A 144179-nucleotide genomic window follows, 5' to 3' on the forward strand; every position below is an offset into this window, starting at 1 on the left:
TCGTCAGGCAGGAGGCACGTCGCCCTCCCACCCCCAGCCCGTCACGTCCGGATGAGGTTACACAGTGACCAAGGTCAGTGATTGAGGTCAGGAGTAAAAGGCGACGCTCATCTCCTCATAGGTTTTGAATTTGTGTCCCACTCCTGAGGCTCATCACCTAAAATCCACCCTAAGTGTTTGTAACTAAGCCTCCAATCCCTTGTGGCTCAAAGGGAGGTCCGTGGATCAACAGCATTAGCACAACCTGTGAGCTTATTAGAAATGCAGAATTTAGGGGCTCATATCAGACGTGCTGAATCCAAACTCGCATTTTTAGCAAAATCCCTAGATGATTCCTAGGCAACATTAACATTTGAGAAGCCTGCTCAGATCCACTTTTAAGGAAACGATTCTGCTACACTGAACTTTTTTGTATGTCCGACTCTTTGGGACCCCATGGACTGTAGCCCGCCAAGCTCCTCTGTCCACAGGATTTTCCAGGCAAGAATACTGGAGTGGGTTTCCATTCCCTTCCCCCCGGGGATCTTCCCAATCGAGGGATGGAACCTGTGTCTCCCGCATTGCAGGCAGATTCTTTACCGTCTGAGCCACCAGGGAAGACCCTTTTTTGACAGTGGTGGTAAAATCTTGTTTTGTTGAAATAAGCGTTTAAAACAGCATTGTCCCATCAAAATTTCCTGTATCTGCATTGCCCAATATGGTGGCCATCAGCCACGTGTAGCAGCTACAGAACGCTTGAGATCTGGCTAGTACAACAGAAGGATGGAATTTCAAATTTATTTTAAATTAATTAAAAGTTGATTTAAATAGACACAGGTGGCTAGTGATTACTGTATTAGCATGAACCCACTTCATTTTCTTCAGGTCTGCCAACCCAGGAATCTGCTGCCTGGCTCCCTTCTCCAAGAGAATATGCACAGCCCTGAACTCCTTGTTACAGTATGAAACCGTGATATAAGAAGAAACACGGATTCTGGTCTTTGGCCCCAGCTCTTGGCCAGAGCTCCTAAAACCTCTGCAGTTTTGTAAACTCCTAAGCAGTAAAGGTGCTTCTGTTCTGATATTTGGCCTTTGACCTCAGTTCCTAATACAGAGGTCTAAATCCCTGGGAATTTTCTGGGTGATAGGAATGTTTTGTTCTAAAGAAGTGACTTTTGGTGGGTTCCTGGATGGGAGCTGGTCACCTGGAAGACCAAACCATAATTAGAAGTTCAGAACTTTCAGCCCCTCCCCATCCTCCAGGAAGAAGAGTGCGGCTAGAGATTGAGTTAACCATTAATCACACCTACGTGATGAAGCCGCCATAGAAATCCCTAAAGTACGGGCTTTGGGGAGCTTCTGCACTGGGGATCACACCCACGTACAGAAAGATGGTGCACCCCAACTCCACAAGGACAGACGTTCCTGCAGTCAAGAGCCTTCCAGACCTGGCTTTCTATGTCTCCCATCTGTATCCTTGACCACATTCTTTACTACATAATAAACTAGTAAATGCATTTATTCTTGAGCCATCATGGCAAATGATCAAACCTGAGGAGTGGGTCAGGGGAATTCCCAATTCATAGCTCAGTCAGACACAAGTGTGGGTAACCTGGGGACCTGCTACTGGCAATCAGCCTCTGAGTTGGGGGTGGAGGGGGCTGTCTCGTGGAACTGAGCCCTTAGCCTGTGAAATCTGATATGAACACTAGGTAGACAGCATCAGAATTGAATTGTAGGACCCCTAGCTAGTGCTGGGGCTTCCCTGGTAGCTCACATGGTAAAGAACCCACTTACAATGTGGGAGACCCAGGTTTGATCGCTGGGTGAGGAAAATCCCCTGGAGAAGGAAATGGCAGCCCACTCCAGTATTCTTGCCTGGAGAATGCCACGGACAGAAGAGCCTGGAGGGCTACAGTCCGTGGGGTCTCAGAGTCAGACACGACTGAGTGACTAACACACACACACACACACACACACACACAGCTGGTGCTGGAAAACTGGTAGGTATCAGAAGTATTGTATGAATAGAGGAAGACATCAAAGTTTTTCTCTTATATGGTTTCACAGACAAGGCGGGAAAACTAGTGCCTCTGAAGACCAGGGAGCCCCAATTGCAGGGAAGGTGGCAGCCACCCGGGGTCTCCACACCAGGTGAACTCAGCCTCCCAGGGAATGAGTGATGCCCTGAAGCATCTTCAGATTCAAGCGCCTCCTCCGGCAAGGGCGGTAGAGAGGGACAAAGCTAATGCACAAATCCCACTGGGAAGTCCAGGGGCCCCTCAGGGGCTCAGCGCCTCTGCTCCATTTCTCTTCCTTAGGGTTTCCTGGGGGCGAGGACTGGTGAAGGGCCTCTCTCCTCCCCCACTGCTCTGCCAGCCCACTGACCAGAGTGAGCACAACTTGTGGGAACGAATCTCTACTCTCTGTAAGCAGTGCAGATGTATCAGAAATACCTTTCCCTAAGAAATAAAGAAGGAGAAATTCTTTCCACTGGGGAAGTGAGTCAATTCCAAAATATGCAATGGCCAGAAGCATTTTACATATACCTCTGTCTGTCCCCATTAATATGGGGCGTGTATGGGAAGTTGGCAAGCCCAGCCATCTAAGACCTTCAGAACGGTTTAGTCTGGAACTCAGATGGGATGGGTAGCTCATCCCTCCTCCCACCCATGCACACTCAACAGAGAATCCACATTCGGTCCTGCTGTCCACACGGCCTCAGAGTCCCCACACAAGCGCATCATAGGAGAGTTCGTAGACACTTCACTGAGGTTTCTGAACAGGTGACATGAGTCTTTTTTTTTGCATGCTCACTGTCAGTTTCGTACTTGTGGTCTGAGATGTGCTTTTACAACATACCACGTGCAGTAGCTGGCTTGGAGGGGAGAGATTTCAGCTTTCCTCTACCTCCTCTGACAGAGGGGCTCAAGGTTCACCAGGACCCACATGTTGGCTTAGGTCACTTTCCAGCACCAAGAAGAGAGGCCCAGGCTTGGGAGCATGCTTTAGGCTTCAGGGGCAGCACCGGATGGGAGGTGGATTTGAGGGTGACTTGGAACTCAAGTAGTCACGTATGGATGTGAGAGTTGGACCATAAAGAAAGCTGAGCGCCCAAGAATTGATGCTTTTGAACTTGGTATTGGAGAAGACTCTTGAGAGTCCCTTGGACAGCCAGGAGATCAAACCAGTTAATCCTAAAGGAAATCAGTCCTGAATATTCATCAGAAGGACTGATGCTGAAGCTGAAGTTCCAAAACTCTGGCCACATGATGCGAAGAACTGACTCATTGGAAAAGACCCTGATGCTGGGAAAGATTGAAGGCAGGAGGAGAAGAGGACGACATAGGATGAGATGGTTGGTTGGCATCACTGATTCGATGGACATGAGTTTGAGCAAGCTTTGGGGGTTGCTGATGGACAGGGGAGCCTGGTGTGCTGCAGTCCATGGGGTCACAAAGAGTCAGACACGACTGAGCGACTGAACTGAACTGCAACCCAAAGGCTAGTGTGTGTGTGTGGACTGATTCTACTGTATTTCCTGATTTTACTGTATTCCCTCCCAAATACCAGAAGGATTCACAGCTTAAGACTTTATGGAAAAAAAGAACTGGGGGGAACACATGTGATGAGGGAACTCACAAAGGCCCTTATTAATATTTATTACCCTCACGCAATAAAACAGCAGAGGTTCTCGGTGACATTTTTCACCCTTTAATAAGGGGTTCTGTCCAGTGTGTTTCCATATCCCACCCTTGCACACTGTTTTGCTTTGCTTCAGACACCATGGATACCAAGAAGCACAATTTTTCCAAGGCTCACGCTCTATCCAGATGTTCGGTGCCTTATGGATTTACAATTTGGAAGGGCCTCTATTGCAGCCCAGAGGCACTCATGGTTTGTATTACAGGACTCCATATTTTCGGGTTACAGAAAAGGAATTGAGATGTGAAGTTAGGCAGTAGGATTTTGTAGAAAGGCAACGTAAGCATCTGGGAGGTAGGGGGCTGCTATGGGCACACGTGCCAGAGTTGGTTTGCTTTATTTAGCCTCTCCTTCCCTCCCCGCATCTGATTTCTCCGCGCTCAGAGGTACCACTTCAATGCTTGCTTGCTCTACCTTGGAGCAGCTTCAAGTGACAGAAACACCAAAACCCACCAGGGGCAGATGTCGATCTGGGCCAGATTTAGATCTCCTGAAAGAGAATCTGCATTTTGATGAGCTGGGCCCAAGAGCCTGCATTTTAATAAGCTAGGGCTAAGTCATCTAAATTTGACTTTTTTTTTTTTAATTGAGAAACATAATCAGAAGAATATATTCAATGGTGTGTGTAATTCAAATAGTAATGAAGCAAACATCTATGAGTAAAAACTGCCCAGGTTAAGAAATAAAACATCGATAGTCCTGAGAAGCCCCTAGAGTACCTCCCCCATCACTTTTGTCCCCCACCTCTAGGCAAAGCACTCTCCTAAGTTTTGAGATAGTCTTCTGCCTGTTGCTACAGGAGTCCCCAAAGGGATACATTCCAAGACACCCCGTGGATGCCTGAAACCCTGTAATAAGCATGAGCTCAGTCGTGTCCAACACTTTGCGACCCCATGGATTATATAGCCCACCAGGCTTCTCTGTCCATGGGATTCTCCAGGCAAGAATACTGGAGGGGGTTGCCATGCCCTCCTCCAGAGGATCTTCCTGACCCAGGTATCGAACCTGGGTCTCCTGCACTGGCAGGTGGATTGTTTACCACTGAGTACGTTCCAAGACCCACCATGGATGCCTGAAACCCTATATATACTACTTTTTCCCTGACATATACATGCCTATGCTGTGCTTAGTCACTCAGTTGTGTCTGACTCTGTGTGGCCCATTCAACTGTAGACCCAATCTCCACTGTCTACAGGATTTTTCAGGCAAAAATAGCTGAGTGGGTTGCCATTTCATTCTCCAGAATACATGCCTATGATAAGTGTAATTTATACTTTAGGCACAGTAAGAGATGGACAAATAGTAAAATAGAACATATGTAACAATACACTGTAATGAAAGTTATGTGAATGTGGTCTCTCTCAAAATATCTTACTGTACTATACTCCTCATTCTTCTTGCAATGTGAGATGATAAAATGCCTACCTGATGAGAGGAAGTGAGGTGGGTGACACAGCATTAGGCTACTACTGACCTGACAATGTCAGGTGGAGATCTTCTTCTTCAGGTGATCCTGTGTCATGAAGCCATGACAATGTCCATGGTGGATGGTCAGAGGCAAACGATAGTGACGGCTGGACCTCCCAGGTACAGCACAAGATTTCATCATGCTACTCAGAATGCCCCACAATTTAAGATTGAATTATTTCTGGAATGTTCCATTTAAAATGTTTGGACTGCAGTTGACTACAGAGAACTGAAACCAGGAAATGCAAAACTGTGGATAAAGTGGGACTACTGTATAGACTGTCATTTATAAATGCATCCTAAACAATAAATTGTTTTGTCTATTTAAAAATTGTATAGAAGTAGAATCATCCCTACTATACTTCGCCTTGCTGTCTTCACGCTGCTTTATGGTCATGTGGTTCTTCTGTTGTTGCGCCTAGCTGTAATTTGTCCCTTTTCATGGCTGCATAGTATTCCCCTGGGTGAAGTTAACACAAGAGATCTAATCTATTGTTCATAGGTGGACACCTCACCCCGCCCAGCTCTTAGGTAAGTTTCATGTGTTTTATCATAAGGCTATTGTTAGGAGGAAACAGCAAGTTAAAGAAGTCAAGTGATTTAAGAGACCAGCATAGACGCATGAGTTGAAACCTGCTTCTACCACCACTGTGTGAGCTTGGGCACAGTAATCTCTGGGCCTTGGTTTTCTCATCAGTAAAATAAGAATAATAGTTTCTATTTCAGTGTTGTGATAATTCAGTAAAACAGATACATGTAAAGTAGTTAAAAGTCAGTCTGGTCCATTCAAATACTTTTAGTTAAGGAATGGGAACGATGACTTTATCTTACTCCATATTCTGTGTACTGTTTGAATTTTGCATGAGCCTATGCTACTTTTACAATCCATTAAACACAAACCTTTGCCCCACAGCTTTCTATCCTCAGCCTCAGGCCCTGAAGTTCAGCTAAAGTGCAACCATGAAGGAACATCCTAGGCGAGCTCTCACCGCAGAGGCAGAGCTGAGTCTAGTCTTCCTGAGCAGACAGCTCTGGCCTGGCCCAGCCTCCCAGGCAGACATTATCTTTGTTTTTACAGTATTTTTGTTCATTTGACTGCACCGGGTCTTAGTTGCAGTGGGCAGGATCTTTTAGCGATGGCTTGCAAACTCTTAGTTGCAGCATGTGGGATCTAGTTCCCTGACACACGTTTCGACCTGGGTCCCCTGCATTGGAAGCTTGGAGTGTTAGCCACTGGACCTCTAGGATATCCCCCGACAAAGGCATTATCTGCCCCATCAATGCCTCTACAAAGAGGACAGCCAGCCACGGAGGAAGCAGGGGAATGCCAGCACATGGGAGGACAAGGATGGCATATGACTCCCACGAGGGTTCTGTGTCCGTGTTCCACGCCTTCCACCATAAGAGTCGCTCAGCCCGACGCACTCTAGGTTACAGTGTCCTCATCAGCAAAATGTGGGAAGAGAGGGCTAGACAGGAAGAGCTCCAACATCTTCTCCAGTGAATTCCTGACACTTGATTTTGGTTAACGCTGCCAAGGAGCTAAGGAAATCAGCTTGGGGGGCTGTTCTCTGGCATAGTTGCCTCCTTGAGAAATGCCCCAGGAGGCGGCTGGACCAGCATGGTCAGTCTTACTGGGCTGGCTGTGGGGAAGCAGTCAACACGCTGGTAGCAAATAAGGGTTACTGTAGCAGGTAGGCTGTCCCCCTAGATGGGCCCTGTTGGGAACAACTGCGTGGCTGTCCACTCAAGTTCATGCCAATTAACCAACACTCCTATTTGGGAGGGAACTCCTAAAACACACACCATGGCTTCCAAGGAGCCAGCTAACGTGACCCTGTCTGCTCCAGTTTGCTCAATCTAAGGTCACTCTGGCCCCGGCTCCGTGTAGGAGGCCTCTGGGCCCTGCAGCCTGTCCCTTCCTTCCGCCTTCCCTTGGCCCCATAATTAGCTGTCGTCATCTTCCTAGGGAGCTGGAGACTGGAGGGGCAGGGGCCGTCGCTGGTGCCACAGTTCACGTTGGCCGGGGTCCAGCTTAGATAATACATCGCATCACCCTCCACACCCCCTCACTTCCTCTCGGATGGATATGTGAAGCATCTGTGGAGTCAACAGCTGCCGCCTTCCACCCTGAAGAGGGTGGTGAGGTAATCCCCGTACTTAGTCTGACAAGGGCCTGGGGGAGAAAGGGGCTCTGTGTGGAGCAGAGTGCGTTACTGTGTTTCTCCGGACTTCCAGGAGCGCTCCGCCGATGTCCCGGCACCGGAGAGAGATGAGAAGTTGACCGGGTTTTCTCGCCTCCACAAAAGCAGCTTTCATCCCACAATAGACTCCAGATTGGAGGGGAGATTTCACCACACAGCGGCCAGAGACAAGAAACTCTGTTGACGTCCCGGAGTGCCCCACCCCCACCCATTTCTGAGGATCCCTCTGTAACCCAGAAGGCTCAGGACAGACACACGGAGTCTAAGCACGGGAACCCTTGGGTGTTTAAGGATGGAGAAGCAGAGTCAATGTTCAGATGTGACTGGGGGTGGCCCTGAGAGAGCAGGCTGTCACCTGGGCCGACGGGTGCTCTGTGACAGAGCCGTGGTGACTCTCCAAGGAGAGCAACCGTGGCGAAGGTGGCTCCATTCGGTTAGCAGATGAGGAAGGCAAAGTCATCTTGGCTGAACCTACCTCAGTGTCAGGCCCCCGACAACCATAAGAAACAAGAACTCAGTGAGTGTCTGAGGCAGCAGCAGGGCACGCTCCCCTCCAGGCCTCCACATCCTCAGAGTCTCAGCCACGCTTACCCAGAGTGCAAGCTGGAGAGTAAGGATGTGGGACAACAGGGCTCCTTGCCACTTAACTTCTCAGGAGGCAGCCACGGTAGTGACCAATTCAGCCCTGTGGTTTTTTTTTTAACTTCTAATCAAAGTAAAAATGCCCACAATTCCAGTCTTATCCTGTGGGATGAAGCCAAATCCGGGGGAAGGTCGGTGAGAGCACGATATCCAGGGTGGCCTTTTATTGTTTTTTGACTTTGAAATTTTATTACTAAATACTACCTCAAAGAAAATGTTTTTTATAGTATTGACAAAAAAGTATATAAGCAACAGCACCATTCTCTCCAGTAGTAATCACTGCACAGTTCTTATGCATCCTGTGAGATCTTGCAGGTGTAGTTACATAGGCTCTTCTCCGCCCCCGAATTGTTTTCCCTCCAGAAATATTACATACAGTAGAGTTGTGTTAAGTGGTCAACTTTTGTAAACTCAGCTGTCTGTGGCAGGGTCATTTCACTAGCCCCAAGCACATGCCCTAGAGTAACTGGGAGCTGGGAGAGTGGTGTTAAGATGTCATTTCTTTCAAGTGAGTCCGGTGGTTTTTTTAAACACTTTTCTTCTAAGTTCCCAAACTCAAGGCAAGTACTTCATCTGGAGCTCAAACAAGGAGGAGGTGATCCGTTCCAATGCTGAGGAACACTAGACGTGCTGATGGTCACACAAGGGCCAGTGAGGCTTCAATGTGACACCTTCCCAGGGGGTTTAAGAGCAATCTGGCATATATGCTGTTTTGTCTAAAGCTCCACTTGAGACCCGCCCCGCCAGAATAAGATGATTCTAGGTGATACGCTATTCATGTTTCTTCCCATTTAGTTTATCTTGGGAGTTGTTCCAAATCAGCATCTATAGATGTCCTGTTCTTTCAGTGCTTACTGCAAGCTACTTCACCACATGAATGTACGGGATGTTCTTCGCAAAGAGTTCTATTTTCATACCATAAAGAAAGAGAAATGTCACCAATTAAAAAAAAACCAACACACAAACCAAGAACAAATTTACAAACCAAGAATATAACATTTTATTCATTTCCAGATTATGAGCGCTACACAGCATATACATATATTTAGATAACATATAAAAGAAAGAAAAAACCGTAGGAAGAAATACTGGTCTGAAACTGCCTTACGGGACCATCTTTAATTCTGTAAGTTCGTGGTAAATCTATCTCCCCACACATCAAGGCAGGCAGCGAGATACACTCCAGCATTCACGTATCAAAGGACGGCTTATCCCCCACTGTACTTACAACGCATGGCATAGTCACTGGTGTCCACGACAAGGGGTGCCAAACAGTAGGTAAAATAACCACAGCACAGTGAACTAATATAAATATCTGTTTTTTTGCATTGTCCTCCAGATAGTTTCCTTTTTAAACTAAGAGTCATATCCAGGGTCTATCCCTTGAGCTGCATTCCAGTTATTGCTGAAGGGAAAAGAAAAAAAAAAAGAACAAATGCATCAGTTTAAGTTATTAGAAAATAGATGGTCAATGGCTGCGACCCCGTACCCCTAGGGACACTCAAGGGGATGCTGGCCCATGGGGCGGTGCATACGTGTCAGCAGTGGGCAGGCCCAGAAGCACCCATCATTGGGCCAGAGGGGAGGGGTCGGCTGATAATAATTGGGGCTGATGAAGAGGTTCAGATGGAAGATATTCTTCAGGGAAGGCCTGGGGGCAGGAAGGAGCAGGATGCCCCCCAAAGGGGCAGGGTCACTTCACGGAGGTGAGGCAGCAGCTCATGGGATTATTCCTGACTCCCTGCTGGTAGCAGGCTTAAGATCTTCTGATGTAAAGGCCCTTCATACTCCATGTCAACAGAGAGAGGGTCTGCACCTGACCTTGTAGAACGGAGCCCTTTCCAGGGACACAGTTTCTCCAACTCACTATCTGGCCTTCCTCTGAGGAAAGCCGGCTCACCTTTGCCTTGTTCTGAACTGGGAGATACAGTTTGAACTCTGCTGGCAGTTCGTCTTCTGAATAGAGTCTGTCTGAGAAGTAAACCCGTCGGATGCGACAGTTTGCATGGATCTGTGGATGCAAGACTTAAAATAAGTCTCTTAAAGTAAGAGGCAAATTATGACTGTCTTCCTTTTTTTCCTGACTCTCCTCCAGCCCCTCACCCTGCATGGCGCGGTCACAAGCGTCATCTCTTTGGCATCTCCTCAGCTTGGCTTAGGCGGAGATTCTGACAAGAGGGAGATGTTGCTTGTTGTATTCTCCACCATGAGGCTTCCCTGGTGGCTCAGCGGTAAAGAATTCGCCTGCAATGCAGGTGTGGGTTGGATCTCTGGGTCAGGAAAATCCCCTGAAGGAGGGCATGACAACCCATTCTAGTACTCTTGCCTGGAGAATCCCGTGGACAGAGCAGCTTGGTGGGCTGCAGTCCACAGGGTTGCAAGACCTGGACACAACTTAGTGACTACATCACCCCCCCACTCCCTACTATTGCTGAGCCGATGCCTGAACAGGTCCTGAGCCTCTGAGGTTAGAGCCCCCTGGGCGATGACTTGGGAACTCTAGCCAGAAAGCCACAGAGTTCTGCCACCTAGGTCACAAGCCCGGAGCAAACAGAGTGCAGCCCCCTCTCCCATCTGGGGCTCCCTCTTGAAAAAGAGCCAGTACCTGCACCCTGAGGGTCTCAATGTAATTTGTGCCATAGGCCCGCCGAGTGAAGTCTGACAGGTTGAACTGAATCTGGTTCCAGCCGTCATCCAGCCGCATGGGCATGGTACAGATGAAGGGCTTGACCCGGGTGGTGCTCTGGTAGTTGCTTGCCCGAAACCGCCGACGCACGTTCTTATCATCTAGTACCTACGAAATATGGAAAGGAAGAATCACAGTAATTCCATCTTGGAGCAAACAACCTTGGTAAGACCAGGACCTGAAACTCCCACAGCCTGGTTTCCCAAGGCTGAGACCCAAGGGAGAATAAACAGACCCACATGGGTCACACTGGATGCAGATGGCCCGGAAACAGTGAGTTTATCTTGTCTGTTGCCAGGACAACATCAGCTGCTTATGACATATGACACATGCATCAGGCCCTCAGACCATAGCATGATTCCATAAACATTCTTCCCTTTGAAAAATTAAAAATGCTAGACTAGAGACCAACAATAGCCAGCCTGATATTAAATAGTAACTTCCCAGATAGATACTCTTCCAATCCTCAAGCTTTGAAATCTTAGAGCTATTGATTAGATTTTCTGGATGCTTTACTGCTTCTTTTAAAACTTGGCATGAAACTCGGATTACTAATACTGAAATTATGTCATAATAATAATGGCAGAATCAAGTGTACAGCAGAGGCAGAAAGGAATACACTCAAAAGGATAAAGATACTTTCCTACGGTTACTTTTTTCCCATAAATTGACCAGCCACCTCTCTGGTATAGTCGAGAGTATACAGATTCACATGCATATGCTTACCTGTACTTCAAAGGTAAAATATTTCTTCAGGTTTTTGATGATCATGACAAGGAAGGGAAGTTTAATTCCCAGTGTTTTCTTTGGGTCTGCAGGACATGTGATATACGTGGTGCTGTAGAAAGAGGAAACACCAATAAGCACACCACCAGCCTCCTCCTTTGTGATAGGCACAGCAGTAACACTCAGCCCAAGAAGGTAAGCTGGAAGGCAGATCTAAAAGATCCAAAGATCCCTTAACCCTTAAGTTAAGCTAATGCTTCTAAAAAAAGTGCCAGACTCTGAAACAAAAGCTTAACACAGCGGTAGACACCAACAAGAAAGTATCTGAAAAGCGAAAGCCAGGCCAGCAGATCGGATGAAGTTCTTCCAGTGAGAAAAGATTTAATTCTGTTCTAAGAAACTATTAAGTGATAGAAAACCAAAACCAAGACCACTGTAACACTGAAAACTACACTGACCACCCACTGGGTGATTCCGGTAACACCCTCAACCTCACTCCAAAAACACTGGGGTTAAATATTAATAACTAAGACTTACATAGCCCTTACTATGTGCTAAGCAGGTTTTATATATATTCACTTATTTAATCTTCACAATAATTCCCTAAGGAAGATGTATTGTTCTTATTCCTATTTTACAGATGAGGAAACTGAAGCCTGAGGGATAAAGTGACTTGCCCAGGGTGAGCCCTAAGCAGCAGAGCGGGATTCTCACTGGACAGTCTCGCTCTGCAGTCCCCGCTATCAGCCTCTGTGATGTGCTGCCTCTGGGCATACAACGTCTTTGGGAGAACAGGCTGGCAACCTACCTGACGTTTGTTCCTTCAATCTCTAGCACCAGGGACTGGATGTCATTATCAGTGATTCTTTTGATGTGGCCATTCCGTACCTACAAGGGAGAAAATTAAACTGGTGAATACTGAAATATTTGGCAAAAATTTTGTTAAGATTTCAAAGGCTGAATGCAACTATTTAAAGAAAACTACAGTAGTCTAAGAGGCATTAACACAGAAGTTTGTGACATGATATGTTGAAGCTTCTATGTAAATAAGCCATGCAATTACCTCTAGGCAGGGCCCAATCACCCACCACAGGAAATGCAGATAGCTGGGCCATCTATAAATCAGGGCCAATTTCTTCCCAAAGAAATCAATTCAATTTCAACGTAGCTAATGTTTACCAAGTGTCTGCTAAGCACTAGGAACATTCCTAACAACAACAGCAATCTCAGTCCTAACAAGACCAACAACAAAAATCACAAGGTCAGACTTCCCTGGTATATGACTCTGCCTGCCAATGCAGGGGACACAGGTTTGATCCTTGGTCTGGAAGATTCCACGTGATGTGGAGCAACTGAGCCCATGAGCTGCAATTATGAGCCTGTGGCTCTACAGCCCAGAAGCTGCAACAACTGAGCCCACGTGCTGCACCTACTGAAGTCCATGCACCTAGAGCCTGTGCTCGACAACAAGAGAAGTCACCACAATGGGAAGCCCGTCCACTGCAAGGAGGACTAGCTCCCGCTCACTGCAACCACAGAAAGCCCGAAAGCAGCAGTAAGGACCCAGTGCAGCCAAAAAATTAAACAAAAAAATAAATGTGAAAAAAAAATCACAAGGTCATTGGTGTTGTTTCCACTTGACAGATGTGGACACTGAGAGGCAGAGAGTGCAGATGACAAGCCCTAAGTGAGGAAGGCAGGAGTAACAGCCAGGCTTTTCACTGCCCAATACTGCCTCACACAGATGGTTCTTTGGCCAGAAAGGTCAAATGCTAAGTGTCACTGACAGGGAGGGTGGCAACCCAAAAGTGAACACATTATTCCCCAAGGTTTACTCTGACTTCACGCTTCCATATCTTCTTTTCCCTAAGTTTCTACTTTTTCAAGTATGACCTCAAGTCCCATCTGAGCCACACAGAGAAGCCTTCTTTAGCATCTTCAGCCTACACTGACCTCTCTTCTCTCTGATTTGCTTCTCTGGCTCATGCAGCCCAGACTACGCGATTTAGCACCTCACCCTGCATTGTTTGCACTGTTTGCAGCATATGTAGGGGTACATGATGGAGAGGAATCAATATGCAGTATGGAATCCTCCTCTCAAAAGTTATTTAGGAAAGCACAATTATCTTCAAGTATTACATTCGAGCACTGTATATGGACAGAACAGAGGCACATGGAGGCACTTCTGAGATGGGGCTGCCTCTTCGGGCTGAAAGTATTAACTAACACAAGAAAAAGATCAAGCAGGGTTAGAACTGCATGCACCGGAAAGGTAAGCACGTGGTCTCTTAATGGGTAGAGGGAAAGTGGCTGCCTGCGCTGTCACCGTCAGTGATTATCACGTGGCTCGCCATCAGACTTGCGCATAGGGAGAGAACCCCGCACTGACTCTGAGAGTTGCACTGTTCAACATGGATTACTGGTAACACGGCCTTCTGTCTTGAGACCTCAGCCTCTGTGAGCTCGTTTACTGTGAACTTGATCCACTTGTGGTGTGCTTGGTATTCCCCAGGTGACATCGGGTATTACTGCCCATCTTTTTCTGCAAGATGTAACTGAGTCTTGTTGCCTCCAAAAAGTATAAGCGCAATGGTAAGGATAGAGCATGAAACACTGTATGTTCTACAATGCTCAGTACTCTGCTAGGCATCAACTAAGCATTCAAATATTTGCTGACTTCTGGAATTTGTCACGCTAAGAGCTGGCACATCTGAAGAGATTCAAGGAGGGTTTTTTAAAAATTCCTGGATGACATATCCCCCATGGACTATTATGGGAGGCCAGAGGCCGCAGGGTATATCGCAAAGACAGTGCAGTTGCCAGCATCAAGAATGCCTTCCCACAAATCACCCTTCGGGACCCATTGTCAGAAACGGAATGCTGGGTGCATGGGCCCCGGGTCTCTGCCAAGGCAGCATTTCTGGATTCTCAAGTCACAGACACCACATTGAAGCTCAATCAAAGCTGGCAACATCCAGTGCCCTCCTGCTTTGAATTCCGGGCCTCTTTCCAGAGGAGATTAAGAGCACAAAGGCTTGGATCTGCGTAGCCCATGCCAACACTGCCCACCTCATTCCCCACATAAATGCTCCCAAAGTGGCAATATTCCTCCTCTATTTGCTAGCCCACAGCTGCTGTGGAAAATTAGGCTGACTCGCTGGTAAAGGAGGAATTCATCCAGAAATTCTTCCATATAATATGATGTAGTCACATTGATAAGAACTGACAGTACCCCACTAATTTTATAACACACCACTAATTATTCTCTGAAAAGTAACTTCATTCTTTCTTAAAAAGGTACAGAATGCAACAAACCAAACAGATGGGTAAAAACAGAATTAAGCAATCAGGGTCCAGAAACTACTATTGCTAAAAGGCAACACGTTGCAATTTATCCAACATTGTTTAAAAGTGCGACCTCCTGGACTTCTCTGTGGTCCAGTGGTTAGGAGTGGAACTCCCAACACAGGCTGCCTGGGTTCGATCCCTTATCAGGGAACTAGATCCCACATGTGGACTCCCAACCAAGAGTTCGCATGCCACAATGAAAGGTCCCTGGTGTTGCAAACAAGACCTGGCACAGCCAAATTAAAAGAAAAAAAAAGCAGCGTGACCTCAGATCTTACATCCTGGATGGTCTCTCAGATCACAGTGGACAGGAAGCCTCCCTCAACTCCAGAAAACTCAGCCAGATTACATAGGGAGGAAATGTTAGGAAACTTGCCTTCTGCCCATCTCAAAGTTTACAGCATACGACTTCACTCCAGTAAATGTGACCACTCAGGTCTTTACAGAAGAAAACAATGCCTTATACTGCAAGCAGAAGCCAACAGACTAAAAGCCAAAACAGACTTTGTGTCTTCTTACAGACTTCTGGCCCAGAGGCAAGTTAAAGCTGGACTGTCAGAGCTTCTTAAGAGAAATTTCTTTCACATCAACATCCACACTCACAAACTTAATTCTTACAAAATTAATTAATGCAGCCCATAAAAACTCAAAAACCCAGAGGAGAAAAAGGCAGTTTTTTTTGAAGGAATACCCACCAGTTTCTCTAGAGTTTTAACCCGCCCAGTGGTGAGAAGAGTCTATAAATAGAGCTATGCCCAAGAGCAAAGTTCAATCCTCAAAGAAGAAAAGCACAGGTATGGTCATATCACAAGCTGCCAGAGCTTTAAAATCAAATTGAATTAATTTCTTAGTGAATTATGATTTTTCTTCTTCATTAAGTTTTAAGCACTATAGATACAAATTCACTGGAAGAAACGAGTGGAGTGGGGATGGGTGCAATTAACCAGAGATATGAGCAGTTAAAGAGTAGGAAACCTCCCAAAACTTTTCTCTAGGCTCTCAAACTAGGATCAAAGGAGAAAGAGAGGTGGTCAATTTGGGGCAAGGCCTCCCAACCTCCCTGGCAATCTGCCTGTCACTGCCTTAGCTTGTCAAGGTCTTCCAGGAAGCAACCCCCTCCTCAGTCCAGCTTCTGACAAACATGGATAATAAGATACGTGGCCTCAGAAAGCATCAACTTCCTTTCCTTACCTCCTTCCAGTTCAGAGGCCACTAGGCAGGCCTCGCTGTGAAATGAAGATAAAATGCACGAGGCGGCATTTATTGCTCGTGGTGAAAGTAGGTTTTATTTTACTTCCTTCATCTAAATTAGAAAGTATCTTTTGTTTCTGAATTGCTGTGAGTGTGTGCTCAGCAGCTTCAGCCATGTCAGACTCTTTGCGACCCCATGGACCCATAGCCCACAAGGCTCCTCTGTCCATGGGATTCTCCAGGCAAGAACACTGGAGTGGGTTGCCATTACCTCCTTCAGGGGATCTTCCTGACCCAGGGATCCGACCTGCATCTCCTGCATTGCCGGTGTATTCTTTACCACTGAGCCACCGGGAAAGCCCTCTGACTTGCTAATTCTTTTTATTTCATGACAGGTTCCTGCAGTGTGACTTATGAGTGTTTCATTCCTCCAAAATAATAATAATAAAAAATAAAGCCAATCTTACATTTTTTAATTTCATGAACACCTCCCCTCCTACCCCCACTCCCACCCCCACCCATGAGCTGGAGGTACTTTAGAAGCTTCAGAACCCCAGGCTACTAGCAATTAGCAATCAGAATGGGTCTCAGCCTCTGCAGACAGCAAAAGGGAGCCTTCAAGCCCTTCTTTGCAATCACTCTCCCAGGCTTTCCATGGTTGCTGGGGCAACTAATAAAGAACACTGATTTTTTTTCTTTCCCAAAGTAAGCCCCAGGGAGGAGGGTCAAGCTGAGGCGGGGAAAATACTACTGGGATGGGGAGGAGGCTGTCCAATGCTGCTTTAAAAATAACAGGAGCTGTATCCACTCCCTACTCCCACTTTTCTCTTCTCTGGCCCCACCCACTTATCGTGGCAGACAGCTGAGCCCTTGGGCCATCTGGCATCCTAGTCTTAATGACACATGTTCCAATTTACATTAAGCCTTTAGAGCTGTCCATTTCAGTGGCAAAGTTTCCACCCTGAGCTAGGGGCTGGGCTCTAAGTCAGAAAACAGGCAGAGGGAGACCTCTGTGGGGAGAGCTGGGCATAGCGGTCTCAAGGCCTGGGCCTTGCAGGCGCCAGCGGGTCAAAGGCTTCTCTCCCTTTGCGGCACTTAACAGGGACTAACCAAACAGCAGACAGGCGACTCTGCATTCACAAGCAGCCTTTTAAAGTAAAGATGATTCTGTGTACCATAACCAGTCTCTTTCTAACAATGCCATGGAAGGGCAAGTGTAAAACCCAGGCCTTTGCCCAATTACAGTAAAAGCTATCACTTGGAATAATGAAGAACATCCTCAGACTGACTCAGGGATAATCTGAAAAAAAAAAAAGTGCTACTACTTTCATGTCCAAACGCTCTCAAGTCTACTGTTGGAAACTGCATTAATTTAACACGTACTAACAAGGTTTGCTAATTAAAAACTAGGGCGTGGGAACTTTTTTTCTGCAAAGAGCCTTCATTCATTTTTAAAATTAGGAACTGAATGGGAATCTAATATCTTCCAGCAACAACCACAAAAACTATGGTTCTAATACTCTGGGAATGTGGAGGATCAGCAGCAGCTGAGAAAAAGACAAGATGAGAGGAAAGATAAAGATAGAGACGCTTGTTATGAATTATCAATCTCATGTAGCAGACTTTAAGGATATTGCCGGTAAAGCCTAAAAGTTATATGTTTTACACCGGTCTAAGTGGGAATGGAATCTCCTGGTATTTTCTTTACAAATCAGAAGTAATGTTTACATTAAACACAAAGAGCCCTTTAATAATGTAGTATTTGCTGATCCCAGAAGTTAAGGGATTGTTAAGAAATCCCTGATATGTGTTTGTGTTTAGTCACTCAGTCCTGTCTGACTCTTTGTGACTTTTTGGATTGTAGCCCACCAGGTTCCTTTGTCCGTGGGATTTTTCAGGCAAGAACACTGGAGTGGGTTGCCATTTGCTCCTCCAGGTGATCTTCCCGACCCAGGGATCGAACCTGTGTCTCCTGCATTGCAGGTGGATTCTTTACCCCCTAAGCCATCAGAGTGTGTGTGCTCGGTCACTTCAGGAGTGTCTGACTCTGCAACCCCAGGGACTGCAGTCCCCCAGGCTCCTTTGTCCCTGTCAGTGGGATTTTCCCGGCAAGAATACTGGAGTGGGCTGCCATGCCCTCCTCCAGGGGATCTTCCCAACTCAGGGATCAAACCTTCGTCTCCTGCATTGCAGGTGAGTTCTTTACTGCTGAGCCACCAGGAAAGCCCCTAATTTCTCCTAAACTCTTGGTTTGAAAAACTACAAAGGTCTCTATCAGGAAGCTTACCATTCAGCCAGGAATATAGATCCTGAGAAACTAATTTCAAGTTTGATGAAAAGGAAATGGAAGTGGATATAAATTAACCTAACCTGAGGAAATGCCTTTGAGCTGTGACCTAAGACTAATAAAGGCGGAAAAGAAGAAGTGGGTCCCAGCAGAGGGGCCGGCAAGTGCAAAAGCCTGAAGCTGAGAGAAAACAGACTTCTTCCAGCTCAGTAGGAAGTCACTGCTAGATGGGGAGGTGAGCCTGGAGAGCTAGTTAAGCAGGTACCAGCCCCCAGGCTATGTGTCCTGAGAGCCATGTTAAGCTTTTGGACTGGGAAAGCCATGGCACAATGACTAAATTATCCTAATTTCAGAAGTCTGAATTTACTGGACTTCCTGTTCTAGGCATCTGAATATTGGGCTCAGTTATAAACTATTCCTTTACTCTTGAGCAAATGCCTCAGCTCCCTGCTTTATTTAATACTGTATGCCCTAACTGTTGCTAAGCATTTATATACCTCTTCATTTAATCATCATAACCAGGAGAAGCAGGTGGCATTATTACAACATGAGAGAACTGAGTGAAGTATTGCTCAAGGTTACACAGCACAGGACATCATGTCAGAGCCAGGACACAAATTCAAGGTGTCTGACAACACCCAGCACTGGGGTTTCCAGGTGAGATACTAGTCTTCCCCTTAAGGAACCTGTAGTCTAGCGGAAGATATACAGTAAATAGGCAACTGCCATACGGTGTGATACAGACCACCACAGGAGCACACGGGAGACATAACTGAAGTTCCCACTGAAATAATGTTTAAGCTGAGAGCTGAAGGATGGCATGGAGGAAGGGCTACCTTCAGTGTGTCAGGTAAACGCAGATATTGTAAATGTAGCCACACCCACAAAATGAGTATGACTACGGCATTCACTTCTCACATTCACAAGACACAGAGCCTAAACAGAAACCAAACCTAATTTTTCCAAGCCTGTTCTTCGCTATAAACAAATGACAGAAACTCTCTCTATAAATTCAGGAAGGAGAATAGTAAAGTTTTGTGAAATCAAAATATGTAATAACTAAAAACAGGCAGTTATAGCCAAAATGCACCTACTGATAGCAGGCAGGGTCATTTCTAGGTAAGTGAGGACTATCCTTCCTTCCTTTATGATAACTCTGCCTTATTCAGAATCATGGGAGTGGGGAAAATGTCTTCTCTAACTCTATCTTTCCAAATCTACACAATGCCTCACTTAGCTGTTGCTCAATAAATCCTTGTTAAGTATATCAATTCCCAGCATTTCCCCTTCTGGACTGGATTCCCAACACTGTCTGAGGACTTCGTAATATAGCTGAGAAAAGGCACACATATACATATACCAAAGCCTATGGATCTGGCCCCAAACTTTCCCTTTTTTCCTTCCTTTCCTTCCCTTGTCCAAAGGGGAAAAATTCACAGATAAACACTTTTTCAATCTAAATAAAAAGAGTAGAAACATTTAACTCCCTATTACAAGAATTTCCCTTAAAATGAGAATTCCTCTAAAGGTTTTCTTTGCCAAAATGTCTGCTTGATTTACTCCACATAGCCCTGCCAGTTGATCTAACAATATTTTCACACACGTTTATGTCATTAAGGCACCATCTGACCTCTAGTGGCGTTGTTAAGGGACACAGTGCACTATGGTTACTCTGCTTTTATATTCTGAATGTAAACATGTTGACTAGTCAAAAAACTGCATTTGAAAAATAAAACATACCACAAAAGATCAAGCCCAGAAGGGTTAAAAGGGGGCAACTCTGATAGAAGTTTCACTTAATAGAACTCTTAATAGCCTTTCTAACACTGGAATTGGACTTAAGTTCTTTGACCTGCTCTGAAAACCTCTTCTCCTACATCAAGTCCCATTCTCTATTTCAATTGACTCCTACTGACACTTTTGTTTCAACTGGCACACAATCCACTCTCTCCAGACTTTGGACAGTCCACAATTAAGTCAAGCCAGGTGGCTCAGTGGTAAGGAATCCACCTGCCAATGAAAGGGACATGGGTTCAATCCCTGGGTCCGGAAGATCCCCTGGAGAAGGAAAAAGCAAGCCACTCCAGTACCCTTGCCTATAAAATCCATGGGGTTGCAAAGAGTCAGACACGACTTAGTGACTAAATAACCACCACCACAACAGCTGAGAAGCCATCATGCTTACAAAGTGCCCAGGTACACTCATTTTGAGCTCTCTTTGTAGAGGTGTAATTTCAGAGTTTACAAGGTTTTTTAATCCAATGTGAACAAAACCATGGAACTGACAAACTCAGTAATGTAGGAAAGCAACTAAGGAACCGCTTTCTTGTGTAAAAAGCAATTCCCAGCATTAGATGTAGTTTTGGGACAGAATCACTGTGAAAGAAGAGAAGCTGGTCAGATTCCTCACACATGCATAAGGCCAAACTCGTTACATTCAGATCTTTCAAATGTCTTGTAAAAATGACACTGAATACACCACCCCGAAAGCTGCTCTCAGAATGAAGAATTCCGTAGCAGCAACAGGCAGAAAGAAGGCTGTTTGTGTTCTCAGTCTCTCTGTGGCCAAAAAACCTTCAACTGTGGATGTGGGAAGACAAAAACAAGGACTTGTTCTGAGATGAAATCCAAGATTCTTGGCCTCATTGCCAGTAAACTGCTTATTTGGATGATCCCACATCCTTCTCTATAAAAACAGCATTCAACATACCACCTCTCTCCATTTTCCCTGGAGGAGTGCAGTACTAAGTCACCTGTCTTCCATAGTAAGAGTGCTTTATATTAACTTTTATTTTAAAAAGAGTACAGAAAACTGAGAATTTGCATAAGAAAGGAAATAGCACAGTAGTTAAGTGAGAACCAACTCATAGATTGCTAGGCACACATGCCCCCTAATCAACATCTCTAGAATGTGGACAGGGTCACCACCCTCTGGAGTCGGTGGAAGCATCACCCGGTGGACGCCTGAATAAAGACGATGAGGCTTGTACTTGGCTTTGAGCACGTTAACCTAGACAAGACTTGTCACCATTTTACAATTTTCCTGATGGAGATCAGTCACTGAAGGCACAGCACAGACCCCAAGTCACAATGAGTGTGGAGCAGGTGCCAAAGACCACTGAATTCCGGCTCCGTTGGGATCAGTGAGAGGAAGGGAGCAAATGAATGAAACCCAAACATAACCGCGTTCTGGCTGTGCCTCTATAAGGGAGCCTGGGACAATGGCTCTGTGTCCAGTGCCCAGCACAGAGCCTGGCACAATACAGGATATCAGTAAATACTTGTGAAATCAGTGAACAGCAGTTTCTTTCATCTGCACTTTCCCAAAGCAACCTCATGTGACTTGACGCTTTTCACACTGTTAGATGGGTACTACCAACCCCACCATACTGTAAGTGGGGAAATCGAAGCTAAAGAACCGCATGTCTGTCAAGTCTGCGGAGAGGGACACTGGGCCACACCACGGCCGTAGGACACTTAAACTCCAGCCACGCCCACCCCACATGCACCTCCGCTGCTTACACGATGCCCTCACCTCGCGCCTCAATCACCCCAGGCTGGGGCCAGGGCACAGCAGAGATCGCCTGGCCTCCCCCAGGCCCCAGCTCGTCACAACTACCTGCCACCCCAGCCCCAGCCCCGAGGCCTCGCCCCGCCGCCGCCCTCAGTCCCTGACCTTTTTGTCCCAGATCTGCAGGGGTTTGCTGCCGATGCTGTAGAGGATGGAGAGGAAGCCGCTCTGGAACGTGTTTTTGAACATCTTGCCGGCGGCCTTCTCAACCTCGCCGAAGCCGACCTAAATATGGGCACCAATTGGCGAAGGCAAAACAGGGGGCTGGCTGGTCCGAAGAAGGGAAGCTGAGCCCCTGACCTCCAGATCGGCGGCCACAGATACCTGGACTTGGACGCGGGACGCTTAGTCCGTGAAGCTACGCTCCCAAGAAAACAAAACCACCCTAACACGGAAACCACAGCAACTGCCGCCAGCACCGCACTCCCCTCCTTAAATGGAGGCGGCGGGCCTCCCGCCGCCAGAGATGAATCCCTCCGCTCACCTGAGCCCGCCCCCTCAGAGCGCAGAGCCCAATCCCGCCACGGGGATTACGGACTTCCTGTTCCTTTCACTCTTAAGCCCCGCCCTAGTGCCGCCTCCTTGGGAAAAGAACGCCCTTGCCTAGGGACTATTTTCCCATCGCTGTCCCAGAGCCGCTTTTAGAAAGCGGAAGGAGACAGGATAATAGAATGGGTTAGCACCTGCGTGGTGTCAAGGGAACCTGGAGGGGATGGAGTCTAAGGGCGTGAAGGGCAGGTTCCGCCCACTAGGGGCTAGGAGGAGTTAGAAGCGGAAAAAAAGTGGGGAAAGGCAGGACCTGGAGTCCTGAGACTAACAAATAATTGCTTGTTGGCCGAGTACAGAATAAGGTTAAAGCAGCTAACCAGTATTACGCAGTAAGTGTGCTAAACGCCTTCCTTATAGGCATCATCGCTTTAATTATTGACCGGGTCGCTATGAATATGCAGCATAACCCGCGGAATGAAGTCAAAGCAATCCTTGAGGAAAAGTTACCACCTTAAATGCGTGATTAGAAACAAGAAGGTCTGAACATTAAATGCAGACATTAATGCAATTAAAATAAAGTTGGTTGAGTTGAATCAACAGTTTTTTTTTTTTTTTAATCAATTCTTAGAACCGTTTTTAAAAGACATAAACTATGATATTTCAAGTGTGGAAGAAACATCAAATGTTGGAAACCATTATTCACTGAGCCTCTAGTGTATGAACTTCCAGTCCCTCTGTTTCCAGCCTTCCTTCCAGGCTCCATGTCAGTCAGCCTACAACATTCTCTTCTCCTGTTAACTTGTTGCTGCTGCTGCTGCTGCTAAGTGGCTTCAGTCGTGTCCGACTCTGTGCGACCCCAGAGATGGCAGCCTACCAGGCTCTTCTGTCCCTGGCATTCTCCAGGCAAGAACACTGGAATGGGTTGCCATTTCCTTCTCCAATGTATGAGAGTGAAAAATGAAAATGAAGTCGCTCAGTCGTGTCTGACTCTTCGGATCCCATGGACTGCAGCCCATCAGGCTCCTCCGTCCATGGGATTTTCCAAGCAAGAGTACTGGAGTGGGGTGCCATTGCCTTCTCCCACCCTGGGTAAAGTCCAAATCCTGTTCTATATTTAAAGTCCTCAGAACTCACCAGGTGGGGCATCCAGGTTTTGTGGCGCCTACTGTGATCAGGCTTCCCCGGTGGCTCAGGGGTGAAGAATCTTGCAATGCAGGAGCCATAGGAGACTTGAGTTAGTTGTCTGGATCAGGAAGATCCCTTGGAGAAGGATTCTTGCCTGGAGTATCCCATGGACAGAGGACACTGGCAGGCTACAATCTATAGGGTCGCAAAGAGTCAGACATGACTAAAGTGACTTAGCATGCATACAATGACCACTTCTATTTAAGACAGTTTCGTAATGTCATTTTGTAATTAAGAGAATAGGATATTTGAGTCTTCTTAATCATGACTGATTTCTTTGCATTGATCGCTGAAGGCTTTCTTATCTCTTTCTTATCTCTTCTTGCTATTCTTTGGAACTCTGCATTCAGATGCTTATATCTTTCCTTTTCTCCTTTGCTTTTCGCTTCTCTTCTTTTCACGGCTATTTGTAAGGCCTCCCCAGACAGCCATTTTGCTTTTTTGCATTTCTTTTCCATGGGGATGGTCTTGATCCCTGTCTCCTGTACAATGTCACAAACCTCATTCCATAGTTCATCAGGCACTCTATCTATCAGATCTAGGCCCTTAAATCTATTTCTCACTTCCACTGTATAATCATAAGGGATTTGATTTAGGTCATACCTGAATGGTCTAGTGGTTTTCCCTACTTTCTTCAATTTAAGTCTGAATTTGGTAGTAAGGAGTTCATGATCTGAGCCACAGTCAGCTCCTGGTCTTGTTTTTGTTGACTGTATAGAGCTTCTCCATCTTTGGCTGCAAAAAATATAATCAATCTGATTTTGGTGTTGACCATCTGGGGATGTCCATGTATAGAGTCTTCTCTTGTGTTGTTGGAAGTGGGTGTTTGCTATGACCAGTGCATTTTCTTCGCAAAACTCTATTAGTCTTCGCCCTGCTTCATTCCGTATTCCAAGGCCAAATTTGCCTGTTACTCCAGGTGTTTCTTAGAAGGAACACAAGCTGGAATCAAGATTGCCGGGAGAAATATCAATAACCTCAGATATGCAGATGACACCACCCTTATGGCACAAAGTGAAGAGGAACTAAAAAGCCTCTTGATGAAAGTGAAAGTGGAGAGTGAAAAAGCTGGCTTAAAGCTCAACATTCAGAAAACAAAGATCATAGCATCCGGTCCCATCACTTCATGGGAAATAGATGGGGAAACAGTGGAAACAGTGTCAGACTTTATTTTTTTGGGCTCCAAAATCACTGCAGATGGTGACTGCAGCCATGAAATTAAAAGATGCTTACTCCTTGGAAGGAAAGTTATGACCAACCTAGATAGCGTATTGAAAAGCAGAGACATTACTTTGCCAGCAAAGGTTCATCTAGTCAAGACTATGGTTTTTCCTGTGGTCATGTATGGATGTGAGAGTTGGACTGTGAAGGCTGAGTGCCAAAGAATTGATGCTTTTGAACTGTGGTGTTGGAGAAGACTCTTGAGAGTCCCTTGGACTGCAAGGAGATCCAACCAGTCCATTCTAAAGGAGATCAGCCCTGGGTGTTCATTGGAAGGACTGATGTTGAAGCTGAAACTCCAGTACTTTGGCCACCTCATGCAAAGAGTTGACTCATTGGAAAAGACTCTGATGCTGGGAGGGATTGGGAGCAGGAGGAGAAGGGGACGACAGAGGATGAGATGGCTGGATGGCATCACTGACTCGATGGACGTGAGTCTGAGTGAACTCCAGGAGTTGGTGATGGACAGGGAGGCCTGGCGTGCTGCGTGTGATTCATGGGGTCGCAAAGAGTCAGACACGACTGAGTGACTGAACTGAACTGAACTGAATCATGACTGATGGATTCATAAAACATGCAACTTTACCCACATATGTGCTGCTGTTTGTACTAGTAGTACTGCTCCTTATTTGTGCCCTCCAAACAGACGGATTGATCAATTCTATTTTGCATGAGTCTTATTTTTTTGTAAGTTTAAAAAGGAGAAAAAACATGTGGTATGTTTAACTATATACCCTGCATTATTGACTTTATTTCTGATGGGAAGGAAATTCTGTTTTGATCCAGCTTTGATGAGACTCAAATCTTCTGCTTACCTTTGCAGATTTTACAAAATCATATGAACTACTTGAATAAATTTCTAAGGCCCCTGCCAGGGCCTTGGAAGGGACCCAACAAGATCAATCAAGCAAGCTGATGGAGAAAATGAAGGTGCTTGCTTCTCTTAACTACTCGTTCTCAGTGAGTATCCACGTGAAAACTGTGTTCAGTTTTTCCTTATGTGGGGGTTCAAAGTTTACTATGATCATGGCCTTGGCTAAGATGATTTGATGATTTGATCAAAGATATGGAGGACATAAATGAGTGGGTTTGCTCCTATTGTAGACTTGATTTCGGCAAGCTCCTTCTGGGGGCAGACTGTGTCTTCTGGGCACGTATCCCCTCACGTACCACAGTACCAGCATGACAGACACACAATGAATGAATGAATGGATTAGTGCTAAATGGTTACCTCTGACGTTGCCTTCTTTTCAAAGTAATGTAGAACAAATTTAACCTAAAATCACTGATGTCTCTCACAGAAACATGCATTAAACACTATACAGTCAACCCTTGAAGAGCACAGTTAAGGTCACCAATCCACTCCTCAGAAATCTGTGTGTAACTTATAGTTGTCCCTCTGTATAGACTGCTTCCTCCATATCGCCAGTTCTGCATTCTCAGATCCAACCAACTGTGGATCATGTAGTATTTATTATTGAAAAAAATCAACATGTAAGTGAACCCTGTAGTTCAAATCCAAGTTGTTCAAGGGTCAACTCTATTTCTTCAAGATTGTTTTCTCTTCATCAAGAAAGCTAAGGACTAAATACATGAAAAATCTTGATATGTTGCTTCCTTCAATGATTATGATTAGAGCAAGGTGGATGAGTCAGTTTTAAAAAGTAATAAATGAAAAAAAGCAGAATTTAATGAGGTAGTAATTACAATCTAAGTAGTGTATGCAGAAGCTCAACTGATGTTAATCAGGCCATTAAAAGATGCAGAAGACGTAAAAGTAAAGTAACTGCATGAGGTAAAAGATATGAGGTGGTCTTGAGAATCCCATTACTATTACTATAGGATTGACCAAAAAATTTCGTTCAGGTTTTTCATACATTAGCTTGTATGGGAAAACCCCAAATGAACTTTTTGGCTAACCCAATACAAGCAGGAGGGTAGAACCACTGCAGAAGCAGCAACCAATTCTGTGCCCAGCTCAGAATCTCTGGCCATGAACGAATTAGAGTTCTGTGTTTAGACAGAATATCTCACCTTGGTGGCATAGGTGTCAAAATACTCACAAGATTATGGGAAGTAAATCAAATACACAATGTCAGTAATACATGTCAAACAGAGGAATACATTTCTGATTATTGTGATGTTTTGTTGTTTAAGATATTTGAAATAGTTAACCCATTTAAAGGATTAGAGGATCTGGTACTTCGAATTTAATTTGAAATGCTTAAAGGAATTTGAAATTAGACCTGTAATTATAATTTTAAAATGCTATGCAAGTTTAATTAAGTTTGTAAACAACGTTCAAAAGATTTTGATTGATTAAATATATGAGTTTAGACTTAGATATGTTAGTATTTGAATGCTTAGGAAGATTTCAGCAGATTTTAGGTCTTTCATATAAACTATGGGAAGTGTTTGTGCAAATCAAACAGATTAAATATGTGGTTTACTTTCAATCTGTCTAAGGAAACTAGATTAAGTATGTGGGTAACGTGTATGGTTTAACCCTGGAGTCCCCAACTTCTGGGCCTCAGACCAGTATGGATGCCTCCTGTCAGATCAGTGGTAGCATTAGATTAGAAATAAAGTGCTTAAAAAATGCTTTTGAATCATGCTGAAACCACCCCTCACCCCGACCTCAACACCCACCCCCCACCCCCGGTCCATGGAAAAATTGTCTTCCATGAAACCGGTCCCTGGTGCCAAAAGTTTTGGGGACTGCTGGTTTAACCCATTAAGTTTTGAATTAATTGAACATCAATCAAAGATGAACCAAAATAAATGTTCAGATTTGCATACAAAACCAAGCAGTTGGTAGTTATAACAGGATTTGTAAAGACACAAGACAAATTAGACTTTTAATCATACAGCTTAATAACTAAGATATTAAAAAAAACCCACCTGGAACTGTAAAAATCCCTTTTAGTGCACAAAAGCCCTAGTTACTTGTGAAAAACCAGTGGACAGCATCTATTCATGTCAGTCTGAGACCAGAACCCCAAGCACCTGGCCAGTAAAGGACACAAGGGACTTGCCTCACACTGGAAGACAGTTTGTTCTTCACCCCTCCTTGCTGACGGGAATGGGGAGGTATAGTGATGAGAACAGAAATTGTGCCTGGAGTCACCCCTTAGCTGGGAGCAAAGATGGAAGAGCACCTGAATGACAGGTGCTCAACTGGCAGACCGCGGGATCCTAGCTCCAGTGGTTATATCCAAAGACACTGGTAATGAGCCAGTGCTGGACAGATGAAGCTCCTGCTCATCTCAGAAGTTCAAAGGGGACTGTGTTGGGACTCTGCATGTTTTTGTTATTTTTGAAAACTTATTTTTAAACTTACATACACTAAAATGTACACTTTTGGGTGTGGTTTTGACAAAGTCATATAACCATCACCATGTTTAGGATACATCGCCCTCAAATTCCCTCATGCTATCTGTCCCTTTGCAGTCAAGCCCCCCAATCCCGCAACCCCCAACCTTAACCCTTGGCAACTGTGGGTCCGTTCTCCATACCAACAGCTTTGCCGCTTCTGTGCCTACGTGCGTGCTAGGTCGCTTCAGTTGTGTCCCACGAGGCTCCTCTGTCCATAGGATTCTCCAGGCAAGAATACTGGAGTGTGGTGCCATGCCCTCCTCCAGGGGAACTTCCCAACGTAGGGATCAAATCTTCGTCTCCCTCGTCTCCTGCATTGCAGGCAGATTCTTTACCACCGAGCCACCAGGGAAGCTTCTTTTTCCTTAATGTCAAATAAACAGAATCATCTAGCCTTTTGATACTGGCTTCTTCACTTAGAACAATGCATTTGAGATGCACATTAAAGTTTGCAGAAGATTCTGCAGAGTTGCTCATGCATTCCACCATCCAGTCCCCTCTGGCCAGGAATATTTTAAAACATTTCCACCTCTCTGCATTCTTACTTTTGAAGGCTTCTCCATAGCATTTCAAACATTAAAAGGCAGCCATTTTTCATATTTGATAACTTTTCCTTGTAATTTTTTGAGAAAAGAACTTTAGAATTTGATTCTGAAATTATGTGATTATTTCATGATTTTCTGTGACTCATCATTAATTATCATGAGAAAAATAACATTTTTAAATTTTTATTTCTTGGCTATGCTGCAAGGCACATGGGATCTTAGTTTCCTGCCCAGGGATTGAACCCATTCCCCCTGCATTGGAAGTTTGGAGTATAAACCACTAGAGCACCAGAAAATTCCTGAAAAAAATATTTTTAAAATAAAATACTGAATTCTCAGTTCACAGGATTGGAGTAACATCTAGTTACACTTATTTTTATTTTGTAACTTTCTATATTAGAGCCAACACCCCTTCTTCAAGTCTCAAATATCCAGTAGGTTTCTGGAAAGTTCATAGGCCCTGGGCAGGCCTGACAGAGCCCAAGAATTCCACAGCTTAAGGCATCATGATGCCAGCCTACACCAGTGAGAGAAGGGAACAGAAGACTGCTTTTTCTGAACAATGCCCTTCCTAAAATTAAAAAGAAAAGAAAGAAAAAGATATGGCACAGTAATTCTTTTTTTAAGATTTTATCTCACAAACATACAGACTGTGTAAAAATATTGTCCAAATTTGTTCATTGCAGCAATACTGGCAATAGTATTGGTAAGAGTCTATCCATAAAGGACTGCTTCTACTATGGTACATTACACAATGGAATAATATACAGCCACGAAAAGGGGTGAGGTAGATCTATACATGCTAACAGTGAAAGCACAAGTTGCAGAAAAAGAAGGTAAAATCTACCTTTCTGATAAAATCCATTTTAATTTCAAAGTGTTAGTAAATGCATAGAAAAAAATTGAAAGATACATATCAAATTTGACTGTGGTTTCATTTTCTCCCTGAACAGACATGTCTGGAGCTCCTGTTCCATTTTCTTTCACCTTTGATGGGCTGCTGCTTCTCCCAGGATGCTCTGAACCCAAGATCTGACTCCTTCCCCACCTTGGGTCAACGAACTGAACCAGCCTCCGAGGTCAGATACTTTTCCTGAAGTAGGGGGCCAGGGTGGACAGGATTTGGGGATGGAATGGAATACTGAAACATGTGCAGTGGAAAGCAAAGCAGGGATTAAGGCAGCTTCCTGAGTTCATGAGAGAGAACGTTTACCTGCCACCTGAATGGCTGCGTGACTCACCTGCTTTGGAAGGAGTGGTATAGGGAGATGAATGCGTTTGAGGCAAGGTCCGCTTTCCTGGCTTGCCAAGTCTTGCTGGAATCACCTGCAGTGCCCCATCACCAAGATGGGTTCACATACCTCTTTCATTTCTCATCTGTCCTGGAAACTGCCCTCCTCCCTCTGGCTAGAACCTGTCTCAAATGCTCTTCTATCTCACTCTGTTCCTCTGTGGCCATGGGGTCTCATTTAATGGCCCTTTCCACACTGAAAACTCACCATACGTTTCTTTTAAAACCTTTTATTCAATAATATATACTTTTAAAATTATAATATGTAACCGCCCGTCATGCCATATACACCCCGTGCCCCCACTGGAGTCTGGTCAGCTGGTTAACGTGGTCTGCTGGAAAAACAGGTGGCCACGGGATGAACCAGGGGTGCAGGGGAGCAACAGTAACCAACAACCATTTCGCATACCCTTCACATTTCCCATGCTTTCTGGGTCAGGAGGAAGTCAACAGGAAGCCAAAGGCGTGAGAACCTTTTACATTCGGAGTGAGGTTTGATATACGGTGGTGGGCTGCCCTTCGGTTGGTCTAGTTCGTGCTCGCCAAACCCGCCACCGTTTTGTGTCTGCTCACGGAACGTGATCTCTCTACACACGTTAAGACGTTTGATTTGGTTCTTGTTCTGCTTATGGAAAAGTGGGAGCAACAGCAACAGACCTGGGGAGAGACGGGAGGAGGGGAAAGACGGCATTAATCAATCTGACTGGGAGTGAAGAGAGGCCTCCACGGGCGAGTGGCTCCCTTCTGGGGAGCTCTGGAGATAGTCTACAAGCCTGACTTGCACATGTGGAAAACCAGGTAAGGACTGACTGGTTTCAGGTTTCAAATAGTACCCTTTCCCATCACCACTTGCAGAGGCAGTCCTGGCCCCTCCTCTGCTCTCAGGTCCAGGATGCTCATCTAGAAGCATCATTCTTGACCATCTTGGGTGAGCCCAAGCTACAAGTTCAGTAGCCCAGCTCCAGAGTCCTCATTAGATCTGACCCGGTTTACTCAGGATGTCTTTGGACCAAGAATCAGATGACTGTTTACACAGGGAAAGGCCCCAGGTGAATAAAGAGCAAAACGGGAGCTCAAGTATTTTTAACTCTCCCCTGGAAGTGGCTGTCTGGCATGGCCTGAAAACCTCGTTCCTCTTGCCATGTCCAGCACAGCAGAGTGGGCGGTTGAGACGCCAGGGGAATTCTAGAAGCAGCATCTCAGAATGGTACCAGCAGTAATGGAAGGGACAGTGCACCTGAGAAGCTGTCATACAGAATCATCTCATGACCCACTTTCTTTGGATACAGGAAGGGTTCAACTGCTTAGTGTTTGAGAAAGGCTGCATGGTGCATAAGGCTAAGAAAGAAATGACTCTTCAGCAAATGATTTTCAAGTGTCCAATTCAACCAAGGGAGCAGTGAGAACAAGGGCACTAACAAAAGACTCCATTGGCCACACAACAGCACGTGCCCGCCTGTGTTGCAAGGAATGGGGGTGGGGAGAGGTTTTCTTTCATAAATGCAGAAAACTGCCACAAAGGTTAAAGTTGTGCAGCGAAATAGTCAACCCCAAGCAGCAGGTTCTGAGTTGTACCTGAATTCAGGAGCAAGTACCAAGAAATAGGACTGTCCTCCTACCACCCTAGTACCACCACTTCTGCTAGAGGAGTCTTCACACCAAGGTGATTAACTGCAACCGCCCACCCACACATCTTCTCAATTCCAGGTTTATTCCTCCTCTTCCCCAAGAGATAGGAAGTACAAGCTTAAGGTCCTCATATGGCAGTGGCTTGTGTCCCACCTGGCAAGGCTGGTGATTGTCAACATTTTTATTTATGAAAACAGGATTTCACATGACGTTTTTCTTTCCTCTAAAGGGCAGCAGCATAGAAATTATACATCAGTCATCTAGTGATACAAAGTGGTGGTCAACTGTGTACTAAAGTACTCTTTAGTACAGGATCACAACCCAGGCAGTGTTGCTTTTCTGCAAACAGGAGACAGTCGGCTCCGAGGTTCTGGAAGGTTTATTCAAGCTTTCCACTGGGTGTCAAGATTTCTGTCCCAACCTCTTAGTCACCATTTACAGCAAGAAAAGCCAGCAAGTGAAAAACTGTTAATTTATTGATTCAGTGAACTTAAAAAAAAAAAAAACACACAATCCCCAATACATGCAGTTCAGGATTAAGTATCACATTTGCAGCACATTGTTAAGTCTCTACATAAAAGTATGCATCACCTGTATAATCCCATTCCATCACTTCCCCCAGCCTCTGTAATACCTGGTTGGGGTTATTTCCATTGACACATCCATATAGCTCCAAAGCATTTATTACTGGTTTTGAGCCAGATGTTTCCTCGCCACCTCCCGTCCCCTCATCCCCACCCTGGGGTTACTTTTTAATGGCAAGATATCACTCAGTCATAGATTTAAGCAGCTCACTGACAAACTTTGGCTTGTCTGCTCATATGGACCCTGCTTTTGCTTTTGGGTTTACATCTCAATGGCCTTGACGCTGATCAGTTACTATCCACTGCTATTCATGTGTAGGAGGGCAGGTTGCTTTCTCCTGTGTATGCTTGTGTAGTAACACAGGTTTCTAGATGAATCATTAATCTGAACTGGCATTAAAGGAGACTGTTGACGGGGCTCTCTCAGATCCATTTCAATGCATATATAAAAATTCTTCCAATTGTTTGTGTCCCCAAATGATTTTGCTTCCATCCTCATCACAGCAGCACCTGGGAGAAGCTAAGTCATTTCCCTGAGTAGGCGCAGGCGGAGGCCCACGGCCGCGGGCTCTCTCTGGGACTCAGCACCTGCCTCGAGAGCACCACCGTGTGGTCCCGCTGGAACCAACCCATGGGGGAGTGCCCATCTCAGGGCGTGTTCCAGAACTTGAACTCTGTGCCCTGCCTTGCTTTCACCCCTCAAAACTCATGTTCCTTCCTCTCAAGATCTACCTTTGCACTGCTTTATTTTTAAACTGATTCCCTGTCTTCTTTAAACAACCCGCTCTCCCGTCCTCTCTCCCTGCCCCAAGGATTACAAACTCTTCTGTCTCCTCTAATCAATCAGATGGAGAGTACCTTCCTTCTCTGCAAGGGAATACACATGCTTTGAGCCTCATGAGTACTGGTGTGCTGAAGAATGCCTGTGAGGGGACCCAGCAGAGGGACCGATGTCCACACGCCTCATGGAACTGGCACTGACACCCCTCTGAGTGCTAAGAAGACTGGGAATGCCTGGTCTGCGTTATACACTCCATGTATACTTCTCCCGCCCAGTCACCCACCGCTGGCTAGAACAGGATAGGGGTGGGCCAGCTGATATGATCCTGGGGAGAGTGAGCTGCAAGCAAACCCGATGAAAATCTTAGCACTTCATCAGTTCTGCTCTCACCATGCGATTTCTCAGCTGAAGCAGAGAAACCCTGCAGCTAGACCCACTTGTGGCCAACAACCTCTGATACACCCATCTGTATTTGGCACAGGAACCTTCTGTTCTCGCCACGCCAGGTCTATGTTTTTGAACGTAGGCAGTACCTGAGATGACAGTGTAACACTACCCTGTTCCCCACATTATTTTTGCTTTTCTTTAGGAAACAGTAAATCCTTATCTTAGGCACTTTTAACCTGTTATAAGGTAATGAAGCAAACAAAATGTCTAATGAAACTTACTGAGATGAATTTAAGAAATAATATGCTAACCGGAAAGGATACTGGGTGGGTGAATCTACCATAGCTTTGTCTAGATATTAGACTAGACTCACACACACTCTCATCTGTCTTTTGAATTTTCCAAGACTGCTTCCTAATCCAGGAAAAGACTAAAATCTCAGGGGAGCTAGGTCGATCTGCACACAAAATGGTTTTGGAGCTAGGAAAAGAGGAAAGGTCTGGACTAGACTCAGTTCAGTTTGGGAAAGAACCAGTCATAGTCAGCCAGCCACAAGTTGGGTGTCAAGACCAGCCTTGGAAAGGAGTGAGCATTTTAAACTCAGTTATGCTTTATGTCTAGGGCATGAACAGAGGTAAAAAGTAGCGGTGGCGAAAAAGTAAACTGTATGCATAAACTGGAACAATTACTCCTCTGCCAAGCTGCAGCCACAGAGCCTGAGGACGGGCAGGTGAGCTGTGTTTGCACATACTACATCATGATGAGAGACAGAAAGGCAGAAGTCAGTCACCCGACCCTTTTCCACATGCTTGTATTGCCTCTGGGGGACTCAAGCAAAAGAAGCAGGGTTACTACTTCATCAAGACTCTCCAGCAGGCTCTCCCTGCCTGGTCCAGACAGGTGACTTGAAGGAAAAAAAAAGAAGAGTGGGGGAAGGGAATGGGTGACAAAAGAGGAGATGGGTGGGGCAGGAAAGACACACAGTGGCACATCTCCCTAATAAATAATAGCCAACAGCTTGGTGTCGCCTAGAAGGGCATGTCAGAAGGCGTCTGACAATCTGAAACACCTGCGTGTTGCTGCCTACCATATCAATATAGGTTCAGCCAAGAAGTGCTGTCCAGTTTCTCATTTTCAGGTAGAACAAATGTGTACATTAATATACAGGACGTGCAATGAAGGCAGGAAGCACTGGTTTGAGAACCTTAACTGAATGCATTTCCTGGCTTTGGGATCTTGTTTTATTTGTATTTTAAGTTCCCACTGACCAAATGACAAAAATAGAATCTACATTTAGAGATAGGACCTGCTACCAATATCAATACAATTTTATTGGAATATGGAATGTAAACAGATGCTTTCAAGCAAACAATCTAACCTTATAAAAATGTATGGCATTATTAAATAGTTAATAAAGAAATCCTAAAGTGTGATGTGGTGGTAGACACCTTGAGCTCTAGCCCAGTGTGAGAGGTCCCCACAGTTGTGGCATGGCTCTGCAGCTGGGGTCAGGGGGCTGCGTGCAAACCATGTTGATAACAGGTCCCCAGAGTAACATCAGCCCCTATTTTTCAAATCTTCTTAAACAAAATACAGCTTCCTTTGCTTAACACGAAGGCTAGCACAATGGATCCCTATCTTTGACACCTGTCCCAGCAGCTCCACTACCTCCCCAAGTCCCATGTATGTTGCTCTCTCTGGTCGCTTGGGTTACGGGTGGCCCTGCCCACATAACACCAGTCTCTGCACGTGAGAAAGACTTTTCTTTGCCAACACATTCATGGATACCTATCAGAGCTCAAAAATGCAGATTACCCTGATTACAGAGGGAAACTGTTTCTCATGGGGATAAAAAGGGGTAAAGTGTAGGAAAGGAGGACTTTCCCTCCCCTGCCACCCAATTTGTCTTTCCTGAATAAATTCTAACAGGATGTTTTTATCCTCCCTCCCTGAAGACTGACTTTCCAGCTTTAGTCATGGTTGTGAACAAAAAATCTTTGTTTCAGAGATGTGCATTAAAATAGGTACACATACAGGGATGTGCTGGGAAATGAAGTTTTCCTTAAAAGACTGGAAAAAGAAAAAAAGCTACATGAAAAAAAGAGCAACAAGATTTTAAGGTTAGGCAAATCAACGAAGGTTACATACAGTAAGCTCCAAGTTATGCAACTTAGCATTCAACTTTTGATGGAACAGATGGACCTGTCCGAGGCATCACAAGGTTTAAAGTGATGCCTCCTGACATCAAATGGGACTCTGGTGAGAGTGACTGCAGTTTGCTCCCAAACGAATACTCTTAGAAGAAAACGGCAGGGATGAGGTACATTTCCCAGAGAGCTCATGTCATTAAAAAAAAAAAAGAAAAAAAATACATAAAACATGAATCTGTAAGAGTTTAGAAAAAAAAAAAAAAAAATACTGTCACTGTTTTAGTATCTCCTTTTCATAAATGAGGCTGGTGTGTCAGTTCAGACTGCTAAAACTTGAGCCTGAATCTCACCAAAGGAAACCCAGACCGCAGTGGAATAGATAGGAAGTCAGATATTCAGAGCTTGTTGACTTCAACAGGTTAATTCAACAGTGGTCTCCTGTTAAATAAAGGAAATGTACAACAACTCCGAGTCTCTCATCTCCCATGCATTCCAAAGGGAGAGGCCCCTCAGATTCTCAACTATGTGCATCGTCAGGCTGCCCAATGGCAGCTCCCTGTAGACTAGTGCTGGGGAGTTTCTTTTTGACAGACTTTTAGGTCTTTACTCTTCTTTGCGTTTAGAAGGAATGGCTAGAATTTCTTTTTATCACACTGTAGTTTTCCTTCAAGGTTTGTGTTTGGTTGGTTGGTTTTATTGGCAAGCATCAATGCTGCATTACCCGTCGCTTTCCAGTCTTCATCGGGCCGCCGTGAGACCACTGGAAAGTACGGCGTTATCTGCACAAGGCTGGGACTGCTCCTTCACCACAGGGTCTGCAAGAAACCAGGAGGACACTCAGCAGAGGCAGGACCAGCCCGGGTTAGGGGCAGACACCATGCAGACCCGACCTTCCTCAGTGAGACAGAAACGCAGGAAACCAGGGTTGAGAGGGCAACAAAAATCAGAGATGCTGAGAAATGACTGGGAAACGCTCTCATAGTCAGCTCATACCTCTTCAGAGTACACGTGCAACTGCTGAGAATTAGGGAAAAGAGAGGCACAGAAACACCCACTGTCCACTGTTCAAAATTTCTACTCATTTTCTTATGTGTTATTTTCCTTGACTACTAATGACATATCCAACTCCTAATTTCTTCAAAGTATGTGTGATGATAAACACTTCAGAGAATGGAAAGGGTGAATAAAAGGAACCATTAGAAGGTCTATGGATTTCAAGCAACAGCATAAAAAATTTTTTGGAAGTATACCATGTATTTGGAAAAGCAGACAGATCATGATTTGCATAATATAAACATCAGTGTTCGTAATACAATCAAACTCAGAGAGTAAAAACAGCTTTCTGTGATGGAACCTGGAGAGACGACATCCAGTTGCACTTGAAGAATGAAGGGTAAGATTTTTTAAAATCTGCTTTCAACTACAGTTCATGGGCAAGCAGGCTCACAACCAGAGAGCGTGAATTCTTTGGGCAAGATTTACTTAATCTCCAGAGGGGGAAAAAGAAGGAGGAAAGATATTGAGGAAAGATAGTGTACTGGTTAAGCAAGAGACAGGTTGAAAAGTCTAATCTTGCTTCAGAGAGAAAACTAAGACAGGTCACTTAACCTCCCTTATGCTCAAGTCTCCTCTGTGACTGGATTAAATAACCTCACACTGTCTCTAATGAAAGTCTGGGACATCCTTTATCAGAAGGAGAACCACATGCATGCAGATAAATAAGCAGTCACATAAACTGAGTATACACACACATACTTCAAAGTGAGACCTAAGAAGTCAGTAATACAGATAGGATCTTAGTGAGGGCTTTCCATACTTGCTGTCCTTTCCTCAAATTCCTTGTATTTATTTAACTTCCTTCTTTAAAAATATGCTATGATCACCTTATTATTTTCAACAAGTCACTTGTTTTTTTGGAGGGGAAAAAATCTTTGATTAGGTTTCCACACAAATGTATGTATTTTAAAACTAAATCTTAGATACTTCTGATCTATCAACTTGGGGGTCATAGGCAATGGTCAAACAGACCTGACTCAGGGGAACTATAGCAATGAACAAGCAAACACCTGTGAGCATCAAGAAACAGATCTGCAGAGTTATTTCAAGAGTCTAGAACTAATGGGGCCAAAACCCAAGGACAATTCATCCAAATTTCCAGAATTCTTTTGTCTGGCCTCAAAGATAGAAGGTGGAAGAATCTCCCTTTGACAAACCAGGCCCCAGAGACTCACAGAAGTATGGGTGCTCCATGGCCTCTTTGGCAGTCAGTCTCTGTTGATGGTCATATCGCAGAAGTTTGTCCAGAAGATCCAGGGCCTCAGGGCTGACGAGGTGTCTGTTCTCACTATGGATAAAATTTTCCCAGCGTTTCCGTGAATGTCTGAGAAGAAAAGTAAAGTATTAGTATTCTGAGGTTAAATTCTACAAAAATCCTTTTTAGGGCTAAAGCCAGCAAAGTCTTAGAGCACTGCACTGATTACAAGCTGGTTAAACCTCACTGTTATTGGTACCACCTGTCACACCCCCACCCACCAGCACCCTCAAACAAAACAGTAGTCTGAGATGGATACATAATTAATTAAAATGTCTACATTTGGTGCAAAATTTGTGGAACCTTTCTAGATAATGTTTTATGCCTCAGGCTTTGAGTCAATTCTGGGTGAGGCATGGAGGTAGGTGAGTAATCTTTATTGTTTAGCAGATATATTTAGAGAGCTGGCCGCACAAACATGGAGGTTCCATAAAATTACTCTCTGAAAATCGTCAACACAACATTTACTTCTCAACACCATTGTACTGTATCTGAAAATATGCTTTAAAATTTGCTCTTACAGAAAATCCATTATACAGAATAAGAAGAAACTATAATTCTCTTATTCAAAGAAGAATCACAGCATTCTAAGATTCTGCATTAAAATAAGCAGATGCTGTTTCAGAAAGTTCTTTCCTGTGGCATGATTTTTGTTTTCCATTTTCTATTAACAGAAGTAAAATGATTAGAAGACAGATGTAAACAATGCTAAAATAGCTCAAGTTAAAATATATATGGGGGAAAAAAAGAATATCTCAATTCTGATATAATTAGAAAGGGGAAAGAGCTTCAGAAAGTGATTTCGACTACCCTTTCCCCTTCTGAAATGGGATAAATTCAGAGTCTCTCTCTCTCTCTCTTACTTACTGTCCCAGAATATCGTTGAAGTGCGGATCTAGGTCTATGTGATACTTCTTCAGATACCCATACAGCTCATCTGTACCCAGAACCTTGGCAATGCGAACAAGCTGAAACACAAAACAAACTGACCAAATCACTGAGCACAGAGCTCACTGCAAGCCCGCAGGGATGCTGGACCAAGGAATTAGAAGGCTTCCACATCACTACATCTCCGGGGAACAGATACAGATCTGAGCCCAGGGCACACAGGCAGCAGACTCACGGATATGAAGTTCACATGAACGTACATTTTCAAAATGCCTTTAAAAGGATAACACAACTTATGACAATAATCTTTTAGAAGCTGATGATTACAGGGACATAAGACCTAATACCTATGGGCTCCCCTGGTGGTCCAGTGGTTGAGAATCCGCGTGCCAGTGCAAGGAACATGGGTTCGATCCCTGGTCCCTGAATATCCCACATGCCATGCAGCAACTAAGCCCATGAGCCACAACTACTGAGCCTGTGCTCTAGAGCCCGGGAACTGCAACTACGGAAGGAAGCCCACATGCCCTAGAGCTGTGCTCTGCAACAAGAGAAGCCACCACAATGAGAAGCCCGCGCACCAAAGTGACAGAGTAGCCTCCACTCTCTGCAACCAGAGAAAGGCCATGTGCAGCAATGACGACCCAGCACAGCCTAAAAACAAACAAAAAACAAAACCAAACGACTAGAATCTTGTACAAGGAGGTACTTAGCTTTTTTATAGACTCAACTTGGAAGTTGGGCATAAAACAGCACTGTCTGTCACTATCTTTGGGACCACAGATAAGATTCTGTGAAATTCTTTACCCTGAAGAAAAGCTTACACTGAGTGGTATTTAGGGACTCAACGACAGCATTCCTATCAAGATGCTATTTTCTTGGCATCTGCCCCCAAATGCATGGGAGTCAGATGGTATTTGCTTACCTGATCATAGTTATCCTGTCCATGAAAGAAGGGCTCCTTTCGAAAGATCATGCTCGCTAACATACAGCCCAAACTCCACATATCCAAGCTATAATCATACATCTATGGAAATAAAGACAACCTATCAGTGAAGGGGGTTTTACAAATGTCATTTTTCTGGCCTGAGTTTCTAATCTTCTATAGATATTTTAAAATTCAAAGCCAAAAAAAGTAGCTGAGACAAATCCATCATTATCATTTTATCATTTTGAGGTATAGACTGGATTTGAATGTAACCAAACTGACTATAAATAAAAACCAGGAAAAAGAAAAAGCCAGGAAAAGCCCTAAGCAAATGTAAAAAGAACTCAGAGGTGCCTCATTAACAACTTTACCTGATAGTCCACAAGAAGCTCTGGTCCCTTGAAGTACCTGGAGGCCACTCGGACATTGTACTCCTGGGCGGGATGATAGAATTCTGCCAGACCCCAGTCTATCAGTCGCAGCTATAAATATGACAGAAATAAAACATGTGAAAGGAGTGTCTCCAGATGCCTCTGTCTTACAACAAGGCCACATCCCATTTGATAATCTTTGGCCACATAAAAAATGTTATCAAGTGCACTGGCTAAAAAGGCACATGTACTTTCTGGGAACTGCTAAAAGGTCATTTTTAGAGCAGAGGACTTGGTTGCAATCTTAGTTGTTTTTCCTTAACATTTAAATTATCCTGGCTTATCATTTCTCTAGATCAATAAAGCTTAAGCTTGTCTTCTGCCCCCATAACCAGCTGCATGTGTTAACACATCCCTCATTACTCACAGTTTCCATTACAAGCTCTAGTCTAACAGAAAGGGTTGGGGACATGTGCTCCACTCCAGGACTGAAGCACTGCTCTAGCTCTTCACTAATCTAACACTAGTTGATTCATTCACTCACCAGTCGGGGCAATCAGAACTGAGTTTCAAAAACAGGAGGGACCCATGTGTACTTTTAAGGCCAGGCAGATTGGTCTGAGGGTCATGAAGAAAGGAAGTAAAAATCACCAGCTGTAGTTTCTTTTTGAGGCCCTCTAGGAAAACCATGAACATAGTAAACAAGTGACTACAGTTAGGGTCAGCTGTCTACTTTGCTTGTGTGCTACGCTTATGTGAAGTAGAAACCAACACTGGAGACTGGAGAAATAACAGTATCATAAGTCTGCCAAAGGAAACAGCATGGGTCTTTAGAAACCACCTAGGTACTGGCCAGAGTTCGGGTCGGCCCTGAGCCTTCCAATCAAAGGCTTGTTGCTGCCTGGCTGTATTGGTACCTTTTTCTGCTGGTGATCTATCATGACATTGTGAGGTTTCACATCCCTGTGCATGATTCCCTTGCTGTGGCAGTAATCCAGAGCCTATTAGATAAGAAAGCACAGAGAAAAGTAAGCAAACCCTCAACCACCCGTGCCCCCCAGTGCAAGTATATGCTCATTGTGACAGCTTGATTTGAACACCATCTCCCAAAGGGTAGTCTTACTGCCTGTAGTAAAAGAGAAAAAACATGCTCCAGAAGGCACCCCTTGCTCTCTGGGCACACTATGCTGGCAGCTGGTAGAAAGGGGGCTGTGGAGAGGACACCAAGGGCTATTATAGAAGTTTCTTTACAAGGGGGATGATATAGTAATACTTATTCAGGTACTCCTTTCCTACTTGGCTCTGGTAGCAACAGACCAGCCACCTGGATTTAGAAATCATACGTTGGTTTAATTTGGTGTGTTTAAAACCAGACTGAGGAACCACACTGGAGTCACTTCTCATAACAGTTGGAACAACACATGAAGGATCCACATGGACATGAAAAATGACATCCCAATCTTATCTGCAACACGGCTAGTCTTTCAGGTAAGTGTCCCATATGAGTTTTCTAGATTAACATGTCTTCTAATATTAGTATTGTCCTTAAAAACAATCCCTGAGCCAGTTGGGCTTTACAAACTATGATTATGACTCTAAGGGAGAAAATTGCTTCCTATAAGATCACTGATATGGAGCTAAGTTTTTTAAATGTACAAGTCAATGGTTTTTTTAGTAAATTCCTCAAGTCATGCCACCATGACCACAATCCAGTTTTAGAACTTCTTCATCATCCCAAGAACTCCGTTAAGCTTCCAATCCTGTCTGCTGCTCCTTTCCTCCCCTCTCCTCCTAACCACTGCTCTACCACCTGTGCTACAGGTTTGCCTTTTCTGGATCTTCAGAAAATGAAGTAATACAATGTAAGTACTTTATCTTCTCTTATGCAGCACAATTTTCCTAAGATTTATCCATGTTGCTTTGCTGAATCCCTGGCTTCTCCCCACAAGATGCCAGCAGCATCCCTCCATTGTGAGAACCAAAAATGGCTCCAGACATTGCCAAACGTCCTGAGGGACAAAGTGAACCTGATTGAGGCCCGCTGGGATTAGAATACCAAGGGCTCTGTACTAGGAATATGTAAGCCAGAATATGATCCATACAACCAGCATTCCAGGAATATGCAAATTTTGCTTTTCCCAGACACAAAAGAGTATACAGTATATGATTTTTTTCACATGAAGGTCAAGAACAGGTGAAACCAAACTATGGTGGAAAAGGTGAGAATATAATCTACGCAAGGAGAGAGATCTTCTGTAACTGCACTGTCCTATATGGTACCTTCAATTTAATTTTTCTCGTTGTCTTGTTTTCTATCAACAGTGGCAGCAAGACTCCACATTGGCTCTGGGGCAGTGTGTAGGGAACCAGGGCTCCTGAGAACACACCTCCCTAAACCGGAACCAGGAGCTTGGACAGGAAGCCTGAGTGAGTCACCAAGCGATCCCTCTGCAGCCCTGGACCTCAGTTCCTTCAACATTTTCTACACTTCTTCTTCCCTATCCCTATTTTTCCCCATCTTTGAGAAAACTTAGCAAGTATTGATTCTGTCATTTTGCCCAGTCTTTGCCCAAAGGAATAAACTAATTAGGACCACAATACCTAAGGTGTGAAAAGTACCTGAAGAAAGAAACAGCTGAACAAATATAGTAAGGGGATGAATTCTTTCACCAAGTTCACTATTTGGCTTCCCTGTGGAGGTACTGACTGCTCTTAAATTCCTTGGGGGACTTATTTCAATTTAAAAACCTGATAGTTTCTGACCATTAGGCATGAAAGATATTTTTCAAGTTTCATCTGGGATTCTCTGCCTCATTAGCAGAAAGTATGACCCCCACCGTGTAGCTGCTGCCTCCAGAAGGCAGAGAGGGCATCAGGCACTGGGGGGGCCACTGAAATGACCAGCCTGCAAAGACGTGTATTATTATTGTTATTGGGACGCTGTGACCTGATCCAAGGACACCTCTACATTCTTCCAGAGGTTCTTAAATCGAGATCCATGTATTCCATCCTAAAACTTTATGCAATGTTATATGTATATTTTTATATGCATGGGGGTGGCTCAGTTTTCATTAGATTCTTAGTGACCCCTGACCCTAAAAAACCATTAGTCTACTCCATTGTACAAACCTTTTTAGAATTCTTAAGTTTTTTCCTAGACAAACTAAAAAAGATCATTCCTTAGTCAATCAATAACACCTGAAAATTTCAGTCCTGGGATTAGTAAGTCTCCTAGAAAATCCACTCATCGCCTCTCCTTGCATGTCACGGTTAATTAGCCAGGGCTAAACACGTAGGTTACAGGGCAGGTTGTCTCATATAAGAAAGGGACTATGCGAAACGGCAAGAATAGGATGGCTGTAAAATGTTCACCATCCTTGGATGCATGTCCTTTCATGATGTAACTTAACGCTCTGCCCATGAAAAAGTGGCATCTACTACTTCACTCTTTGAATCCAGGTCTGGCCACGTGCCTTGCTTTGGCCAATAGGGCATTAGCAAACGTAACAAAAGCAGAGGCTTGTAAAGGGCTTACGTATATCAAGGTTTGCCCTCTCTTGTTGTTGGGACTTGAGACCACCACGGGAAGTAGCCCAGACCAACTTTCTGAAGGATGAGACCTCAAGCTACACTGGCTGCCATCCCAGCCTGGACCTTCTTGCCCTAGTCAAGCTGACCCAGATCAAAAGACCCACCCATCCAATCCAGTGAATTATGGCAAATAATAAACTGTTTTCCAAAAGTCACTAAGTTTAGGGTGATTTGATATGTAATGAAAACTAATAAGCATTAAACAGCAAAAAACAAAACAATTAAAAACTAAGAACCAACAAGAGTTATGAAGACAGAGATTCTAACCTGTGTATAATGTTCCCAGTACCCCTAACCTGGCCATTTTTCTCAGGTCCACTGGAAAGTTTCTATGTAAAGATCCCACAATGAAGGCCTCAATAAGTTACCCACCCACCCCCACCTCAAACCCATTAAATTCTCTGGGTGTCAAGATATATTCTTCTTGAGTTCTATTATGTTCTCTCAAAAAACTTCTTTAATGAATAATCCTGAAAAAAATTCACTGTTTATGACTGTTACTTACTTTAAGTAGTTCATACATATAAAACCGGATATCAAAGTCTGTCAGGATCTGGTACAGTTGCTGGAATGGATTTCAGAAAACAGAAAGTTAATTTAGTCTTACTGCCTGTTGCTATCCTGAAGTTTGTCATTATTCTCTATAAACATAGTGCTTATGCCACTCAAGAACCCCAGAACCTCTTGCTACCTGATTTGGAACAAATGAAGGCAAAGACTAAAGACAAAGGTCTAATATTTCAGTCTTCAGAAGAAAAAATGAAAGAAGTTCCAAAGGCATTAAAAAAAAAAACAAACCCATTTTCACCAACTTGGATCTTTTAAAAACTTGTGTAAGTGCTCCATAATTTCAACAGTCACAATTACATTATTATAGAGGTGAAGTCCAAGCTGTCCAACTGTCCTCATATTCTTAATGAACTTCAAACAAATGACCCCACTGCAGCACCACAGTTTACTTTAGAGAACTGAGTTCCCAGTGGACAGTAGAACCTGAAAACCTCATCAGCCCACATGGTAAAATGGTGGCAAGACAGACAGTCGGCTCATGAAACACGAGCAAAATGAACTGCTATAGCATTTGGAGATGGCAAGAGACTTAACGAAATAAAAAAACCCAGAAAAACCCCTCCAATCCTCCAAAAATCAGTTTCAGGCTGGAAAAAACAACACTTTATAGGCAAAAACTGATGGTAACTAAAGATACAAAATGTTTGGGGTGTGGGGGAGGACTGGTAGGGTGAGATGTTAAAAAAAAAAAAGAGGAGGAGGAGGAAAGGAGGGAGGTCTGGATGGATATGGGTTCTGAAAATGATTTCAGGCCTAACTGACACAAATTACAGTTTTCATAACTGGTAATCAAAGTTTGTTTTGGATTGAGAATTTTGTTTGTTTTTTTAAATGTCAATTTCTAAGAGACAGAATAGAACCTAGCATATCCAGGTTCATTTAAATCATCAAAAACCCTGTCGGAAACTGTATTATTATTTAGACAATAAATAATAACTCTTTTCCCATCAGTTCAAGCCACATCTTCTACAAAATGAATCAGTACACCTTTATCGAACCTATTTTGTTTCTCTACTGGAAGACTCAAGCCACGTAGGGACTCTCTTCAAGGGGAACAGAACAGTGTATATACAGTGCGTCTGTGTAAAAGGGGGGGAAACTACAACATACGAGTATTTGTATCTGCAAGAATGTCTATTCACTGTGTACTGCTTTATATTAATATTTTGCTAAGTGGCTTTAGTTGTGTCTGACTCTTTGTGACCCATATACTGTAGCCCACCAGGCTCCTCTGTCCATGGAATTCTCCAAGCAAGAATACTGGAGTGGGCTGCCATTTCCTCCTCCAGGGGATCTTACCAACCCAGGGATCAAACCCATGACTCATGTCTCTTGCATTGGCAGGTGGGTTCTTTACCACTAGCGCCACCTGGGAAGCCCATATATTAATATTTTAGATCCATGTAAACATACTACCTGTTTGAAAAAATTTTTTAGGAAAAACAAATTTTCCAAGAATCAAACCTAACTCTAATACCAGGACTTAGTCTCTTTCTCCAATTTCCCCTTATAAGTAACTCTCCCTCCAGTTTAGTACGAGTTATCTGATTCCCTCAGAGCACTACAGAGAATGAAAACATCCTTCCCAGTACACTGGTGGTGCCCTGGAGCCGCTCCACTACTGGAGGCTGACCCTGCTTGGACTGAACCATTTTCAGGCCCAATGGCATGAACATGCCACTACTTCTGCTCAGGAGAGACTCACTCATAACAAAACACCCAGGCATTTTGTTCTCCCCCAGGTCTGCACAGCAAGAAAGGCTTCTTCAGCAGCACACCAACCGACAGCCTATATGTGCAGACATAGGCCGGGGACACTATCTCCTTGAGTGCCAAATCAGCTCTTTCTCTGCGAGTTAAGGAGATCACACCTAGAGATAGTGCCAAGTTGAACCTCAAGTCAATAAACAGACCATGAAAGTGGAAAGAGCATTTTCTAATAATCCTCAGAGGGCTAGAATATTCTATTTCCAGAAAACAAATGTGGGCTATTATTTGGATCTTTATCATGCATGGAAGGCTTTCCTTTTGTACCATGTGATATCCATACCAAGCAATGGCGTAAGGCATAAAAAAATGTCCTTGGACTGCCAACACAATATTTCCAGCTACTCCAACCAATATCACTTCTAATGCAATCAGATCAGATCAGTCACTCAGTTGTGTCCGACTCTTTGCGACCCTATGAATCGCAGCACGCCAGGCCTCCTGATACAAAAAACACCTGCTGAATATAGTGTTTAGGTCTAACGCATCACAAAGTCCTGAGTGACAGACTGACATTCCCTCTCATTTTTCAGCTCTGGGAAGGAGGAGACCAAACTACACCTGTAACAGGACTCAAGAGTCTACGTTGGGCTTCCTCCAGCTTCTGTAGCTCCTTCTTCACTGAAGCCCTGAGGAGTTCCCCACTCTGATCAAACAAACCTGTATTTTTCATCTCTGTTCTTCCCTCTGGCAAATCTATAATGCCTGCCCTGCTACCTGAGCCAGTAACCCAGGCTCCCGCCCACAGCGGTCTCCTCCTCTTCTGAATCTCAGGCAGGCCACTGTTCTCTGGGGCGCTCACAGGACACTGAGAGCAGCAGTGTCCCGAGTGAACATTCCGCACCTGGGCACTGGCAGTGACCTGGAATTCTCAAGATACTTTCTCACTCTGCTGTGAACAATGAGAGGCTTCTTCACTTTGCCCACACGCCGAGTTCCATGCTGCCACCCCTGCATATCACACACAGCATATGCATGACAGGGTTGAATGGGTGCCGTGGCTGCTGGCAGTCACTGATCTGGCGACTCAAGGCCTCTGAACTTTCCCTCCCCCAACCAAGCATGTCCAGGTACAATCCTGATAACCAGGTACAACTCTGTCTATATTCTAAGTCCCTGCATGGCAGAATGACATGTTTTATATACCTCACACCACATGTGGCATTTCTGTGCTTGCACATAGAAGGCGGTCAATAAATATGTCTTTGATGATGCTCACTAGTCAATAGAACAGAATTAAAACCGTCTTCAAGAAACACAAGTACTAAGGCTTCATGACAAATTAGGAAGAGAAATTTCACAAGAACCACACTTCTCCTCTATTCTTCTTAGCTAACGTGGAGAACATTAACTAACCAACTGCCAAATACTGATAGGAAGTTAGTTTTACTTACATTTGCATAAAGTTTAAGTGACTTTGAAAAACAAAACAACCCTATGCTTCCTGGAAGTCTACAAAGGTGCTGAGGAAGAAACTACTCACCAATCCTAGTTTGGTTCCAAAGCCTCAAACACACTGGCATCGACCTACAAGTCAGTCGCACACCAGGACTATTCAAAGGGCCCAAGGTAGAAATTTCCTGGACCTTTTAATTAACCTCAGAAAGTCCGAGAAGAATGGGAAAAATGAAATCTGCTTAAGAGAATCGCAGTGCCCTCTTGATGTAAAACCAACACCCAGAAAGGAATGGCCACAAGGGGGCCTCACTCATGCCGTCTACACACAGTTTTTGAGGTCCGGTCACAGCGCAGCTTCAGATTCCAAGCCTCCATTCCCGACAACCATCATTCAAGAGGAATTCTCACTTCAAGAAGGTTCGCAACCAGACACGGGAATCACCAACACAGCAAACTCTCACCGTACACACACAGTCTGCACATTCCCTGCCATACACAGCTTGGCTACATCCAGAAACCAGTGGTCCCCATGAAGGGAGAAGAAAAAGTGAGGGGAGTGTGAAAGTGAAAGGTGTCGAATGCAGCAGGCACTGTTTACACACAATCCCAAAATTCAGAATGAAACCAAGAGCAACATTTTTAGAAATTTAAGGAAGCAGAACAAATCATTAATCAAGCGCATCAAAGTTACCACAAATTACCTGAAACATGCCTTACAGAGAAATAACAAAATGTCAATCATCTATAATAAAAGTAAATTTTGTTCCCCCAATTAAAGAAACTTTTAGTCTGTGAATGCACCATCTCCACATCAAACCTTAACAGCATTAACAAGGCCTCAAGATAATCAGGTAGTCAAGGCCTAATTTTATGTGAGTGATATGACATTTTCCAGGGATTAATATCAGTCCACCATCTTCTCAAGATGGAATCCATTTGGGATGTCTTATAAATTTTTTAAATGCCCAAATGATATATATTTTACTTAAAATGCATATTCACTTTTATTTACATTTTCCCAAAGGCATGGAAAACTGAGACCCATGTCTCAACAAAAACTCTTTCTACCTTAAAACAGTACCTTAGCTTCCTTGAAACAATTTTGAGTTTGGGAGTTTTCTATAACTACTCATTCCAATTTCAAGAAACTGGCTTTTTCTATTCACTTGTTTTCAAGTTTTGTCTTTTATTCTAAATATCACAATGTATCTTTTATCATCATTTTGACATATATGAATCAAAACTGATGACTTTAAGGAGAAACTGACCAAACCATTAACACTACCACAAAATAAAATCAAGGGAAAAAAATCAGCAAGGCCATAGAAAATCTGAATAAGATCTAAATTAACAAGCTTGATATAAAAAATGACCATGTACCAAAGCCACAAAGTAACCATATACAAATCCCAAATATCAAAATTATACAGATCATGTTTTCTGGACACAATGTATTCAATAAAGAAACAATTAAAAGAATCTTTTGGGAGGGTTGGGGGGCGGGGTGGGGGTGGGGGTGGGGGTGATGCCATGCAGGCATGTGGGATCATAGTTTCCCAACCAGGGATCCAACCTGTGCCCCCCTGCAGTGGAAGCTCGAAGTCTTAACCACTGAACCACCTGGGAAGTCCCAAGAATCATTTATAAAACAAAACAAAAAAGCCAAGTGGATCCTGAATGGACATTTCCAGGACAATAATTACTGGGAAACTTTTGAATATAAACTCTATACTATATATTAGATGGCATTATATAAAATTCTTAAGAGTACTAACGGTATTGTGGTTATATAGGAAAATGGCCTACCTAGTTCCAGGGCTGGCATATCTGAGAGTGAAGTATCATGATGTCTACAACTGTCCTCTAAGATAATTTCAACAAAAAGATAGAGGGTAGGGTGGAGGAGAAGGAGAAATAACTACAAATGTGGCAAAACAGTAACAACTGGTAATCTAGGTAATGTAAGGGTATTAACTGTGCTACTGTTCTCAATTTTCAGTAGATTTTTAAATTTTCAAAGTGAAAAAGGTTTGAGGGAAAAATTCCAAATCCACAAGTTTGGAATTTGTACTTGTAGTCTGACAACTATATAGGCATGAGTTACATAACCATTGAATGTGGCTAAAATGGTGCTCAGGGTTGTATAGACTTAAAGCACACTTACTACCCATCAAGAAAGACAGCTGACTTCAACTCAAGAAGTTAACAGGAAAAATAGTGAAAACCCAAAAAAGAAAATAAGAAAGAAAGAAGGAAGAAAATAATTAATACAGGAGTAGAAACAGAATGAAATAAACAATTTAACAAAAACTATCTGAACAAACCAAAAGCTGATTTTTTTGAAAGCATTAATAAGAGATCTCTAACAATCTGAAGTTTTTTAAAAAAGACAAAAAAGAAAGTAAAGGTACAAATAATACTACAAATGTAAAGGAAGGTGTAATTACAGGCCCATTAAAATTTTAAGTTCTAAGAGAATGCTGTCAATAACTTTATGTGAATATAATTTAGACAGCTTTAGAAATAATTATCTAAATAGACCTAGGAAGATATATAAAACTGGAATAAAACTTTAACCAAGAGTGTATTTTAAAAAGGAAAGTGTAGTCTGAAGTCTCTTCTCCCCACCTCAGAAGACACCTAGATCATTCCCATTTTATGTAATTTTTCAGAGAACAGAAAGGAAAAGTTATCTAACTTAGGAATTTGGTATAACCTTGATAGCAAAATCAGAAAGACTCTAAAATAAATAAAAACAACCTTTCCTAATAAGATGGACACAAAAAGCCTGAAGAACACAGACATTAAATCAACCAATTTCCCCACTTACGGCCAGTTATACTATCCAGAAAAGAAAGTGATTTTCCTGTTACAGTCTGCTCTTCCAAAACACACACAGGCTACCTGATATTTATGATCTTTTAAGTTGACTACGATGGCATGGCTTGAACATTGAAAAAGGACCTCCAGTTTAATAACATGGCAGAACCAACCAATCCCTACCTCTGCTTCTTCCCAAAGTTCCTCAAAAATATCTGTAAAAGAAGCAGGGAGGGGAGGGGATTCACCCACAAAACTAACAGAATGGGAAGAGACAACCAATTTTGAAGCTGTAAAACAGATGTCCAGTTGACTGAGCAGACCAGAAAAACTGAGAATTCTGCCAACATTCTGCCAGCAGACGGGGCCCAGTAAGTAGCAAACACTTCACACCGAAAAACTATAGAAAGGCTCAGGAATTGATGACTCCAGGTATCACTGAAAAAGGGCAAAGAGACTGAACTGCAAGTAGGAAAACATTTTCAACACCACACTGGAAAGGGGAAATTAAGTCTTAAGCCCACAAGGCACTTCCTATAGCTCTCTCCTCAACGAAGATTCTGGCAGGCAGGCTTGCATCCTTGAGACAAGAGCTGACAATCAGTAGTCAGTTCATTAACACTAGTAGGCACAGGCGTTCAAAACCTGTGACATTTCAGACAACTGTAACAGAGACAAAAACCAAAAACACCCCCAAAAAGGGAATCTGGAAGAAAAACAGAAAAAGACACGAAGAAGAAAACATAATGGGGGGGGGGCGGGGGGGCGGGGAACATATTCTCAGTGAGAAAATAGAAGATATGACATAAAACATAAAAGAACAGAATACTATTTTTAAAAATTCAGAGAAGAAAACAGAGTTCCAAGATAAGAAGTCTAACATTTGAATGAGTTCTAGAAAGTGAGAACAAAGAAGAAAGGGAAGAAAAGAACATTAAAAATATTTTTCCAAAACGGACGGACATGAGTTTCTAGACTAAAAAGTCCTCAGAACAAAGGATGAAAGCAACCCATATGAAAGCACATCACTGTGAAATTTCAGAGACTGAGAATAAAGAGAAAATACTAAAAGCTTTCATAAAGAAAAAAAAAGGCAGATCACACATAAGATGAAACCAGTGGCTTCAGTGGTTAATAGTGGAACAATGCCTTCAAAATTCTGAGGCAATTCTTCACTACAACATAGAATTCTCTATCGTGGCAAATATATTAATTGGGAGGACAAAATAAAGATGTTTTCAGATATGCAAACCTCAAAAAACATCAATTTCCCATGATCCTTTTAAAGGAAGCTCCTAGAGGATATATACCATCAAAACATCTCCTTTGTACAAAGTCAGATTTCTCTAGGAATTCAAAACTGATCCTCTGTATGTCATTAAATCAACAAAGCAGCTGTCAACTTGAGAAACACAAAAATGGTGAAGTAAAATTTTTACATGTGTGGCTGTATGACTGATAAACATTCATTAAGGAAGCAGCACTGAAACCTAAGGGATTTCACTATGAAGTTCCATTAAGACAATCTTTTAAACTTGCATTACAAAAATGTTTGGTTTCATTAAAGCCTGTTTCTTAAGAAACACACACACATTCCCAATGACAGACATTCTTAATAAACCTCAGCTGTTCATAGCAAAAGTGTGATCAGTTACATATATCAGCACAGTACTCTACCAGCTATGCACTGCTCTGCTCGTTAATGAAGAGATATACATCCCACTGTTCAGAGTTCACCTTTAAGGAGTTACATCACGAGGAAACTTGTTAATATGGGAAAAGCTATACAACTGTCCCTCTGTATTCGAGGATTCAGTCAACCATGGACTGAAAAAACAAAAATTCCACAAAGTTGAATTTGCTGTGCTCCACCAATTACCTACACAGCATTTACTCTGTATTAGGTATAACAAGTAATGTAGAAATGATTTAAAGTACCATCTTTTATGATGTGCTTATGTTACATGCAAATACTGTGCCATTTTAATATAAATGCCATTTTTATATAAGCCTTGGGTTTTCGTATTCTGGTGAGGGGGTCTAGAACCAATCACCAATCTCCCATGGATACCAAGGGATGATTGTACTGAATATAAAACCTGCTTACTGTTTTATAAGGCATAATACCCATTTGTGCATATTTTCACTAATTGACTTTAGAGTGATTACTTAAGAAAAAGTAAATGTGAGGATAAAATTCTTTTATTTTCACCCAGAAGGATCACTCCCCATTAGCACAGCATCTTTCAATTGCCGACTGGGTTTTTTCCTAATTTCCACCACAACAAAATCACAAGCCTTTTCTACACTGATGAAGAATTATAATCACCTAAAAGCCCCTAAAAATTAACACTATTATTTGTTTTTATATTGGTTTTCATATTATGCTCTACCATGCTCAGTGTCTGATTTCTTATCAGAAGGTTGCAGTGTTTGAACAATAAAAAACACAACTTCATGAAAAACCAGCTTAAAACCATGCTTCTAGAACACTTTAAAGTCTAAACTAACATGCACTATAAACAGATGAAAACCCCCAAACCAGGGCTTTTCTAAAAGCACAGTATTCTGTCATTTGCTTTATATACAGTGTGCATGAACACACACACCATTTGATAGCTTGAATCCAAGGTACAATACTGACTCTTTTCACACAAGTTCTGTATCCATTTATCACTTCCTATTAGGAATGTAAGATTCCTATCAAAATTAAAATTAACATCCACCCATCATGTCTACAACATGAGCATTATAGATGAGGGATTAACTTAGACCCAGCCTAGTAGTAATTCCCAGAGTAAGCAAGACAAAGAGTAATGCTTAATTTCACCAACTGCAAGAATCTAACCCCTTTCTGGATCCTGTACTAATGCTATAAGAAATTCATCCAATGTTATCTCCTGCTCTCAGCAATGACCTTTCCTGGTTCCCTTGTGCTCCAGAGTATCAACAGTAATTATCACCACCTCCTCACTCCCCATTAACCCCATGCCAGAAAGAAACAGCATATACGCACCTTAAAATCTGTATTATTGATATATTCAAATACCAAAGCTGGTGTCTTTGACTGCAAGAGAGAATATTAATGCTTCGTTAAGTATTCAAACAATAAATTTAATTTGCTTCTGTCATACTGGCCCATCCCCAAATCCCACTTGGATGAAAGAGAGATTCACTCATTAGGGAGAGCTTATTAAGAAAGTATCCCCTTGAAATGTTGTCTGAAATTTGCTTCAAAACAATTGGGGACGGTGGGTGGTGGGGAAGTGGGTGAGGTCCAGATGAAACAAAGTGCCTCAAGCTGATTAACTTGAGCTAAAGTTGGGTGATGTGTGCAAAGAGGTTCATTATACTATTCATTTTACTTTTGTAAATGGTTGCAGTTTTCATTATAAAGGTTTTATTTTTGTTTTTTAGGAGTCTATTCTCTGACCAACCTGTCAGTGGGCCTGGCACATTATGTGAAGATGTATATGCTCTGCAGTGTTCCAGCCTGCCAACTACAAAGAGAGTAATAAGTTTTCACCTTGGTTTAATGAACCAGACGCATTTTACAAAACTATCATAGGTCTTGGGAATTTACCATTGGTCTTTCCACAATCAAAAAAAAACTCCCAAGTCTATGATTGTCACTAAGCTATAATGTGAAATTATGCCGTGGCTAGGGATAATTAGAGAATGTCTCTTTTCAAAGATGTGCTGCCCTCCAAAACCATATAAAATCAAATATTTTTAAAGCACTATAAATTTTAATGTAATGAGTACAAAATGTTCAACATTTGATGTTCAAAAGTCAGGTTTACTTAAGGTAAAATAATGCTAATTGGCAATAATAAGCTTTCAAAATTGAAGCAGGGGCTTAAAGGGCTATAGGAAGAAATAAAATCATGAAAATCTTTATGACTGTGCAGTTCTGCTCAAGGAAGTAGGTAAAAGTTACCTAGCAAACAGGCCACAGTGCACACATGCATGTCTTTACCAGAACAAGGAGCAGTCCAAGGATTCCTCGCTAGCCCAATGTTGAAAGGTTTCAACAAGACCACCAGATTTCTCTATAGGCTAGGAGCAAGCCTGTGCCCCTACAAGTTAGCGGACGAGGGTTCCCTGTTGGTTTTCATTCACTTTGATTTACTTGTATTACGTATCATGTAAAACACGCATGCTTTAAGTAACATTACAAAAATAATGACAGAACCGCTAAATTTTGTTAACACACACACATATCTGTATAAGGCAAAATAGAGATGCACTGGGTGTAAAACTACATACTGGCTCACAATGCAGGCCATTTCCAAGGATCATGCAGTCCAGAGTTACTGTAAAATCAATCTGAACTGATTAGGCTGGGATAAATTTTTTTTTTTTTAAACATAGTAAACCTTTAATGTTCATCCACTTAACAGTCATTATTCCTACTTTTGGAACTTGTATGTGTGTGTGTGTGTGCTCAGCAGTGTCTGACTCTTTTGCGATGCCATGGACTGTAGCCATGGAATTTTTCAGGCAAGAATACAATATTGGAGCAGGTTGCCATTTCCTTCTACAGCGCATCTTTCCGACCCAAGGATTAAACCCGCATTTCTTGCGTCTCCTGCATTGGCAGGAGGATTCTTTACCACTGAGCCACCTGAGAAGCCCAGGCTGGGATATATTTTTAATGCCAGTTAGATATAATCTAGCATGTAACCATTCTTCTCAATCTTTTTAGGATCTAAAGGAAAAACTATAATCTTGGGAAACTTACTTAACCTCTGCAGGCTTCAGTTTTCTTATCTGTACACTGTGACAACATGGACAACAATGGTACCCACCCAACTGGACTGTTGTAGAGATTAAATGATGTAATTCCATTAAACACTCAGACTAATGCCTGGCACATAGTAAGTGTTCAATGCATGCTAGCTACATTATGAGAATGTCTTTAGCAGACAGAAGCAAAGATGTTCTTAAAAAACTATCATGGGAGAACAGAGAAATATTTGAGGTAGAAGAGGTAAAAGAACAGAAATTGGATGGGAAGCTTGGCTAATCATAAATACTTAAGGTTAGGTTATTTCCGAGGAGAAGAGAAAACAAAATTAAACAGCGTATTTTAAATGGCTAAAAATTAAGCATTTTAACAAAAATATTTAAACTGCATCTGCATATACCATGTGAGCCCTAATGGTAGATGCCGAATTAAAGACCAGTATGAGAAACAGCAAGATTGTGACCTCAAGGGGTCTGTGATCTGTTCAGCTCTCTACGGGAAGTGTCCACATGGACACACTTCCTATCTCCTTCTGTAAACCCAGATTTTCAAATGTCAGGCTTACTTAAGTGAGGTAAAATAATGTTAATTGGCAGTAATAAGCTTTCAAAGTTGGGAGAAAAGCAGGAGCATAAGGGAGCTTTGAAGCAAACGTTCGTGGACTGAATCAAAATAATGTGGTATAAAACTGGGAAAGGGATTTTTTTTTTCTACAAATACTTTTCAGTTCAGTTCAGTCGCTCAGTCATGTCCGACTCTTTGCGACCCCATGAATCGCAGCACGCCAGGCCTCCCTGTCTATCACCAACTCCCGGAGTTCACTCAGACTAACGTCCATCAAGTCAGTGATGCCATCCAGCCATCTCATCCTCTGTCGTCCCCTTCTCCTCCTGCCCCCAATCCTTCCCAGCATCAGAGTCTTTTCCAATGAGTCAACTCTTTGCATGAGGTGGCCAAAGTACTGGCCGCCATGATTTTTTCTGGTTTTCAAAATTGTTTAGTAGTAAAGACAAACACAATCATTTCCAGCATATTATAACAATGTTTCCCATTATTTTCAGGTTCTCTCTCTCTCATACACACACACACACACTCTCTCTCTCTCTCTCTCTCCCCTTCAACAGCTAGGCACCTACCACAGGGTCCTTCACAGTGTCAATCAGCTTAATGATATTTGTTCCACCACGAAGGTTCTCCAGAATCTTAACCTCTCGTTTTATCTTCTTTTTCTTCACTGGCTTAAATACACAAGAGTAATCAGAAGTAAGACTCCTTTTGAAGTTAATAAATAAAACTTTAAAACAATGTTTCTATCAAATGGCTATTGCACTATCCTGCACAAGGGCATGTCTAAATTGGAAGAGATTGGGGAAGAAAATGAGGTTTAAGAGGAGCCTGTCCATAAGAATTTTTACGATTATGTGAAATAATTCACAGACTCATACAGCTTACATGTCAAATCTTTTAAGTAACATTTAGGACACATGAAATTTTGAATGCCTATGTCATACTTTAAAAATAAAATGTTTACTAGTTAACTGCCCAATGGCAAACGTTATAGCTCTCAACAGCTGTCTATCATGCACTCATAAATGGAAAAACTGAAACGAACTGGTAAGACACCTGCTCTTCCAACGGGTCGCATGTAATTTTGTCTTCTAGGAGTGAAGACCAGTTCACTGACATCAAGTTACAAACTTGTTTCCCAGCTGCTGGCTCCCGTTTCCTGTCACCACTCCCATTTCCTTAATATCTAGACTCTGAAATCAGCTCAGAGCCTGTAAAGCTTCCCAAAAGACCCCATTCCTAAAGGAAGAGATGACGGATCACCAAAGGAAAAGACCAACCTCTGACACAGCAGTGACTGCAAACCCCTGCTACCCACTAACCTTTCAATCTGCTGGATAGGCAAACCGGAAACCTTAATCAAAAATGTCAGCATTATGGATGTTATTTCTTGTCATAAATGGGCTAAAGAGTCTGAAGAATAATTAAAGCAGCTCTAGAAAAACAAGCATTATCACAATCAATTCTGCTTTATAAGTTCTTAAACAGCAACTAGTATATAGGAAGCAGTCGATAGATGTTAGGTCCATTATTTTCATGTTTCATTCTCACAAAATTCCTATGTAGTAGACTCAGCCAAGTTGAGCTATCTGCAGAAGATCACACAGCTAGTAGTAAAGAGCAGGGGCAGGATTCAAATCTAGCCGGCTTGACTCTGCAGGCCTCGCCCTTAGCCACTGTGCTTTCATTTCCCAAGTGTGGCCATGGGAGCATCGTAACTTAGGAAGAGGAGTACTGCCTCACTGAGACACTGTTACAACAGCACAGGCCAAGACAAAGACAGCCCAGTGGATTAGCCATGATGGAAAAGATGGAAAAGACTGTGTCTACGTGGTGGCGGCGGCAGTGGGATGGGTGGAAACGCAAGATACACACAAGCCAGAGAAACTACCATCTCTTGCTGGTCACCAAGCTACAGCTTTGAACACCAAACAGACGGAGACTATAAAGCACACAACACCTGCGTCACCTGTAAGAGGGCGCTGCACTGAGGGACTGGAGCCTGGCTGCACTCTTCCAAGCCAGCTGCCACAATTGTGCCCACTCCATTTTGTCAGGATTCTCAGTAGAACAGATCTGGCTACTGTGCTTCTTTCTCCATGTCCACTTAGGAATTTTACTATTTCCCCTTTTCATAATTACAGAACTCAATACTTTGGAAAAGTGAAGCACTCAAACATCAAACACAAACTTGGTCAGAAAACAGCCAGAGAAGGATATACTACAAAATAAGTAGTCTACAAGCTTTAAAAATGTTTATGTCACGAAACACACAGACTAAACAAGTTATCCAGATTAAAAAAATATGACAACTGAATGTAACGCATGATCTTGGATTTTCCTTTGCTTTAAAGAACATTATAAGGACAACTGGCAAATGAGAACAGAGGCTGTAGATGCATCAATATCAATTTTTGATTTTTGATCATGGCATTGAGTTATGTAAGAAATTGCTTTTGTTTTTAGGGAATATAGGAATTTAGGGATAAATAACACACTTTCAAGCACTTAAGACAAGTAAAAGAAATATAGTTATATATCAGCACATACATACATATCTGTATGTGTAACACGTGGGTGTATATATATAAATAAAAGGAGAGAAAAAAATATTTAAGAAATCTGCATGAAAGATACATGGGAATTTTTGCAATTTTTCAGTAGTCTGAAATTTTGTCAAAAAGTTAAAAGAAAAAACAAATGTAACCAGTATATTCAACATAAGAAAATTCTGGGGGTTTTTTTTGGCCACACTGTGATGCATGTGAGATCTTAGTTCCCTGACCAGGGATCAAACCTGTGCCTTGCCACTATGGAAGCTCAGCATCCTAACCACTGAATTACCAGGGAAGCCCCAACAAATTCTAGAGTTGTCATCCACTCCTGGGAAGCAGTTACAAATCTGTGGGAGTGGCAACAGAGGGAAAAAAAAAACAATGGCCAGAAGCCTGTGCTCACCAAAACCCCCCTCTCCCTCTAAAAGTGAACAAGTACAAGGTAACCATTAAATAAGCTGCTCCTATGACAATGTCCCATATAGAGCCTTGCCTTGTTCTGTTATTCAGCAACGTATCAGGCAGGCACCCAGTTCCTGGATAATCCAGTTCAGATGAACATATCTTTCACTGTGTCTAAAGGTAACTCATAGAACACGTGAAGCACATTTGACTGCCCAGTTGTCACCTGTCAGACTGGGGACAGCAGGACAAATCTGAAGTGGCAAAACGGAGCCGCAGTGTAGCTGGAGTCCTCACATACTGAGAAAAGACCAAAAGACTGTAAGGAAAGTGATGAACAGCGCAGGATACTACCCTCCAAAGCAGGGGCACCAAGTCTCTACAGGAATCAGGCTTCAGATAACTCTCCCTAGCCTCACGCTTACTCCTCTGTACCTGAGAGACCTCCAGAAGCCGAAAAACCAATGAATGCCCAGATACTTATGACTGTGATGATTTACATTCTATAAATAGAATTCAAGAGAAAAAGTTAGGATTTATAAGGGAGGATCCTTGGCATCTGAAGGAAGACAGACCATGAATTTTTACAGAAATAAGGCTGCTCTGATCCTCCAGCCCACTGTCCACACTCACTCGCCACCACTGAAGTGGAAAATGCATTTCCACCATTTCACATTTCATCTGCATGTTAGATTAAAAGCCCTTCTCTCACCTAAGGCTCATTTATCCCAATTCAGAGAATATCTGGCTCTAACTGAATCAGTTTAGCTACTAACAAAACAAAAACTTATACTCAAAGTCTAGTAGATAAAAAAGCTAAACAAAAGAAATTAAAGTATTAATTCAAGTTTTAATAATAAATGAATTTTGGCATACACCTAAAGAGAGAATTTAAAGGGGAAAAACGCCTTTAAATTTTTCTGTTCAAGAGCTCTGAAAAGAAAGAAAAAAGATTTTTTTCAGGTTTCTGCCCTCAGGTGAAGAGTCCTAGGTAGTCAGCAATCTTGGTTCAATGGGATCCAAATCTTGTTCAATGCGGTCCTGGTTCTCTTTCCCTATTCAGCAACATTAAACATTTTAAAACAAAGACCAATTTAGTGATGGCTGCTCAGAAAGACAAAAGTTGATAAAGTCAGTTATCTGTCCTATTTACTTACTCAGAGCTGATCTTTAAAAAGCCGGATCTGAGAATGATTTCAACTGCTAGCATTTAATTGTGACTGAATTTGCAAGCTTATGTCTACTAAAAGGCATTAAGAATTATGACATCAATAAATCCCAGCAAATATTAACAGGTAAAGTCCTGTTTTAATTTCTTTCCAAGCACAACTGAACTGATACATTCAAGGAAGGCAGGAACACAGCTCAGAACCTTCAAACCTGGGATTATTTTTGTTCCACTACCAAATCAACAACTGCCCCACTAAGATTTTAATTTCGTCACCTGCAATACACAGTTACAATGAACAATGGCTGTCAGGCCTGCAGGACAGAACAGAAAGAATGCTCAGTCTGGATGATGGCTTTTATTTTATTACCCTGGCAGAATCCACTGCAACTGACTTAAATATCAGCATTATTTGTGCAGTGTTTATTCTTCACAACAAATATCCCCCCGATTTTTCAACTCTCATCTTCCCCAATATATGATCAATTTCTTAAGGGCAATTGTTATCCTCAGGATTTAAAAAATTTTTAATTTAAAAGTGAGGCACATAGTAGGCCTTTTGCATCTCACAGAGAGGATGGTACAGTCCTTTCTCTTACTGGCTCTGCCCTCTTAGCAAGTCATTAGGATGAGATCTGGAGGTACTGTATGTGTTAAAAACAAAAGTATAAAAACACTGGTCCTTATGATGTCAAACAAGGAAAATAACATTTCACTTATACGTTAAATATGCTGCTGTGGATACAAACCAGAGAAGCCAAGTCCGAGTCCCTATAGCTCTCCAGGCTTTCATCTACCCCACATGTCAAGCAGCAACCCACTGACGTCAGGTTTTTCCTCCACCTGACGGAACACCTCCAAAAATCATTAGAAACAAACTGTTAGGAGGTAGTGTTAAAGGTGATTGATCCCAGATCGTTTTTAGTTACTTCACAGTGAGCTGGTGGCTATGGAGGTTTTATGAAAGTGATGTTTTTTTCTATTTCTGCTTTCTCAGCTGGTAGGTTTTTTGCCCTCTGTTTGCTTTATTAGGCAAGTGTACCAAGACATCCACTACGTGAAACAAGACATTAATGCTAATACGTCTCTTGGTATAAAAAGAGGATTGTTAAAGTATTAAAAATAATACAAATTTTAAAAATTGTGAATGAGTCAGTGCTGTATCCAGTGCTGTGAGTCAAATTCCATTTGACTTATAGTACATGCTCGTCCATCTTTCCAGTTCAGTTCAGAACATCCAGCTGATGTCCCATTCGTGCCCCTCACATCTACCAAGATTCTGCAGCAGGGATGGAAGGTCATGAACCCAATGCTTCTATCTCACAGGCCACGGGACCCCGAGCAAATTGCAGGTTCTCCTGGGTCTTGCTTTATCTGTAAAAACAGGTTTGGGTTCTAATAATGTCTATGCTCCCCTAATGTGATTCTGTTTCACAGGCTGACCACACTCTGAATCTCCGACCCCACACTCACAGCACTGGATACAGCACTGACTCGTTCACAATTTTTAAAATTTGTATTATTTTTAATACTTTAACAATCCTCTTTTTATACCAAGAGACGTATTAGCATTAATGTCTTGTTTCACGTAGTGGATGTCTTGGTACACTTGCCTAATAAAGCAAACAGAGGGCAAAAAACCTACCAGCTAAGAAAGCAGAAATAGAAAAAAACATCACTTTCATAAAACCTCCATAGCCACCAGCTCACTGTGAAGTAACTAAAAATGATCTGGGATCAATCACCTTTAACACTACCTCCTAACAGTACAAAGTTAAACTTGTGTTACTACCACTCTTTGTTTGAAGCTTGATAATTAATTTGGGGGGGGGGGGGCGGGCGGGGCAGGGAACGGACAAACTCTATATGAAGTAATACCAACAGGAAGCCTAAGATGAGGATTTCCAGTACTTGCAGCATGGGTCCAAAAACCTGCACTTTTGTTTTTTAAAATCTGGTATTGCTTTTAACTTCTATTTAGAAAATAGTTGAATTTGCAGCCTCCCAAGGACTTCAAGAAGAGATGAAATCCACACACAGAGGTGATACTCACAAAGTGCTTAAAGTTGTCCAAAGTGGCCAGATGCTTTTATTTCTGTGTACGCTCTCCTAAAAGGTACTACAAAAGAACTGAAAAAATGATTTTTCAAAATCAAAAGATGAAACTTGAGGCATGAAAGCGGCTTTCTGCCCTGCTATATTAACCTTTACCATTCCTGCCCCACTTCTCAAAACAATTTGTCAAAAAAAGACACAACCTCCCTATTGATTGGGAAGTGTTCTTTGAAGATTTCAGTTTCAGAATCTCAATTCAGGCCAAAAACATTCTGCTCACCAATTTCTAAATTCCTAAAACCGCTTATTAATATTTAGACATCTACTGATGTAAATGAAGAGATAAGAAATTTCCCTGTGGTCATTCATCATCCAACCATTCTCATATGTTGGAAAGCACTGGATGGAAACATTCACCAAAGCAGCAGGCCGTTCCTGTCCTCAAGGAACGTACTCTGTCTCGGTCACCGTGTGCACATCAACACAGAAGTTCCTTCCTGCGGCTGAAATCCAGTAGGCCAAGATGAAGAACAAGCTCTTTCTGGAGTCCTTCAAATTATGAGCAAGTGGCATTCTGTTAAGGAACTAATTTCCCGTGGCCAAACATGACAATAGTAGTATTAGTCATAACTCTGACTTATCTGAATAGGGGCACATAACTTTGGATAAAGGCCCTATTCTTTTTTTAAAAAAACCAATATTTTTAATCTACTTTAATTCAGCCTGTCGGAAAGAGAAAAGCCAACAATACCATCAGTAGTTTCTTAGCCCATCCTTCAGACAGAAGAAAATCTGGATAGAAATGTCACAGTGCTTTGAAAAACAAGAGTGAGTGAGTGTGCTTTTCATCAGCAGAAACAAGGTGGTGTGGGCTGCACCCCGAGAAGGACTTGTGTGGAAAAGATACAAGAAACACTGAGCCCGCTGGAACATCAGGGGGGCCTCCCAAGTCTTATTTCAGAACAATGGAACTTTCTCTGTGCTCAACGTTAAGATCTTACAACCCAATGCCAAAATGAGCAGTAAGAGACAGGGCCTCCCAAGTCTTATTTCAGAACAATGGAACTTTCTCTGTGTTCAACGTTAAGATCTTACAACCCAATGCCAAAATGAGCAGTAAGAGACAGGGAGAAATAGGAGCCCTGGCTGAGGGCTACTTCAACACAGTGATGTCAGATATGTTTCTCTGTGCCTATATTTCTTGTGGGTTAAATATAACCTTCAGCTTCCATACAGGGTTCCCTAAACATATCCTGTGCATCTTCAGAGCAGGGAGAAAACCATCTAGTAACTGAGGCTATTAAGTTCTCTACAAAGATGACCAAAGAGCAATGTGACGCTTCTCTAACTGAACATACTGTTACTTCCATGTACACCTGAATGTTGTTCCTTTTCAAAAAAGACACCACAGGAAGCTGCACGCTTACTCTAAAGATGCTGCCATCACATGAAAGTTTAGACATTTTTCTGAAATTGCTTTAGCGTCAGCAGTTTATTCTTCCAAATGCACAGTAATGGAATGTGGATATTCCTAACTTCAGTTTATGCCTTGCTTGCTTCCTAGAGAGATTCTAAGCAGCTTATAGTAAAAACATTTATGCTAATATACTAAGAAAAAAGCTGTATGGCTTTCCCAGGTGACTTCTCTGAAGAAAGCATCTTTTTAAATATTTATGCTTGTGAAGAAAAACAGTAACAAAAAAGATGACATGATTCTGTGGGTGCAATTCATATTTAGGGAAGAGGAGAGTCAAAAACTCCACATTTTCAATATCAGTTCCTCACTTCTTATTACCCCCAGCATTTCTGACAGCACAAATAAGTAACTTGCCTATTTCTCTCAACCGTAATCCTGTCTCTTCATCACTAGGCTAGGCTGGTACTGAGTATCCGTAGAGTCGCTCATTTTTCTGAAAAGCGATTTTCAGACAGTCCAAGCCTGACCCCTCTTTTTAAATAGGGACACAGCTGTCCTAACTCTACTTAAGATGACAAAAAAAGTTTTTCAATCCTACATTCTTATCCACAGAGCCTCTCCAAAATGGCCATACTGGAATTCCTGTTTGTGTAAAAGTGCTTATATTAATTAGCTCTTTGGTCACCTCAAGATTCCACTAAATGACATGCACACAAATGAAATAATCTGGCAATAATGAATACCCTTCACAGATTCTAAGAACTATTTTTTAGTCCATCCTGTAAAACATTATCAAAGCTACACAACCAGTTACCTGGAAGAGAATTTAGCCAACTCTTCATACTTCCTAAGATCATATCTCCATCCAAGAGATGACAAAGTGTGTATCTGGTACAAACTTAGGCTGCTAAATCAGATTCAGGCTGGTTTGTTCCAATCATTATTTTAGTGATCCTAAGTGTACTATCTACTGCTCCCAACTTCACTTTTACTGGCTGATAAGCAACTATGAACCTCCCTGGCCCTGCTGGCTCACTGTACGTACCCCCTCTGAAACATTTATCACCAAAAGAGAAAAAAATAAGCAATTATTCACTGGGGTGTTTCCTTGCACTCAGGCTTCAAACTCCTCTTTGAAGCTACTCTGTTTCCATCTTTCTTTCTGGAATAACAAATTCAGTGCTTAAGGAGCCTTTGTATCAACTGGGCTCTTCATGAAGAGGCTCTACTTGCATGTGAATACCTATTTAGTTTGTAACAAATGGAGGCTCTTTGGAATATTCACTTTGGGAGCCCATAATTACATTTTAGAACAAGGATGTTCCTGAACTACAATGTTTAGATTTGAAAAAGGTCTGTGTGAAAAAAAGTTCAAACAAAAACAGTGTGGGAGGAGTAGCAGAGGGACATGGGGCAGGTTTGTAAAATGAGCTTGTCCTGCTCATTCTAGAATGTGGTTGGAGTAGTTTGTATCCTTCTGACCTGTGAAAAAGAAATTTTAATGCCACTCATAAGACACTCACCTTGAGAATTTTTACCACCACTCTCTCGTTGTTGGTGATGTTAATAGCCTCAAATACTTCACTATACTTTCCTCGACCAAGTTTCCGAACCAGCTGGTAATCATCTTGATTACTGGGAAAGACAAGAAGGACACATAAATGCCAGGACTTGGGGTTAACCAAGCCTATGCCCACTACACATCCTCATCCAGGTGCTTCCATTGATCAAGCACTTGGAAGTGTCTATATACTTCATGCCGTAACTTATTCCCTAAATGAAAGCCACAACATAAACCTGGCTCTTTTCACTGGACGTAGTTCCTAACCTAACCGGTCCCTCATAACTAGGGGGAGACAAGGTGGGAAGGCAGGGGTCTGAGCCAATCTAGAGAGGTGAGCAGAGCATCCATCCTGGAGGCTCACAGGTAGCCCTCTGCCCACAGCACCTGCCTTATTACTTCACTCCCGCAAGGTAGACAGCGCCCGCTTTGAGAATCTGGACGTCTTTAAAAAATTTCCTCCCACCCAGCCTCATTTCAAAAACCTCAAAAAGGCAGAGAATTTTAATAGCTCAAGAGGACAGCTGCTGACTTCCCACCCCAACAGAAACCCCAACGCGTGAGAAGGAAGGGCTGCTCCTTCACTTCCACCAGGCTCTGGTCCCTGGATCCCTACACTTGTCAGTAAGAGAGCACTCCTCGGGGTGAGAGGGGTGCGCACGGCTGAGAGGAAGGGACGAGAAGAGGGGAGAGAATACGGAGGGGAGGGTCTGCTTCCCACTCCAGAGCCGGAGGCGCGGGCCCAGCGGGGAGACAGACCGCAGGGGGCGAGTGCGGTTTGCGGCGGGGGGCGGCCGGGCGGGGGTGGGGGTACGAGGGCCCGGAGGGGGGCTGCGGCGGCTTTACCCCCAGCTCGGGACGTGAGCTTCATAGTCCCAGTACTCGCGGCTCCTCAGGCTGTTCACCTCCGCGTAGACCCGGGCCCTGCTGCCCGCGGCCGGGCCGGGCATGGCGGGCGGGACCGGGGGGCGCCGCGGGGCGCCGAGGGTGGCGGCGCGGCGAGGGGCGCGGGGCGACGGGCAGAGGAGGCGGCAGGCAGCGGGCCGCCGGAGGAGGAGGAGGAGGAGCGCGGCCGCGGGCGGCCGCGCCAGGCCGGGCCCGCGGGGGCGGGCGGGCTGGGGGGCGCGGGGGGCGCCGGCCGAGCCGGCCCGGCCCTGGAGCGGCCGGCGGGGCGGCGGGGCGGGCAGCGCTCGCGCTCCGCGGCGGCCTCTGCTCGGCTCGCGGCTCCGAGGCGGCGGCGCTGTCGGCGGCAGCAGCAGCGGCAGCCGCCGGCCGGGAAAGGGGCAGCGACGGTGGCGGCGGCGGCGAAGAAGGAGGAGGAGGAGGAGGAAACCCGGAAAAGAGGCCGCGCTCACTAGGAGCGGCCGCCGCCCGGCCCGGGTCCGCCCAGGCTCACAGCGCCCCCTGCAGCGCGGGGGGACCCACCTGGCGGCCCGGCCCCGCCCCGGCCCCGCCCCTCAAGGCCCAATTCCAAATCTCCCCATCCTGGTTCTGGCCCGCCGCGCTCACCGCAGGGTCGACCCCACCTGCAGGCTGCGGCCCTAGAGCCTTATGCCTCGTATACCGTTTTAGGACTCCCCTAGAGACCCCTGCCTCAGACGCTCTGGCCTCTAGTCATCCAGAGTTGACCCACCCCAACCTCCCGGGCGGACCTGTTGTGACCTTTTTGTCGCCCAAACTGTTCCCATCAAGTCCCTTCTAATGACTTGCTCTTAGCTCTCAGAACCGCTCCGTCATAAGAGTTCCCCTTCCTTCCCAGAGACACGCCGTCTTCCACTCAATGGACCCTGACCTGTCACCCATAGACCCTTGAACCTCAAGACTTGCCCTTATCTCTCATCTAGCACCTTCCTCATAAAACCCTTCTCATACACTGTCCCCAAAATTTCCTTCCAGAACCTTCCCTAAGACCCCTCTGTGTGTTCACATCGGACACTTGGTTAAGCTGGAGTCAGCCAGGTTGCTCGCTGTAAAGCTATTTTTGCCTCCATAATTAATAAGTGATACTTTGAGATCATGTAAATACTGTGGTTTTGTTTGGGACCACAGCAGGAGAGGAATTGTGAGAGTTCTGCCTGTAGGGTTGGGCTGGGGGTTGGGCATGGACTGAGGGTGGCCAACCAAACCTTGGCCTATTTTATTATGTTGCTTTCTAGCCCTGAACATTCTTCTTTTTTTGATCTTCTGGGCCTTTCTTTTGTCTTACTTTCCCATCCCACTTTTTTTTTTTTTGAATCAACACAACTTCCTCGCACAGCCCAGTTTGCTCTGATTCTAATCTTTTTTTCATATTCTATTCTCTAGATGAGACTATGTTTCCTCTTTTTTTTGATATAGTTAAGAGCACAGATAGTGGAGTCAGATCGATCCCAGGTTTGAATCCCAGCCCTGCTACTTACAAGCTCTGTGACCTTGGGTGAACAACTTAACCTCTCTGTGCTGTAGAGTTTAAAAACTGTAATGGCACCTACTTCATAGGGCTATGGGGAAAATTAGACAAGTTAAACCGTGTAAAAGGGGCTTCCTTGGTTGCTCAGTGGTAAAGAATACTCCTGCCAATGTGAGAGACATGGGTGCGATCCCTGGGTCGGGAAGATTCCCCAGGAGAAAGAAATGGCAACCCACTCCAGTATTCTTGCCTGGGAAATCCCATAGACAGAGGACCCTGATTGGCTACAGTCTGTGGAGTCACAAAAGAATCAGATATGACTTAGCAACTCAACAACAACAAACCATGTAAAACTCTTAAAATCTGAGTGTCTAGCACATGCTACGTGCTCAATATTATTAGGATCAGATCAGGACCTTCTCCTGTGACTTTTCCCTCCTGGAGATCACCACGCACCTCTCTTTCAGTTCTTTCTAGCCTCCCAGCTTGGCAGGGTCACCTCCACCCCCTCTACTCCCCTCTTCCTGTGCTTGACTCCTTTTTCCGCTTCAAGTCTCAGGTTTCAGTTCATTTTAAATGTTGGAGTTGATAGTGCTTTATCTCAGCATCCACACACATTCTTCAGAAAACTGTGTATTTTGTAGCTAGTTTCCTAGGACATTGTCCTCTTTAAAAACAGCTTGAGAACAAAGACTGAGTAGATACTTACAGCTGGCTCACCCAGCATTTGCCACAGCTCAAGGTTTTCATTGAATACGGTGTTGCTGCTGCTGCTAAGTCGCTTCAGTCATGTCGGACTCGGTGCGACCCCATAGACGGCAGCCCACCAGGCTCCCCCATCCCTGGGATTCTCCAGGCAAGAGTGCTGGAGTGGGTTGCCATTTCCTTCTCTAATGCATGAAAGTGAAAAGTGAAAGTGAAGTCGTGTCTGACTCTTAGCGACCCCATGGACTGCAGCCCACCAGGCTCCTCAGTCCATGGGATTTTCCAGGCAAGAGTACTGGAGTGGGTTGCCATTGCCTTCTCCGAATACAGTGTTACCCTACTGTATTCATTGAAAACAAAGCATGCATTAATTACAAAGGGGATTGTGGAGATCATCACTCTAATCATGAATCAAACTTAAATCATCAGTAAGGGACCAACTGACCCTCTGATATGATGCACCAAGAAGGGACACAACATTTGCCCCAAAACTTTAACTTGAATCCAAACTGGGGAGCATTCTGCAGAACAGCACCTGCACTCTTCAAAAAGGTCACTGTCACAAGAGAAAACAAGAAAACAAAACTCCGGAATTGTGGGATCTCGATCAAAGGCGCCTGAGAGAGATAACTAAATGAAGTGTATCATCCTAGATTAAATCCTGGATTAAAAATATATATATAGGAAAGGCGGGGGGAGGGAGGAAGGGAAGGAAAAAGAATACAGCTAAAAGGTCAGTACTTACTGGGACGACTGGGGAAATTTGAATATAGGATGTAAATTACATAAAGTATAGTGTCCATGTTAAATTTTATGAGTGTGAGGATTGCCTTGTTTAGGCGGGTGACTCTCCTCCTGATCTTAGGAGTTACAAGCCAAGTGTTTAGGGATGTGGTAACATAACTTCTGCAATTTACTCTCAGATGATTCTCCAGAAAAACATGGGTTCCTGAGTGCACACGCATACATAGGGAGAGGAGAGAGAATAGGAGAACATGTTGACCACATGTTGACAATTAAAGAGTGTGATTGAAGATTACATGAGTTTGTGATTTTTTGGTATTTTGAAAATTTTCAAAATAAAAGCTGGAAGAAAATGAAGTATTTATGGATTAAGTGGGCTTTGGAATTTAATTCCCAAACCTGCCAGCCTCTGTTACAGAAGAAGACACAATCGTTCTCAGATTCTTAGTGTAGCCCTAGGGTTTCTTTCTGACAAGTCCCTGTGAACTAGTCTAGACAGAGGTTTTTAATCCTGAGCCTTTGGCTGAATTTCCTAGGTTTTCGGAAACCTGACGCTGTATGCAAATTTGTGCAGCAATGTGTGTGTGTGTGTGTATGCGTTTGGGTGTGTGTGCATTCTTTCCTTAGCATCCATAGAATTCTCAAAGGAAGCCATGACCCAAAAATGGTTCCAAGCTACAGGTCTAACTACTAGGTCCAACCCCAGCTGCGGCCCCATTCCTCACCTCCACCCTCGCCCACCTCTGGCCCCACCTACCATCTCTGCACCTTCCTTTCAACCCTCACTGCCTAACGCACACCCATCTCACGTAACCTGCTCCCACACCTGCGGGATGTCTGAAGACTCACCCACACAACAGTCTGGTGCAACATGCCCTTGGATTTGGCTGACACTTCGCTAACTCAGCTCTGAAACCTGCAGTCAGCCCTCCCATGGCCAAATAGAATATGCGTTTGTGGTTTCTTGTAGGTAGGTTGGGCACCCAGTGGACTTGGTAGAGAGACCCATCTCCTCTCTTTCCTGCTGGTTTGCTGTGCAGTGTGCTTGGTGTCAAATAAGATGGGCAACTGGAGATGGTACCAGTGCATCTCTTACTGAAGGAATAAGACTCACTTGGGTATGGAGAAGGACAGGCTAGTGTCTTTGCAAGGGTGGACAACAGGGAAAGGACATTCCATGAACCTGAATTGACTTCCCCTAATTGCTCTGTGTGTGGGGGCTTGGGGATGAGTCTAATTCAGGGTTACACAAGGGAGAATGAAAGAGAGCATCTTGAATCAACGAGCCCAAGAATTTTGTACCAGCATCTGTGCCCCTAAATTCTATCCAATACTAAAAACTAACCCCCAGCCCCCCAAATTTAAAAACCATCATAGGAACACTTTCTGTCTTCACAAAGCTTATTTCCAAAATATTTGAGAGGTTTACAGGCATTTATGCTATATTGCGGGCTTCCCCAGTAGTTCAGAGGTTAAAGCGTCTGCCTGCAAGGCAGAAGACCCTGGGTTCGATCCCTGGGTTGGGAAGATCCCCTGGAGAAGGAAATGGCAACCCACTCTAGTATTCTTGCCTAGAGAATCCCATGGACGGAGGAGCCTGGTGGGCTACAGTCCACAGGGTCGCAAAGAGTCAGACATGACTGAGCAACTTCACTTTCACTATGCTATATTGCTGGTTCTAAGAACCTAGCCCAAGAAAATGATGAAAATTATGAGCAGAGAATTATTAATAGTATTGAAATTTTGTGTGTTCAATATCATTGAATCCTGGAAAAACCGCCAGGCTAAAAACCATTGAATTTACCTCTTAACTGACAGGATTGTAGGGTATGTGAATGATATTTCAAGAAAACTGTTTAAAAATCCGGTGAGATCAGAGCTATTGTAAGGATCTCCTTTTTTGCAGTTGTGGAAACCATGACTCCAATGACATGGATAATTGAAGCAGAGCCTGGATTTGAACTCTGGTCTTTCTAATCACCAAGTCCATTTCCTTAACTCATTTCAGATTCAGTATATCTCCCCAAAGACCTAAGGTGCTTATCATGAAAATCATCATCTTTACGGACTTCCTCGGTGGTCCAGGGGTTGCTGCTGCTGCTAAGTCGCTTCAGTCGTGTCCGATTCTGTGTGACCCTATAGACAGCAGCCCACCAGGCTCCCCCTTCCCTGGGATTCTCCAAGCAAGAACACTGGAGTGGGTTGCCATTTCCTTCTCCAATGCAGTCGTGTCCAACTCTTTGAGACCCCATGGACTGCAGCCCACCAGGCTCCTCCATCCATGGGACTTTCCAGGCAAGAGTACTGGAGTGGGGTGCCATCGGTCCAGGGGTTAAGACTCCATATTTCCAAAGGAGTGGGTACAGATTTGATCCCTGGTTGGGGAGCTAAAATCTCACATGCCTTGGGTCCAAAAAACCAAAACATAAAACAGGAGCAATATTGTAACAAATCCAATAGACACTTTAAAAAATGTTGTGTGTATGGTAGCCACTCAGTTGTGTCCAACTCTTTGGGACCCTACGGACTGTAGACCACCAGGCTTCCCTGTACAGGGACTTCTCCAGGCAAGAATACTGGAGTGGATTGCCATTCCCTTCTCCAGAGGAACTTCCCCACCCAGAGATCGAAACGTGGTCACCTGCATTTCAGGCCGATTCTTTACCATTTAAGCTACAGTAAAGTACTAAACTAGAATGAAGGTGAGTGTAGTGTTAGTCACTTAGCCGTGTCTGACTCTTAGTGACCCCATGAATTGTAGCCCTCCAGGCTTCTCTGTCTATGGGATTCTCCAATCAAGAATACTGGAGTGGATTGTCATTCCCTTCTCCAGAGGATCTTCCCGACCCAGGGATCAAACCCAGGTCTCCTGCACTGCAAGCAGATTCTTTACCGGTTGAACTTCAGGGAAGTACCATTTTAAAAATGGCCCATGTTTAAAAAGAAAATCTTAAAGAGAATTATCATCTTTAAAGTCATGAAAATGTAGACCAGCCTAAAGATCCCAACTGGGGCAACCAATTAAATAAACAGTGGTGTGTCCCTACAGTAAAACATAGGCATCATTAGAAATTACGATCATCAGGGATTTTTAGTGATGACAAAAATTTTATTATATAAGGTTTTTTAAAACTTACACAAGTAATTGTGATAGCAGAAGAATACCACCATCCCTGCCTTGTTCCCCAACGAGATCTACTTTCTAATCTCTGTGACCTGTGAACATGTGACTATGTTACTTTACATGGAGAAAGTCTTTGCAGATGCAATTAAATAAAGGACTCTGAGATGGGGAGATTATCCAGGATTAGCCAGGTGGGCTTAATGTAATCACAAGCGTCCTGATAAATGAAAAAGAGAAGCAGGAGAGTCAGTCAGGTAGATGTGAAGACGGAAGCAGAGGTCAGGATGATGCAATTGCTGGCTTGAAAGGTGGAGCGGTCCACGAGGCAATGATTGCAGTCAGCCTACAGACTGGAAAAGGCAAGGAAATGGATGCTCACCTAGCGCCTCCAGAAGAAAGGCAGCCTTGATTTTAGTTCAATGACCCCCATTTCGAACTTCTGACCTCTTGAACTATAATAGACCTGTGTTGTTTTAAGCCACCAGGTTTGTGGTAATTTGTTGTAACAGCAACAAGATGCTCATAACTCAACAAGAAACTCTACAAGAAACAGTAGAATATAGTTACTAAATATTCCTCAAGAAACTCATTCAGCAAAGTCAAAAGTGAACAGTGTCTTCTTTCTCTTCCACACTCCCACAGTTTGATGTGTTTCCTTCTAGGCCTTTTTATCTTCAGTTCAGTTCAGTCACTCAGTCGTGTCCAACTCTTTGCGACCCCATGAACTGCAGCACGCCAGGCCTCCCTGTCCATCACCAACTCCCGGAGTTCACTCAAACTCATGTCCATCGAGTTGGTGACGCCATCCAGCCATTTCATCCTCTGTCGTCCCCTTCTCCTCCTGACCCCAATCCCTTCCAGCATCAGAGTCTTTTCCAATGAGTCAACTCTTTGCATAAGGTGGCCAAAGTATTGGAGTTTCAGCTTTAGCATCAGTCCTTCCAATGAACACCCAGGACTGATCTCCTTTAGGATGGACTGGTTGGATTTCCTTGCAGTCCAAGGGACTCTCAAGAGTCTTTTCCAACACCACAGTTCAAAAGCATCAATTCTTCAGTCTTCAGCTTTCTTCATAGTCCAACTCTCACATCCATACATGACCACTGGAAAAACCATAGCCTTGACTAGATGGACCTTTGTTAAGAAAGTAATGTCTCTGCTTTTGAATATGCTATCTAGGTTGGTCATAACTTTCCTTCCAAGGAGTAAGCGTTTTTTAATTTCATGGCTGCAATCGCCATCTGCAGTGATTTTGGAGCCCCCAAAAAAATAAAGTCTGACACTGTTTCCACTCTTTCCCCATCTATTTCCCATGAAGTGATGGGACCAGATGCCATGATCTTAGTTTTCTGAATGTTGAGCTTTAAGCCAACTTTTTCACTCTCCTCTTTCACTTTCATCAAGAGGCTCTTTAGTTCCTCTTCACCTTCTGCCATATAAGGGTGGTGTCATCTGCATATCTGAGGTTACTGATATTTCTCCCTGCAATCTTGATTCCAGCTTGTGCTTCTTCCAGCCTAGTGTTACTCATGATGTACTCTGCATATAAGTTAAATAAGCAGGGTAACAATATACAGCGTTGATGTACTCCTTTTCCTATTTGGAACCAGTCTGTTGTTCCATGGAACATGGAATACAGCATATGCTTTTCTGCTTTGCTTTGCACCGAAGTGTATGTACATATTTTGCAGGTAAATTCCCAGTCTTGTAACAACTATGTAGAAAAGGGACTGCAAGGAGATACATTAAGTTCCTTTGAGTCTTGTAATCATTTATTTATATAATTGAAGAAATAACTAATGTTTGGTGGCTGTTGACTTATCTTGGCCTTTCTCCCAATGCGTATGGGTTAATGGGAGCTTTTCACCAGTTGGGAGGTTGTAAAGAGGTGGGGAGGCTTCCTGGTGGCTTAGACAGTAAAGAATCTGCCTGTGATGCAGGAAATGCAAGAGACAAGGGTTCCATCCCTGGGTCGGGAAGATCCCCTGGAGAAAGAAATGGCAACCCACTCCAGTATTCTTGTCTGGGAAGTCCCATGGACAAAGTAGCCTGGCGGGTTGCAGCTCATAGGGTTGCAAAGAGTGAGACTCTGACTGACTGACTTAACATGCATGCACGGGCTGAACTCTGGTAATAGCCACCACATCCCCTGGCAAGACCATTGTACTTCACAAACATTTATCCTCGTCTGGGCAAACCAACTGCTCTTCCAAATTGTCCAGAATTACCATCAACTTCCACCTCTCATCCATCACCAAGTCCAGCTGGCAGCTCACTTCCACCATCCTGTCTTGATTTAAGGCTGAATCATTTCCTCCTTAGCTTTTCTGTGGGTCCTTTTCTGCAGCCATTTCTTGGTTGTCAGGCTTACCATGTACTAACCAGTGTGTGTGTGTGTGTGTGTGTGTGTGTGTGTGTGTAGGAGGGTCCTTAACCTGGGTCAGTGTGCTAGAATTCAGTGGGTTCAGAACCTTGGGTAAAAAAAATTACATCTTTATTCACTAACATCTAAATAAAATTTAGCATTTGCTTCCGTTATGGATGTAGTAAGAAAAACAAAAGTAAAAACAAATAAAGCATGGTAGTATTAGCGGTCCCTGCGAGTTTGTCACCCGTGGAAATCCCAGATATGTGTTTGTCACTTTACAGTTGGTATTATTCAAACTGAGAAAAGTTTGCTCTCCAGAAGGACCATCTGTTCTGAGTGTTGAAGGCAGAAGGATCTGGTGGAATCCTCCTGACTTTGGACTTTCCCCTTGGATTCCAGTCCCTACTCTGCCACCATGACGCCTCTGTTTAGAAGATTCTGAACCTGAGATTTGATACTTTTTATTTCCCCCAATAGATTCCAGGGGATATACCCTGAGGAATAAGAAAAACACACACATATAAACCAATAAAGAAGCAACTAAACGAAAAGATGATGTACTTGCAAGCTTTACTTTTTGTTTTAGAAAGGACATCATTTTCCGGATGCTTGAGGAAGCCTTCCTCTGTTTGACTGGACAATGACACGGAAAGCCCAAATGCTAGTATTGGGCTGACCCTGTGAACGGAGGGGCTGCCACCTCTGCCTCTCACAAGAGCACAACGTACAACAGAGGTTCCTGTGGATGGACTTCCAGCCCCAAAAAGCGCAGTCCAGGCCCAAGAGGAAAATCACAACTCCACACCCCTAACTGGGGACCAATCTGTTCACTGAAAAAGTGGAAAAGGAGACCCAGACCACAGGGAGAGAGACGGGAGGGAGAAGGTGGCCCTGGTGGCAAGCACAGCAGACACCTGTGGCATTGCTGGAACCATCGTGGAGTCAGGCAGGGACTCACCCTAATTAGCTCAAGAATTGGTTACTTCTGCCAACACCATAATCCTTAGACCCTCGTCCTAATTTTCCGTTTCCCCACTAATATCCTTTAAGGCCAAAGGATCTCCTCCAGGACCCCATGTGGCATTTCAGTTCAGTTCAGTCACTCAGTCATGTCTGACTTTTTGTGACCCCATGGACCATAGTGTGCCAGGCCTCCCTGTTCATCCTCAACTCCCAGAGTTTACTCAAACTCATGTCCATTGAGTCAGTGATGCCATTCAACCATCTCATCCTGTGTCATCCCCTTCTCCTCTCGCCTTCAATATTTCCCAGCATCAGGGTCTTTTCAAATGAGTCAGCTCATTTTTTCAAGTTGAGATATAAAGAACATATACTGAGTCTTGATAACATCCATTGCCATACAGTAACTATTGTCATGGTTCTTTAATCTCTCTCAGTTGAGGACAGTTCCTCAATTTCTTCTAGAAAATTATAGGCCAGTACTTTTGTAGCTTGATCCTCATTTGGGGGATATCTGATATTTATTCATGATTTGATTCAGATTGTATAGCCTTGACAGATATATTACAGAAATAATGCCACGTTCTTGTAGCATCCATTCAGGTGACGTATCATGTCTATTGTCCTGTTTGCTGTTGCTGTTTAGTCATTAAATCATGTCCAATTCTTTTGCTACCCCATGAACTATAGCCCACCAGGCTCCTCTGTCCATGGGATTTCCCAAGCAAGAACACTGGAGTGGGTTGCCATTTCCTTCTCCAGGGGATATTCCTGACCCGGGATTGAACCTGAATCTCTGCATTGTGAGGTGGGTTCTTTACCACTGAGCCACCAGAGAAGCCTATCATCCCCTTAACCTGAGGTACTAACTTCAATCACTTGCTTATCATGGTGTGTGTGCTCAGTTGCTAAGTTGTGTCCAACTCTTTGCAATCCCATGGACTATAGCCTGCCAGACTCCTCTGTCCATGGAATTTTTCAGGCAAGAATACTAGAGTGGGTTGTCATTTCCTTTTCCAGAAGATCTTCCCAACCCAGAGATCAAAACAGAGTCTTCTGAGTCTTCTGAATTGGAAAGCGGATTCTTTACCACTGAGCCAACTGGGAAGCGATTATCATGGTAGTGTCTACCAAGTTTCTCCACTATAAAGTCACTCTTTTTACCTTTTTAAGGGATACATATTCTATAGGGAAGTGTTTTGAAAACTGTAATTATCCTGGTCCTCATCAGACTTCCCATTTGTTTCTTTATATTGATATGAAGGAAATGGCAACCCACACCAGTATTCTTACCTGGAGAATCCCATGGACTGTAGACTCTCAGGCTCCTCTGTCCGTGGGGTCACAAGAGTCGGACACGACTTAGTTTCTAAACCACCACCATTGGTATGAATTCATAATCCATAGATTCCTGTTTTATTCTATGAGTTATAATCAATTCTTGTCATTAGTTATTTTGGTGTTAAGACTGTCCCTTATTTGGCTAGTAGGAGTTCCTTCAAGCTGGTGCCTGTATCCTTTTGGAGTGCCATCATCCTTTGAGCACTTTCTTATTTTTTGGCACCAAAAAAAAAAAAAAATGTTCTAAGTGCATCTTGTACTTTCCCCGTCCCAGGCCAGGACACCTGGAATTTCTCCAAGGTGTCCTGATTCCTTTTAGTGGAGAAGAGTATTTAGAAACCAAGATCTGGGTGCAATGTATGCTCATTCTTTTTGGAATGAGCCTTCTCAGGTGGACTGAGCTATATAATATATATATTCTATATATATGTAAAATATGTGTGTGTGTGTGTGTGAGTACGTACATGAGTGCACTCACATCCACACACCTTCTATATTTATTTCTCTCTATATCTGTGTATATTGGAAACCATGAGTTAGGACTCCCTGCCTCCATTGCAGGGGGCATGGGTTGGATTCCTGGTCAGGGGAACTGAGATCCAGAAAGCATAAAACAAACAAACAAAAAGAATAAAGTAGAACATTTGTATGCAAAGCGCTTAGCACAATGTGGATTTCTCCATATCTCCAATTCCAGTCTAACACCATAGAATTCATCCTAGTTTTCCCCCCTCTCCATTCGTAACCCTCTTTTTCTGACAGCGGGCAACTTGGTACATGCAGGCCATTTTAGATGGAGGAGGGAGTGGTAAGAAAGGTCTCTCCGAGGAGGCAACATTTACGCTGAGACATGAGGATGCTGGGAGTGTTGTAGGCAGAACGCTGCAGTCCTTGTTGTGAGCAGAAGCCCATGGGTGTGTCTGAGGAGCAGCTGGAGTCCTGTAGGTGAGTCAGTAAGCAGATGACATCCACCAGGTAAGACGGCCTAGTTCAGGTAGCAGCACCCTGTGTGGTGAAGACTTCGATTTTTATAGTAACTGAGATAGGAAGCCACTGGAGCATTCTGCATGCAGGAGAGGAATCTTTTTAAAAGAGTTGCTGTGACTGAAAATATGGAAGCCAGGAGCCCAGTGGGAGACTCCTGCAATAAACCAATGGGTGAGCTACGGGGCTAGGAAGGTGGTGAGGAAGGGTCAGATTCCAGAATCATTTTTCAGGAGGAGCCAACGGAATCTGTAATAAATTAGATGTAGCATGTGGGGTGTGAGAGGTTGGTGGTGGTATATGGTGCTCCATAAGTGCTTGTTAGGAAATGAATCAGTAGGAACCTCTCTCGGTGGTCCAGTGGTTAGGACTACTTGCCTCTACTGCAGGGGGCATGGGTTGGATTCCTGGTCAGGGGAATTGAGATCCCGAAAGCATAAAACAAACAAACAAAAAGAATAAAGTAGAACATTTGTATGCAAAGCGCTTAGCACAATGTGGAACATATAATAAACTAATCATGATCACTGTTTTAATCAGTTGATGAATGGAGGTGAAAACTTACCCAGGAGGCTTCTTATTCCAACTCTGGCCCCATCCTAGCCTCCAGCAACCTTACTTACCCTTTGAGCAGAGCTACCCCTTTCAACCTGTCCCTCCCCACCCTTCCCAGTGAGTCAAAACTCCCACTTTCTCTGAGCCCTGTCTCTGCAGGATGTGGTTGAGCATCTGATAAACTAATAATTCACAATAAGGTATTGCCATCTAGCGAGATGCCTACTCCTCCCAGAAGCATTCACATTTTCTAAAAGGTGGCAATTTATTTACTTAGCACTGAGTAAGGGTGGAGTCTCTGACAGTGTGGCAGGGTGTTGAAGGAGGTCATTTTGTTCTGGCCAGTACTCAAAGGACAGCTTATAGAGGTCTGGAGTTTCCTTGAAGGGGTCCAGCCCAGGGCCAGACTGCATTCCTCCCCTCTTTTGCCTCCCACAACAACCTGGGTATTTCCCGCCTCCATTTACCACAAGAACCACTTGGCTAGAAGACCACGAGTTCTAGGTGCTTTCCCCAAGATGGTCAGGACTTGGTTTAGCTGCCCTGGCCCTTCGGGAGCCCCCAGCTGTGGGATGGCTCAGCAGGGTGGTCTTCACTCATACATCAGGCTCCTCTCCCCAAGAGAGACTTAAACCTTGAGGTCACTGGGCTGAAGTCCTGATTGTTTGCAAAACTGGTTTCTAAGCAAGGCTGGTTTAAGAAGCCAGACCACAAAAGCACAATGAGGTACCATTTCAGACCCATTGGTGAAACTATGAATAATCAGAGTTCAATCCATTACACCTGTAACTTGCCTTCACCAATCAAGGTAATTTGTTGCTACAAAATCCCTTGCATGTCATTCAAGTTGCACGTAGCCCAGGCCCAGACAATAAGATTTTTGCTGGAGTTGTTTCCCAGGAACTTGGAGTCAGCTGTGTTTAGTTAGAGCTGAGCAGGTTAAGACTGGATGGGACTGTTAGGGGAAGCACACTGATTGAAACCACCCACCCTGGCCAGGCACCATAGTAACCATTTGCATGAGTTGCTTTACGACAGGAGGTCCTGGTAAGGAACATGGAACTGATAAGCCTCCACCAACTGGAAAAGTTTGGGAAAGATCAAAAGGAGACACCACATGTCCGACCACCTCCCAGAATCCTTCTCTCTGGCATCCATCTTGGCTGAACAAGGAGTGCACCACCAGGAAGGACTCTGAGTCAGAATGACTGGATAAAGACAACCGGTAAACTAATCCCATCACCGTAAAACCCAAGACTGCAAGCCATGTGACAGAGCTGTTCTCCTGGGTTCCCTTACTCTACTGCTCTCCACTGGGGTGCCCTTTCCCAATAAAATCTCTTGCTTTGTCAGCACATGTGTCTCCTCAGACAAGTCATTTCCGACTGTTAGACAAGAGTCCAGTTTTGGGCCCTGAAAGGGGTTCCCCTTCCTGCAACAGGACCACTGATTCTCCAACTGAGCATGCGTGAGTTTCTGCTCAGTGACCTTTTGATGTCAGATGGCCGAAAACTCCACCCTGAGATCATGTTAAGTGCCTCCATTTTTTTCCTTTTTATTTATTTTTTTCTTTTCCATTATGGTTTATTACAGAATATTGAATATAGTTTCCTGGGGTATACAATAGGATCTTGTTGTTTATGCATTCTAAATATAATTGTTTGCATCTGCTCATCCCAAACTCCCAATCCAATCTTCCTCATACCCTCTAAACACCTCTATCTTTGAACATGCATCCCACGAAGAAGCATGTAGCTCAGATAGATATGCATGGAACACCAATTACCTTTTCCCTTCCTCTTTTCCCTGTTCCTAAGACTGACCTGCTTCTTTATCCCATAAATATCCCAAGCCTGTCTCCGGTGAGGAGGCAGATTTGACACTTGTTCTCCCATCTTCTTGCTTGGCTACCTCATAAATAAACCCTTTCTTTGTGGTAAAACTCGGTATCTCAGTGTTTGGCTTATTGCACGCTGGGCAGATGAACCTGCCTAGGTAATACTGCTGCTGCTACTGCTGCTAAGTCGCTTCAGTTGTGTCCGACTCTGCGTGACCCCATAGACAGAAGCCCACCAGGCTCCCCGGTACCTGGGATTCTCCAGGCAAGAACACTGGAGTGGGTTACCATTTCCTTCTCCAATGCGTCAAAGTGAAAAGTGAAAGGGAAGTTGCTTAGTCGTGTCCGACTCTTAGCGACCCCATGGACTGCAGCCTACCAGGCTCCGCCGTCCATGGGATTTTCCAGGCAAGAGTACTGGAGTGGGGTGCCATTGCCTTCTCCCAGCTAGGTAATACTAGGATGGCTTTAATCAAAAAGACTGGTAATAACAAGTGTTGACAAGGATGTGGAGAAATTAGAACCCTCCTACACTGCTGGTGGGAATGTAAAGTGGTGTAGCCGCTTGGGAAAACAGCTTGGAGGCTTCTAAAAATGTCAGGTATAAATTTACCATATGTTCCAGAAATCATACCTCCAGGCATATGCCCAAGAGAAATGGAAACATGTGTCCACAAAAAAACTTGTAATTAAATTTTATGACAGCATTTTTCATAAGATCCAAAACATGGAAACAATTCATGTTCATCAACAGATTAAAATGTGATCTCTCTCTCCAATGGAATACAATTTGGCAATGAAAAGGAATGAAGCTCTGACACAGGGTGTGACATTGATGGACCTTGGAAATACAATGCCAAATTAAAGAAACCAGACACAAAAAAACTCACAGGTTGTATGATTCCATTTACAGAAAATGTCCAGAATAGGCAACTACATAGAGATAGAATGTAGACAACCGTGTACCAGGAGCTGGGAGGCATGGGGAGTGATTGCTAATAGATATAGGGTTTCTCTGTGGGGTGATAAAAATGTTTTAAAAAAATGCACAATTCTGTGAATAAACCAAAAAACATAGAATTGTGCACTTTTTAAATTTTTATGGCCATACCATTTTTTGGAGTTGTAGAATCTTAGTTCCCTGACTGGAGATTAAAACTGTGCCCTCTGCAGTGGAAACATGGAGTCTTAACCACTGGACCAGGAGGGAAGTCCCTGGAATTGTACACTTTAAATAAGTATAATAAGTAAGTTATATCTCAGTAAAGCAGTTTTATATAGGTATATTTATCTCTTCCTTTTTTATTTTTTATATTATGAAAGTGCACATTTACAGAAGATTGGAAAATACAGAACAAAGTTTAGTTCCACTATACACTACAATTATTTTTTAAAGTAGATAAATTAAGAGTTTTACTTGGAGTTTCAATATCGAACTCTCAACAAGTAATGGAATGAATATACAGAATCGTAGAAGGATATGCTGCTACTGCGAAGTTGCTCCAGTCATGTCCGACTCTGTGTGACCCCATAGATGGCAGCCCACCGTCCCTGGGATTCTCCATGCAGGAACACTGGAGTGGGTTGCCATTTCCTTCTCCAATGCATGAAAGTGAAAAGTGAAAGTGAAGTTGCTCAGTCGTGTCTGACTCTTAGCGACCCCATGGGCTGCAGCCCACCAGGCTCCTCCGTCCATGGGATTTGCCAGGCAAGAGTACTGGAGTGGGTTAGGGTTATAGTAGTCCTTAAAAGCATCATGAACCAAGTCAACATAATTAAGATCTATACAATTTTCACACAATAGGCTACAAATTCTATTCAAGCTCCTATAGATCATAGACTAGGAGACACTGAAACATATCCAGGGACATAAAACAAGGGGCAAAAATTTCATGGTCTAAAGGCATTGGAATCATACAGAGTCTCTTCTTGTATAACTGTGGAATTATGTTAGAAATCAATGTCCAAAGATATTTGAAAATAGCATCTCTGTATATATTTTTAATGCAAGTAAGAAGGGAAGAAGGAATTCCCTGGCAGTTCAGTGGTTAGGACTCTGTGCTTTTCGCTAGCAGGGTCCAGCTTCCATCCTTGATCAGAGAAAACTAAGATCCCACAAGTTCCACAGGATGGCCTAAAAAACAAAAAAAATCAGCATATTGAATCAAAGTATAGGATGACATGTTAAAGAAAAAGAAAGGAAGAAGAAAGAGAGAGAGAGGGAAAGAAAGGAAGGAGTGAGCCATATTGACTAGGAAATCTTGCCATATACAGCAGTTCATTGGAAATACCCAGGTCCCTGGGGACTGGTCTTACCTTCCTAGAATGTGGATGAATAGGAGGAAGATGAGAGATTCCAAGGGGACCAAAGAATCCGTGGCCACTTTCCCTTAGGGAAATACTGTGCAGGATTTGCTTGGGGAACCAGGGTAACGAATAGGGATACTAAGAAAAATTACCCCAAACTCGGAAATCGAGCAAAAGGAGGACTGCATCTCCTTTCAGCTCATGCCAGAGCATTATTTAACCGACCACCTCTGAACTATTTCACTATCTGGAAGATGTACCTTTGTTCAACTTAAACTTTGCTGTTGCTTGGAGCCCGTGTTCTATAAAGTTGTTTGTTAACTTGAAGAATTTGGTAGAGATGCAAATAATTTTTGCCTGGTAGAAAAGATAACCCCAAAGATCACAGTTTTACTGCCCTGTAGAATAGTGATTAATGTCGTCTCTAACCAGTAAACTGATTTTAGCATGTCTTTTCTGATGGACTAGATAACCCCTTTTAGTCTGATTCCTCTTTGAACCATCTTTCCCCATGCTGCTGTTTCCCTCACTAACAAATTCAACATATCTTGCGTGCAGCTCATTTGTATAAGTCGTGTTTTGAATGTTCTTAAAGTTATACTTTAACAGGGAACAGAGGTCATTTTCTGTATTTAAAAAAATGATATGGACATGTGGTCACCTCAATCAGTATAAACCCATCAGAACTTGAATAGTAAGTAGTTCTCTGGATGTAGGAGCAGAGAGTGATGGCAAAGCACTTAAAAAAAATTATTTATTAATATTTGGCTGTGCTGGTCTTAATTGCAGCACATGAGATCTAGTTCCCTGACCAGGAGAAAGGCGCAAGGAAAACCACCAAAATTATGTTATCAGTGTATCTGAGGGAGCCTGAAAGGAAAATTTTAATTTTCTTTCCTGGGCTTTTCAGTATCTTTCCACTTCCAGTCATAAATATGTATTACATTTGAAAGTTTCTCAAAGTTATTTAAAAGAAAACCCGCACATAAACTTGATAGAAAAAAATCTGGGAATAAATGAAGAGAAATTCACCCTTTATCCGGGCACCCAGGAGAATGGCAGGCTGAGAATATACATCCTCTCCTTGAAAAAACTCCAATACTTTGGCCACCTGATGTGAAGAGCCTGATGCCGGGAAAGATTGAAGGCAGGAGGAGAAGGGGGCAACAGTGGGCAAGATGGTTGGATGGCATCGCCGACTCAGTGGTCATGAGTTTGAGCAAACTCCAGCAGACGGTGAAGGACAAGGAAGCCTGGCCTGCTGCAGTCCACGGGGTTGCAAACAGTTGGACAGGACTGAGCGACTGAACAACAACCTCAAAAATCATAAATAATTGGTTTTACCAGAAACAAAGGAAGCAGAAACAGCTAAGTGGGTCACTTGTTGCTAAGAGAACTTCAGGTCGGTTTTGAGCTGAGGGTGATTTTGCCCCAGGGAACATCAGGCAAAGTGTGGAGACATTTCTGTTTGTCATAACTGGGGGTGGTGGGGGGAGGGCGGTGTGTGTGTGTGGAGAAATGCTACTGGCACCTAGTGGGCAGGGGCCAAGGATGCTGTGAAATATCCTCCAACTCACAGACCTGCCCACAACTAAGAATTCTCTGATTACAACTGGAATTGGGCCAAAGCTGAGAAATCCTGGTTTTTAACAAAAAACCCGGGGGAGAAAAAAAACAAACAAACAGGATCTGGGGACTTCTCTGGTGGTCGAGCGGTTAAGAATCTGCCTGCCAATTCAGGGGATGCAGGTTTAATCCCTGGTCCAGGAGGATCCCACATGCCACGGAGCAACTAAGCCTGTGCACCACAACTACTGAGCCCATGCACCAAAACTACTGAAGCCCACCCGCTCTCGAGTCCACGCTCCGCAACAAGAGAAGCCACTGCAATGAGAAGCCCTCATACCGAAACTGGAGAGTAGTCCCTGCTCTCCGCAACTAGAGAAAACCCACGTTCAGCAACAAAGACCCAGCACAGCTCCCCCCACAAAAAAGCTCCCTGGGTGCAGTTAGAGTTGAGAACCATTGCTTGGCAAGAAAAAATACTTCCACAGTCAGAGTAAACAGAGTACTGACTTAACCAGAAAATTGTCATGTAACTATATGGGAAGGACAAGGAGAGGAGAGGCGAGTAGGTAGGTACGGTGCATATAAAGCAAGAAATCTGCATCTACTACCATAGGAAGGCAGCAGGTCATGTTGATAAATCAGGAAATAGAACATAAGCATCTTGTTTAGAAATATGCAGTTAAACACCAGAAAAACAGCTGAAAGAGGAGTAAGTCATTTTCTCAGAAGCGCAGGACTCCGGAACAGTGGGTTTGTGGAGGTGTGAGGGCAGTGGGGTAGGGAATGCTTACTGACTTTTGCTATAAGGTGGCGCTAGTGGTAAAGAGTCCGCCTGCCAAGGCAGGGGGAGACACAAGAGACATGGGTTTGATCCTCAGGTTGGGAAGATCCTCTGGAGGAGGAAACTGTTGCCCACTCCAGTATTCTTGCCTGAAAAATTCCATGGACAGAGGAGCCTGGTGGGCTACAGTCCCCGGAGTCTCGAAGAGTCGGACATGACTGAGCATAGTGCAGATAAACATTGTTTCATGGTTCAGCTGCTAAGTCGTGACTGACTCTGCAATCCCATGGCCTGGAAATCCCAGGCTTCCCTGTCCTTCACTATCTCCCGGAGTTTGCTCACTCACGTGCATTGAGTTGGTAATGCCATCCAACCCTCTCATCCTTTGTTATTTAATTTTTAATATCATTAACATGCATGAATCTGATCAAAATTTTTAAAAATAACTTTTATAAAGGGACAGAAGAAAAAATTGGGAGCCACCCAAGTATCCATGTATAAGAAGAGGCTGAATGAATTGTGATATAGCATTGAATGGACTACAAGAACGAGATAGCTGGGTAGGTCCTGACATGGCTGGATCTTTAAGACTCAGCATGACTGTGACTAGCAAAGACTAAGTATGATATGCCAGCATTTATGTAAAACACATGCACACAAAATAGAGTTATGTATTTTTTATAAGAATAGAAATACGTACAAATAAAAGCACAAAGAGAAAAGTAGGGAAGAATACACTTGGAAGAGGTAGCAGGCATAACACTTGGGCCATGCAGAGTGGACTCAGATGGGGGATACAATTCAAGGCAGATTTTGTTCTGTTTCTTCTTTTTTTCTCAAAGAAGATAAAATTTTGTGTTACTTGTAAAATTAAATTTTAAAAGTTGAATAGACATTAAGAGAATAAGAAAATAAGCCATAGGTTGGGAGAAAATATTTACAAAAGACACATCTATAAAGCAATGTTATCCAAAATTTATAGAGATTCATATCTGCTGCAGCATTATTTACAATAGCCAAGACATGGAAACAATCTAAGTATCCATCAACAGACTAATGGATAAAGAAAATGTGATACATATATGTATATGTGTGTATATATGTATATAGAGTGTGTCCAACTCTTTGTGACCCCTTGGACTGTAGCCCACCAGGCTCCTCTGTCCATGGGATTCTCCAGGCAAGAATACTGCAGTAGGTTGCCATTTCCTTCTCCATATGTATGTGTATATATACATATGAATACTATTTTATTCTTGTTCAAAAAAACCCACAAAATATACAAAGAACTCTAAACATTCTCAATAAGAAATCAAACAATGTAATTGAAAAAATGGGCCAGGGCTTCCCTGGTGGCTCAGTGGTAAAGAATCCACCTGCCAATGCAGGAGACATGGGTTCAACTTCTGCTCCAAGAAGATCCCACATGCTGTGGGGCAACTAAGGCCATTCGCCACAATTATTGAGCCTATGTTCTAGAGCCTGGGAGTTGAAACTACTGAAGCCCATGTGCCCTAGAACCTGTGCTCTCCAACGGGAGAAGCCACCCTAATGAAAAGCATGCGAACTGCAACTAGAGAGTAGCCCCCGCTTGTCACAACTAGAGAAAAGCCTGTACAGCAACAAAAACCCAGCATAGCCAAAAATAAGTAAATAAATAAAACTATAAAAAGAAAAATGGGCCAAAGACCTTAACAGGCATCTCACCAGAGAAGACATACAGATGACAAACAAACTTATGAAGATACTCTACACAGTATGTCATCAGAGAAATGCAAATTAAAACCCTGAGATATCATTCCACACCTACTGGAATGGCCCACATCTGGAACACTGACAACATCAAGTGTTGGAGACAATGTGGGGTAACAGGAACCTCTCATTCACTGCTGATGGGATTGCAAAATGGTACGGCTACTTTGGAATACAATTGAGCGGTCTCTTACAAAACGAAACATTCTCTTACATATGATTCAGCAAGCACACTCCAAAACCTGCACACAGATGTTTATAGCAGCCTTATTCATTACTGCCAAAACATGGACACAACCCAGCTGTCCTTCAGTGGGTGAATGGTGAAATAAACTGTGGTACATCCAAACGATGGAATGTTCAGTTCAGTCGCTCAGTCGTGTCCGACCGAGACCCCATGAATCGCAGCACGCCAGGCCTCCCTGTCCATCACCAACTCCCGGAGTTCACTCAAACTCACGTCCATCGAGTCAGTGATGCCATCCAGCCACCTCATCCTCTGTCGTCCCCTTCTCCTCCTGCCCCCAATCCCTCCCAGCATCAGAGTCTTTTCCAATGAGTCAACTCATTGCATGAGGTAGCCAAAGTACTGGAGTTTCAGCTTTAGCATCATTCCTTCCAAAGAAATCCCAGGGCTGATCTTCAGAATGGACTGGTTGGATCTCCTTGCAGTCCAAGGGACTCTCAAGAGTCTTCTCCAACACCACAGTTCAAAAGCATCAATTCTTCGGCACTCAGCTTTCTTCACAGTCCAACTCTCACATCCATACATGACCACAGGAAAAACCATAGCCTTGACTAGATGGCCCTTTGTTGGCAAAGTAATGTCTCTGCTTTTCAATATGCTATCTAGGTTGGTCATAACTTTTCTTCCAAGGAGTAAGTGTCTTTTAATTTCATGGCTGCAATCACCATCTGCAGTGATTTTGGAGCCCAAAAAAATAAAGTCTGACACTGTTTCCACTGTTTCTCCATCTATTTGCCATGAAGTGATGGGACCAGATGCCATGATCTTCGTTTTCTGAATGTTGAGTTTTAAGCCAACTTTTTCACTCTCCTCTCTCACCTTCATCAAGATGGAATGTTATTCGGTATTAAAAACCTTGAACAATCTAGGCATGAAAATATATGAAAGAACTTTCAATGAATATTACTAAGTGAAAGAAACCAATCTGAAAGGGCTACATTCTACCTGTAAGACATTTTGGAAGAGGCAAAACCATGCAGGCAGTAAAGAGAGTGGTTGCCAGGGATTGGAAAGAAGGGTGAATAGGCAGAGTACAGAGGACTTTAAAATTTTTATTTATTTATTTTTAAATATTTATTTATCCACTTGACTGGGCCGGTTCCCAGTCAAGGCAGGCAGGTATCTTTGATCTTCATTGCAGCCTGTGGGATCTTTACTTGTGCCCTGTGGAATCTAGTTCCCTGACCAGGGATCCTACTCTAGCCTTCTGCATTGGGAGTGCGGAGTCTTAGCCACTAGACCAGCAAGGAAGTCCCCAACATTGTAAATTTTTTAAAATGTTGTAATGAATAAAATTGCATATGTATTATATAGCATCTGGAATGTCCCACACCAAGCTGTTACTAGTGGTTTCCTTTGGAGCCTGGCTTGAGAAGGAGGGCAGGGAGGGAGAGAAAACTTCCTCTTTTTCCTCTGTGTCATTCAATAATAATAGTTTGACTGTGATCATCTGAATGGCTTCTGAGTAGAATGGGGTTCTGGGGTCCTGGTAGTCCTGGCTGGCCTGTGTCTCTGGCTTTTGACACTGAAGGGTGTTGAGGGTTCCAGCTTGGCCAGGGTGGGGCGGGCTCCAGGGGGATCTGGTAGAACCAGCTGTGACGTCAGATGGGCATGTTGACAGAGTGACTCACTGTTCAGGACGGGTGGAGATGACTCCCTTCTCTCCTGGCCTGCGAGCCGCCCCTGGGGCTGCAGCCTACAGAGTGCACTGTTTCAGCCATCCTAAAGGAGGAGTCCTTTACAAATCAATAGAAACAAGGGACCATTTCAATCTGGGCCTTTGCACAAAGCTCTCTTGAGTCAGCCCGGGATGGGTTCGGGGGTGGGGGTTGTGCAAGATTCATTAATTAAAGCAAAGGCTGAAGAGGAGGTGCTGGGAAAGAGCCTTAAAATAGGGATCTGGGGACCCCTTGGGCCTCTGGGCGGGGGGGCGAGTTTGGGCTAATAAAAGGATTTTGTCACCCATTGAGCTTCATTAGTGACTTAAAAAAATTTTTTTTTGACCATGTGACATGTGGAATCTTAGTTCCCTGATCAGGGATTGAACCCATGTCCCCTGCATTGAAAGCACAGAGTCTTAATCACCGGACCACCAGGGAGACCCCTAGTGACCTTTTATTTAAAAGATCTTGTAAGTATAGTTATTTTCTTATTTGGCTTCAGGGCCACCTGTGAGGTAGAAGGAACTGGTATAAATATGTCCATTTCTCAGATGAGGAAATCGAGGCCTGGCGAGATCAGATCATTTATCTGAGATGCAGGTTAGTAGCTGAGGGCAATGTCCTCTCAGCCTGGTCCATCACCTCTCCTTGCCTCCTGGTACAGGAGGTTACCTCTGAGGTCATGCAGAGTGGCTGGCAGAGGACTGAGATCATTTGTGGGCAAAAGGGAAACAAACAGAGCCACATGCAAGAAGGAAGAAGGAGCCTGTGGGTACCCTCAATGCTCCCAACACACAGAGTAGAGGACTCCCGACATCAGCAGTCCCTCCCTGCCACCATCAGTTCTGCCAGCAACCTTTGGGGGAGGCGGGCAATGTCTCTTCACTTCAAGGGAGGCTCAGGGAGACTGAGTAACTTGTTCAGGTTACACGGCTAGTGGGAGATAGAAGAGGGAGCGGGGTGGTTGGCTTTGGACTCCAGATCCAGTCCCCCCTCCTCATCCTGTCATTCAGTGGAACTCAGAGGATAGAGGCTGAAACCAAGACTGAGAGAAATCCTGACTTACAGACAGACACCCCCAAGTTACTCTGAGGCTTTGAGGTTTACGAAGCATTATGACACTCACATCTTTATCACACTCTCTGTCCCTTCTTTTGTGGTTGATTAGGACAGACTTCACATGTGCATCAGCAGGACAGAGGTGACACATTCAACTGGGTCGCTGAGGACAGTGTAATCAAAGTTCTCTTTATTAAGGTGAAGGCAGGACGTAAGGAAACCAGCAAGAACTGCTGCTGGACCTGCAGTGGCAGGGCGCTGTCATCTCCTGTAGCCGGAGGGGCGAGTAGGGGGAGTGATGACTAGACCCAGGAGGAACAGTGCTATATGAAGAAGGGACAGGGAACCTTCGGTGGAGACAGACAGCTCGTGCTGACCTGGAAGACAAGGAGCTGGAAAATACACATCCCAACTCTACCCACTCCGCGCCCTCCAGTCTCCTGCCTGTGCCTTCGATTTGCTGAGCCCAACCCCAACCCAGAAGGCAGGGGGGCCTGATTCTATCGGCTACATGGGTCAGTCCCCCAGGGCACAGAGGGGGATGGAAACGGTGGGGAGTGGCTATGGTGGGGGGGGGGGAGGGTGGAGCAGGGTGGGGAGCAAATAGAAGAGATCTAGCACAGCATGTGGAGAAGAAAATGGAGAAGGAAATGGCAACCCACTCCAGTGTTCTTGCCTGGAGAATCCCAGGGACGGGGGAGCCTGGTGGGCTGCCATCTATGGGGTCACACAGAGTCGGACACGACTGAAGTGACTTAGCAGCAGCAGCACAGCATGTGATGCAAGCAGATCAATAGTCATCAGCCCCAGGGCCTTTGTTGGAGTTACTGGGTAAAAGTTCACTCTCTTTGCTGGAGTTGCTCAGCTGGTAGGATTTAAACCTGGTGCTATTGATGATGTTGCTGCCACATAAGAAGAGTGAAGATTCAGAACAAAGCCAACAGAGGAAAAGTAAGGCCAGAAGAGATGAAGGAGGTTGGTATCTTGATGGCATAATTGTGTCCCTGGATCCAGCCATGCCTGAAGGTGGAAAGCACCCTTAGGGCCAAAGGATTTTGTTTTGTGTAAGCAGCTTGGAGTTGGGATTCTTTCATTTGTACCAGAAAGGGTTCTGACTGATACACAGCTGCCTGCAGGCACTCAGGGATGAAGGCAGCTCAGAATGGAGATCTTCCTGGGCCATGAGGGATAGTTTGTGAGCACCACTCGTTGGGGGCAGGGAATACAAGATTGAGAAGTTGTCTCTAAGGGCAGCAGCCTCTGTGTGAAGCCATGACAATCACCAACATCTTGTGTAATCATACTCTCACTTGCCAGCTGCAGTTCTCTGTGCTTGACATACATCAAATGGTGCCACCCTCTCCCAAATCCTCTGGGGGTGGTACATGCCCATTTTACAGATGAGAAAACTGAGGCATAGAGATATTAAGTCACTTGCAGAGACAGAATTTGAAACCAGGATATCTGACTTTTCCTTTTTTTTTTTTAGCCACACCGTGTGGCTTGTGGGATTTTAGTTTCCTGACCAGGGATAGAACCCCTGCCACCTGCAGTGGAAGTGTGGAGTCCTAACCACTAGACCAGCCTGGTTCTTCTTAACCACCTTCCCCACCCCACTGTCCTAAAACTTCCCCAAATAAAACAGAGTAAAACCCCAATGTATCAAGATATAAGACAGATATTAGCAAAGTTGCTCTGAGGGTGGGGGTCAAGATCGGGATTCAGAGAAGACAGAGCTGCGCTGAGACTCACCATCACTGTGGAATTCTCTTTTCCTCTTCATTTGAGCACCATAGTAGAGGGCTATTAGGGAGTATGCTGGGGAGGTAGAGAAGTAATTTAGACCCATATTCGGGAAAAACCTCAAATGTAGACTTTTGGTGTAACAGTCTAATGTGGATACAATTATATTTGCATCATATTCTTTTTTTAAAAAACTATTGATTTGTTACATGTAAACACTTAAACACCCACTGCAATATGTACAACCCCCACCCCCACTTTTTGGACATATTTTCTCCTCCTCCTTTTCCTTGTTCTTCTCCTTCTTCCCTTTAAAGATTGAAGGATGAATTGTCTTCTAAAAGAAACTAGGACTATTTGGAGAAATGGCTGTTTCTAGATTTGGGTAAGGGAAATGTAGATGAACATCTAGTTTTCCAGAAACTAAGCAACCACACAGAAAATGGTGCAGATATGTCAAAAGGATGAAGGAATCAGTTTGAAGGGGCTCCCACTGGCCAAATTTGGGATAATTTGAGCATTAAATTAAATAAAGCCGTGAACTTCCAGATGTTCAAGCTGGTTTTAGAAAAGGCAGAGGAACAAGAGATCAAATTGCCAACATCAGCTGGATCATTGAAAAAGCAAGAGAGTTCCAGAAAAACATCTATTTCTGTTTTATTGACTATGCCAAAGCCTTTGACTGTGTGGATCACAATAAACTGTGGAAAATTCTGAAAGAGATGGGAATACCAGACCACCTGACCTGCCTCTTGAGAAACCTATATGCAGGTCAGGAAGCAACAATTAGAACTGACATGGAACAACAGACTGGTTCCAAATAGGAAAAGGAGTCAAGGCTGCATATTGTCACCCTGCTTATTTAACTTATATGCAGAGTACATCATGAGAAATGCTAGGCTGGAAGAAGCACAAGCTGGAATCAAGATTTCCGGGGGAAATATCAATAACCTCAGATATGCAGATGACACCACCCATATGGCAGAAAGTGAAGAGGAACTAAAAAGCCTCTTGATGAAAGGGAAAGAGGAGAGTGAAAAAGTTGGCTTAAAGCTCAACATTCAGAAAACTAAGATCATGGCGTCTGGTCCCATCACTTCATGGCAAATAGATGGGGAAACAGTGGAAACAGTGTCAGACTTTATTTTTTTGGGCTCCAAAATCACTGCAGATGGTGATTGCAGCCATGAAATTAAAAGACACTTACTCCTTGGAAGAAAAGTTATGACCAACCTAGATAGCATATTGAAAAGCAGAGACATTACTTTGCCAACAAAGGGCCATCTAGTCAAGGCTATGGTTTTTCCTGTGGTCATGTATGGATGTGAGAGTTGGACTGTGAAGAAAGCTGAGTGCCGAAGAATTGATGCTTTTGAACTGTGGTGTTGGAGAAGACTCTTGAGAGTCCCTTGGACTGCAAGGAGATCCAACCAGTCCATCCTAAAGGAGATCAGTCCTGGGTGTTCATTGGAAGGACTGATGCTAAAGCTGAAACTCCAATACTTTGGCCACCTCATGCAAAGAGCTGACTCATTGGAAAAGACTCTGATGCTGGGAGGGATTGGGGGCAGGAGGAAGAGGGGACGACAGAGGATGAGATGGCTGGATGGCATCACTAACTCGATGGACATGAGTTTGGGTGAACTCTGGGAGTTGGTGTTGGACAGGGAGGCCTGGCGTGCTGCGATTCATGGGGTTGCAAAAAGTCGGACATGACTGAGCGACTGAACTGAACTGAAGGGATTACAAATCATAGAATAAAAGAATTCATTGGTCCATATGGATATAAATAAATAAAATACAATCTTGACTAATAAATGTAAGATTCTTAAGATTAGAAAAATCACCATTTGGCAGCTGTCTCTGTAACACTTTGTTCAGGCAAGAATTACCAGTGATGGTGGGTGAGAGTACAATGAGAAATAGAGTATTTACAGACATAAATTATCTCTCCACAAAATGCTTATAAAGGACAGAGAAATTCAGTAACTTTAAAGCAGAGAAACCTGGCAGGCACCACTCTAGTCAAGTGACCAAAATTGAAATCACACACTATCAAATGCCTCCTGACACATTGTACCGAGAATGGCGTATCGTTTCTGTGGTTTTCCTGCCCAAGATACAGAACCTGAATCTAATCATGGCGAAACACCAGACAAGCCCAAACTGAGGAGCACAGATCAAAATAATTGGCCTCAACTCTTTATAAATGTCAAGGTCACAAAAGACAAAGACCAAGGAACTGTTCCCATACAGAGGAAACTGAAGACACATGACCACTAAATGCAGTTCTGGACCAGAAGAATTCACGTGTCTATTTTACTAAAAAGACATTAGTGAGGCAATTGGCAAAACTTTAAATAAGATCCCCATATTAGATAACAGTATGAAATCAATGTCAATGTTTTGATTAACATTATCTTATAAGATAATATCCTTGCTTTTAGGAAACACACCCTGAAATATTTAGGGATAAAGAAGCATATGGGGTCTGTAACTACTCTCAAACATTTCAAGAAAAATGTTTGGGTAAGGAAAATATAGATGAATCTCTACTTTGTTTTATATATATATTTATATGGAGAGAGGGGCTTCCCTTATAGCTCAGTTGGTAAAGAATCCTCCTGCAATGCAGGAGACCCCGGTTCAATTCCTGGGTCAGGAAGATTTCCCTGGAGAAGGGCTAGGCTACCCACCCCAGTATTCTTGGATTTCCCTGTGGCTCAGTTGGTAAAGAATCCGCCTGCAATACGGGTCACCTGGGTTCGATCCCTGGGATGGGAAGATCCCCTGGAGAAGGGAAAGGTTACTCACTCCAGTATTATGGCCTGCAGAATTCCAGGGACTGTATAGTTCATGGGGTCGCAAAGAGTTGGACACAACTGAACGACTTTCACTTTCACATGGAGAGAGAGGTGAATGATTAAGAAAACGTAGTGAGATGTTAATATTTGGAGAAGGTAGAAAATCTGGGCAAAAGGTGTATGGTAATTTTTTATTGTATTTTGCAGCTGAATTTATTTCAAAATCAAAATTTAAAAATAGCACAATATTGGGATTTCCCTGGTAATCCAGGGAATCCTGGTAATCCAGGTTAAAACTCTGTGCTTCCACTGCAGGGGGCACAAGTTTGATCCCTGGTGGGGGAACTAAGGTCCCAAATGCCTTGAAATGTAACCAAAATAATAATAATAATAATAGTGCTGTATTAAAAATATACTTCATAGAGTGGGATTATTATTGTGATCCCCAAATGGGTAACTTATGATCCGAGGCTAGCGTCTGGGATAATATAGGCAAATTCATCAAAAATACTATTTTATTAGATAAAATAAGTTCACTGTTGGTTTGTTAAATCTGAAGGTTATAATTTGTTTTCAGTCCATTACTAATCATAAATTAAAAAGTACATAATTGAAAAAACTTGAAAGGTGTACATGCAATAAAGTACAATTTTATATTGTGCTGTGTGTATGCTAAGTCGCTTCAGTCATGTCTGACTCTTTGTGACCCTGTGGACCCATAGCCCATGAGGCCCCTCTGTCCACAGGATTCTCCAGGCAAAGAATACTGGAGTGGGTTGCCATGCCCTCCTCCAGGGGATCTTCCTGATCCAGGGATTGAACTCACATCTCTTGTCTCTTGCTTAAGCAGGCAGGTTCTCTGCCACTGGTGCCACCTGGGAATCCCACAGTTTTATATTATGCATATGTAAATTTTGCAAGCTTGACTACCATTGATACTTACCCATTATTTAATCCTCTCAGGACCCTGACCAAGTGGGCATGATTATCTTCATTTTACAGAGAAGGAATCTGAGGAAGGTCACACACTAGCAAGGGGTAGGATCCAGATTCAAAGCACTGTCTTTTGAATTCCAAAGCCAGTGTTTTTAAACACTCTGCTATGCAAATTATTGGGCTTCCCTGGTGGCTCAGAGGTTAAAGCATCTGCCTGCAATGTGGGAAACCTGGGTTCTATCCCTGGGTCGGGAAGATCTCCTGGAGAAGGAAATGGTAACCCACTCCAGTATTCTTGCCTGGAGAATCCCACGGATGAAGGAGCCTGGTAGACTACAGTCCACGGGGTTGCAAAGAGTCGGACACGACTGAGTGAATTCACCTTCATGCAAATTATTGAGGCTATTGTCATCAACAGACATCAATTGAGTACCAGCTACTTTAGCTCCTCATGCCTCAGTTTCCTCATCGGTAAACTGGAATCATAGTAACACTTTTATCAAGACACTTGAAATGCTCAGAATAGTTCCTGTACACTCATGTGTGAATAATTATTAGTACCTACAATGCCTAAGGCACTGGGATCACCATGAGATCTAAGATTCTATTCTCCACTCCCAGGCTACTCCCCACAAAAGTAAACAGCCACCAGAAGCATCTCACATTGAGGACCAGCCTGTGGATATCTGGTCCAGGGAACCAGGTAGAGGGACACCTTGGAGGGAGTGGCCTCAGCCAATAGGACACTGAGATAGGCCTGCTGACATCACTCCTCAGTCTGGAAGAAGCAACTGCCTTTGTTTGGCAGCAGTCCTCATGGTGACTGACTCCCCAGGCAACGTAGCATATGTCTAACAGAACGCCTGCCCCAACCCACAACAGGTCTCCTCTGTCACCATCAGTGCCATGGTCTGGGTGAATGAGACTTGTCCTTCTGCCTGGAGATCTCCCCACTGGCCTTGCAGGCCCCTGCCAGGATCAGTCAGGATCCAACCAGAAGAGAAACCACTTCTAGCATATGAAAAGCACATGACTGCAGGGACTTAGATACACACACGTTGAAAGAGTGGAAGGGAGCCAAAGAGCCGCTGAGAGTAGGAAGTTTTGGCCTCCTCACGGCTGGAGGGGCAAGGGGGCAGGTGATGTCACTGGAGACCAGGGCTATGGTCACCTGCAGAAGCTGCAACCACAGATGGCCTGTCCCCTGGAGGCTGCGGAAGAGATGTGGCCAAAACTTGGAAAAAACCTTGGTGCTGGGGAAGATTGAGGGCAGGAGGAGAAGGGGACAACAGAGGATGAGATGATTGGATGGCATCCCTGACTCAATGGAGACAAGTTTGAGCAAGCTCCAGGAGATAGTGAAGGTCAGGGAAGCCTGGTGTGCTGCAGTCCACAGGGTCGCAGAGTCAGACACAACTTAGTGACTGAACAACAAAGGCAGAGAGAGAGGAGAACTCCATCCTCCCACCTCCAGCTCCCACCCCTGTGCCCCAAGCTTCTTCCTTTCACCTGTCCACTGGGCTCCAGACAGGGCCCTCCAGCTGCCCTGGGAGCCTAGGAAATGCAGACTGAATAGCTCATTGTCACCCCCTGCCCCACCCCACCCCTACAGATGAAAGGGAAGGAATAGATCTCAGGGCACAAGGGCCAAGACTAGCCCATGGCTTTTCCACCTTGGCATTCCAACAGCTCATCCAGTGCCTGGCACACACCCAGGCTTCATAAACATGTGAACAAATGACTGACCGTTGGGGCAGGAATGCACAGTGCCCTATGTCACTGAATGTTTGAAAAAGTGAGCGACAGTGAAAGTCACTCAGTCGTGTCCGACTCTTTGTGACTCCATGGACTGTATAGTCCATGGAATTCTCCAGGCCAGAATACCCACTCTCCAGAGTGGGTAGCCGTTCCCTTCTCCAGGGGATCTTCCCAACCCAGGGATTGAACAGGTCTCCCGCATTGCAGGCGGATTCTTTACCATTGCAGGCTCATTCTTTCCTAGAGCCATAAGGAAAGCCCAAAACATCTGGTAAAACTGGCAGTATCAACTAATATTGACTAATGCTGAACCAACTATGACCCAGCAATTGCATTCCTAAGTACGTACTTAACATAAATGTGTACACACGTTCCCGGAAGACTTTTACTAATGGTAAATGTTCCTAGCGGTGCTTATGACAATAGCCTCGTACTGGAAACCCCTCCAAAGCTCATGGACAATGGTATGGATAAACACAATGGAATATCATGCAGCCACGGTAATGAGTGATCTATAACTACCCACATCAACGCAGTTGGCTCTCATCAACAGGACAGCGAGGGAAAGCAGCCAGACACAGAGGCGTATGTGCTGCACAATTCCATTTGTATAAATAGAAAAACAGGCCACACTAATGTCTGCTTCTGAAGTCAGAGTCCTGGTTGAAGCTTAATCCTTTGGATGGATCTGATCCTATGATTCTGAAGTCAAAATGCAGAGGCTACAAAAATGCCAGGCAGGGGGCAGCATCCACATGGAGATGCTGAAGTCTGTAGGAAGAAGTGGTCCTGGAAAACAAAGGGCGAGGGTGACCTCTGGACTTTGAGCCTCTCCGAGACCTTTTCTGTTTGTAGCTACCTAGATTAGCGGACACATTCTCCTTTCTTCCCCAAGAAGAAATGCCTCTCTCTGAATCAGGTTTCCCAACCTCAACACTATTGATATTTTGATATAAATATTTGTTAGGGGAGCTTGTCCTGTGCCTTGAAGAGTGTTTAACAGAATTCAGCAAGTCCCCCACATACAAACCTTCAAGTTGCAGACTTTCATGTCCAATCATGTAAGTTAGTTCACATGTCTGCCATACATTGTCATGTACATGCATCCTCTACAAGTGTGGTTGTGCTGTGGCATACTTGACTGTCCTGTGTTTGTCTGTTTTTTACACATTGCTCAGACGCTCAGTCATGTCCGACTCTTTGGCCTCCCCACAGACTGTAGTCCTCCACTTTATCCCTGAGATTCTTCTGGCAAGAATCCTGGAGTGGAGTGTTATTTCCTCCTCCAGGGGATCTTCCCGACCCAGGAATCAAACTCTCATCTCTTGCATTGACAGGTAGGTTCTTCACCACTAGCACCACCTGGGAAGCCCCTTATTATGTATTACTTGTGTATAAAGTATTAATATTATAAATCCATTACAGTACTGTATAGCCGATTGTGTTAATTGGGTACCTAGGCTAACTTTGTTGGACTTATGAACGCCCTCTTGGAATGGAACTCATTCATATGTAGGGGAATTACTGTAGTGGGTGGAAAAGCATCCCTAAAAATTTATGTCCATCTGGAATCTCAGAATGTGACCTTGTTTGAAATAATGATCCTTGCATGTCCTTATACAAAGAGGAGAGGCCACACAAGACACAAGGAAGAAGGCCATGTGAAGAGGTAGGAAGAGATTGGAGCAACAGAGTTACAGGGCAAGGAATGCCAGGGATTGCTGGGAAACATCAAAAGCTAGATAGGATTCTTCCCTAGAGCCTTCCAAGGGAGCCTGGCCTTGACAACCTCTTGATTTTGGACTCCTAGCCTCCAATATTGTGAGACAACAAATTTTTGTTTGTGGCAATTTGTTATGGCAGCCTTGGGAAACTAATTGCAAGCACTATCTCTGACTTCTAAACTTCGGAAGTCAAAGGTACCATTTTCAGTTATAACAAACAAAAATTTCTCCACATACTGAAGAATGTGTATAAAGTATTAATTGTGTATATGGGGATGTGTATATGTGTATGTGGGGATGCAAAATAGTTGCCCCTCAGCTCTCGTTAAGAACTGCTAAGCTAATGGGGCAAAAATGGTGAGAGGACCAAGCAGCGTGGTCCAGGTGAAAGTCTAATGGTGAACGGTGAAAGTCACTCAGTCATGTCTGAGTCTTTGTGACCCCCTGGACTATACAGTCCATGGAATTTGCCAAGCCAGAATACTGGAGTGGGTAGCCTTTCCCTTCTCCAGGGAATCTTCCCAACCCAGGATTGGAACCCAGGTCTCCCACATTGCAGGCTGATTCTTTACCAGCTGAGCCACAGGGAAGCCCAAGAATACTGCAGGGGGTTGGGTAAGCCTATCCCTTCTCCAGGGGATCTTCCCCACCCCGGAATTGAACCTGGGTCTCCCGCATTGTGGGCTGATTTTTTACCAACTGAGCTATCAGGAAAGCCCAGGCAACTCATCTAAGCTACTACATTCCTCAGTTTCCGGATCTGTAAGAGGAAGAGAACAACACCAACTTCCTAAGACTGTTTTGAGGGTGAAATGAGTTGATGACTATAAGGTGGTGTGAACCACAACACTGTCACCACCGTTACTTCAGGTCGCAGCAGTTAGTTTAGGGGCTATCTCCCCATTTAACCAGGAGCTCCTTGACATACTGAATAGTCTGCTCCATACATTCCCCCCATGATACTCAGGATCATATACTAATATGATCAATGCCTATTTAGAAATGTCTTGAGTTTATACCCATTTAATAATCAGCCAAGTTTTCCCCTTCCAGGAAGGCAGATTATTGGTATCTGAGAGAAGCTGCAGTGAATATGTATGAAGCTCCAGATGGTGAACAGAGTAGAGGCCTCACAGTGAGGTGGAAGAAGGAAGACACTCCTGCCAATTCAATGAACTTTCGGGGTCTCAATTTCTCCATTTGGAAATCGAGAATAGATACTATTACAAGGTTGTTGCAAGGATTTTTATAAACTATGCTCAACATGGTGCCAAGGGTATTAGTAACTGCTGAGCAAACAGCTGTTATTATCATCGTTTTAAGAATACTGTTGAAAAAGTAAACACGAATGCGCCTAGGTATCTAGTCCAAGGCCAGTGATCTCGCTTTGGTCTGCGCTGGGCTGGCCGAAGCGCTGGACTGGGCCTCGGGAAGCCCCGCCCCTCCACTACCGCGTTGGGTCGCCCTGGCAACGCACTGCTTGGTCGCAGCCCGAGTGACGCGGTCGCTGGTCCTCGGCGCTCTTGGCCACAACTCGGTATTGACCAGAGTAGCTTCGGCAGTGATGACGGACGACGACTCTGAGACTTCTGCCTCGGAGACACAGGCCCAGGAAGAGAGCGATCTTCCTGTTTTCCAGTTGTGTGGGCTGGTGGAAGAGCTCAGGTACCCGCCGGCCGGATTCTGAGGGTGGTCCCTACTCAGCGTGTGGGCTCCGAGGTTGGTCCAGCATGGAGATACTCCCAAGTCCACGCTGAACGCTGAGGAAACTGAGACCCGCACCCCCCAGCCCCCTCGCGCCCGCCCCCCCCCCCCCGCCCCCGCCAAAAAAAAGTGGTAAAGGCGCCTACCTTTGCTCTTTATTCCCGTGCCTCCACCTTCAGGGGACTAACAAGCCACTGATGTAGACAAAGATGCGAAGCCAAGAGGGTAATTGGTGAAGCTAGAGCTTCAGCCTGGTGGGTCTGTCTGGTGCCACGCTGTGTGCTTAGCCATTTCTCTATTGTGTGATGACAGCTTGGACCAGGTGACCTCTAAGTCCCTTTCCAATGCTAAGATTCTATAATAAAATTAAGGTGGAAGCAGATAGAAGGGAGGCTATTGAGATACTTTTAGTATGAAGCAACATACCTAAACCAGAGTATAAGTATAGAAGTGAACAGCAAAGAAGGACTAGCCCAAATTTCTATGTTTTTAGCAATCTGTTTTAATATCTACTATAGCAAGTAAATTGGATATCAAGTTCTATGAGGTAATTGAGGTTGGTTGTACAACTTACTGATTTCACATAGAACATCCTGGCCTGACAGTTGAATAGCTGTTACTGCAAAATGTTTATAAATAGTTTAGGTCAGAATTGAGGTATTATTACTAAAACAGCTACAATCTTGAGTGCTTATTATGTACCAAGTATTTGGCACATATGAACTAATATAATGACAAAATAACCCTAGTAAGATGGTGAGGAAACAGACACAGAAGTTAAGTCACTTTCTTACAGTCACACAGCTAGTCAGTGGTAGAGCTAAAATTAAGACTCAGATTGCACTATTGTATATAAACTACATAACTAATAAAAACCTACTGTATAGCACAGAGAAATCTATTCAGTGCTCTGTAATGACCTATATGGGAATAGAATAAAAAAGAATGGATATATGTATATCTATAACTGAGTTTGCTGTAAGCAGAAACTAACACAACTTTGTAAATCAACTATATTCCAATAAAAAATTAATAAAAAAAAAAGACTTTGGTGCAACTCCACAGCCTACACTGGGAACATGACATATGCTGAAAAAGAAAGATGCTTTGATGTATCAGGCTTTTCTGTTGAATCTTTCCCACTAATATTAAAATTCAGCCAAACAGGATTTTCAGCACAGTAAACAGATGTTTAGCTCAATAACATATGAAAATATCAAAGCTGTTCTCTCTCTTATATATACACTTACATACATATGTGTGTATTATATTGTTGCTGTTCAGTCTATAAGTTGTGTCCGACTTCTTTTGTGACCCCATGGAACAGAAGGAGTCTGGCGGGCTATAGTCCATGAGTGCATACTAAGTCACTTCAGTCATGTCCGACTCTTTGTGACCCTACAGTCCATAGGGAATTTCCCAGGCAAGACTACTAGAGGGAGTTACCATTTCCTTCCCCAGAGGATCCTCCCCACCTAGAAATTGCACTCACATTTCCTGCACTGGCTTATGGGTTCTTTACCATTGATGTATTATGTGAAAGTGAAAGTTGCTCAGTCGTGTCCGACTCTGCGACGCCATAGACTATATAATCCATGGGATTCTCCAGGCCAGAATATTGGAGTAGGTAGCCTTTTCCTTCTCCAGGGCATCTTCCCAACCCAGGGATCGAACTCAGGTCTCCCACATTGCAGGCAAATTCTTTACCAACTGAGCCACCAGGGAAGCCCTATACACTCATATGTAACATACGGGTATGTTATATAAGTTGAAAGGGTCACAATCTTGGCATATACAGGATATACTAGCTTTATCATCTCTAATGTTTAAAAACCATCTGTTCAAAGTCTTTTATAATAGACTTCTAGAGAATAATACTTCATCCATTGGGTGGCTGGAAATAAAAGAACTGAGAAATATAAACCAAAGTAAACCTCTGAAGATTGTGGATGTGTGTAACTTCAAGAATTCTGTAGTGGACTTCCCTGGTGGCCCAGTGGTTAAGAATATCCCTGCCAATTCAGGGGACACAGTTTTGATCCCTGGTCTGGGAAGATTCCAGAGAAGGCAATGGCACCCCACTCCAGTACTCTTACCTGGAAAATCCCATGGACGGAGGAGCCTGGTAGGCTGCAGTCCATGGGGTTGTGAAGAGTTGGACACGACTGAGCGACTTCCCTTTCACTTTTCACTTTCATGCATTGGAGCAGGAAATGGAAACCCACTCCAGTGTTCTTGACTGGAGAATCCCAGGGATGGGGGAGCCTGGTGGGCTTCCGTCTATGGGGTCGCACAGAGTCAGACACGACTTAAGCGACTTAGCAGCAGCAGCAGCAGCTGGGAAGATTCTGCATGCCACGGAGCAATTAAACCTGTGCGCCACAACTATGGAGCCTGTGCTCAAGAGCCCGAAAGCCACAATTACTGCTGTGCACCTAGAGCCTGTGCTTTGCAACAAAAGAAGCCAAGGCAGTCAGAAGCCCATGTACCACAACTGGAGGGAAGCCCCTTGCTGCAACTAGAGAAAGCCTGTTTGCAGCAACAAAGACCCAGTGCGGCCAAAAGTAAAATTTAAAAATAAAATATTCAGTATTAATTCAGAAGGCATTTCACAAATGGGTTAGAAGATATTTGAAGATGAGACTTGTACCATTTTTCAGTATATAGGCATATCTCATTTTATTGCATTTTGCTTTATTGTACCTTACAGACATTGTGTTTTTTACAAAACAAAGGTTTGTGGCAACTCTGCATTGAGCAAGCATATTGATGCCATTTTTTTCCAACAGCATTTGCTCATTTTGTGTCTCTGTCACATTTACATGATTTTTTGAAATATTTCAAGCTTTTTGTTTATATTATTATATTTGTTATGGTGATTTGTGGTCACTGATTTTTTTTTTTATGGCAAAACCAATACAATATTGTAATGTGGTCACTGATTTTTGATGCTACTATTGCAAAGATTATGACCTGCTGAAAGCTCAGATGATGGTTAGTGTTTTTTTAGCAATAAAGCATTGTTAATTAAAGTATGTACTTTTTTTAGACATAATGGCATGCACACTTAGTAGACTACAGTATAATGTAAACATAATTTTAATGCACCAAAAAAACAAAAAATTCATTTGACTCACTTTATTGCACTATTTACTTGATTGCAGTTGTTTGAAACTGAATCCATTATATCCCCAACGTATGCCTGTAATCCTAGTGCTCTGAACTTTATGGCTCATTGCTGCTGCTGCTAAGTCACTTCAGTCATGTCCGACTCTGTGCGACCCCATAGACGGCAGCCCACCAGGCTCCCCCATCCCTGGGATTCTCCAGGCAAGAACACTGGAGTTGCCATTTCCTTCTCCAATGCATGAAAGTGAAAAGTGAAAGTGAAGTCGCTCAGTCGTGTCCAACTCTTAGCGACCCCATGGACTGCAGCCTACCAGGCTCCTCCGTCCATGGGATTTTCCAGGTAAGAGTACTGGAGTGGGGTGCCATTGCCTTCTCTGTATGGCTCACTAGATGTATATTAAAAAAATATATAGAATATGTAAATAGCATTTACTGTGAGCCAGGCACTGTCCCAGAGTCTTTGCTTTCCTTATCACAACCCTTAAAGATAGGTGCTATTATTATTCCCATTTTACAGATGAGGAAAGCAAGGCACCAAAAGGTTAAGTATCTTACAAGGTCATACAAAGCTGCTGCTGCTGCTGCTAAGTCGCTTCTGTCATGTCTGACCCTGTGGACCCCATAGACAGCCCACCAGGCTCCCCGATCCCTGGGATTCTTCAGGCAAGAACACTGCTAGCAAGTGTTAAATACTAGGTACTTGGAATTTAAACTCCAGTTGGTGGAACTTTCTCAAGGGCACCCTCTGTTTTGCAGCTATGGAAACTCTGCTCTCAAAACTGAGACAGAGATGTTTGAAAAATATTACAATAAACTGGAGCCCAGGGATCAGCAACTTCCACGATTATCAGAAGTCAAAATAACAGGAGCAGAAATTGCACAGGTATGCAAGGGAGATCTAAGAATTCTTTAAAGCTCTTTGCCCCTTTAGATGCAAGTAACATTTGTTATCTGCCTTTGCTGTGCCCTTCTTGGCCAAGTGGCATATGACTTTCTCCCTGTTCTAAATTTGGTTCTTTTCCCTCCAAGGTTTCTCTTTAGATTAGGATTGACATATATATACTACCATGTGTAAAATAGATTGCTAGCAGGAATCTGCTGTATAGCACAGGGAGCTCAGCTCAGTGCTCTGTGGTGAACTAGAGGGGTGGGGTGGAAAGGGTGAGAGGGAAGCCCAAGAGGGAGGGGATATATGTATACACAGAACTGATTCACTTCATTGCACAGCAGAAACTAACACAATATTATAAAGCAATTATACTCCACTAAAAAAAAAAAAAGGGAAGCTGACTCAAAAAAAATAGTACAGGGTAGGGGTCTATCTTTTGAGGATCAAACAGTGCCATCTTCAGGTCCACACATTTCCTGGGTCACCTGCTTTTGACCTTAGGCTTCATTGCCCTGTTGTTGCTGTTCAGTCGATTAGTTGCATTCTACTCTTTGCGACCCCATGGTCTGCAGCATGCCAGGCTTCCCTGTCCTTCACTATCTCCCAGAGTTTGCTCAAACTCATGTCCGTTGAGTTGGCGATGTCATCCAACCATGTCAATGCTTAGGAAATCCAACACTGTTGTCTTGTTTTTTTTGCTGAAAACCATGCCCCCAAGTGCATTTTCTCTTTTATATCCAGCTCAGGAAGCACTGAGCTCCAGGCTTTCCCTGACACTGATTTGATTGCTAGTCTATAGCAATTTACTTTACTTCAGGGTTTCCCCACACTCAAGACACTTCCCTTTAACTTATTTTCAGTTCATTGTCAAGCATAGACCTTTGAAGTATTTTGTGCAGTACCTTAGGTTGACTTGTGAAATGAACATCACCTTGGGCCCAGTGTCCAGCATCATTTTTCATGGAGTTGGTTTGCTCTGGCCATCATTCAGCATTATTTCTAGCATGTTCGAGTGGTTGTCTTGATACCCACCTTGGGCTGCTTTCTTACCAGTTCCTACTTGACAATGGCTTTGTACTGCTTGTGTTACAGTTACGAAGCAGGCGTAAATCCAAGTCCCGCATGGGCATGGAACGTGTGATGGGCCTCAGTGTGGACCAAAAATTGGAACTTGTCCAAAAGGAGCTGGAAGACACAAAGGATGAGATCAGGCACATGAGAGCGAACGCTGAGCGCGACCTACAGCATCATGAGGTAGACCTTCCAGTGGGCTGTCCTCCCTGGGCTCCCCGCTTCTGCCTCGGCAAGAAGTATCTTTAGTACGTTCATATGATTGTTGGTGCTTTGAGAGAAACACACTCGGATAAAATAAACTGAGGACCTACCTTTAAGGAACTTACCACTTGCTTGAGGGGATATCAAATTTTAAACTTTTGGTCTTTCCTGGTATTCCAGTGTTAAGAATCTGCCTTCCAATGCAGGGGACACAGGTTCAATCCCTAGTCTGGGAAGATTCCATGGGCCACGGAGCAGCTAAGCCCCTGCGCCACAACTACTGAAGCCCTAGGGCTCCAGAGCCTGTGCTCCATTGAGAAGCCAGTTGCACTGCAACTAGAGAGAAGCCTCTGCTTGCCGCAACTACGGAGAGCCCTCATGCAGCAGCAAAGACCCAGCACAACTAAAAATAAATAAATAAATAAAATTTAAAAAATTTTTTAAACTCTTTAAGTGAAAAATTTCAAAATACACAAATGCAGAGAAGCTAGCACAGTGAACCCTTGTGCATTCAACATCTGCACAAAGCAGTCATCAACATGTGGCTGCTCTTGTTCCCTCCGTATCCCTACCAACTTCCCACTTGTAACTGGCCACTGGGTATTATGAAGGGGATCTTATAGATACTGTTTATCTGTGAATATTTCAATACATGTTTCTAAGATATGGATTCTTTAAAAAAAAAGCCGTAATCAATAACCATCAGTTCAGTTCAGTTGCTCAGTCATGTCCAACTCTTTGAGACCCCATGAACCGCAGCAAGCCAGGCCTCCCTGTCCATCACCAACTCCCGGCGATTACCCAAACTCATGTCCATTGAGTCAGTGATGCCATCCAACCATAAATGCTCTTAAAAATTCAGAATAATTCCTTAATGATATACAGGGCTTGAGGTTTAAGTCAGTGAGTCGAGTGAAAAATCCCTTGTCACCCTCCATGGGCTGCATCCATGACCCATATGGTTCACGTCATATGGGAGACCAAGGTGGTCAGTTTTCCAACAGGGAAGAAACATCACTGTTCATTTGGTTGCCAATAGGCTGAAGTGGCTGGCTTGCATTTGATAGTCATCTTGTATGAAAAAAATAGATGTTTCTGTTCTATTTCTAAATTTTTTCCATTTCTAATGGAGGCATCATATTCATTTCCTTGAAAGGGACAGATAGTGAACTCACGTCTCCATTAATAGAACCATCTCTATGGCATAAACCTCTCCTGCCCTTCCCCCTCTCTCCTCCTTTCTCTTTCCCAACATGCTGCATTGAATTGTAACATGTTAAAGAGCTCAGGATGTGGTAGCATTGTCCTCACATGCTGAACTGTGTGATTAAACATAATGGTGTGGGTTAGAGTGGTCAGAGAAGACATGTTGGGGAGGTAGGGCTGGACATAGGACTTGACATGTGAAGAATGACGGAAATTGTTTAAGGAATAGGAAAACAAGGACACCCTAAGTAAGGTGAATGACATGAACAAGGAAGTGGAGGTGGGAATGTTCACAGCAAGTTCATAACCCTGAGAAGGTTGCTGTGGTTAGAGAAGAACGTGCTTTGGGGGCTGTATTAGGAAATCAGGTTGAGTAGGCAGAGGGCTTTCTCTCTGATGTCTTAGAAAGCAGGACCCCAGGGAGGATAATTGAGCAGGAGAGTGATGTATCAGTTCATTTCAGTTGCTCAGTCATGTCTGACTTTTTGCGACCCCATAGACTGCAGCATGCCAGGTTTCCCTGTCCCTCACCAACTCCCGGAGCTTACTCAAACTCACGTCCATCACGTCAGTGATGCCACCCAACTATCTCATCCTCTGTCATCCCCTTCTCCTCTCACCTTCAATCTTTCCCACATCAGGGTCTTTTCCAATGAGTCAGTTCTTCAGATTAGGTGGCCAAAGTATTGGAGTTTCAGCTTCAACATCAGTCCTTCCAATGAGTATTCAGGACTTATTTCCTTTAGGATTGACAGGTTGGATCTCCTTGCAGTCCAAGGAACTCTCAAGAGTCTTCTCTAAAACCACAGTTCAAAAGCATCAATTCTTCGGTGCTCAGCTTTCTTTATAGTCCAACTCTCATGACCACTGGAAAAACCATAGCCTTGACTAGATGGACCTTTGTGGGCAAAGTAATATCTCTGCTTTTTATATGCTGTCTAGGTTGGTCATAACTTTTCTTCCAAGGAGTAAGCATCTTTTAATTTCATGGCTGAAGTCACCATGTGCAGTGATTTTGGAGCCCCTAAAATAAAGTCTCTCACTGTTTCCCACTATTTCCCCATCTGTTTGCCATGAAGTGATGGGACCAGATGCCATGATCTTAGTTTCCTGAAAGTTGAGTTTTAAGCCAACTTTTTCACTCTCCTCTTTCACTTTCATCAAGAGGCTGTTTAGTTCTTCGCTTTCTGCCCTAAGGAAGGTGTCATCTGCATGTCTGAGGTTATTGATATTTCCTCCGGCAATCTTGATTCCAGCTTGTGCTTCATCCAGCCCAGCATTTCTCATGATGTACTCTGCATATAAGTTAAATAAGCAGGGTGACAATATACAGCCTTGACGTATTCCTTTCGCTATTTGGAACCAGTCTGTTGTTGCATGTACAGTTCTAACTGTTGCTTCCTGACCTGCATACAGATTTCTCAGGAGGCAGGTCAGGTGGCCTGGTATTCCCATCTCTTTCAGAATTTTCCACAGTTTATTGTGATCCATACAGTCAAAGGCTTTGGCATAGTCAATAAAGGAGAAATAGATGTTTTCCTGGAACTCTCGCTTTTTCAGTGATCCAGCAGATGTTGGCGATTTGATCTCTGGTTGCTCTGCTGCTGCTAAGTCACTTCAGTTGTGTCCAACTCTGTGTGACCCCATAGACAGAAGCCCACCAGGCTCCCCCATCCCTGGGATTCTCCAGGCAAGAACACTGGAGTGGGTTGCCATTTCCTTCTCCAATGCATGAAAGTGAAAAGTGAAAGTGAAGTCGCTCAGTTGTGTCCAACTCTTAGCGACGCCATGGACTGCAGCCTACCAGGCTTCTCTGTCCATGGGATTTTACAGGGAAGAGTACTGGAGTGGGGTGCCATCGCCTTCTCCGTTGCTCTGCCTTTTCTAAACCTAGCTTGAACATCTGGAAGTTCATGGTTCATGTCCTGTTGAAGCCTGGCTTGGAGAATTTTGAGCATTACTTTGCTAGTGTGTGAGATGAGTGCAATTATTCAGTAGTTTGAGCGTTCTTTGGCATTGCCTTTCTTTGGGATTAGAATGAAAACTGACCTTTTCCAGTCTTGTGACCACTGCTAAGTTTTCCAAATTTGCTGGCATATTGAGTGCAGTACTTTCACAGCATCATCTTTCAGGATTTGAAATAGCTCAACTGGAATTCCATCACCTACACTAGCTTTGTTTGTAGTGATGCTACCTAAGGCCCACTTGACTTCACATTCCAGGATGTCTGGCTCTAGGTCAGTGATCAACACCATTGTGATTATCTGGGTCATGAAGATCTTTTTTGTACAGTTCTTCTGTGTATTCTTGCCACCTCTTCTTAATATCTTCTGCTTCTGTTAGGTCCATACCATTTCTGTCCTTTATTGTGCCCATCTTTGCATGAAATATTCCTTTGGTATCTCTAATTCTTTTGAAGAGATGTCTAGTTTTTCCCATTCTATTGTTTTCCTCTATTTCTTTGCATTGATCACTGAGAGAGACTTTCTTATTTCTCCTTGCTATTCTTTGGAACTCTGCATTCAAATGGGTAAATCTTTTCTTTTCTCCTTTGCCTTTTACTTCTGTTCTTTTCTCAGCTATTTGAAAGGCCTCTTCAGACAACCATTTTGCCTTTTTGCATTTCTTTTTATTGGGAATGGTCTTGCTCCCTGTCTCCTGTACAATGTCACAAACCTCATCCATAGTTCTTCAGGCACCCTGTCTATCATATCTAATCCCTTGAATCTAGTCACTTCTACTGTGTAGTCATAAGAGATTTGATTTAGGTCATACCTGAATGGTTTAGTGGTTTTCCCTACTTTCTTCAATTTCAGTCTGAATTTGGCAATTAGGAGTTCCTGATCTGAGCCACAGTCAGCTCCCAGTCTTGTTTTTGCTGACTGTATAGAGCTTCTCCATCTTTGGCTGCAAAGAATATAATCAATCCGATTTCAGTATTGACGATCTGGTGATGTCCATGTGTAGAGTCTTCTCTTGTGTTGTTGGAAGAGGGTGTTTGCTACGACCAGTGTGTTCTCTTGGCAAAACTCTATTAGCCTTTGCCCTGCTTCATTCTGTACTCCAAGGCCAAATTTGCCTGTTACTCCAGATATCTCTTGACTTCCTACTTTTGCATTCCAGTAATGTATAGAAAGTAGCATTTAAGGTAGATAGATGTTCTGGCCTGTGAAATTTATGGGGAGGGAGGAGGCTATGGCCAGATGCTGGCCAGCAAAGGAAGATGCTTTTGTTCCTTGGTGCCCAGTGAAAGAGCCTGATCAAAGATGATTTGCTCTGTGGCTACTCATTTTATTCTGTAAAATAATATATGCATATTTGCATTTTTTAATTTAAAGATAATCTCTGTTGTAGCAAAATTTAAACATGCAGGTAAGCTAAAAGAGAAACATTTGAAAACATCCACCAAGAGGTAATTACTGTTGGTTCCTGTATTTGTCTCCTAGAGTTTAGATTTCCCATGTATATATGAATGTCTTTATAAAAAGATATCATATTATTTTGTGAACTGTATTTTTCACTTAATAGTGTCTTTCTGTATCAATACATAGATTCGTTATTACTTTTTTTTTCAAATTATTAAAGTATATAGTAAGAGTACTTCTCTGCCTCCCTCCTAGTCTATCTTTCCAGATACAGCTGTGGTTATTGTTTTGGCGTGTAACTTTCCAGATATTATATATGTGTGTGTGGGTATATATATATATATATATATATGATATGGTATATATATGATATATGATATACATACATATATGATATGGTGATATATGATAGATATTAGTGTTATCATTTTAATGGTACATAACATTTCAGATATGGAAATATATATTTCTGGAGATACTCGAGGCCCTTTTTTGTTTGTTCTTCCCCTTTATATATATAGATACTGTAACTTTTTTGAGGCATGCTTTTTAATAACAAGGTTCATATGGTCCCATTTGTATCTTCAGGATATCTTTCTAAGACTAAGAAGAAACATTAGGCATTGGGACCCAAATAGGCCTGAGACCTTAGGTTTCCTTAGATGGATATCTCCTTGAGAAGTTTTGCAAACTGTCCTCTCTTTGCACTGACTCCCCAGGCTATCATCGAGGAAGCTGAAATTCGATGGACTGAAGTCCAGAAAGAAGTGCATGAGTTTGAAAAAGATATTCTAAAGACCATATCCAAGAAGAAAGGGAGTATTTTGGCCACTCAGAAAGTGATGAAGTACATTGAGGACATGAATCGTCGGAGAGTGAGTTGGCAGGTGGTTAGAGCTTAGAGAGGGGAATACTTTCATGGAACGATGACAAAGAAGAGGTCCACGTGAGGCTGCCCCACTCCATTTGGTCCACCGTAACTGTTGCCCACATATGAACATTTTTTTGTGTCCCTCAAAGCGTGTGTGTCTTAAAATGCAAGTTTATCAAAGCCAAAATCAAACAGGCAGAATGGATATTCATAGTTATCTCAGATCAGCTTCTTCCTTTTAATTTTCTTGTTTGTTTCAAGACCTGCTGTCTTCTTGAGAAAAGTGTGAGCCTGTTTAGTCAGGTGACTACATAGTGTAGGACAAATAAACCTTAATTTCTTTGAGTTCCATTAGTGTAAGAATGAGACAAATGTTCCTTTACTTTCAAAGATTTTGTAGCCTATCAAGCTTTGGATTCTGCAGATAGGTAGTGGTACTAACCCTAACATGTTATATGTAATAAAAAATTATGTAAATTACCAAGAGGGTAATAGATCAAGGAATCATAAGATCATTTTGTCAGGAAAGGCTCCTATATCCAATAATATACTCAAGTTATCTTGAATTTAAAAGTAATAGAAAATTTGTATAGAGCAGACCCAGTTTCCTCTGCTTCTTGCTCTCGAGCAAGGATATCATAGCAACACCAGCTTGAGTAGACATCAAAGAGTTAAAAATAAGTGACTGCATGTTAGGGCTCAAAGTTTAGTTTTGCAGTCTCAGACCTGCTGATAGGGAAGAAGGAGGACAATGGATTAAAATTTGCTTTTATTTTTAAGGATAATATGAAGGATAAATTACATTTGAAAAATGTTTCGCTCAAAGTCCAGAGGAAAAAGTTGCTTTTACAATTGAGGCAGGTATGTGGATTTGTCTTTCTTTCTTTCTTTCTTTTTTTAAGGTTACTGTAGTGGGTAGAACAACATCCTCCCAAAAATGTCCATGTCTCCGAATTCCAAAGATGTCCATGTCCTAATTGCTGGAGTCTGTGACTATGTTACTTTACGTGGCATAAAGATTTTGCAGGTGTGATGAAATCAAGAATGTTGAGATGGGGAGAATATCTTGGAGTATCTAAGTGGGTCCAATGTAATCACAAGAGTCCTTAGGAGAGGGAGGCAGGAGAGTGAGAGACAGAGAAGATGTGGAAATAGAAGCAGAGATCAAAGCGAAGGAAGGGATCATGAATGAAGGATGCAGACTGCCTGTAGCAGCTGGTAATGGCAAGGAAACAGATTCACCTCTAGAGCCTCCAGAAGGAATGCCACCCTGCCAACTCCTTGGTTTTAATCCAAAGAACTGTTACGGACTTCTGACCTCACGAGCTGCTAGAGAATACACTTCTATTGTTTTAAACCTCTGCATTTGTGGTCATCTTTTATGGTAGCAATAGGAAACTAATACAGTTTCTATGCTGATAAATCTGTAATGGAGCTGGCTTGAATTTAAAAGACCTTCATGGGGCTTCCCTGGTGGCTCAGTGGTAAAGAATCCACCTGCCATAACAAGAGACACAGGTTTGATCCCCAGACCAGTAACTAAGATTCCATATGCCACAGAACAACTAACTCACAACTACTGAGCCTGTGCTCTCGAGACCGGGAACCACAAGTGCTGAGCCCAGGTGCCACAACTACTGAGGCCGGTGTGTGAGCCCTTGCTCCACAATAAGAGAAGCTGCTGCAATGAGAAGCCTGCAAACTGCAACTAGAGAGTAGCCCCTGCTCGCCTCAACTAGAGAAAAGCCCCCACAACAACAAAGACCCAGCACAGCCAAAAATAAAGAAAGAAAACTATATGTAAAAAACCCTCATGACATACTTGTTGACCCTTTTGGGGAGTGTGGCCTGGGTGGCACAGTTCGGAGTATGCTTTGCTGAGTCTTTGAGCAGCTGATCCAAAAGGCTCCTGATTAAAGGCAGACATGGCACAAGGCCTCTGGAATGTGGTTACATGGTTCCCTCCTCTCTGAGCTCAGTATTTCTGTCATTAACTCAAATGCAGGCCCTGATGGCGTGTGCATCAGAGGTGGCCGCTGACAGTGACACAGAGTCGGGCAGGAGAATTAATGTCTGGGGCCTGTGGGTTGATTGACTTGGGATCCCAAAGGCTCAACAGGTTGGGGGCAACTTTAACACATGAGGTAACTAAGGCCAAATGTGAGATCCTTCACTTTGATTCCCCCCAAATACCTGCACAGGTCCTGGGTGGCTTAGTCGTGGAGCAGCTGATACGTCAGTTCAGTTGGGGGCCATGCTGTGGCCTAGGCTGCACTCCACAATGCCACCTCCCTCCCCTCGCAAAGGGGTGGTCTCTCTGCCCTCTGTTATGATGTTCTGAGTAACCCCACCTGGAGCACCGTGTCTCACGGAGAGCTCCACGCTTGAAGGAATCTGCAAACTAGCGTCCAGGAATGGGAACCGAGAGCACATCAGGGGACCTGGGACTCAAGAGGCCAAGAAGCAGGGGCCCATGAGGGCTGTAGCTGCTGCCTCCAAGTGCTCTCTCTGGCTGCTGTGGGAAAGGACCACACCACTTGGGAGGGTCCCCAGGGTGGAGCCGGGGTGGAGATGTCAGCGAAGAAGAGTTGAGTTCATTGGAAGAAAGAACGTGGTGGTCCCAGCACGTTTTCAAGAACGTGCCTCCTGATACCGAGTTCCTGGTTCTCTGGGCTTCATGCACGCTCAGGCATCCAGAAGCATGAGAGAGGAAGTAGATGGCTGACCTTGAACCTAAAAGCCATTGCTGCCCAGAGATGACACTGATGGGGTCCTGTCCTCACAGGCTCACAGGGAGAGGTGATGGTGAGAAAAGGCGTAGATGTGTAACTGCTAGACGGAGACCACAGAAGCCACGACCAGGAGCCACAGAATCCAGAGACTGAGTGGAGGGAGGGGTTGCCTTCTGGTGTGGAAGATGGGAACAGTTTGAGCTGGAGGATGAGTCAAGTTAGGGCTTAAGGAAATTGTTGTGTTATTCGGGGGGAAGGGAAGAAGATGTCTTTTAGGAGGTGTACAGCTTGAATAGCAAGTGGGTGTGGGGAGCAGTCCCGAGGTTGGCTTTTGTGACCACAGACATGAGATGCAGTAGAGCTGGTGGGACGGGTAAGTGGGGTGAGGGCTAGGGAGGCAACCCAATGCACCGATACACCCCCAGTGCAGAAATGTCATGTGATCAAGGAAAGGCATTTGTGTGCCGCTTATTCTGAGTTTTCCAGGTTAAAAACAACTTTTAATGGCCTCTTCCTTCACAGCCCTGCTTAGGCACCACCTCCTCGGGGAAGCCTCCCCTGACCCGCCTTCCATACTCTCCTGGCCTGCCTGAGGGGCTTCTGTTTGGTGCTGCCCCTGTGTGTCCCACAACACCATGCTGTGGCCTGCCTATGAACTGTCATTGAGTATGGGAGTATTGTATTTACTCAGATCTCTATCCCTAGGGCCTAACACCATGCCTGGCACCAAGCAGATCCCCAATCCAAGTTTGTAGAATGACTGAATGATGACTGACTTCCAAAAGCTCACCTGAAATTGAATGTATGGCTATACAGAAGTCACAACCTCACATCATTTCTTTTTCTTTTTTGGCCATGTTCTATTCTTTATTATTATTTTTTTTTTACTGGCATATAATTGCTTTACAAAGTTGAGTTCGTTTCTGCTATACAATGAAGTGAATCAGCTATACGTATACATACACCTCTCCGGCCCCCCTCACCCCATCCCACCCCTCTGGGTCATCACGGAGCACTGAGCTGAGCTGCCTTGCTATACTGCAGGTTCCCACTAGCTATCTGTTTTACACACGGTAGCACATGTAGCTCCCAGTCTCCCAGTTCATCCCGCCTAGCCCTTCCCCCACTGTGTCCACAAGTCCTTTCTCTGCATCTGCATCTCTATTCCTGCCCTGTAATAGGTTCCCCTGTATCATTTTTTTTAGATTTCACACTTACGCATTAATATATGTTTGTTTTTGTCTTTCTGACTTGTGTCACTCTTCTTCCTGAGCTGTAGAAGGAGGAGGTAGGCGAAGCCCTCCATGACATTGACTTCCAGCAGCTGAAGATTGAGAATGCTCAGTTTTTAGAGACGATTGAAGCAAGGAATCAAGAGCTGATCCAGATGAAGCTGGCATCTGGAAACACCCTGCAGATCCTTAACGCGTACAAAGTAAGGTTCAAGCTCATGCCCCGGTGCCTGGGGTTTCCCGTGCCACAGCGAGGTTCTGGAATGTCACTGTGGCTTCACTGAGAGCCTAGGCATCCTATGCTCCCCCGTTGCTCTCTGATTTCTCCCGACAAAGGCATATCTCCTGCTGTTGCTGCTGCTGTGTCACTTCAGTTGTGTCCAACTCTTTGCGACCCCATGGACTGCAGCCTACCAGGCTCCTCTGTCCACGGGATTTTCCAGGCAAGAGTACTGGAGTGGGTTGCCATTGCCTTCTCTGGCCATATCTCGTAAAATCCCCCAAATGTCTCTATAACCCTGACTATGTGTTAAAACCAGTTGAGGAGCCCCCTTTTTTTTTTTTTTTTAAAAAAAAAGATAGACACACTAATTCAACCCCGACCAACTGAATTAAGAGGTGAGAGCCATACATTTTTTTTAACTCCCCAGATGATTTTTATGCACTGTGAGCTTTAAGAACCAGCCACAATTAGGGCTCTATTTAATTTAGTCTGTAATAAGCACTTCCCTGGGGCTTCCCTGGTGGCTCAGTGTTAAAGAACCCGCCTGCCAATGCAGGAGACTTGGGCTCGATCCCTGTCTTAACAGGGAAGATGCCCTGGAGAAGGAAATGGCAAACCACTCCAGTATTCTAGCCTGGGAGATCCCATGGACAGAGGAGCCTGGTGGGCTACAATCCATGGAATTGTAAGAGAGTCAGACACAACTGAGCAAATAAACAACGATAAGTACTTCCCTGCTTAAAACTCTGCAAAGGAAATCATCTTAGCTATAAATTAAAAAAAAACACACCTACTAAATAATTCCTTATCTACACAGAACTGTTTTTGGTGAAAAAGTGGCAATATTGACAATTAAGCAGGGACTGTGGGCATGAGCATGGCCTGTCCCTGGCAGACCAGGCGGTCTGGTCACTCTGCTGGCAACTGTCTGATGCAGTGGCCCATCTATCCTGCCCACTGGCCTGGGAGACAAGGGTGGTTTTTACAGAAGAACATTTGCAACTGATTTTGATAGAGAACACTCCCTTTGACACCCAGTTAAGTAAAATTGATTTCTCCCCTAGAAATTTCATTCTTCTCATTTGTAGACCGGTATCCCAAAATATTATACTTAATTATTTCATTTTGAATTTTATCAATAAAACAATTGTGGCAGTTTGTTTTCTTCTCTTGTTAATATAATTATACAGTATCCTCAATTTTGCCTCTTGGCCTGCAAAGCCTGAAATATTTCCCATCTAACCTTTTACAGAACAAGGTTGCTGACCCTTGGCCTAGTGCCTTGGTGGCAACAGCAGCCATGGACTTAGGTAGCTCACAAGTAAACTTCATTTGGTCCACACGGTGTCATTTAAAAATGTGAATTCGAATGTGTTTATATTAGGCTTATGTTTGTTCAATGTTTTCCTTTTACAAATGAAAAACCTGAGGCTGAAAGAGAAAGAGTAATTGCGGGATTCAAGCCACATGCTGTGATGGAGCTGGGGCTCCTAGTCCAGTGCATGTCCCGCCTTACCACTGCCTTCCACTGGCAAAGTGTGTGTAGACAAGGTCATGCTCACATTCTGAAATTCTTGTGTCCAGCTAGAGAGCTGCGAGGTATGTGGTTACACCACACTGGACCTTGATCTGATCCTGAGGAATCAACTAAGTGGCCCAGGGCCAGTCAGGTCTTGTGGGGAAAAGTCAGGGCTTTAGAGTGGAGCTACTGGCTATAAAATACTAATACGACAGCCAGGCCCAGGTCTTGAGCTCCAGAACGCGTAGTGCAGATTGATGGTGATACCCAAGCAGCTGGAACACAGGCCGTGGTGGGCAGGATGGGAGCCATTCTGGTCAGAATCCCAGGGGCTAGGGTGCCTGTCAGCCTGTTGAGAATAACAGCAAGCAGATGGTGAAGCTGGGAGGAGACACCTACAGGGGACCTAAGGTGACACAGCCTGAAGCTGAGAGAGACAGTTTGACTTTTCTGTATCTCAGTTCTCAGGTCTCCTGGGGAAAGCAGGGCCCAGCACTGGTGAGTTGTAGAGTCAGGCCTCACCTGCGTTTGAATGGGGACTCCACTGGGAACCATGGGCCAATGCTTCCCCTCTCAGAAGCAGGTTTTTGTGACTGCCCACCAGGACAGAGCTTGACTGGTCAGTGATGTGGCCCTAGCACTGAGGACAATGGCAAAGCAGGTGCTCAGTCAGAATTGTCAAAAAACTGCTAAAAATCCAGGTGTATGTTTATGGATGGATGGGCAACAGGTTGGCTCATTTTCATTTTAATGTCAAACACCCAAGTGTGAGACGTCATTAAAAATATGTAGAATGGGACTTCCCTGGTGGTCTAGTAGCTAAGACTCCTTGCTCCCAATACAGGGACCTGGGATCGATCCCTGGTCAGAGAACTAGATCCCACATGCTGCTGCAGCTAAAGAACAAAGATCCTGCATGCCACATCTAAGACTCAGCACAACCAAATAAACACATATTTCTAAAATAATAAAAAAATATGTAGAATAATTTGCCTCTATTACTAAATATATGAGAACCTGTGGCACACTAGGCCCAGGGCTAAGTGCTGAGGGTTTAGCCGTGAAGGAGACAGACACAGTGTCTTGTCTTCTGTGAGTTTTATGAGTGAGTCTCAGTCAAGGGAGCCCCTTGGGGCATCCCTGGTGGCTCCATGGTAGCGAGTCTGCCTGCCGTTGCAGGAGACATGGGCTGGATTCCTGGTCTGGGAAGACCTCACATGTGAGATCTCACATGCTCACAGTAGCATCCACCTCTTTGTCCAAATGATGGTGGTCATATGCCATGTGCTGTCCGTGTGTCAGGCACTGTGCTCAACACTTTACCAGGATTTGTCTCTGTTAAGCCTTTCCTGGTGGCTCAGACAGTAAAGGATCCACCTGCAATGCAGGAGACCCAGGTTTGATCCCTGGGTTGAGAAGATCCCCTAGAGAAGGAAATGGGAACCCACAATAGTATTCTTGCCTGGAGAATTCCATGGACATAGGAGCCTGGAGGGCTATAGTCCATGGGGTCACAAAGAGTCAGATACGACTGAGTGACTAAGCACCACAACCCTACAAAGCAGTCAGCCCAAGTCTAGAGAGGTTCTCTTAGTAAACGGTGGGGTGGGATTTGGGTCTAGGTGTGTCTGGGTGCTTTGCAGGTGAGAAGCCTCCCGAGGTCCTCTCCTCCCCTGCCTCTTAGGCACCAGGATTCTGAAAATCTGGAGTCATAAGAAGGACAGACCCAAGTTCCTGGATGGCCCTGCTATTCTGCTGAATAAAGAGTTGTCTGTCTCTTTTTCCTGTGGTGATCATCTTTGCTCAAGACTTCCCGTGTTGTTATATTGCAGAGCAAGCTACACCAGGCCATGCAAATGTCCCTCAATCTGACCAAGGAGTTCTTGCTGAGAAAAGAGTTACTTGAAAAAATTGAAAAAGAAACCCTACAAGCAGAGGAGGTAGGCAAGGGTAAAACTCTTTATAGTGTTTTTCTCCTTCTGTCAACAAGGACTTTGAGTCAGCCACCTTGGTTTTTGTCTAGAAAAGCCTAGATCAGAAAAATCAAAATAGTTCTGGGCCATCAGAGGAGAAAGCTCCTAGTCTGTGGTGTTGGCATTTTAATTACTGCTGGGTTAGAATCTAGAGGCAGAAATCATCTAGAAACCACAGAGTCCAAATCACCCTTGAGAATTCCTTAAGTGATTCATAAGGTACCAAATTCAAAGTATAGTGTGTTCAATCTGGCAAAAAAAATGTACAGTGCATGTAATAATGTAACCAATATAAGAAAAAGAACACACAGCAAATGATAACGTTCTATGCAAAGGAGAGAAAGCTTTTTAAACATGGAACTCTCACTTGGTATGATGGCTGCTCAGATGGTGGACTTGTGACCTCTGTCCCAGTGCACTCCAGGGCCTGTGGTCACCATGCGAACATCTGAGCTCCCTCCATCTGCATGGGGGTTGAGTAATCTCAGTATTTTGCTGAGCACATAGAGTTGAATTCCCACAACCTAAATGCACCTGGGATTCTCAAAAGGGACTTTGTGGGGGAAGATGGGGGACAATGAGCCCTGGACTTGTATTCTGAAGGCCTGGCATCAAGTTTGGTGTTGCCTTGAATAAGCCTTTGAAGTAGACAGATGTCAGTTTCCGCATCCAGGCAAAAGGTGTCATAGCCTTTGTTGCGGTGATCAGACAGGGTGCTTTGTCAACCTCTTACAACCATCCACCTGTTCAGTTATTACTGTCATTGTCTCAAATGAGTCTGAAGTGTCCCCGACACTGCCTACAACAGTCCCGAAGCCACAGGATTACTACATCTGACTCAGTTTTGCCATGGCGTCCGCATCGTATTCTTGGTGGAGAGCCTGAATCCTTTGGGGAAAAAAAAGAAAAGCTGGTTTCAGTACAGAGTGGCCTGTAACAAAATCAAAGCAAAGATCTGGGTGTTCTCTCTATGCGGAATTCCTGTGGTCCTTCTTTGTTTGGGTTGATACTCCTTAGATGACAAGTAAAATGTGAGATCAATCTTTAAAAGCTGGCGTTAACTACTTAGTATATTTTCATTTTCTTAACTTTAAAAAAAAACAGCTCAATTGGGATTTAATTCATGTATCAAATAATGTATCAATTTAAAGTGTAGATTCAAGTGGCTTATAGTATATTCCCAGAGTTGCATAACCATCAACTTGAATATTTTAGAACATTTTCATCACCTCAGAAAGAAACCCCGGATCCACTAGATGTCCTTCATTTTACCTCACCTCATGCCCACCCGCCAACCACTCACTCACTCACTTTAGTCACTCAGTCGTGTCTGACTCTTTGTGACTCCATGGACTGCAGCACGCCAGGGCTCCCTGTCCATCACCAACTCCCGGAGTCTACCCAAACTCATGTCCATGGAGTCAGTGATGCCATCTAACCATCTCATCCTCTGCCATCCCCTTCTCCGCCTGCCCTCAATCTTTCCCAGCATCAGGGTCTTTTCAAATGAGTCAGCTTTTTGCATCAGGTGGCCAAAGATTTGGAGTATCAGCTTCAACATCAGTCCTTCCAATGAACACCCAGGACTGATCTCCTTTAGGATGGAATGGTTGGATCTCCTTGCAGTCCAAGGGACTCTCAAGAGTCTTCTCCAACACCACAGTTCAAAAGCATCAATTCTTCAGTGCTCAGCTTTCTTTATAGCCCAACTCTCACAACTATACATGACTACTGGAAAAACCATAGGCTTGACTAGACGGACCTTTGTTGGCAAAGGTCCAACTATACTATCTAGGTTGGTCATAACTTTCCTTCCAAGGAGTAAGTGTCTTTTAATTTTGTGACTGCAGTCACTACCTGCAGTGATTTTGGAGCCCCCCAAAATAAAGTCAGCCACTGTTTCCTCATCTATTTGCCATGAAGTGATGGGATCGGATGCCATGATCTTAGTTTTCTGAATGTTGAGCTTTAAGCTAACTTTTTCACTCTCCACTTTCACTTTCATCAAGAGGCTCTTTGGTTCTTCACTTTCTGCCATAAGGGTGGTGTCATCTGTGTATCTGAAATTATTGATATTTCTCCCAGCAATCTTGATTCCAGCTTGTGCTTCATCCAGCCCAGCATTTCTCATGATGTACTCTGCATATAAGTTAAATAAGCAGGGTGACAATATACAGCCTTGACATACTCCTTTCCCAATTTGGAACCAGTCCGTTGTTCCATGTCCAGTTCTAACTGTTGCTTCCTGGCCTGCATATAGATTTCTCAGGAGGCAGGTCAGGTGGTCTGGTATTCCCATCTCTTTCAGAATTTTCCACAGTTTATTGTGATCCACACAGTCAAAGGCTTTGGCATAATCCATAAAGCAGAAATAGATGTTTTTCTGGAATTCTCTTACTTTTTCGATGATCCAACGGATGTTGGCAATTTGATCTCCGGTTCCTCTCCCATTTCTAAAAACCAGCTTGAACATCTGGAAGTTCACAGTTCACGTATTGCTGAAGCCTAGCTTGGAGAATTTTGAGCATTACTTTGCTAGCGTGTGCTGCTGCTGCTGCTGCTGCTAAGTCACTTCAGTTGTGTGCGAATCTGTGCAACCCCTTAGACGGAAGCCCACCAGGCTCCTCCGTCCCCGGGATTCTCCAGGCAAGAATACTGGAGTGTGTTGCCATTTCCTTCTCCAGCTAGTGTGTGAGATGAGTGCAATTGTGCGGTAGTTTGAGCATTCTTTGGCATTGCTTTTGTTTGGGATTGGAATGAAAACTGACTTTTTCCAGTGCCATGGCCACTGCTGAGTTTTCCAAATTTGCTGGCATATTGAGTGCAGCACTTTCACAGCATCACCTTTTAGGATTTGAAATAGCTCAACTGGAATTCTACCATCTGCACTAGCTTTGTTTGTAGTGATGTTTCCTAAGGCCCACTTGACTTCACATTCCAGGATGTCTGGCTCTAGGTCAGTGATCACACCATCGTGATTATCTGGGTCATGAAGATCTTTTTTGTACAGTTCTGTGTATTCTTGCCTCTTAATATCCTCTTAATATCTTCTGCTTCTGTTAGGTAGCCACAGGTGACTACTAATCAGCTTAGTGTCTCTGTGAATTGGCCTTTTCTCATAGGGTCTTCCGGAGAAGCCAATGGCAAGCCACTCCAGTACTCTTGCCTAGAAAATCCCATGGATAGAGGAGCCTGGTAGGCTGCAGTCCATGGGGTCTCTACAAGTCAGACACGACTGAAGCAACTTAGCAGCAGCAGCAGCATAGGGTCTTCCCAGGTGGCTCTAGTGGTAAACAACCTGCTTGCCAATGCAGGAGACGTAAGAGGCATGGGTTTGGTCCTTGGGTTGGGAAGATCCCCTGGTGGAGGGCATGACAACCCACTCCAGTATTCTTGCTTGGAGAATCCCATGGACAGAGGAACCTGGTGAGTCCATTGGGTTACAAAGAGTCGGACACAATTGGAGAGACTTAGCATGCCCATATGCTGCATTGCAGACATATTCTTTACCACTGAGCCACCAGGGAAGCCCCATATATATAGTACCTCTATGTTTAACATTTACAGAAACTGCCAAGCTGTTTTGCAAACCGGCTGCTCCATTTTACATTCCCATCAAAAATGGATGTGTGAGGGTTCCAATCTCTGTACATCTTCACCAACACTTGTTATTTTCAGGTGTTTTCTTCAATGCTTTGCAATAGGTGGGAAGTGGTATTGATTTGAATTTCTTTATGACTAATGACATTGAGCATCTTTTCATATGCTTTTTGGCTACATGTCTGTCTTTCTTGGAAAAATGTCTATTCAAGACCTTTGCCCAGGTTTTTTTTTTTTTAGATTTATTTATTTAATTTATTTTTGGCTGCACTGGATCTTTGTTGCTGCATGGGCTTTTTCTGGTTGTGGCGAGCGTGGGTTACTCTTCAAGGATTTCTAATTGCAATGGCTTCTCTTGTTACAGAGCATAGCCTCTAGGTCCATGGGCTTCAGCGGCTTCAGAATGTGGGCTCAGTAGCTGCTGCTTACGGACTCTAGAGCACAGGCTCAGCAGTTGTGGTGCATGAGCTTAGTTGCCCCTTGGCATGTGGAATCTTCCCAGACCAGGGGTCACCCCCTTGTCCCCTGCATTGGCAGGAGGATTCTTATCTTCTGTACCACCAGGGAAGTTCCCTCCTTGAGTTTCTTTATCATCTTCATGATAGCTGCTTTGAAGACTTTGCCAAGCCCTTCTTCTGGATTCTCTGAAAAGCAGTTTATGTTGCCTCTTTTTATCCCTGTGTGGATCACATGTCCTTGTTTCTTTCCTATCTCATAATTTTTCTTGCAAACTGGACATTTTAGATAATGTATTTTAGCAACAATATCTTGGTCTTGTTATTGTTTTTGCTTGTTGTTTAGTGATCTGGCTACACTATTCAATAAAGTCTCTCTCTCTCCTGCTGTTAGTAGCCTCTGATGTGGCTCCTCAGAGGGTACAGCCTCGCTCATGGATTCTATCTCCCTGACAACCAGGGTGATTTCAGCTGAGTTCTCTTTGACTCTTCCATCTTCCAGCTAAACCTCTTGCTGGTCTGCCTCTATTGGTGCCACACCTAGCTGTTAGCCTCCGTTCATTTCTAGCTGATGGCTCTACTGCCTTAACACCCTGAGACGTTAATTGCTCCACATTCTTGATCTAATTAACATCAGGCTTGATCACAGGGGCAAAGCATTGCCAGTCATTGAGGCTTGCTTTAACCCCATATTTGTTGTTTCAACTCTTTGCGACCCCATGGGCTGCAGCACGCCAAGCTTCCCTGTCCTTTACTATCTCCTGGAGTTTGCTCAAACTCATGTTCATTGAGCCAGTGATGCCATCCAACCATCTCATCCTCTGTCACCCCCTTCTCCTCCTGCTCTCAATCTTTCTCAGCATCAGGGTCTTTTCCAATGAGTCAGCTCTTCGTATCAGGTGGCCAAATTATTGGAGCTTCAGCATCAGTCCTTCCAATGAATATTCAGGGTTGGATTCCTCTAGGAATGGCAGACTTGATCTCCTTGAGTCCAAGAGACTCTCAGGAAAGCTCTTCTTAATTGTCTCTTTCCCTGGTTAAGTTAAAGATCTAACTGATCTACTTTTTGCTTGTTGCTACTTCTATGGAACTATCAGATCGATCTTAACCACTCACCCCAAAGACCTCCACTGTTTCCCACAAAGTCCTTAGGCATGATCTCCCCACACTGTTCCAAGTAAAATTCATTTCTTAGGCCACAGTCCGGAGCTCTTTTACAGCCTCTCCCCTGCACCATTGCCCTGGAGCCGGGCATGGGAACAGTGGCCTGCCTTTCCTGTAGTTTCACCCTGCTCTTCAAGTGGGGTGCTGGGTGAGATTGCAGTCCCTGCTCTTCTGAACATACCCCTCATAGCTAGTACTTAATGCTTTAGTTCGTCATTATATTCATCTCTGGTATTCTCTAATCATCATCCTCACAAGAGTGTCCACTGATGGTTCTGAATATATTTTTAGGTCTCCCCACAGTCGTGTGTCCTGCTCTAGACAGATAGTAGGTATGCACTATACACTTCCTGACAAATTTTTACTGCATTCTGAAAACAAGTTAATAAAAAATTAATTTTATTAGGTTGCCTTAAACTGAATTAAAATAGCACTTCTCAAACCAGAAGAAGACAATCAATAACTGGGGATCTTGTTACAAGCAGATTCCGATTGGATAGATGACCTGAGACTCTGCATTTTCACCTAGTTCCCAGGTGATGCCAGTGTCGGAAGATGGTGATTCTTTTGTGAAGCAAGGAATCAAAATAACATACTAGGTTAGGTAGAGTCAACATCATAAGAATGTTAGTTCTATTTAAGTAGATCTGTGAGATAACAGTATTCCAATTAAAATAACAAAAGTTTTTGAAAGGTTTAAATAAACTGACTCAAAAATTCTTTTGGAAAAATAAGAAAATTAAAATTCTTAATAAGGAGAAGACTAGCCTTACCAGATACTGAGACATGTCATGAGGTTACAGTATTTAAAACAGGACCATAAAAAAAAAAAAAAAGACCATGAATAGACTAGAAGATCAAAGAAAAAAATATAAGCCAATTTATATAAGTATACATTAATATTGATGCATTTAGTTTATGATAAAAGTGACATTGTAATAAAAGACAACAGATTATTCAGTTAGTAACAATTAACTTGGAACTTATATGTAATGGTGAAATTAATCCAGTCATATCATAAATTTAAATGTAAATAATAAAGCCATTAAAGTCCTAAATTTATATAGTGGGAACATTTTTATTATGATCTTGGAATGGGGAAGACATTTAAAATATAAAGCCCATAAACCATGAAATCAATAAAGTCAACTATATAAAAATAAAAATTTTTCTGCATGATAAAAACCCATCATAAGTAAGGCCAAAAGATAAGTAACTGGGAAAATGTTGTATCTAACATCACAAGGAGCTAATTTTCTTAAAACGTAAATACATTTTAGAAATTAATAGGAAAAATCCAACAAAAAGTAGGAAAAATAGGCCAAAGACTTAAACAGTTTACAAAAAAGCTAAAAAATCTCGAACATATTAAAAATGTTCCTCTTCACCCATAAGGGTCAGAAAAAGTAAAGCTATAATGAGGTACCGTTTTTCCTCCATTAAACTAACAAAGATGAAATAGTAAGATTGTGTTGAGAGAACAAGGAAAACAGGCAGTCTCAAACACTGCTGCAGAAGTATATTGGCTTGATCATTATAATAGAAGGCAAGTTAGCACCGTAAATTGTGTACACTCACATGCTTAGGACAGAGTTTCTCAACCTAGACACTACCGACATTTTGGGTCAGATACTTCTTTGTTGTGGGGTCTGTCCTGTGCATGGTAGGGTATTCAGTAGCATCCCTGACCTCAGCCTACTAGATCCCAGTAGCACTCCCCTAACTATGACAAGCGAAAGTGTCTCCAGGCATTGCCAAATGTCTCCTGCGGGCAAATAGCTTCTGGTTGAGAACCACTGCCTTAGAATAAGCAATTTCACTTTCAGTAGCTTATCCTACTGATATATTTGCATTTTTACAAAATGATGTATACCCCGAAGATTTGTAATCATAGCACTGTTTGTTGTAACAAGAGATGGAGAAGCTAAGTGACTGTGGGTGGGGACTTGTTAAATTATGGTGCATCCATACAATGGAAAATTATGCAGCTATTTAAAAAGAGTAAATTCTTTATGTGCTGATACAGAAGATTCTTCAAGATTTGTTGAGGGGAAGAAAAAAGTTGGATAAATAAAAGTGAATAGAGATCCCCATAAAGCAGCCTGTCGGGAGCGGTGCACTCTGGAGTGGGTGCTCCTAAATCTCACTTGTTTAATCCAAGAAGAAAACCTTCCTTTGCTTTTGAAGTGAATGCATTCTCATTCTATTGGCTCCAACAACCCCAGGCAGGAGGACCCTTGTTGGGGCCCCACTCGAAAAGCTCAGCAAAGGTGTCTAGGATAAGGAGCTCTCAGAACTAGAAGATCCAGTCCTCTTTCTTCCGGTCCTACAAAACCACCACTAAGGTTTGGGATTTTGGAATGGGTGATGGTGACTTCACGGCTTCTTCAGCTTCTCAAGTGTGACAGTGCCAGAGATTATCTTGTACAGAGATTGTACCTCCCAGCTTCCCTACTGGGAGAGAAACAAGTGTGGAAATGAGCAGCAGAAGTGCCTCTTCTACGATCTAGAAGAGATCTAAGCTGATGCTTCTGGAGAAATCTCTTAGAGATAAAAGCCGGCAGAGTTGAGACTGTATACCCAGCTGGAGACCAGCTTCATGCTAGATGAACTTCACCGCAGAGTGTCTCCCCTGGAGTGTTGCTGTTCATGGGGAGCAGATTTCAATCTATTTACCAACTACCTGGAGATTTGCTTGAGAAGCTTCTGAGTCTCAGTTTTAAGATGGAGGAGAAAAGAAAAGGAGTAATCTTTAAGAAAGACTGATCAACAAGCACTAGTATATTATTGCTGGTCTGTGCTTAGTCGTTCAGTTGTGTCTGACTCTTTGCAATGCCATGGACTGTAGCCCGCCAGGCTCCTCTGTCCATGTGATTCTCCAGGCAAGAATACTAGAGTGGGTTGCCATGCCCTCCTCCAGGGGATTTTTCCATCCCAGGGGTCGAACCCAGGTCTCCCCCATTGCAGGCGGATTCTTTACCGTCTGAGCCATCAGGGAAGCCTAAGGATACTGGAGTGGGTAGCCTATCCCTTCTCCTGGAGAACTTCCCGACACAGGAATCGAACCAGGATGAGCTATCAGGGAAGCCTAAGGATACTGGAGTGGGTAGCCTATCCCTTCTCCTGGAGAACTTCCCGACACAGGAATCGAACCAGGATCTCCTGCATTGCAGGTGGGTTCTTTTACCAGTTGAGCTACTGGGGAAGCCCAGTATATTATTGAGGCCAATAAAGACCTGCTTGGTCCCTAGGGCAGGTGAAACAATGCCATCCACTGGCCGGTTCCCCACACCGCAAAATGTCTCCAGGGGGTGCATTTGCTGAGTTTATTATTTCAAAGTATCCCAGTGATCCCAGATTTAGTATGAGGCTCCCCCAGAGATGCCAATTCCTTTTAGGACAATGTTGTATATTTTAATTTTGTTTTCCCCCAGATTTCTACATATTGTACTAAAACCAAATTAATTCCAAAAAGGGAAGGGGTTCTTTGGCTCTTGCCTTACCCATGCAGCATACATTTTCGTTATTCCTTCCTCTTTCTGGTCCTCATCGGTGTGCAGACATGTTTATATTGCTGAAGGTGTATTGAATTGATACATTGATGTATTGAATTGATACAACTTTGTATGATCATTATTCTTAAAATTTACTGAGGGCAGAAAGTGAAGAGGAACTAAAAAGCCTCTTGATGAAAGTGAAAGAGGAGAGTGAAAAAGTTGGCTTTAAGCTCAACATTCAGAAAACTAAGATCATGGCATCTGGTCCCATCACTTCATGGCAAATAGATGGGGAAACAGTGGAAACAGTGTCAGACTTTATTTTGGGGGGCTCCAAAATCACTGCAGATGGCGATTGCAGCCATGAAATTAAAAGACACTTACTCCTTGGAAGGAAAGTTATGACCAATCTAGATAGCATATTCAAAAGCAGAGACATTAACTTTGCCAACAAAGGTCCATCTAGTCAAGGCTATGGTTTTTCCAGTAGTCATGTGTGGATGTGAGTGTTGGACTGTGAAGAAAGCTGAGCGCCGAAGAATTGATGCTTTTAAACTGTGGTGTTGGAGAAGACTCTTGAGAGTCCCTTGGACTGCAAGGAGATCCAACCAGTCCATTCTAAAGGAGATCGGCCCTGGGTGTTCTTTGGAAGGAATGATGCTAAAGCTGAAACTCCAGTACTTTGGCTACCTCATGCGAAGAGTTGATTCATTGGAAAAGACTGATGCTGGGAGGGATTGGGGGCAGGAGGAGAAGGGGACGACAAAGGATGAGATGGCTGGATGGCATCACCGACTCGATGGATCTGAGTTTGAATTAACTCCAGGAGTTGGTGATGGACAGGGAGGCCTGGCATGCTGCAGTTCATGGGGTCACAAAGAGTCGGACACGACTGAGTGAACTGAACTGAACTGAACTGACTGTGTACCATACCCTATGCTAAGAGCTGACAGCCACTTTAGAGTTTCATTGGATTCTCATAACCATTATGTAGGTTATCTGACTAGTCTTGTTTTCTAGATGAAGAAACTGAGGCTCAAAGCAGATATTCACAACCATCTACTTTAACATTGAGAAAGTCTGGAATTTGGTAGCAGGTGTTTGAGAGTGATAAAATTTGTGAGATTTCTGTGCAAATCACTTAATGTTTCTGAGTCTCGGATAGTGATTCCTTCCTACCTCCTGGGATCACTGAAAACTGAAAGGAGATGTGTATGTGAAGGTGCTTGATAAACTGCAGGCTTTATTATAGTTCTAAACAATGATTTATACCCCTTCATTAATAATCTTCCTGTTATTATATTTTTAAAAAGTGAATAGAATTGGCTACTCTCTGGGTCAAAAAAGGTAAAATATAGAGATTTCTATCCATGCAAACATATCAAGATTGCCAGGAGAAATATCAACAACCTCAGATATGCAGATGAAACCACCCTTATGGCAGAAAGCGAAGAAAAACTAAAGAGCCTCTTGATGAAAGTGAAAGAGGAGAGTGAAAAACTTGGCTTAAAACTCAATATTCAGAAAACTAAGATCATGGCATCTGGTCCCATCACTTCATGGCAAATAGACGGGGAAACAATGGAAACAGTGACAGACTGTTTTTGGGGGGTGGAGCGCTTAAAAATCACTGCAGATGGTGATTGCAGCCATGAAATTAAAAGATGCTTGCTCCTTGGAAGGAAAGCTATGACCAACATAGACAGCATATTAAAAAGCAGAGACATTACTTTGCCGATAAAGGTCCATTTAGTCAAGGGTGTGGTTTTTCCAGTGGTCATGTATGGGTGTGAGAGTTGGCCTGTAAAGAAAGCTGAGTGCAGAAGAATTGATGCTTTTGAACTGTGGTGTTGGAGAAGACTCTTGAGAGTCCCTTGGACTGCAAGGAGATCCAACCAGTCCATCCTAAAGGATATCAGTCCTGAGTGTTCAATGGAAGGACTGATGTTGAAGCTGAAACTCCAATACTTTGGCCACCTGATGCGAAGAACTGACTCAGTGGAAAAGACCCTGATGCTGGAAAAGATTGAAGGCGGGATAAGGGGATGACAGAGGATGAGATGGTTGGATGGCATCACTGACTCAATGGACATGAGTTTGAGCGAGCTCTGGGAGTTGGTGATGGACGGGGAAGCCTGGGGTACTGCAGTCCATGGGGTTGCAAAGATTTGGACACGACTGAGCGACTGAACTGAACTGAGAGATTTCTTGAAGGATACAGGAAACCTAAAAGCAGTATATGCTTCTTGGAAGGGGACCTGTGTGGCTGGGGACAAGGGGTAGGATGGGAGCTTGTCATTGTGTACATTTTTTTTTTTGTTAGTGATCAGTTCATTTCTCTTTTCAAATCATATTTTCTGAATATATTTTATATGCTGGTGAATGACCTCAGGAATAGAGAATCTATTAGGTAAAATTCCACTGTGTAGCAGCAATTATTATTTTTTTTATTTTATTTTTTAACTTCACAGTATTGTATTTTTATACCATTTGGATTGAATGTGTTGCCTATTCAAAACAATTGTTAAAAGGACGATGCTAATTCAAAATCCACTCAAGGAAAAGACTAGTTAATTTTACTATATAATAATTAAAAAAAATAAAATTTAAAAAGACAGATTCCTCAAAAAAACTTAATGATCATATGATCCAGCAAGTTGTCTTCGAGGTATATACCCCAAATAATTTGGAAGCAGGAACTTGAACAACAGGTATTTGTACACCCAGGTTTATAGTGGCATTATTTACAATAGCTGAAATATAGAAGCAATTCAAGTGTCCATTGACAGACGGATGAATAACCAAAAGGAGCTGTACATACATGTAAAAGAATTTTCCTCATCCTTAGAAAGGAAAAAATTGTGACATGCTACAAAATGGATGAACTCTGAAGACATTTACGCTAAGTGAAATTAGACAGTCATGCAGGAGCAACTATTGTATGATTCCACTTATATCTAGAGTAGTCAGATTCATAGAGAATGGGGGAAGGAATCCCCTAGCAGTCCAAGGAACTAAGCTCACTTAAGCCACACAGTGAGACAAAAAAAAAATTTTTTTTAATTCATAGAGACATAAAATAGAATGGTAGTTGTCAGGGCCTGTTGAGGAAGGGTATGGGAAGTTAAGTGTTTAATAGATACCGAGATTCAGTTGGGGAAAATGAAAAACTTCCGCAGACAGATTGTGATGAAGGCTGCAAAACAATTCGAGAATACTGAATGCCACAGAGCTGTACATTTAAAAATGGTTAAAACGGGCAATTCTATGTTATGTATATTTTGCAAAAAAAAAAAAAAAAAGCCCCTAAGCAAACAAAAGTAAAGCACGTTCCTTAATAAAAGAAGGAAAGGAAGAAGGAAAAAAGGAAGGGAGGAAGAAAGACTGTATAGACTGCACTTAGTGTTTCTGAACTGGACAAACATGTCAGGATCTGTAAAGAGTCAGAATCTTGTGATTTCATCCACTCCTTTGAAAATGTAAACGTTATTTTTAGAACGACATTGAAAGTAGGGGGGGGGGAGTTGCCAGGGCCAGTAAGTCCTAGGAGGCTGGAACTGCCAAGGGAGCCCACAGTCTAATTGGTCCCTTCCCCCACCCAGGACCGGGCCAAGGCCCTGGCTCTGAACAAGCAACTCCGGAAGCAGCTGTCTGAGTTCCGAGCTCCACAGGTGATGATGTACATCCGGGAGAAGATCCGCAACGGGGACCTGGAGAAGACCATCAGGATGTGGGAGAGGAAAGTGGAGATCGCAGAGGTGAGTCTCAAGACCCCCCAATGTCTTATGCACTGCCCCCACCCCCCATCTTTTGTTTAGGATTTTGTATTCTGAGCTAAGAATGCAGGCGTTTGGAAGTGTAGTCTGTGAGAAATCTCAGTCATTGCTTCAACGCTTACACCAAAATAAAAGATGGCTTTTTGAAAAATTTTTTTCCTTAAAGCTCCTTTTTCTTGTTAAAGACAGGGCCTTTTCAGGTTATCAGGAAGACACTGTAGCAATAGTGTGTTTTTAGTTGCTTATTTTCTTATTGAATTCTGGAAGCTTTTGAGTCCCTCTCCCCACTGTGGATAATTAAGTGATTGCTATTTAATACATGGATAAGCCAGGTTGTTAAAAAATGAGATAATGGATTTTAATATCACTCAGAACCTGATTCCATGCATTTACACAGTTGACATGGGTCTTTCCGTTGACTAAGTCCGCAGCCTTTTCATACGGTACAGTGTGCCCGGAAGCCCCCTTGCCCATTGTGAGCTGTGGAGAAGAAAAAGGAAAAGTGCAAATGAAATGCCTCCGTCTAAAAAAAAAGATAAAAGGGAAGCACTGAGACTGCCAGAGGCCAGGCTGCATACACAGGACACTAGAGACATCCTTAGAGCAGCGCAAAAACCCAGTCAGGTCACTTGGGAAGCTTAGCGTTCTGGCATGTAAACACCAGGTACATTTTCCAGGGTGCTTCTTTCTCCCTTTCCCGTGGTCACTTGGCAGCAGGATAATAAACTAGGGTCCAAACATGGGCGCATCATATCTGGGGCCAAGAAGTAGCAGAGAATCACAGGAGGAGCCTGCAACTTCTCACTTCACTGAACAGAAACAATGAATCTTCGGATGCCCCAAGGTGGCCGGGGGCCACCGCCTGCACGCAGACACTGTGCCCAACACAAGGTCATCCGCGCCATCACAGGGCTGGATGCGGGTACGATTGGCACAATCCGTTTGTCTCAAATGATCTTCTCCCCCCCCCCCCTTTCTCCTTTTGTAGATGTCCTTGAAAGGCTACCGCAAAGCTTGGAATAAGATGAAAACCACCAATGAGCAGTTGCAGGCAATTTCCGGCCCTGGGAAATAGCCAGAAGGAAGCTACGGCTGCCGACCAAAAAGTGATCCATTAAAGTCATTAGCTCCTGTCTAAGTCATGGGGTCCGCTCACTATTCCCTGTGCTGGCTGGGGTCCCCGGTCACCTCTCAGGCCACCTCAGCCCCCTGGGGAAGTGTTTTCACAGCCTGGCCCCGGGAACCCGTGAACACTGAAAGAACCACAGGGCACTCTAATGGTTTGACACTTGTTAGCCCACGTTTAGTTCACAAGCACACACGAAAGCGACCTTCCCGCTCGCGGGAGTGGGGCTAGAGGAGAGGGAGCCGGCCCAAGTCTGAGCGCGGCCCTGTCCACGGCAGTCTAGCTGCGCGACTCTCAAAAAGAGACACCGAAACAGCATGGTGAATGCCTGGCACTCAGCGTTCTGAGCTTCCTCTTCGGTTTGGAGGGCTAGCTCCTAGACGAAGATCCCATTACCAAACAAAACGAGAGCAAAGAAAAAATAAGGTAATTTCTTGGGGCTGATGTAACCTGTTCTGGCCTGAAGAGGGCGCAGACGCCACGAACTCCCCACCGTAGTAGTCATAGTACGTGGGCTGGATGGCCATCTCAGACCTGCCTGGCTCCCTCCGCCCCTTTTCCCGGAAGTCTAGACTCATTTGAGTGCCATTGTCTGGCAGTGAACGCGTGGAATGCACTGTGGACCTTTCTTGTCCTTGGAAGGATAGTCGGGGCCACGCAAGCTGGCTCAGCCCAGCCTGTTTTCTCTGTGTCACGAGATCACGTGATGAGTAGCTGGGTAAAGGATTGGGATTCTCCCAGTGATGGAAGGAAGACAGGGGAGAGCTGGTCTTCCTGGTTTTAGACGTGATCCAGTCGCTGTAGTCTTCCACCCTGATGTACAGGAACAGGCCGGGGCATTTCTCCCCTCCTTGGGACAGGATTCCTCTCAGCACCCACAGACTCATTTCCTTCAGCTGGCACATCATTGGGTTTCCCGGGTCCCCCTGTGATAAAGGATAGAAGGCTTCAGGTCTTAGGAAAAAAAAACTCCTTCTCTCTCTTTCTTTTTAAAAAGTATGTCCTAGTGCTATTTACTCTCTGTTCTAGAAAAGTTTTGCACTATTCTGGCCTGTTCTCGCTGGTTCTCACTAGAAATGAGGTAAATTATAAGATACTGTTTATAATCTAGGCCACTGTCCCACAAATTCCAACAAGATGACTTTTCCTTTTATCATACAAATTATTTGAAGGCTCCTGCAGTTTGCCTGTAGATTCCGAGTTCCCACTTCATTTTCTTGCCCCTTTCTAGGACTTTGAATAAACCCTCCCTCTCTTCTGGTTTCTCACTCCTCAAATGTTATTTTGTTCCTTTCTGGCCTGGAATGGGCCCATTTTACCCCTTCTCTTCTCTGTTTTGTTTGGATTTAAGCTGCTCACACCCACCCACAGTCCAGCTAGGGTCAGAGTCAGACTAGTGGGGGAGCAGATGCCACCAGGCTGGACTCACAGATTTATCAGCCTGGCAGCTGTCAGCGAGGCACCCTGCCCCCGCCATCCCCATCCAAGACCCTAGAGAGCTGTCCTCCTGGCCTCAGGAGCTCTGCCATACAGACCTGATCTCCCTTCAGGTGAGTGGGCAGGAGCCTGACACACCTGGCTGGAGATGTAGCCCTGGCAGGTTACCTAATTCTCTGAGCTAAACTGGGGACTCAGTTCACCTCTGTAACACCAGCAGAGGTCCTAGCACAGTGCCTGACCTACAGAATGCACTCAGTAAACAATTAGCTGCTATTACCCTGGTGTTGAGAAAAGGCCATCGTTTTTACAAGAAAAACTGAGAAATGTGGAAAAAGAAACAAGGCAGCAACTAGGAATAATTTATCTTAACTGTCCTCTCCCGCCCCCATCCCCCAGGCCTCCTCTTAAAGGAATACCTGCTCCCCAGCCCTGGCCTGTGGTCCATCTTGGTCCAGGCAGGGGTGGGTTTATCATTGAAGGCTGGGCAATTACACTTCACTCTCACTATTTGGACTGAGGCATGGGGGAGGGGGCTTACAGTTGACAATGGCAAACAGTCTGAACAGATTCAACCATGAGAATTAGAGAGGCGCAAAAGTGGTCACGTCAGTCCCTGCCGGTCCCCAGGCCTCAGTGCCTGAGCCTTCTTGGGTGTCTATACACTTGCAGCCTCTTTCACTGAACCCTCCTTTTTCTGAGGAAGCCATGCCAGAACAGAAATGAACAGGAGAAGACAAGAGCCACTCCACAAGCAGGGCCAGGGGAGGCACGCTCGGCAAGGCTGCCATAATTCCCTGGTTGTCTCACGGCCACACACACGTGAGGATAACATTCTGGATTTCATTCTGTGCCTCTCTTCAGATGGAAGGGGGTGCTTGAGTTTGGAACTCTTTATTTTTCTGCTTTTCACACTCTACTGTTTTTATCCCTTGCTGCCAAACAGCAGAAGGTAGAAACTTCATCCCAGAGCTCTGGCCAGTCCTCCTGGGACTGGTGAACAGGCTTTTTTGTCTGCACCCTGTTGTGCCTGCCTGGGGCACAGAGGGTTTCTGGCCAAGCATGGAGTAATCTCCACTGTGTTCACCGGACCCGCTTCCAGTTTGTTTTAACTGTGCTTTTACAGCTTGAGGAAGAAAAGGAATGCAATTCAGGACAAATAGTTTGACAAATGATTGTGTGGTCGCCATCCCTGGCTCTCGGGTGGTTTTGCAAGCTGCTGTTCCACTCAGGTGTAGAGTACGCTGCTTTTTCTCTTCTCCATAACCTGTAAGGCTGAGACCTCTGCAGCTCAAGCAATGGAGACAAAAAGTACCAGCTGCTCCTCTGGAGCAGTCTCACCTCATCTCCTGGGGGAGCGACCCTTTCATTGGGCGATCCTCAACCTCAACATTCAGCAAAAGCCATAACAGTTTGGGAAGAAGGAGGGGTGGATTCAGAGTGATTCTGCTTTTGTTGGATCTCTGGGGACTCATTAGAGCAGACACTGAAAAGTGAAAGTGAAAGTTGCTCAATCGTGTCTGACTCTTTGAGACCCCGTGGACTGTACAGTCCGTGGAGTTCTCCAGGCCGGAATACTGGAGTGGGTAGCCTTTCCCTTCTCCAGCAGATCTTCCCAACCCAGGAATTGAAGCAGGGTCTCCTGCATTGCAGGTGGATTCTTTACCAACAGAGCTATCTGGGAAGCCCAGAGCAGACACTGAACCTGGGTGAATTATTCCACATGTGAGAAGTGTGGCTTTGAGGACCCCTGGACAGTAGAACACAATTCCTGGGACTCTAGGTAGACAAGGCACTGTTTTTTTTAATGGTCCGAGACAGTTTTTAAGCATAATCTAAAAAGCAAAGAACTGTCTACAGGTGTGCTGCAGTTAAAAACCAATCTAAATTTTGTGGGTGGTTTAAAGAAGTGATCATTTAGACTGTAAGCAGTTTGTGCTGTATACTGAGTCATTTCAGTTGTGTCTGACTCTTTGCGACCCCATGGACTGTAGCCCGCCAGGTTTCTCTGTCCGTGGGGATTCTCCAGGCAAGAATACTGGAGTGGGTTGCCATGTCCTCCTCTAGGGTATCCTCTCGACCCAGGGATCAAACTGGAGTTTCCTGCATTACAGTGGATTCTTTACCACTGAACCACTGGGGAAGCCTGTAAGGAGTTTACCATATTCCTATGCATCTAAGATTCTCTTAAAACTTTTCATCTTTGAAATGGAATGTGTCTTTTAATCAGTTGATTCCAGAATTTCCATTCACTCTTCTTCCAGCATTTTTTCCTTCTCAACATTACATAAAATAATAGTGTGCTCTACAGCTGATAGCATCTGGATTTGATGAAGTGTGGCTCTAGATTGATGGAGTGGCTGATGGCAGGATTTTGTTAAGTAGCTACATCTTCTTCTGTATTTTAACACATTCTCTAAGAAGTTGCTACAATCGCGCATCTGACAGAGCTCAGTACAATGTTGGTTCAGTCGCTCAGTCGGGTCCGACTCTGACCCCATGGACTACATTGCAGTACAATGTAGAACACTTGATAAATGTTAAACCAGCTTTGGCAGGGCAAACTTACTGTCTGATGAAAGGCAGTCCTTCGTGCTTTTGCAATGAAATGACTTTGAGAAAGAATTGTCCACATCTAAGTATTTTTTTCCCTTTCTCTTAAAAAAACTTTTCCTTAGCCCTCTGAAAAAATTTTCCCACTGGGAAATCCTGAAGACTATTTTGAGAAAAGTGGTTGATGGAGTAGAGGAGGGAAATTTTGGAAATCTGGCAGACCTGGGTTCTTGTCTTTAATGTTTATTAACTGTGTGGCCCTGGTAAGCCACGCTTTCCCCAGGTACAGATATGAGGGCCAAGGACAGGTGTTTGTGAATTCTGTGCATTTTCCTGAGGCAGTAGGACAGCCCACATCCAGGTAGAGGGCAGGGCTTCTTATCGGAAAAAAAGAAACCCAGTGACTGATGAGCAATAGCATCAGTCTAGGTTCCAAAGAAGCCAAATAGAGTGAGCCTGTGCTGTGAGCACACTCAACATATATCCCCATGTGTGGCTGGGACTCATTCTTTCAAACTTTTAGCTCATGAAAAAACATGTTACTTAGCCGTGCTTAGTCATGTCACACTGACAATGGTGACTGGTTAGTCCATTCAGCAGATGGCTATTGAGCTTTTCTTATTATTTATTTTTTATTATGTATTTATTATTATTATTGGGTTATTGAGCTTATTTGCCAAGTCCTGCTCATCCTAGAGATATCTGTGAATCCCAAGTGACCGTCCCTGACCACACGCAGCCAGGGGGAGTCCCCAAGCCCCCCATGAAGTAACCTCTGCTTACTCTCAGCTTCTATTCCACCGTGTCCTTACCAAGCAGACGGCGTTAGTCTCCATCTCTAGGTGGTTGCCACATCCTGTTTTCTGCTCTATGTTTAAGGGACACGAGTCAATGTCTTTCACGGAGATTTTCCTCAGGATACTCATTGTCATGTGATTTCCTGTCTGGACCATGCAACAGAGAGCCCAAGAATTATTAACAGGAAGACATCCCCCAAGTCAACTCAACTACAACTCACATATCCAGATGGGAGTCAGTAAAAAATGTTCTAGTAAACCCCCTTTTCCTCATAGAAATCACAACACGTGTCTGGCTTTTTACTGAAGACTACCTTTGTGAAAGCAAAGAACCTGAGTGTGAAGCAGGCAGAGAACGTTCACCCTTTCTTTGCTTTTCCTTGTTTGCTTCCCAAGAGTCAGAGAAAACAAGGATGGCTCAGAGAAGAGGACTGCAAGCTCTGGTTCAGGGAATGATGTCCCCTCGCCCCTCAGTAACCCTGCAGTCACTTCAGGCGTTCGATACCCATGTATGTCCAATTTGGGTGTAAGGATAAAAGAAAAAGGACCCAATGTAAAAGTGACCTCAAAGAGGGCAAGCGCTGGGAATCCTGACCCGTTCAGTGGGGGTTCCAGCCCAACTCCAGAACCTCAGGCCACCTGAATTATTGAGCTAAGCCCTGGAATGGTTCATCCTGGTCACCCCCACCGCTGGCACACACACAGCCTCCTCTAGGAGAAGGAAGCCATTAACTGCAGATGTGGGGTTCCATCCTGCCACCCAGCAGTTCATCAGGAGTGGCGGCCTGTTCAGCTTTCTGCCGAGGAAGCAGATGGGCCGGACCAGGCTGTTGAACTGCATCGCCGTGTCTGTCTTCAGGAGGGCTATGTTATTTCTCATTGTCATATTGTCGAAGTCCTCATGGATGATGATGGTGTTGATAGGATACTCTTCATGAGCAATCAGTTTTGCATCCATCTTAGCTATACCAATTATAGCCACAGCGTCCTTCCTGGAGAGAGAGAACAAGCAGGTCTTGAGAAGCTGAGGCACCCAGGAAGCTTCACACTTTTCCTGTTTTCATGTTTATTGATTTTTTGGCTCCATCCAACTCATCTTCCTAGGGCTACTTTTTACTCACCTTTTTGAAGCATGTCCCCAGGAAATTTTTTTTTTCGTTTTATTGAAGTGTAGTTGATTTACAATGTTGTTTTAGTTTCTGGTATACAGAAAAGTGATTCAGTTTATATATATATATAATATTTTATATATTATATACATGAAATATATTTCATAGACTATATATGAAAAACATGAAACATATATGAAATATATTTCATACATATAAAATGTATTCCATATATTATATACAATATATTACAATAATATATTTTATTTTTCATATTCTTTTCCATTATGACTTATCACAAGATATTGAATATAGTTCCCTATGCTATACAGTAAGACCTTGTCATTTATCAATTTTACAGTAGTTTGTCAGGAAATCATTTCTGAACCCCTACACTTGTGCCATCATTCTTTGAAGATTCTTCTATCTTACAAGCATATAGCCTACCACCTGAAGATAATCTGGTATGTTATGGCTGATTATCTTTCTTCTATGCTTATTTATTTATGGGTCTAAAATTAAAATGAAAGAAAAACTTTTAAAGCCATAGGTTGGAGTAATAATGTAAACCCTGGCAATAATCAAATGGTGTAACAAAAACTGAAAAGAAAGCAGAGGTGGGTTGTATACACCAATTTTCTCATCTTTCATTGGATTCTAAACTGTTATTTATTTACAGCTAATATATGAAATAACAAGTGTGCAGACATGAAAGTACATAAATAACCTATTAACATTGAGTGGTCATGAGGAGAGAAGGAAAGAGTGGAAAGATAGGAATTCTGGCATTAGCCATGGGAGAGTCTTGAGAGGATAATCCAGAGAGAAACAGAAGACTTGAGTATTTTCCATGAAATTATAACGCTAAGATGAACACATTTGTAAGAAAACAAATTCAAGCTTTCCAAATCTGTTAGAAGAGACTTATGAAACAAAGCCATATAATGAAAAGGAAAACAGAAAGCAAGAAAAACAGAAAGTGGAGTTGCTCAGTCATGTCCGATTCTTTGCAACCCCATGGACTGTAGCCTCCATGGGATTTTCCAGGCAAGAGTACTGGAGAGAAGACATAATCTAAAAACAAAAAGCAGGAGTTTTATTCTGAATATCAAAGCAGAAGAGCATGCAACAAGACAAAGGCTTCTCGTGGTGATAAGGAATTAGATCTACAATGAAGAATTTATTGCAACAAGTAACACAATGTTCATGAATTAAATTGGCAGGAAATAGAAGGAGAAAAAGATAGGAGTTTGTAATTTGCCTTGGTCAGCCCAGGAATGATCAAGTAGACTCCATGCTCCAATTTTATATATTAAATTATATTCCAAGGACAGAGGGGAACTTTTTAATTTACTTATGGAAAATAGTCACATGGACCACATAGTAGACCACAAAGACAACATGAACAAATTCCTTAATAGATCACCTTGCCGTCTAACTCAAAATTAAATCATGTTGGAAAACAAAGCAAAGCATCCTATCACTTGGATATTTTTAAATGGTCTTTAATAAAACCCAGAGTCAAAAAGGAGATCAACCGCCACAGGTATACCTGTGGCGGATTCATTTCGATATTTGGCAAAACTAATACAATATTGTAAAGTTTAAAAATAAAATTAAAAAAAAAAAAGGAGATCAACCAAACCAGCAGATCAGATAGAAAATAGCAGTAATGAAAACACTACATAGAAAACAACCTCTCTGGAGGGCAATATATATAGCACATACAGTGTTTTTTTTTTTTTTTTTAAATCTGGTTTAAAAGAATGTCCATTTACCGTAAACCATTTGGAGAATACAGAGAAGTTCAAAGAAGAAAACAGGAATCATGTGTGCTCTGAGCATCCAGAGATGGGCACTCTCCAAGTGTTTGTGTATTTCCTTCAAGCATTTTCTCTCTGCACGTACATTCATGGCAGTCTCATGGTTAAGGTCTGAGGTTTAAGTGTTTTAAACTTATCCTATCAATTCCCTTAAGAAGACTCCTTGTTAGGACTCTTATCAGTTCCCTTAACAAGATAAGCAGTAAGGACCTCCAGTGTCAAGAGTCAGCGCCTTTGTGACTGTAGTACAGAAAGCGGGAGCCAATATCCTTCCTACAGAGGACGGCGAGCGCATCCTTTCGCTCCACAGAGGTGCAGCTGTTAGTCCTTACCGCAGAGAAGACACAGACTGCGCCGACCTTGGCAGCTGGTGATTTTAGGACCCCCAAGCTCAAGGCAAGCCCTGAGCTGGTAAAAAAAAAGCCGTATTGCCCTGACACCAGGAATCCACCTTCCAGGCTTCCCCAAGCTGAGCAGGAAGCAGAGTCCCCCGGAGCCCACCCCGCCTCGGTGGGCTGTGTCAGCCCCAAAGCTGGGGTACTGGCCTGTTCTGAAAGGTGGACGCGATGCTGAGGATCCAGAACTCACTGAGGATGCTGCCGAAAGTCAGGTGGGTGTACTGGGAATCCTGCAGCGACACCACCCACGGGAACTCCTGCTCTTCGACCAAACCCTCCTCGGAAGTGACCGCAATGTTGCTTTTCTGGATGCCGCAACCTGGAGGGGGTGTGCAGGAGACTGACTGCCGGGCAAGCAGCTAGAGGCCTGTGGCCGCCACTGCCACTGCCACATCAGACCTCAGGACCCGCTCGCTCTCCTGCTGTTTCCCCCACGTTTTCTGGCTCGCCATAACCATACCACCCTCGTTTATTTTTGTAGGAGGTCTTCTTCCCCATCAAAGACCCTTGGTGACATCTTTGAATCTAAAAATGTTAGGCTAGCGATGATCACCCTCATTTATTACAAGCTTAGCACTTGGCAGATTTGTTGTTGTTTGTTTAGTCGCTAAGTTGGGGCCAGCTGTTTGTGACCCTGTGGACTGTAGCCCGCCAGGCTCCTCTATCCATGGGATTTTTCCAGGCAAGAATACTAGAGTGGGTTGCCATTTCCTTCTCCAAGGGATCTTCCTGACCCAGGGATTGAACCCACATCTCCTGCATTAGCAGGTGGATTCTTTACCACTGGGGGCTTCCAGGTGGCTCAGTGAAAAAGAATTCCCTTCCCTTCCCACCAGGGAAGTCTCACTGAGTTTATCCTAAGCTGTTTATCTGAAATCTTTCATAAATATCAGCAGTTCTTAAAGTGTACTCTGGGATCTTTGGGAGTCCTCAAGACCCTTTCTGGGGTCTGCCAGGTTAAAACTATTATCTGGACACCATGTCCCAAGTCCAGTTTGCCGCTGTGCGTTGGGACTTGGGGAGAGCCACTCACCTCTCTGGGCTTCAGTTTCCTTTTATGAGAGGTAAGGTAACACACCTCTCACAAGAGGAGAGGTGTGTCCCCATGACTGATAATTCCTAGCTCAATGGATGATGGCATTACCTACCCCCACTGCTCTGGTAGCCACTACGTGAGTCCCCAGCGTGTGTTTCTAAGTTGGTGGTCCTGGGCCCTGCATGTCACCTGCTGGGTAGCACTGGCTGATAAGGTCAGGACATTGGTGGCTTCTTTTTCATCCATTCATCTACCTGTACACACAGCCCTGCCGAGTTAGGGGCTGGGCTAATGGGACAGATTTCAGGGTTCTGTCCCCACCCCAGGGGAGGTCCCAATGCATGAGGGAGACAGACACGCTGAAGAGTGATGTACAGAGAGACCTGTGACACAAGACTGTCCCCAGAGTACACAGAAGAGGGGACATGGATTTTGCCCAGAACATGAAGTCTGGGAGGGCTTCCCCCAGGAGGTGACCTTTGAGGTGACCACCAATGGCAGAGCGTTTCCAAACCGCGATGCTGGAGTTGACTGAATATTCAGTACAGTCATCAAAGGACCACTCCATGCCAGGGCACCATGCCATGTGATCAGATTCACATCTCTGTGAACTGACACTTGGAGACTTTGCTGGAACAGTGACAGAGCTGGTTGTCAGCAGGATGATGGCTGCAAGGCTATCAGGTGCTTCAGGGTCACCAGAGATAGGAATTCTGGTTTGTTTGTTTTTCCACAGAATATTGGCCATCTGTGGTGAGCAAGGCATAAACAGCCCTTCCTCATGCAGCAAGAATCTATACATGTGTGATGACTTTTATCTTTTCAAAGTTCTAATTGGCTGATTCATTCATTCATGACCTTATACAATCCTTGAAAGGCCAGGATATAATGAGGACATCTGTCCCAGAGATGAAATGTTGGCCCCAGGTCACTTGCCTGAGGCTTTTAAAGAGGGGCGGAGAGGCCCTTTCTGTCTTTTGTCTCCTTGGCCTGCAAGGAGCTGGAGGAGGCCAGGAAGGAGGTTGGTCTGCTTGGTGTGTGTATACGTGTGCGTGGGGAGCTCCTTCATGTCTCCTATTTAACTCCAGGAAGACAGGAGAGAGCCAGCTGGGGTGGCAGGAGCTGGCACAGAGACTGCTTTCATCAGGTGCCCTACCATCTACCCTGTTCCAGGCTGGAATCTATAACCTGGGTATCAGGGAGGTGACTGCAGCTGCCACTTCTGCCGACTGAGGCCAGGCAGCCTCTAAGGCACCTCCCTGCCCCTGAGCCCAGCCCTGCAGCTGGGGATCAGTTTAGAGGTAATGTTAAAAGTTTAAGGATAAAGGCCTTCATCCAAAGCTGAAACAGAAACACTTGGAAGGCCTGGTTCCCAAGTGCATAAGACAAATCTTACCCTCCCCTTACTCGCCCCCCAACTCCGGCTCAGGAAGGATGGAGCCTGGAGGATATATCCTGGGGAGGGCAGGGCCAGGGGCGGTGAGTGGGGAGCCAGGAGCTCATGTCAACCCCCTCTGCCCCCCTCAGGGGGCCCTCTCTGTAGCCTAAGCTTTATTTTCCTAACCAGACTCTCCCCAAGGACTAGTCCTGACACCAGGCTGCTCAAGCCCAGTGTCCTACATCCACCCACCACGTTCCACTTCTTCCCCTGGTTCCCTCCACCAACTCATGCTGCCCAGAGCAAGGTGGCGTAACTCACCCGCCCCCGAGTCCCTCTCTAGACATTAAAAGGACAGTTTCCTTTTCTGGGATGACTCCCCCTGCCACGTCACACGGTCAGCTAAAGTCGTGACGGGAGAGAAAAGAGAGAAGCACACTCACTGGCAGATGCGTGGGAGACGTAGAGCAGCAGCAGGAGCGCCCTTCTCATCGCTGCCATCCCCAGGGACAGCCGCAGCAGACACCATGGGCAGCTGTGAACACAGAAGTGCCGAGCGCCTGGCCTTTTCCTCTCCTCCCCAAGGTGGTGACATCCCCCACCCGACCCCCGTATCAGAGTCCCTGTCCCTTGCATTTCTACCCGCAAAACTTCCGAGACACGGGAATCAGACCTGTCAGGTCCCTGTTCTTTGGTTCCGAGCAGTAATGAGGCCAGGACCAGCTGCCTGGCCCCGATGTTCAGCCAGTGGCTCGTAAGATGCAAGGATAGGAGGCAGCCACGCTGGTTGGTTTTCTGTATAACCCAGCCAGGGTCCCCGGGTTTCCCCATGGCGTCAGGCCTCAGAAAAAGGTAATTTTTTGACTCGTGGAATTCAACCCTTGCCTTAACTCTGTAGCCATAGGATGCTGCTGAAAAGCAAAAAGTGGGGGTTCCGTAAAAGCCCACCCTGGTTTTGCCCCTCCTATGGGCTTCCCCGGTGTCTCAGATGGTAAAGAATCCACCTGCAATGCAGGAGACCTGAGTTTGATCCCTGGGTTGGGAGGATCCCCTGAAGAAGTGGAAAGGCTACCCACTCCAGTATTCCTGCCTGGAGAATTCCATGGACAGAGGAGCCTGGTGGGCTACAGACCATGGGGTCTCAAAGAGTCAGACACAACTGAGCAACTGAGCACATTAAACTCTGCTGGCTTAAGCAATGCTGGGTTTCTCTTCACTGATGACAGCTCAGACTTTTACATAGTAACTGCCCCAGCATTTCGCTCAGTTCATTCACACGGTAACCCTGTGAAGTGGACACTGTCGTCATCCCCACTGTGTGTGTGAAGTCGCTGAGTCATGTCTGACTCTTTGCAATCCCATGGACTGTGGCCCGCCAGGTTCCTCTGTCTGTAGGATTTTTCCAGGCAAGAATACTTCAGTGGGTTGCCATTTCCTTCTCCAAGGGATCTTCCAGACCCAGGGATTGAAGCCCTCATCCCCATTCTACAGATTCAGAAACTGATACTCAGAGACCATAGGAATCCCACCCAAGGTCAGCCGAGGCTGCCCGATGGTGGAGCTGGAGCTCAAAGCCCAGGCGTGCTCCTCCATGCCCTGCACCGCCAGGCCTACCCTCGCCTCAGACAATGCACAAGGGCCCTAGGAACCCGCGCGTGCTGTCCTCACTCACCATGTTCCGCTCATGATGCCAGATGTTTCTTGCTGTCAGGATGGTTCTCAGAGTTCTTCTGTGAACTGCTCCTGCAAAAGGAGAAGTGAACTCACTCTGACCTTATACTGCAGAGCTCAACCGAGGGATTCCTTCTAGCACCTTGGGAAGAATATTCCATTGTGGCATCACGGTTACCATGGAGCCACCAAGCAAACGTCTGGACACGGGGACACAGAAGGAGGGGGGATGAAAAGCCGGCCTGTTTCATAAACTTGGCAACGCTATTCTGGAAGCCTGCCTCTCCCCAAGTCTGGCTGAGACAACTTCCCTTTCGCCAGGTCATAGCAC

At 44.0% G+C, this 144179-nt stretch overlaps 4 protein-coding genes and 1 long non-coding RNA gene across 9 annotated transcripts in view; 2 read left to right on the forward strand and 3 right to left on the reverse strand.

Moving 5' to 3' along the window:
- Window positions 1-8973: 8973 nt before the first annotated feature.
- CFAP20 (cilia and flagella associated protein 20) lies at window positions 8974-22194 on the reverse strand. Its single transcript, XM_006072594.3, has 6 exons — window positions 21912-22194; window positions 12218-12297; window positions 11410-11521; window positions 10603-10791; window positions 9898-10008; window positions 8974-9402 (listed from the first exon to the last, which is right to left on the reverse strand). Exons 1-6 carry the CDS (start codon window positions 21993-21995, stop codon window positions 9397-9399), a joined length of 582 nt encoding a protein of 193 aa, XP_006072656.1. The 5' UTR covers window positions 21996-22194; the 3' UTR covers window positions 8974-9396.
- A 123-nt stretch (window positions 22195-22317) lies between these two features.
- LOC112580245 lies at window positions 22318-42394 on the forward strand. Its single transcript, XR_003104544.2, has 5 exons — window positions 22318-22684; window positions 25525-25661; window positions 29575-29700; window positions 41315-41429; window positions 42264-42394. It is a non-coding gene; the product is annotated as an uncharacterized LOC112580245 (long non-coding RNA).
- Window positions 30127-65573, reverse strand: CSNK2A2 (casein kinase 2 alpha 2). 3 transcript variants are annotated; one of them, XM_006072595.3, is made up of 12 exons: window positions 65409-65571; window positions 64525-64636; window positions 55974-56075; window positions 53104-53154; window positions 44038-44097; window positions 40859-40942; window positions 39942-40052; window positions 39568-39669; window positions 38622-38722; window positions 37675-37823; window positions 36165-36258; window positions 30127-30569 (listed from the first exon to the last, which is right to left on the reverse strand). In XM_006072595.3, the coding sequence occupies exons 1-11, from the start codon at window positions 65510-65512 to the stop codon at window positions 36182-36184; spliced, it is 1053 nt and encodes a 350-aa protein (XP_006072657.1). In that variant the 5' UTR covers window positions 65513-65571; the 3' UTR covers window positions 30127-30569; window positions 36165-36181. The 3 variants fall into 3 exon arrangements, with proteins under 3 accessions (XP_006072657.1, XP_006072658.1, XP_025124544.1); XM_006072596.3 differs by lacking the exon at window positions 40859-40942 and having other exon boundaries at window positions 65409-65573; XM_025268759.2 differs by lacking the exons at window positions 53104-53154; window positions 55974-56075 and having other exon boundaries at window positions 65409-65572.
- A 33814-nt stretch (window positions 65574-99387) lies between these two features.
- On the forward strand, window positions 99388-131658 carry CCDC113 (coiled-coil domain containing 113). 3 transcript variants are annotated; one of them, XM_006072603.4, is made up of 9 exons: window positions 99388-99575; window positions 103500-103626; window positions 104725-104886; window positions 110198-110353; window positions 111130-111210; window positions 114361-114516; window positions 117888-117995; window positions 130347-130502; window positions 131509-131658. In XM_006072603.4, exons 1-9 carry the CDS (start codon window positions 99475-99477, stop codon window positions 131593-131595), a joined length of 1134 nt encoding a protein of 377 aa, XP_006072665.1. In that variant the 5' UTR covers window positions 99388-99474; the 3' UTR covers window positions 131596-131658. The 3 variants fall into 3 exon arrangements, with proteins under 3 accessions (XP_006072665.1, XP_044787877.1, XP_044787878.1); XM_044931943.2 differs by having other exon boundaries at window positions 99489-99629; XM_044931942.2 differs by lacking the exon at window positions 117888-117995.
- The window catches only part of PRSS54 (serine protease 54), a 14723-nt gene continuing 1054 nt past the window's right edge, over window positions 130511-144179 (reverse strand). Inside the window, exons 1-7 of the mRNA XM_044931944.2 lie at window positions 143850-144179; window positions 142621-143088; window positions 139911-140082; window positions 137167-137425; window positions 136449-136580; window positions 132271-132572; window positions 130511-131000 (exon numbers count right to left, since the gene is read on the reverse strand). The exon at window positions 143850-144179 is cut by the window's right edge and continues 1054 nt beyond it. Coding sequence (XP_044787879.2) covers window positions 130940-131000; window positions 132271-132572; window positions 136449-136580; window positions 137167-137425; window positions 139911-140082; window positions 142621-143008 — 1314 coding nt within the window. The 5' untranslated portion in view covers window positions 143009-143088; window positions 143850-144179 and the 3' untranslated portion in view covers window positions 130511-130939. The remainder of the gene's footprint in view (window positions 131001-132270; window positions 132573-136448; window positions 136581-137166; window positions 137426-139910; window positions 140083-142620; window positions 143089-143849) is intronic.

Source organism: Bubalus bubalis, chromosome 18 (assembly GCF_019923935.1).
Source record: "Bubalus bubalis isolate 160015118507 breed Murrah chromosome 18, NDDB_SH_1, whole genome shotgun sequence".
NCBI lineage: Eukaryota > Metazoa > Chordata > Mammalia > Artiodactyla > Bovidae > Bubalus > Bubalus bubalis.

Bases quoted from the DNA above. Each gene is read 5' to 3' on its own strand.
- CFAP20 (XM_006072594.3), bottom strand. From the start codon at position 21,995: ATGTTCAAAAACACGTTCCAGAGCGGCTTCCTCTCCATCCTCTACAGC. The intron at 11,522-12,217 runs GTAGGTTGCCAG...CTCTTTCTACAG, and splicing joins ATTGAAGGAACAAACGTCAG to CACCACGTATATCACATGTC. The intron at 10,009-10,602 runs GTACTGGCTCTT...TTGCATCCACAG, and splicing joins TTGAGACCCTCAGGGTGCAG to ATCCATGCAAACTGTCGCAT.
- CSNK2A2 (XM_006072595.3), bottom strand. From the start codon at position 65,512: ATGCCCGGCCCGGCCGCGGGCAGCAGGGCCCGGGTCTACGCGGAGGTG. The intron at 38,723-39,567 runs GTAAGCAAATAC...TTTGTGTTTCAG, and splicing joins GACAGGATAACTATGATCAG to CTTGTTCGCATTGCCAAGGT. The intron at 37,824-38,621 runs GTAAGTAAGAGA...TTTTCTTCTCAG, and splicing joins TTCAACGATATTCTGGGACA to ACATTCACGGAAACGCTGGG.
- CCDC113 (XM_006072603.4), top strand. From the start codon at position 99,475: ATGACGGACGACGACTCTGAGACTTCTGCCTCGGAGACACAGGCCCAG. The intron at 103,627-104,724 runs GTATGCAAGGGA...CTTGTGTTACAG, and splicing joins CAGGAGCAGAAATTGCACAG to TTACGAAGCAGGCGTAAATC. The intron at 111,211-114,360 runs GTATGTGGATTT...CCTGAGCTGTAG, and splicing joins TGCTTTTACAATTGAGGCAG to AAGGAGGAGGTAGGCGAAGC.